Below are 143759 nucleotides of genomic sequence, written 5' to 3' on the forward strand. Positions count from 1 at the left end.
AGTAGAAAAGAGGTAATTGTATCTTTTGCATTGAATTGATTAAAGGCAATTCCTTCTCCTATAAATACCACACCACATTCACAATGTTGAAATAAGTTTTTGTGCCTTTGTTTCTCTCCTATTGGCCGTGTACTCTCATCTCCATCTCTTCTTCTCACTCTTTTGTTTTGGCACCTAGGTCCTCATTAGACCTAGCGTTTTGTATTAACTATTTGGCTCTAAGACTAGTTTTTAGGTCATTGTGTTTAATAGTGTCCACACACTAAATCCTATCCAAACTCGAAGACTCTAGTGGTAGAAACTATCGCGGTTGCTTGGATTCAAGAAAACACGAAGGAGGCAAGCTAAGTGGGGAGACGAGCGATTCAACCAATCCACAAGCAGCTCAACGCTAAAGCTTCAAGCAAGGTTGGTACCGAGTGAAAACTCATTATAGTTTTATTTTAGATTACATGTTTATGCACTTTGTCTAGGTAGTAGAATCGTTTTACATGTTTTAAAGAAATTTTTATTTTCCGCCGCTTACAAGAAGTGATAAATTATTCTTAATCCTAGATCTATTCCCACAATAGGCACCCTGTTCGGTGCGAATCCCGAACACCCCTACAACAACATATCAAACATCTCGCTCCCATTCAGGGACATAGGTGAACTGGGCCCGGAATGCTACCCGTGGAAGCAGTGACGCCACGACTTCAACACAGTGAAACAACGATTGGGAACTTTCCCATCGCCGCACATGCGACTTGACATAGCATCTCAACGCCTGTCGGAAAAGTTTGGGAAACTGGCTTCCTCCTAAAAATGGGGCCATGCAGAAAATGGACGAACTTGGCCGAAACAACGTCGTTCTGCCCTGTACAACCCCCATTGACAAGCCTCAAACCAGATAGGGCAAGGTGCCACAGTAGCCTAGCATGGTGCCCCTGCAACACATGCAGACGCGGTTAGCATGCTCAACGATTTCTTAAACGAGGTCTGTAACCTAATGGCTATTCAAAACATAACCAAAGAGGTCCGGAGAATGATGGGAACTTACAAACATAACCAAAGTTGTACGCAGTTAATACCACAGGCCACATGCTGTACGATAGACTCATTTCTCTGAACAGATTGAATCCATCCGCAGCTAGTCCAAGTCACACGTTTCGAGGCCCTCCACCAAAGCCTGGTATCTCTCGTATAGGTTTTTCCACGTCATACCATCCGCAGGATGTCGCAGAACACCAACTTCGCTGACGTGATCTCTTTTGTGCCACTGCATCAAAAGCGACGTGTGTCGAGATGCGTACAACCACTTCAATCGATCTTTCAGGGGAAAATATCGCAAAATCTTTTGCAGTATCATTTTCCCATTTCGCTTCAATGAGCTCTCGTTACGTACTGGGCACACGTCGGCTTCCGTGAGATCTTTTTGAAATAGGACACAGTCGTTAATGCACGCGTCTATCATCTCGTATCACATGCCAAAATGCTTCAGCTTCGCCTTAGCCTCGTAATGCTTATCTGGAATTCTATTACCAACTGGATGAGACTTCCTTCATGCACAATCAAGGTGGCAAGTTGTACGCAGTTAGTACCACAGGCCACATGCTGTATGATAGACTCATTTCTCCGAACGGATTGAATCCATCCGCAGCTAGTCCAAGTCACACGTTTCGAGGCTCTCCAGCAAAGCCCGGTATCTGTCGTCTAGGTTTTTCCACGTCATACCATCCGCAGGATGTCGCAGAACACCAACTTCCCTGACGCGATCTCTTTTGTGCCACCGCATCAAAAGCGACGTGTGTTGAGATGTGTACAATCGCTTCAATCGATCTTTCAGGGGAAAATATCGCAAAATCTTTTGCAACATCATTTTCCCATTTGGCTTCCATGAGCTCTCGTTACGTACTGGGCACACATCGGCTTCTATGAGATCTTTTCGAAATAGGACACAGTCGTTAATGCACGCGTCGATCATCTCATATCCCATGCCAAAACACTTCAACTTCTCCTTTGCCTCGTAATGCTTATCCGGAATTCGATTACCAAATGGATGAGACTTCCTTCATGCACAATCAAGGCGGCAAGTTGTACGCAGTTAGTACCACAGGGCACATGTTGTACGATTGACTCATTTCTCCGAACGGATCGAATCCATCGGCAGCTAGTCCAAGTCACACGTTTCGAGGTTCTCTAGCAAAGCCTGGTATCTCTCGTCTAGGTTTTTCTACGTCATACCATCCGCAGGATGTCGCAGAACACAAACTTCCCTGACGCGATCTCTTTTGTGCCACTGCATCAAAAGCGACGTGTATCGAGATGCGTACAACCGCTTCAATCGATCTTTCTGGGGAATATAACACAAAATCTTTTGCAGCACCATTTTCCTATTTGGCTTCCATGAGCTCTCGTTACGTACTTGGCACACGTCGGCTTCCGTGAGATCTTTTCAAAATAGGACACAGTCGTTAATGCACGCGTCGATCATCTCGTATCCCATGCCAAAATGCTTCAGCTTCGCCTTTGCCTCGTAATGCTTATCCGGAATTCGATTACCAACTGGATGAGACTTCCTTCATGCACAATCAAGGCGGCAAGTTGTACGCAGTTAGTACCACAGGCCAAATGATGTACGATAGACTCATTTCTCTGAACGGATTGAACCATCCGCAGCTAGTCCAAGTCACACGTTTCGAGGCTCTCCAGCAAAGCCTGGTATCTCTCGTCTAGGTTTTTCCACGTCATACCATCCGCAGGATGTCGCAGAACACCAACTTCACTGACGCGATCTCTTTTGTGCCACTGCATCAAAAGCGACGTGTGTCGAGATGCGTACAACCACTTCAATCGATCTTTCAGGGGAAAATATCGCAAAATCTTTTGCAGTATCATTTTCCCATTTTGCTTCAATGAGCTCTCGTTACGTACTGGGCACACGTCGGCTTCCGTGAGATCTTTTCGAAATAGGACACAGTCGTTAATGCACGCGTCTATCATCTCGTATCCCATGCCAAAATGTTTTAGCTTCGCCTTAGCCTCGTAATGCTTATCTGGAATTCTATTACCAACTGGATGAGACTTCCTTCATGCACAATCAAGGTGGCAAGTTGTACGCAGTTAGTACCACAGGCCACATTCTGTACGATAGACTCATTTCTCCGAATGGATTGAATCCGTCCGTAGCTAGTCCAAGTCACACGTTTCGAGGCTCTCCAGCAAAGCCTGGTATCTCTCGTCTTGGTTTTTCCACGTCATACCATCCGAAGGATGTCGATGAACACCAACTCCCTTGACGCGATCTCATTTGTGCCACTGCATCAAAAGCGACGTGTATCGAGATGCGTACAACCGCTTCAATCAATCTTTTGCAGTATCATTTTCCCATTTGGCTTCCATGAGCTCTCGTTACGTACTGGGCACACGTCGGCTTCCGTGAGATCTTTTCGAAATAGGACATAGTCGTTAATGCACGCGTCGATCATCTTGTATCCCATGCCAAAACGCTTCAGCTTCGCCTTTGCCTCGTAATGCTTATCCGGAATTCGATTACCAACTGGATGAAACTTCCTTCATGCACAATGAAGGCGGCAAGTTGTACGCAGTTAGTACCACAGGGCACATGCTGTACGATAGACTCATTTCTCCGAACGGATTGAATCCATCCGCAGCTAGTCCACGTCACACGTTTCGAGGCTCTCTAGCAAAGCCTGGTATCTCTCATCGAGGTTTTTCCACATCATACCATCCGCAGGATGTCGCAGAACACCAACTTCGCTGACGCGATCTCTTTTGTGCCACTGCATCAAAAGCGACGTTTCTCGAGATGCGTACAATCGCTTCAATCGATCTTTCACGGGAAAATATCGCAAAATCTTTTGCTGCATCATTTTCCCATTTGGCTTCCATGACCTCTCGTTACGTACTGGGCACACGTCGGCTTCCGTGAGATCTTTACGAAATAGGACATAGTCGTTAATGCACACGTCGATCATCTCGTATCCCATACGAAAACGCTTCAGCTTCGGCTTTGCCTCGTAATGCTTATCCGGAATTCGATTACCAACTGGATGAGACTTCCTTCATGCACAATCAAGGTGGCAAGTTTTACGCAGTTAGTACCACAGGCCACATGCTGTATGATAGACTCATTTCTCCGAACGAATTGAATCCATCCGCAGCTAGTCCAAGTCACACGTTTCGAGGCTCTCCAGCAAAGCCTGGTATCTCTCGTCTAGGTTTTTCCACGTCATACCATCCGCAGGATGTCGCAGAACACCAACTTCGCTGACGCGATCTCCTTTGTGCCACTGCATCAAAAGCGACGTGTGTCGAGATGCGTACAACCACTTCAATCGATCTTTTAGGGGAAAATATCGCAAAATCTTTTGCAGTATCATTTTCCCATTTGGCTTCCATGAGCTCTCGTTATGTACTAGGCACACGTCGGCTTCCGTGAGATCTTTTCGAAATAGGAGATAGTTGTAAATGCACGCGTCGATCATCTCGTATCCCATGCCAAAATGCTTCAGCTTCGCCTTTGCCTCGTAATGCTTATCCGTAATTCGATTACCAACTGGATGACACTTCCTTCATGCAAAATCAAGGCGGCAAGTTGTACGCAGTTAGTACCACAGGCCACATGCTGTATGATAGACTCATTTCTCCGAACGGATTGAATCCATCCGCAGCTAGTCCAAGTCATACGCTTCGAGGCTCTCCAGCAAAGCCTGGTATCTCTCGTCTAGGTTTTTCCACGTCATACCATCCGTAGGATGTCGCAGAACACCAACTTCCCTGACGCTATCTCTTTTGTGCCTCCGCATCAAAAGCGACGTGTCGAGATGCGTACAATCGCTTCAATCGATCTTTCAGGGGAAAATATCGCAAAATCTTTTGTAGCATCATTTTCCCATTTAGCTTCCATGGCCTCTCGTTATGTACTGGGCACACGTCGGCTTCTGTGAGATCTTTTCGAATTAGGACACAGTCGTTAATGCACGCGTCGATCATCTCATATCCCATGCCAAAACGCTTCAGCTTCTCCATTTCCTCGTAATGCTTATCCGGAATTCGATTACCAAATGGATGAGACTTCCTTCATGCACAATCAAGGCGGCAAGTTGTACGCAGTTAGTACCACAGGGCACATGATGTACGATACACTCATTTCTCCTAACGGATTGAATCCATCCGCAGCTAGTCCTAGTCATACGTTTCGAGGCTCTCTAGCAAAGCCTGGTATCTCTCTTCTAGGTTTTTCCACATCATACCATCCGCAGGATGTCTCAGAACACCAACTTCCCTGACGCGATCTCTTTTGTGCCACTGCATCAAAAGCGACGTGTGTCGAGATGCGTACAATCGCTTCTATCGATCTTTCTGGGGAAAATATCACAAAATCTTTTGCAGCACCATTTTCCTATTTGGCTTCCATGCGCTTTCGTTACGTACTGGGCACACGTCGGCTTCCGTGACATCTTATCAAAATAAGACACAGACTTTAATGCATGCGTCGATCATCTCGTATCCCATGCCAAAATGCTTCAGCTTCGCCTTTGCCTCGTAATGCTTATCCGGAATTCGATTACCAACTGGATTGGACTTCCTTGATGCACAATCAAGGCGGCAAGTTGTACGCAGTTAGTACCACAGGCCACATGCTGTACGATAGACTCATTTCTCCGAACAGATTGAACCATCCGCAGCTAGTCCAAGTCACACGTTTCGAGGCTCTCCAGTAAAGCCTGGTATCTCTCGTCTAGGTTTTTCCACGTCATACCATCCGCAGGATGTCGCAGAACACCAACTTCGCTGACACGATCTCTTTTGTGCCACTGCATCAAAAGCGACGTGTGTCGAGATGCGTACAACCACTTCAATCGATCTTTTAGGGGAATATATCGCAAAATATTTTGCAGTATCATTTTCCCATTTGGCTTCCATGAGCTCTCGTTACGTACTGGGCACACGTCGGCTTCTGTGAGATCTTTTCGAAATAGGACACAGTCGTTAATGCACGCGTCTATCATCTCGTATCCTATGCCAAAACGCTTCAGCTTCGCCTTCGCCTCGAAATGCTTATCCGAAATTCTATTACTAACTGGATGAGACTTCCTTCATGCACAATCAAGGTAGCAAGTTGTACGCAGTTAGTACCACAGGCCACATGCTGTACGATAGACTCATTTCTCCGAACGGATTGAATCCTTCCGCAGCTAGTCCAAGTCACATGTTTCGAGGCTCTCCAGCAAAGCCTGGTATCTCTCGTCTAAGTTTTTCCACGTCATACCATCTGTAGGATGTCGCTGAACAACAACTTCCCTGACATGATCTGTTTTGTGCCACCGCATCAAAAGCGACGTGTGTCGAGATGCGTACAATCGCTTCAATCGATCTTTCAGGGGAAAATATCGCAAAATCTTTTGCAGCATCATTTTCCCATTTGGCTTCCATGACCTCTCGTTACATACTAGGCTCACATCGGCTTCCGTGAGATCTTTTCGAAATAGGACACAGTCGTTAATGCACGCGTCTATCATCTCGTGTCCCATGCCAAAACGCTTCAGCTTCGCCTTAGCCTCATAATGCTTATCTGGAATTCTATTACCAACTGGATGAGACTTTCTTCATGCATAATCAAGGTGGCAAGTTGTACGCAGTTAGTACCACAGGCCACATGCTGTACGATAGACTCATTTCTCCGAACGGATTGAATCCGTCCGCAGCTAGTCCAAGTCACACGTTTCGAGGCTCTCCAACAAAGCCTGGTATCTCTCGTCTAGGTTTTTCCACGTCATACAATCCACAGGATGTCGCAGAACACCAATTTCCCTGACGCGATCTCTTTTGTGAAATTGCATCAAAAGCGACGTGTGTCGAGATGCGTACAACCGCTTCAATCGATCTTTCAGGGGAAAATATCGCAAAATCTTTTGCACCATCATTTTCCCATTTGGCTTCCATGAGCTCTCGTTACGTACTGGGCACACGTCGGCTTCCGTGAGATCTTTTCGAAATAGGACACAGTCGTTAATGCACGCGTCGATCATCTCGTATCCCATGCCAAAACGCTTCAGCTTCGCCTTTGCCTCGTAATGCTTATCCGGAATTCGATTACCTACTGGATGAGACTTCCTTCATGCACAATCAAGGCGGCAAGTTGCACACAGTGAGTACCACAGGGCACATGTTGTACGATAGACTCATTTCTCCGAACAGATTGAATCCATCCGCAGCTAGTCCAAGTCACTCGTTTCGAGGCTCTCTAGCAAAGCCTGGTATCTCTCGTCTAGTTTTTTCACGTCATACCATCCGCAGGATGTCGCAGAATACCAACTTCCCTGACGCGATTTCTTTTGTGCCACTGCATCAAAAGCGACGTGTGTCGAGATGCGTATAACCGCTTCAATCGATCTTTCTGGGGGAAATATCACAAAATCTTTTGCAGCACCTGTTGGAATTGATCTAGGGTTTAAGAAAAAGATTAAACGCTTCGGGAAGCGGCGGAATTTTTAAAAAAAAATTTCAAGTAAAAACAGTTTTTACTAACCTATACAAAGAGCAAGTACATGTAATTAAAAACTATTATAAGCTAAGATGTTTACTAACCTTTCTTGAAGCTTGAACCTTGAAGAAGTTTTTGGAAAGTTTCCAACGCTCGTCTCCTCGCAGCACGTCTCTCTTTCTTTCCTCGGCACCTCGAGCAACCACGATAGTTTCTATCACTAAATCACTCGAAATAAAAGGAATCAGTGAGTGGGCACTTTTAAACACTACGACTTAAGAACGAGTCTTGAAGTCGCAGAGCTAAACACTAGGTCTAGTGAGGACCTAGGTGCCAAAACAAGAAAAATCGAAAATAAACTAGAGAGAGAGAGAGGAGTTTTCGGCGACAATGTCTAGTGAGAGAGTCTCTCAATCTCTAACTTGTGTGGAATGAGAAAAATGAGAAGAATGAGGCTCCTATTTATAGGAGAGGTCTTACCTTCAATAAGGTAGTTTCCTCTTCTATAGAATATCACATATTCATGAGCCAATTTCCTCTTTTCCTCTATGACATACTCGGCCAAGGTAGGCTTCATTAAGCCTTGGATTTGTTTCCTATTTTGTTCCATGCCTTGCCTTTTATCTCATGTGGCCGAAGTTCCTTATGCATCCTTATGCAAATTTGTTTCCTCTTTTTCTTTTGGCAAGTATCTAAATACATTTATGCACAAAATAAACTCTCCTATTTCTCTATAGGGTAGGCGCCCAACATGTCTCTAGAAGGAGCTTCTAGAAGCTTCTTCATTTATTCATGAGAACATGAAAAAGGCCCATTAAGAATTTTCAATAAAACTCTTATGAAATGAAATTAATTCACGAGGCTCAATGATCAAGTCATGGCCGAGTGACATTAAGTCATCAAATGAACTTGTCAAAAAATTTATTGACATTCATTTCATCCTTTGTCTCAAAAGACAAAAATACCCTTTTAACTATTTTCGTTCTTGTTTTGACTTAGCTTCCAGTTTAACTATTCATATCGATGTGATTCGTGACAATGACCTCATGGACCCAAATGAACAAAGATTGAGCTAAACACTTGGACTCAAAAGTTCACAAACCTTTTCCAAGTTTAGCTTAATGCCAACTGACTCCACTAAAGAGCTGACACTGAAAATCTCTCGGTTCAAATGAATTTATTTTCTACTCAAGAATTCGACCTAATTATGATGAGCGGATCCACTGAATATTATCTATGTTTACCCTTCATGAACGTCATCAGCTAGTCGGGATTTACTAAATTACCATTTTACCCTTCTAGCACTTATTTCCTCAACTCCTTTGTCGCTTGTGAATAAGTTAGAAACAATGTATTGACGAGGAGCTAACAAGTCCCATTGTTTCATCCAAAAGAGTCAGGACTCAATTTGGACACTGGCCAGTTCATTTATTCACACTGTAAGGAACAAAGCATGAGGTGACATACATTGCATTTCAGCAATCTTGTACATGAATTCCATATCTATGAGAACTTCACAAAGTTACTCATATCTAGTGAGTCCAAACTCTGACTTTCTCAAATGAGAATACTAAGGTGTGAAATGACATGTCTCATTTCAGTATTAAGGTAAGCATGATGCAATTCATACATAGTGACTTCGAGACATAAGAGGTTAAATGGTTTGTTCTTATCTTGTCTCTAGAAGTGCACTAGTCAATTCAGTACCTTCGAAAGATACCTAGAAGAACTATAGAGTCTCCAACTCTCAATGCCTCATAACCAGACATCATAGATTCTTCTAACAATCATACTGAGGTCAATAGTCCTTTGACCCTAAGATTGCGAATATATCGTTTTAAGCAAACTACGAAGAGTTTGTTCATGCAAATCTACATTTGTCTCTTCGTAAGTTGTTAAGTTTGTTTATGGACTAAAAGACTAAGGTTTTATCATAAAGCTTCAAACAAAGAAAGAATGAATGAACGTTTCAACTTTATTAATGAATGAGTAGGCAATTACAAGCAAGAGTCTTCATGAGACTTTATTACATCAAATGTACAAAATAAAGATTACAACTCTTCTTGTGGGCACCATTGACAACAAACTCCCACTTGACTCAAAGAAGATGTGTGTAGTCTTTCATGCCTAATCCCTCACGATGTTGGTCGAAGACCTTGTTCGCTAGGGCCTTGGTGAATGGATCTGCGAGGTTGTCCACCGTTGAGATCTTCTTCACTTCCACGTCTCCGCGCTGCACGATCTCTCGAATCAAATGGTATTTCCTCTCAATATGCTTAGAGCGCTTATGGCTTCTAGGTTCCTTTGAGTTTGCGACAGCCCCACTATTATCACAATAAAGGATCATGGGCTCGTCGACGTTTGGAACAACTTCCAAATACTTAAGGAATTTTCTAAGCCAGACAGCCTCTTTGGATGCTTCACAAGCAGCCACATATTCTGCTTCCATTGTGAAGTCAGCAATGCAAGATTGCTTAATACTTCTCCACACAACAGCTCCACCATTAAGGATGAACACAGATCCCGAAGTGGATTTCCTGGAATCCTTATCTGCTTGAAAATCGGAGTCGGTATATCCCGTCATAGTCAGGTCAGTACCTGAGTATGTAAGCATCAAGTTCCTAGTTCTTCGAAGATACTTAAGAACATGCTTAACAGCAATCCAGTGCTCGGGTCCAGGGTTCGATTGGAAACGGCTAACTACGCCAACGGCGAAACATATATCAGGTCTAGTGCAAAGCATAGCATACATGAGGCTTCCTACGGCAGAGGCGTAAGGAATTTTCCTCATGTCTTCAATCTCTTGTGCAGTCTTGGGAGACTGGTCCTTAGAGAGTGAAACTCCATGCCTAAAGGGTGTTTGGCCCTTCTTGGAGTCTTGCATCGAGAAGCGATCAATATAAGATGCTTGAGAGAGCGACAGGGTCCGGTTTTTCCTATCTCGAAAGATTTGGATCCCCAGAATGTACGCGGCTTCTCCTAGATCCTTCATATCGAATTTCTTTGCCAGCCAGACCTTAACCTCAGATAACTTACCCACGTCATTACCAATGAGTAGTATATCATCGACATATAGTACCAGAAACACAAATTTGCCTTCGTGTATTAACTTGTAAACACAAGGCTCATCTATTGACTGTTCAAAGCCGAAGCTCTTTACAGTTTCATCGAATCTAATATTCCATGACCTAGATGCTTGCTTTAGTCCATAAATGGATTTAAGCAACTCACAAACCTTGGTCTCTTGACCTTTATCCACGAAACCGTCTGGTTGAGCCATGTAAATGCGCTCGTCAAGATTGCCATTCAGAAAGGCTGTCTTGACATCCATTTGCCAGATCTCATAGTCGAGAGCTGCAGCTATGGATAGGAGTATGCGGATGGATTTAAGCATCGCGACTGGCAAGAAGGTTTCTTCATAGTCAATCCCTTCTTGTTGGGTATAACCCTTCGCCACAAGTCGTGCTTTGAACGTCTCAACGTTCCCATCAGGACCCCTTTTCTTCTTGTATATCCACTTACACCCTACGGGTTTAATCCCTTCAGGAAGGTCTACAAGTTTCCAGACTTTGTTGACATACATCGAGTGCATTTCAACTTTCATGGCGTCAAGCCAAAGGTTTGATTCAGAACAAGCCATCGCTTGGCTATAGGAAACAGGATCATCCATGTCAGAGACGGCTACAAGAGAGTTTCCATAAGACATGTACCTGTCAGGCTTTTGAGTAGCCCTCCCACTACGTCGAAGTACTACTTGACGAGATTTTGATGAGTTAGGTTGTGCTTCAGTTGGGGTAAGAACAGTTCTTACAGATGAGGTAGAAGCTTCCTCACCCAACTTTTCTTCAAGCACAATTTTGCTTCTAGGTTTCGCATCCTTCATGAAGTCCTCCTCGAGGAAACGAGCATTCGTGCTAACGAAAGTCTTATCGTCCTCGGGACTATAGAAAATGAAACCTTTAGTTTCCTTTGGATATCCCACAAACAGGCACAATTCTGACCTACTAGCCAACTTGCTAGTCTTTTGCCTCAGCACGTGTGCAGGGCAACCCCAAATTCGGATGTGGCCCAAACTAACTTTACGGCCAGTCCATCTTTCATAAGGAGTACCAGGAACCGTTTTGGACGGAACTTGGTTCAGAATGTAAGCGGCTGTTTCGAGGGCATATCCCCAAAAGGAAAGAGGGAGTGATGAGTAACTCATCATTGATCTAACCATTTCCATTAGAGTTCAATACCTTCTCTCTGACACTCCGTTTTGTTGAGGTGTGCCAGGTGCGGTAAGCTGAGAAGCGATACCTTCTTCTTTAAGAAAGTCATCGAACTCTCCAGACATATACTCACCACCTCGATCGGATCGAAGGGTTTTGATCACTTTGCCAGTTTGCTTTTCCACTAAAGCCCTAAAGACCTTAAATACGTTAAAGGTCTCAGATTTGTGTTTGAGCAAATAGACAAAACCATATCGCGAGTAATCATCAGTGAAGGTAACGAAGTATTCGTATCCCCCACGTGCCTGTTGGCTGAGCGGACCACATACATCAGAATGTATTAGTTCCAGCAACTTAGTCGCTCTTCGACCCTTATCGGAGAAAGGTCGCTTAGTCATTTTTCCTTCTATGCAGGATTCACAAGTAGGTAGTGAACCTATTGCAGAGGCTTGGAGTGGACCATCCCCCACAAGTCTCTTAATCCTATCTAGACTGATATGACCAAGTCTTAAGTGCCATAGGTATGTTGATTTTGTTAGATCGGAGGATTCAGAAAGTTTGATCCTCTTTGGCTCCCTAATTAGATCATTATCTATTTCGGTGTCTAAAAGAGAAGGTTGAGTGGGATATATGTAGAAAAGAGCATTCTTCATACATGCATCAGTGACAAAAGAATTATCAGGAAACGAAATACGAATTCCATTCTTAATGAACTTTAAACAATAATCTTGCTCAAGAAGTCGAGCAACGGATATTAAGTTCTTCCCAAAGGTAGGAACAAAATAAACATTATTCAACTTTAAAGTGCGGTCTTCAAAAGACAGCGTCACGGATCCCACAGCCTTTGCAGACACCAGGCTCCCATCACCCCATTTGAAACAGAACTTGCCTTCCCTCTAAGCTTTTGGTTTTCTTGAAACCATTCAAGGAACAACAAATATGGTTAGTAGCAGCGGAGTCAAGAATTCACGTTGATACATTATCAGCTACTAAGCATGCTTCGGTAACTAGTACAATACTATGTTCCTTTGTTTGAGATAGGCGGGACAGTTCTTTTTATCGGCCTTATAAGGTCTCTTCACAGTTCCAGAGGCGGAGGCTTTTGCTCAGTAGCATGTGCCTCTCCTTTATTCATCTTTCTCTTAGTGAGACCTACAGCAGTGTGAAGTTCCATCATAAGCTTGGTAACAGTGTACTTTAGCTTGTTTATGGAGTAGTTCATCTTGGAGGTATCAAGAGATGCAGGGAGAGTTTCTAAGATCATATCTATGACATTCTTCCCATCATTCTCAGATCCTAGGATTTCCATTTTATTTAGAAAACTGATGATCAGTATCATAAAGTCTCTAACAGGAGTCCTAGCCTTTATATGACAGTTCATAAACTGTCGGACTGCTTGTAGCCTTGTTTGATGCCTTTGCCCTCCAAACATCTCAAGGAGATTGTAGAGCATGTCAGCGGCAGTCTCAATATCACGATGTTGTTGTTGCAACACATTGTTCATTGATGCTAAGATATAGCACCTCACAATCTCATCGGAGCAGAGCCAGGCCGCCAAGGCGTCTTTGTCCTCTTGAGTTGAATCATTATTCGTCAGGGGAGGACACGGGGTGGTGAGTACCCATTTGTGCTTGGTAAGGATTATGTCGAGGTTATGTTTCGAATCGACGTAATTTTCGCCTTCGAGTTTATTCGAGGAAAGAATGGTTGAGAGATGGTTAAGAGACATATTGCCTATAAAAGTTGAAACAAGTTTATGATTAGTCTTTGGTTTAGGATTTAAGTTTTATTAAGACTTTTATAAAATCCAAAGGTGTTATAAACCAAACGATAATTTACTCCCTCAAGAGAAGGCCGCAAAAAATCTCCTTTTATAAGTAAATGACACATCATTAATGCTAAGCCAAGATGTCAATACATCAATTTTGACTAGCCACCTTTTAAATTGGTTTGATCACTCGCATCCTTTCGCAGAGCCTCAAGGGAGGATTACTAGGGATTGAGCCTAAGTGTGCAACCAACCACTTAGTCCAAAAGGTCAACTTTGAAAAACAATCCCCCAAGGGGAGGCCTTACCATCATCGCCTCACTCTCGGACGTAGCTCATTGACCAATGATCGAAGCAATAACGCCTTGGAGTACTCCCATTTAAGTGAGGGTCGCAAGAGCGGCTCTTAGTCCCACGTTAATTGCTTCTTTCATTAGTGTTGGGGATCGTCGGTTACAAACAACAAGTATAACCCTCCCACTTAGTTTTTGGAGTTGGTTCATCGACTCTTATAAGTTCGGAAACAAATTTCCTAGTTAGAGAGCGACAGAGCGGACAACTAGAAGAGAATCCTAGATCGACATTTTCAGAGTAGTATTAGTGCATAAAGGCACAAGGTACATACTCGATCTTTTCCTATTTTCTATTTCGGGAAAGTGCATGAGGGAAGTGTGAACTTCAACTCACTCGAACACTTGAAAGTTTGAGATTACACATCTTTTTATTTTTCGGCTTGTCTACAAAGAGACCTCCCACTCAAATTTTCAAGAGCATATAGATTTTGAACATATGTGATATAGATATAGTTTTGAAAACATTTTGAAAACTTATTTGATTTGGATGACAAAATATTTTCAAGTTTGAAAGTGAAAACGGTTTTTCAAAATTCAAACTAGTTTTGTAAAAATTCAATTTCAATTAAACTTTCAAAAATCAAAACATTTTAATCTTACACATCATGTTTATAATCATATGAAAAACATTTTTACTCAAGAAAATTTTCTCACTAGAGTTCTATAACTCATGGTAGTCCGGTTTGAAAATCGCCATATCTGGCGGCTCCGATGTCCTTTTGAGCCGAAACCGGTGGCATTGGACAGAGGACAAACAGAGCTTTAATTTGATTTAAGAATCATTAAATTTCGATTTCTAAGCAAAGAGTTATTCCACCTTTAATGCGGGTTTACTCCAGCTCGAAGAAAAAGAAATAATTAAAGCTTGGTCCTTTTTAGGTGCGAAAAAGAATCGAGTGTAACGGAACGTTTTATGAAGGTTGTTAAAGCTTTTATTTGTGTTTTTTTAGCAAGGTAATAACAAGGCATAAAAGAAATAACAACAAGCATAAAACGATTCAAGTAAAAAACAAGAAACTAGTAAGACAAGAAAACTAGTCACAAAATTTTACTCGAAATTTCTCAAACCTTTAAAACACGTTTTTTAATATATAAAATTAAAAACTTTTAGAACTGATTCTAATGTGTTTTAAAAACATCCCAAACTCATAGAAAATCAACATGGTTTTTAATTTAAAGGCAAGAGCAATAAATTAAAAAAAATCTAAGATAACAATTCTAACTTGTCACAAAATTAGTAAACTTTCGAAAACGATTTTCAAGCTCATATTTTTAAATACATGTACATGCATATCTTTGACCATAGCTCTGATACCATTTGTTGGAATTGATCTAGGGTTTAAGAAAAATATTAAACGCTTCGGGAAGCGGCGGAATTTTTAAAAATTTCTTTTCAAGTAAAAACAGTTTTTACTAACCTAGACAAAGAGCAAGTACATGTAATTAAAAACTATTATAAGCTAAGATGTTTACTAACCTTTCTTGAAGCTTGAACCTTGAAGAAGCTTTTGGAAAGTTTCCAACGCTCGTCTCCTCGCAGCACGTCTCTCTTTCTTTCCTCGGGTGAGGACCTTGGTGCCAAAACAAGAAAAATCAAAAATAAACTAGAGAGAGAGAGAGAGAGGAGTTTTCGGCCACAATGTCTAGAGAGAGAGTCTCTCAATCTCTAACTTGTGTGGAATGAGAAAAATGAGAAGAATGAGGCTCCTATTTATAGGAGAGGTCTTACCTTCAATAAGGTAGTTTCCTCTTCTATAGAATATCACATATTCATGAGCCAATTTCCTCTTTTCCTCTATGACATACTCGGCCAAGGTAGGCTTCATTAAGCCTTGGATTTGTTTCCTATTTTGTTCCATGCCTTGCCTTTTATCTCATGTGGCCGAAGTTCCTTATGCATCCTTATGCAAATTTGTTTCCTCTTTTTCTTTTGGCAAGTATCTAAATACATTTATGCACAAAATAAACTCTCCTATTTCTCTATAGGGTAGGAGCCCAACATGTCTCTAGAAGGAGCTTCTAGAAGCTTCTTCATTTATTCATGAGAACATGAAAAAGGCCCATTAAGAATTTTCAATAAAACTCTTATGAAATGAAATTAATTCACGAGGCTCAATGATCAAGTCATGGCCGAGTGACATTAAGTCATCAAATGAACTTGTCAAAAAATTTATTGACATTCATTTCATCCTTTGTCTCAAAAGACAAAAATACCCTTTTAACTATTTTCGTTCTTGTTTTGACTTAGCTTCCAGTTTAACTATTCCTATCGATGTGATTTGTGACAGTGACCTCATGGACCCAAATGAACAAAGCTTGAGCTAAACACTTGGACTCAAAAGTTCACAAACATTTTCCAAGTTTAGCTTAATGCCAACTGACTCCACTAAAGAGTTGACACTAAAAATCTCTCGGTTCAAATGAATTTATTTTCTACTCAAGAATTCGACCTAATTATGATGAGCGGATCCACTGAATATTATCTATGTTTACCCTTCATGAATGTCATCAGCTAGTCGGGATTTACTAAATTACCATTTTACCCTTCTAGCAGTTATTTCCTCAACTCATTTGTCGCTTGTGAATAAGTTAGAAACAATGTATTGACGAGGAGCTAACAAGTCACATTGTTTCATCCAAAAGAGTCAGGACTCAATTTGGACACTGGCCAGTTCATTTATTCACACTCCAAGGAACAAAGCATGAGGTGACATACATTGCATTTCAGCAATCTTGTACATGAATTCCATATCTATGAGAACTTCACAAAGTTACTCATGACATTCTCACAACTTAGTACTTCACCAATAGGCCCTGTTCGGAATCACATAGTGAGTCCGAACTCTGACTTTCTCAAATTAGAATACTAAGCTGTGAAATGGCATGTCTCATTTCAGGATTAAGGTATGCATGATGCAATTCATACATAGTGACTTCGAGACATAAGAGGTTAAATGGTTTGTTCTTATCTTGTCTCTAGAAGTGCACTGGTCAATTCAGTACCTTCGGAAGATACCTAAAAGAACTATAGAGTCTCCAACTCTCAATGCCTCATAACCAGACATCATAGATTCTTCTAACAATCGTACTGAGGTCAATAGTCCTTTGACCCTAAGATTGCGAATATATCGTTTTAAGCAAACTACGAAGAGTTTGTTCATGCAAATCTACATTTGTCTCTTCGTAAGTTGTTAAGTTTGTTTATGGACTAAAAGACTAAGGTTTTATCATAAAGCTTCAAACAAAGAAAGAATGAATGAACGTTTCAACTTTATTAATGAATGAATAGGCAATTACAAGCAAAAGTCTTCATGAGAATTTATTACATCAAATGTACAAAATAAAGATTACAACTCTTCTTGTGGGCACCATTGACAACAGCACCATTTTCATATTTGGCTTCCACGAGCTCTCGTTACGTACTGGGCACACGTCGGCTTCCGTGAGATCTTTTCAAAATAGGACACAGTCGTTAATGCACGCGTCGATCATCTCGTATCCCATGCCAAAATGCTTCAGCTTCGCCTTTGCCTCGTAATGCTTATCCGAAATTCGATAACCAACTGGATGAGACTTCCTTCATGCACAATCAAGGCGGCAAGTTGTACACAGTTAGTACCACAGGCCACATGCTGTACGATAGACTCATTTCTCCGAACGGATTAAACCATCCGCAGCTAGTCCAAGTCACACGTTTCAAGGCTCTCCAGCAAAGCCTGGTATCTCTCGTCTAGGTTTTTCCACGTCATACCATCCGCAGGATGTCGCAGAACACCAACTTCGCTGACGCGATCTCTTTTGTGCCACTGCATCAAAAGCGACGTGTGTCGAGATGCGTACAACCACTTCAATCGATCTTTTAGGGGAAAATATCGCAAAATCTTTTGCAACATCATTTTCCCATTTGGCTTCCATGAGCTCTCGTTACGTACTGGGCACACGTCGACTTCCGTGAGATCTTTTCGAAATAGGACACAGTCGTTAATGCACGCGTCTATCATCTCGTATCCCATGCCAAAACGCTTCAGCTTCGCCTTCGACTCGTAATGCTTATTTGGAATTCTATTACTAACTGGATGAGACTTTCTTCATGCACAATCAAGGCGGCAATTTGTACGCAGTTAGTACCACAGGCCACATGGTGTACGATAGACTAATTTCTCCGAACGGATTGAATCTGTACGCAACTAGTCCAAGTCACACGTTTCGAGGCTCTACAGCAAAGCCTGGTATCTCTCGTCTAGGTTTTTCCATGTCATACCATCCGAAGGATGTCACTGAACACCAACTTCCCTGACGCGATCTCTTTTGTGCCACTGCATCAAAAGCGACGTGTGTCGAGATGCGTACAACCGCTTCAATCGATCTTTCAGGGGAAAATATCGCAAAATCTTTTGCAGTATCATTTTCCCATTTGGCTTCCATGAGCTCTCGTTACGTACTGGGCACACGTCGACTTCCGTGAGATCTTTTCGAAATAGGACATAGTCGTTAATGCATGCGTCGATCATCTCGTATCCCATGCCAAAATGCTTCAGTTTCGCCTTTGCCTCGTAATGCTTATCCGTAATTCGATTACCAACTGGATGAGACTTCCTTCATGCAAAATCAAGGCGGCAAGTTGTACTTAGTTAGTACCACATGCCACATGCTGTACGATAGACTCATTTCTCTGAGCGGATTGAATCCATCCGCAGCTAGTCCAAGTCACACGTTTCGAGGCTCTCCAGCAAAGCCTAGTATCTCTCGTCTAGGTTTTTCCACGTAATACCATCCGTAGGATGTCGCAGAACACCAGCTTCCCTGACGCGATCTGTTTTGTGCCACCGCATCAAAAGCGACGTGTCGAGATGCGTACAATCACTTCAATCGATCTTTCAGGGGAAAATATCGCAAAATCTTTTGCAGCGTCATTTTCCCATCTGGCTTCCATGACCTCTCGTTACGTACTGGGCACACGTCGGCTTCCGTGAGATCTTTTCGAAATAGGACACGGTCGTTAATGCACGCGTCTATCATCTCGTATCCCATGCCAAAACGCTTCAGCTTTGCCTTAGCCTCGTAATGCTTATCTGGAATTCTATTACCAACTGGATGAGACTTACTTCATGCACAATCAAGGTGGCAAATTGTACGCAGTTAGTACCACAGGCCACATGCTGTACGATAGACTCATTTCTCCGAACGGATTGAATCCGTCCGCAGCTAGTCCAAGTCACACGTTTCGAGGCTCTCCAGCAAAGCCTGGTATCTCTCGTCTAGGTTTTTCCACGTCATACCATCCAAAGGATGTCGCTGAACACCAACTTCGCTGACGCGATCTCTTTTGTGCCACTGCATCAAAAGCGATGTGTGTCGAGATGCGTACAACCGCTTCAATCGATCTTTCAGGGGAAAATATCGCAAAATCTTTTGCACCATCATTTTCCCATTTGGCTTCCATGAGCTCTCGTTACGTACTGGGCACACGTCGGCTTCCGTGAGATCTTTTCGAAATAGGACACAGTCGTTAATGCACGCGTCGATCATCTCGTATCCCATGCCAAAACGCTTCAGCTTCGCCTTTGCCTCGTAATGCTTATCCGGAATTCGATTACCTACTAGATGAGACTTCCTTAAGAGCTTCAAGATTTCTGTGAATGGTTCGTGACTTTGAGGTGCATCAACGAAACCAATAAGGACAAAGAAGAAAATTATTTGCATCCAGGGTACAATTCCGCTTCCAACTCGGCGAAGAGGTCTTCCACTTGCTCATCTGCACACACCTCACTCTGGGTCGGCTCCGTAGCATCGTCAAAATCCTCGTGATCTCTGATATCCTCCACAGCACCATGCAATCCTCCTATTCATCTCTGATATGTTCCTCCGATGGAATCTTCTTCATGAGGAAGTGCGACACGCTCTAGCTCGCTGTGATGATACCATTTTGCGTAGCCTGGGGTAAACCCCTTGTTCAGCAGATGATTCCTAGCAACTCCGATGTCGTGCCATCTCACGTTGTTGCAAGGCTTGCAAGGACACCGATATCTGTCATTTTCGTTATGGAATCTTCTTGCAGCGCGAATACGTTAACCCCGGTTTTGTACTGCAATGTCACCAGATTATTCTTTGTGATCCAATCTCTACTTGGATTGGACATTTCGCTGAATGAGAGCGAAAAATGAAAGTTGTGGAGAGTTATTGATAAAGGACGGAGAATAAAATGAAAGAGAGATTATGAATTGTATGTTATTTTGAAGTGGGATTGAATAAATTAGGAGTTTTTAGACTAATTGATTCGAAACTCTACCAAAATTTCGGCAGAGTTTCCCCTATTATACTGATTAATCAAAAACCTGCAAAATTATATAAAAACATATACAAACCATCCAGAACTATCTTATAAATAAGCTCAGCCCTAAACTGAACCTCCGTTGTTCGGCCATAACATTTTATAAAAAAAAATTGAAATAAACAAATATTAGAAACTATCAAAACATGTCACAAATTATTTTTCTTATTTAAAGTTCAATTTCATTTCATGTTAAATCAACTAAACAAAACTAATCACAAATTCATTAACTTAATTTTAACCTAAACTTAATTTTATACTAAACATGTCACAAACTATCAAAACATGTCACAAAACACAATTAAAACTTAATTTTAACCTAAACTAATTAAATTATTAAACATGTAAAATTATCAATTACAATCACTAATCAATTTTAAAGTAGCATATTACGATTATAATTTTAATTTCATTAACTAATTTTAAACTAAACAACCTATTCATGTAATTATTAGACAAATTACAATTACTAATTGATAAATTACAATAAATCAAAACTAATTAAAACAAAACAAATTTAAACAAAACACTAACCTAAACATATTACTAAACATTAACATGTTATCAAATTAATTACAATTTAATTACAATTACAATTAACATAAACTAATCAAAATTAAATTAAACAACCTAAACATATTACTAACTATCTAATTAACATTTACAATTATTAACAAATATTAACCTACATATTTCACATTAACTAACCTACATATTAACTAACCTACATATTAACTAACCTAACATAGTAACTAACAAATTATATAAAACTAACCTAATTAACTAATATATACACTAACCTGCAAATAAAGGACGGCCGGGGACGCACGACTTTGGTCGGAGGCAGGGAGTCGGGGACAGCGGCTCGGAGGCAACGACTCGGAGGACAGGGACTCGGCAGAGGGGGGCTGAGTGCACGGTGAGGTTCGGAGGCTCGGGATGAGGCTGTGAGGCAGAGAGAGAGATAGAGAGAAATATTGAGTTTAAGCGAGAGCAAATTCAGTGAGTGAGAGAGAGAGAGAGAGAGAAATACCGGTGGAGAGGTCACAGAAGGGGCGACGGCGGAGAAGACGGAGACACGCGGCGGAGGCTGTGGAGAGAGAGAGAGAGAGCTGTCGAAGAGGCTTTAATGGTTGTGGAGAGGCGTTGGTGGTTGTGGAGGTCGTTGTAGTGGTTTGTGGCGGTGGAGAGGGCGGAGCAGAGTTGCAGAGCGAGAGTGAAGGTTTTTTTATTTGAAATCGACGGAACTCACTGAAGAAGACGAAATGCAGAAGATTTGATTTTATAGAAAAACCTAAATTTCAGGTGCTACTTTGTCGCATCTGAAAGCTCTGTTAGATGCGATTAGTCGCACCCGATAACTTATCGGGTGCGATTAGTGGCATCGGATGATATCTAAAAAAAATTAAATCAGAATGCCACGTCAATATTGAATGAAAAAATGATGGGGAGAATTGGCCCGCTTAAAATTTTAAACAATCAGGTGCGACAAAGTTGCACCTGAAAGTTTTTTTAACTATCAGGTGCGACTAGTCGCACCTGATACTCAAAAGAAAAAACAATTTTAGCGAAATTTTTTGGACTTCGGGTTGACAATCTAGTGCGACTACTCGCACCCGAAAGTCATTTAGATGCAACTTTTAGGTGCGACTAGTCGCATCTGATAGTCATGCGCATCAGAAAACCAAATTTGTAGTAGTGTGTGGACTATTTAGCATGAAATCGGCATATATCCAAATCCTCATTTGGTACAAGATTTGGCGATTAAAAATCCAGGAACATTAGTATAACGTCTTGATGTGACACATTGGAGTTGCTTACATCCCGAAAGGTTAAAGATTGGTGAGGAGCATTGCTGAAAGTGACAACACTTGTCGGAGATGTGGTGTGGTATAGAAGATTATTTACCGCATGGAAGTTATCCTACTTGATCAAATATGGACCTCCAGAAATCAGAGTGTTTTACAAAGACAGTGCAGCCCCGGAGGCTATGGGCAAGCTGACTCAAATTTGCATTCGTGAGGCGGAGGCCGCTGACACGAGAAAAGGAGCAGAATAGGCACATCGTGGTTCAGATTCAAAGGTCCCATTGGAAGAGGCCTCCGCGAGATCATCTAAAGTTCAATTTCGACGTCTTCTTCAAAGATGGTTTCGCTGCAGTGGGAGTGGTGTTATGTTCTACTTAGTAGTGAAAGTTGGCGAAATTCTGTAACGTACAAGATCTGAATTGAGGGCCATAACAGGAAAATTATGGATAACCTAAGTTCCTAAGCGATGTATCTGATTGGGTTTCTCATCCTCTTGTATAAGTTATTACTATATGATGCATGTCATGTTGAAGATGTTAATTTTAGCAGGTACCCAAGACAGAAGAACAAAGCCCTTCGCGTGTTGTGCAGATGGCCTTATTTTCAGGGTTCAGTGGTTTTTGTTCGTATAAGAATGTCCATCCTCTTGTGAGGGACTCTATCTTGGTGATTGGTTGTTGAATGAGATTATTTTCTTTAAAAAAAATACACTATCGTCCTCCTTCTCTTGAACGTATTAGCATATAAATTAAACTACACATTTTTTACCCTAGTCAACTGACACGTTCCCCAATCGGAATTTCTAGACCTTTGTCACGTGAAGGAGATGTGAACCAATACAGGTCTAACAATAATATACAAACTGTTGAGCTTAAATCACGCCGTTCGCTCTCTTTCTAAATCACTACTACAAAACTGGGATCCTACAACGCTTAAAAACAGTTGTAGAATGATTCTACAACGCTTATTAAGCGTTGTAGAATCCAGCGTTGTAGAAGCTTCTACAACGCTTAGATATCCGTTGTAGAAGCTTGGCTTCTACAACGCTTACGCATCCGTTGTAGAAGCTTCTACAACGATAGAGTTCCATTGTCCAATCTTCAAAAATTACAAAATTTCTCGCCGTGGAGATGTATATTTCTCGCCGCGGCGAGGTATTCTACAACGGATAAGACATCCGTTGTAGAAGTATCTCGCCGCGGCGAAAAATATACACCGCCGCGGCGAGAAATATCTGGGTTCTTTCTACCCAAATTCTCGTCGTGGCGATGTACATTTTGAGGTTGTCTTCTAGTTTTTCTTTTACCGCTAGCGCTAGAACTAGTAGTAGTTGACGACATGAAATCTAAGAAACACAATTCCAACTAAATATCAAATGAAAACTCAATTCCAATGAAATATCATACAAATATGGTGTTTCAACCTAAATTATACATAATTCTCAATTCCATAAACTAACCCGGAGTGTAGATGAGGAGCATGGAGGCGTGGAAGAAAGAGAGACTCGGAGTTGACGCCGGAGATGCCTAGGCTTGTGTGAGTTTGACGTGGTGGTGGAGTTTGTGGGTTTGTGGTTGTGGCTTTTGGTTGGTTTGAGTTTGGGTTTGTGGGTTTGTGGGGACGGAGAAGAATAGTGAGGGCAAAGAGAGAGTGATGGAAGAGAAGAAGAGAGCGAGGGCGGAGAGAGAGAAGTGATGGCGGAGAGAGAAGGAGAAGTGGAGGCGGAGAGAGGGTGAGTGTGGAGAAGAGGAGTGAGGGTGGAGAGAGAGAGAGAGAGAGGGTGGAGAATAAGAATGAAGAACAATGAATAATGAAGAAGAAGAATAATAATGAAGAATGAAGAAGAAAATTTGACTAAGTCTGAAATTCGGGCGGGCTTTTTGAAAAAATTTAAATTTTTAGGTTTTAAAACGCTTCTACAACGCTTAGAGTAAGCGTTGTAGAACTCTCGCCGCGGCGAAGACTATTTCTCGCCGCGGCGAGACTGCTGAAAAGTAAACCCAGAATTGTCTCGCCGCGGCGAGAGATAGCCTTCGCCGCGGCACAAATATCTTCTCCAAAAAAGGGTCTCTAGAACTCTTCTCGCCGCGGCGAGAATCCTTCTTCGCCGCGGCGAGAACCTTCTACAACGGATATCTATCCGTTGTAGAAGGTTCTCGCCGCGGCGAGGTTCATTAAATTTCACTAATCCTACAACGCTTAGATTATCCGTTGTAGAAAGTTCTCGCCACGGCGAGAGAAACACGTCGCCGCGGAGAGGCTTATACAACGGATAGTCTAAGCGTTGTGGGAGATCTTAAATATGGTGAGATTTTACAACACTTATAATAAGTGTTGTAGAAACACCAAGCTTCTACAACGCTTATAGTAAGCGTTGTAGAAACACCAAGCTTCTACAACGCTTAGCCATAAGCGTTGTAGAAACACCAAGCTTCTACAACGCATAGTCACAAGCGTTGTAGAAGCACCCAGTTTCTACAACACTTATTTTAAGCGTTGTAGAATCTCCAGTTTCTACAACACTTAGCCGTAAGCGTTGTAGAATATGGGTTGTAGAATCCAACATTTGTAGTAGTGAATGGACAGTGCAAATACGAAGATTGAATAGTAAAACTCCATATTAGTTTTACTATTCAAAAAATTGATAATAAAATGAAAACATAATAAAATTTAATTATTTTCATTAGTATTAACACCTCGAAATTATAATAATATATACATCTTATCAATAATTTATTGGTTTATAACAAATATACTCTTATAAATTTTTTTACTTAATTCTAATTAAAATATGTGGTATAAAATTAAGTTAAATTTGTTGTAACTAGCCAAGTTTGTCATTCTTATTGGGGGAATAGCCCAAGTTTCATTTTATTAAGCAAATAGCCCATATTTTCGGCTCAGACCATAACGCCCTTGGTAAATTCGCGAATAGGTTAATTTAATTAACCTACTGGAGTGAGTTAGGTTAATTGATTAACTTATTGGTTGAATATTAGTTTAGGTTTTGATTTTTTTGTGAGTAAAGTTAATTTACTAAATGATTGAATTCGGAATTAGGTTAATTAATTGAATGCTTTGAATATCAATTGACTTAAGTTATGATTTTTGCAAATTTTTTGTGAATTTCAAATCATTCACGAATTATTTAATTAATTAACGTAACTCACTCCAGTAGGTTAATTAATTAACCGATTCGCGAATTGTTTCTTCTTCTCCACCTCCAGCGAACCCGAGGTTAGGGTTAGGTTTAGGGCTTTGCTTCGCCGTCGACTTCTGAGACCTCAGGTTCGATCGTGAAAGCAAGGCAGTGGAGGAGCCAAACCCTCCGCCGCTTTCCTCTTCCATCCGGCGGCGGAATCGTTCTTCTCCGGCGGCGTGGTTGTGGAAGCGTTGGCGTAGCGGCGGAGAACTTGGTCGACGGAGGAGTGGCCGAACGAGAATGTGTTGCCGGACTGAGACACCACCAACACCGCCGTCTCAGCGTCGCATTTCATGCACAGCTCCGACGCCTTTCGGATCAGAGCTGTCCGCCGCTTCGAGAACGAAACCAGAAGATTTTTGGCGGCTTTGGGCTCTTTCGTCGGCGTCGCCATGGAAGAAAGTTTAATTAGATGAGAGAGAGAGAGAGAGAGAGAGAGAGAGAGAGAGAGAGAGAGTTGTGTGAAAGGGTATATATATATGTGATTTGTTATTTACATTTTTTTGGAAAGTTTTCATGTTAATAGAATTTTATTTATGAGTAATTTTTATTTTCTTTAATGATTTAGAAAATAATTAATTTTAAATTAAAAATGAAATAAAGTGTTTTTAACTCTTTATTGTTACTTTTATATATTTGTAATTTATTTAAAAATTCAAAGAGTATTCAAGCATTTTCAGTGTAAAATAAATATTTGAATAAACGAAGATGCGTTTGAGGGGAAGAGGATTTAGGCCACTGAGAGAGAGAGAGAGAGAGAGAGAGAGAGAGAGAGAGCATTTTTAATTATTCTAAATATTATAAAGACATTATGTTTTTTTTTTTTAATTTTGCTCATTAGATGGCTTACACATGTCTTTCCATCCATTTTTAATGGAGAAGTATAAACGGATGAATTATATTGTAAAATTGAGTATTCTTCTCGCAAATTTTAAAAAATGTGTATTAAACTGGAACAAATCAAAAGCATTGAGTATTTTTCCCGTCAATAACTCTCTATATAAATACAAGTTTATATATATATATATATATATATATATATATATATAAATATGTTAAAATTATTCATATAATAAATAGATATGAAATATGTTTTTAATGTTAAAAATAGAGTTCTGGAGAAAAAATATATTTTTTGATTAGTGACATAAATTGTGTAGTAGTTTTGAGAAAAATTGTATGATAAAGCTACTATTAAAGATGCCATAATATAAATAGGCACAGCGGAAACCTATGTTGCAAATCTAAATGTTAAATATGGTGTTCACTCCTTTGCACACACCTTGTTAAACATCTCGAAAGCACATATACATATTCAAGGAATATCAAGAGGAAGAAAATGAACAAGATAGTAAAATTTCAGTGGAATTTCAAATGGATAGTTAATTTTGAAAGAAAAAAGAAGAAGGAAAAAATAAAAATAATAACAAAAATTAATTGTTGTTGCTGCATAAAGAGGACTGGTTCTAAGAGCATTATTTTCTTATTTGTTCAATTCTTATCCTTCTTATAATTACTTTTAAAAAGGATCATGGCAAGCAAATAGTCTATTTCAATTGCTCTATTATGCGAGTTTGACTTTTTCCATTTGAATTTTGAAACTTTCAAGTCTTGAAGCAGCCTAGTACTTAAATTATTGTAGTCAGTCTGGACAAGTGATAAATTATTCATATCTGACCAAAACTAAAACAAAACTATGTAGTTTCAAATTGAAATTCTGATTAGACAAAGACAATATGTCGCACACAATGTATTGACAATGTGTTCGACAACTTGCTTGATCACAGATAATGGATAAACAATAAACAGTGCAATAAAAAAAAGACACACAATATGATTATCCAGTTCGGTGCAACATCACCAAGTCTGGGGACACTGTATCAGTGGAAAGGATTTCACTATATAGTAGTCAATAGTACAAGCAAGGTCTTATATGATTATAACACAAAATCAAAGCCCTAGAAACTATTACCACAAGTGAATACCTAGACCAGGGACTCCCCCAGAATTTGAGATTCTTCTCAATTCCACTCTTCGAGCACACGCCTATGCTAGGTCGTCTTCAGTCTTCAATCGCACGTGACTCTTCAATCACATAAACACAGAACCAAAATCACTCAAACACTCAATCTTCTCGAATAGTATTTGATGAATAACACCGCTTTTATCAATACACAAAGCCTCCAAGTCCACCAGTCGTGCACGTCTAGAAGTCCAAAGTATTTTGATAAAGCATCAAAGGATGCTAAAGGGGTAGCGCAAGGCTTTTATAGCAGTCATACAAACTTGGAAGTGTATATAGGGTTTCCTTACCCAAACTCGCAAGAATATTGCATAATAAAGACACCAACAAGGCAATCTGGTAAAACCGGAAACTTGCCAGAATAACAGTCTGCGACATGAGGCAAGATGTCTTTACATAAGCAGAAACATGATGACCGACATCTTTCCATACATCTTGCTCTAAAAAATAAAGCCAACTTATCACGTAACAACAATCTCCCCATTTGGCTATTTTTTAGGCAAGCACTTCCAGAGCAGCTCTCAAACAAGTGTCATGACCAGAAAAGAGCATCAAAATAAATGACATCAAGCCAAAATAAATTATCCTCATGACGCATCTCCCCCTGATTGACTCAAAACATACTAAAGGTAAGGATCGACCAAGACAGGGAGAGTAAACAGCAAATATCTGGCCATATATAAGAGAACTGAAGCAAACATCAAATATAATATACCAGAGAAGTAACAGAGGTTGAACACAAATAGTAGTAAGGGTGTTTCAACCGGAACACACAACATCGACAAACGATAAAAAGCTGTAGTTCAAAAGTTATAGACCATAGAGAAAGAAGATTATTGGGCAGCAGTGTGGGAGGAGTCATCATCAGTCTCATTATCGAAGTCATCTATGCTACTGTTGCCAAAACCTTCACTATCTTCATCACCACCAGTACCTTCAGCATCACCATCCTGACCAAGCTGAGAAGTAGAAGCATCCTCCTTAGCAGGATAAGAAGTCAAGTCGCGCACTAGACCCTCACCGCTGGACTTCCTGCGAGAGAGGGTCTCAATGGTCTTCTTGAGGACGTCAATCTCCTCACAAAGCTCTTTCAGAACATTCCTTTGAACCTTATCAGAAACAGATCCCACCCTTATTGTGCTACCGGAGGCGACAGATGTCATGACAGATGGTCTGACAAGATCACGGGCATGTTTCCTTTCGAAAAGCTTGTGACTAAAAGAAAGAGCTAGGCTTTTTCCCTACAACATCAGTACTTCGCAGAATGTTCTTGTTTTGCTTAAGCAATATGCCAGTGATGATGAAAGGGAATCCAATGGGAAGCTTCACGGCATAAGATTTGGCATGTTTTGCCACATGATCAAATACAAATTCTCCAAAAAAAAAAAAAAAGAGCGTGTACCTATCTGGTAGATCAGGCTAGCCAGCTCTGCCTTGATGCTAGACCCATGAGAAGAGGGAACCCAGTTAGCAATGCCGATGCGATAGAGAACTGAGTATTTGGCAGTGAGATCAGAAGAAGGTAATGTGCCCTTGGACGGCCAAACTTTGGTCTCATCACCAGTGATTTCTTTAGCAATGACGTCCAGGGAAGGAATCCGATCAGCGATAATGATTTTCCCTCGACCAAGGAAGTCGTTGATAACTTCAAGGGAAATCCCAAAGCAATACCCTCGGACATACACTTTCCTGAATTCAGCATCATCAGGGACATCAAAGGATGAGGAGAAGTTGACAATGAATTCCTTCACCAAAGTGGGGTAGTAGACTCCAATGTTGGTGACCGTCTTGATCATCTCAGCATCATGCAGGAGTTCCATGACGATTCCGATCTTTAGAGCTTCACTAGACAGCTCTTTCTCGGGAAAGATAGCATGATGATACACAAACCTCCGCTTAAGAACGCCATCTTCCTTGTGAAAAGATTCATTGTTCATGGGACCAGCCGGGACATTCTTGGGAAGTTTTTGTCCTCCCACGGATCTCTTGTTCCTAATGCCAAGAAACGACACAGGTACCTCTTCTTCAGCCTCAATGGACTCGTCAGCAACAGGTTCCACAACAGGCTTTTTGACTTTCTTCTTGTTAAGCCCAACCTTGACCTTTCTCTCCTTTTTCTTCTCCTTAACTGGAACAACTGGCACACTTGCCTCATAAATCTTTATTTTCCTCTTCCTTTTCTCAGACAAAAGAGTGGTGATACACACGTCAACATCATGCACTACTTTTTCCTTTAAAAAGGCAAGAACAGCCTCTCCAACATCATGTCCCTTATCAGTCCTGTCCTCATGAACCTGAGCAGAGGATGTCGGGACATCCTTCACAACATCTTGACCTAACCCCAGAATTCTCCCAATCACATCATCATGTGGGGGTTCTTGTTCATCGAGGAGAGACTCCAAAACATTAATGTCCCCAGGGTTCTCTTCAATAGGTTTTAAAAGAACAGTAGAGTCAGGGTTACCTTGGACCATTTTATGCGGGCTTTCCAGGGGCGAGACGCTAGTGTGAGCTTCTTCCACGATAGCATCATTGGTTTCGTCTCTTTCTTCAAAAGAACTGCTGAAACTGACGCTCCCCGTGATGTCAGTGATGGTGAGAGCATCTTTCTTCTTCATGGCTTCTCTTACGGTGGTGAGAGAGGGGTTTGGAGGGGGAACAGACGACCCAGTAATTGCACCTCCAGACACACCATGGGCACGCTTATTGGGTTGCATGCCCCTGACCCTAACGCCATGCATGTTGCTCTCGAGTTTAGCCCATTTTCTTCCGACATTTTTCGCCTTCATCTTTGATTTTTCTTTCTTTTCTGACCCTGTAGTGCTAATATCGCTTCTTGTACCCACCATTGTGATGAAAAATCCAAGATAACTACCACACAAATAACTGTTAAGAGGGGTGGTCACACAATTCAAAGAAGTTTTGTGAGTAGAGGGCGAGAAATCAAGAAATATGGCTTTAGAGAAATTTGAAAAAGAGGTAACTTCCCAGGCTTCCTCGAAAAATAAACTGTCAGTTAAATGGGCATTGGTCCAGCTCCAGCCCAAACTTGAGTTAGATGGCATTTTAGCCCGGCCAATAAGCCGAATGGGCCAACCATGACAAATGGGCACATGAAAACACACTTATGTAGAACAAAGCAGCATAAAACAGAGACAAATTATCAAAGAGGATAGAAGAATCACAAACAACCAGCTCTCCACATCTCAGTAATTGCTATTGTTCGATCACACATAATCTTGTAGAGGATCTGAGACTTTCAAATGTCCTTGCATCCAAAGCCTTTGTAAAGATGTCTGCAAGTTGTTTCTCAGTGTGAATATATTCAAGTTTGATCTTCTTATCTTCCACTAGATCCCGAATGAAATGGTGCCTGATTTCAATGTGCTTTATCTTACTATGTTGGACCTAATTTCTTGAAATATTGATGGCACTGATATTGTCGCGAACAATGTCATGACATCTTGTCCGACACCATATTCAGCAAGCATCTGTTTCATCCAAAGTAACTGAGTGCAACTACTTCCAACAGCAATGTATTCAGACTCAGCTGTGGACAAGGAAATGCAATTTTGCTTCTTAATGAACAAGGAAATAAGGTTATTTCCCAGATAGAAACATCCACTAGATGTGCTTCTTCTATCAATAGTGCTACCTGTCCGGTCAGCATCACAATATCCCACAAGAGTAGAAGAGGTATCAAAAGTGTATAAAAGACCAAAATCAACTGTTCCTGAAATGTACGCTTGGCTTGAGACAAATGACTAGCTTTAGGGTTAGCGTGGTAGCGTGCACAAACTCCTATAGAGTAGGCAATGCCAGGACGACTGGCAGTGAGGTAGAGAAGACTACCAATGATGCCTCATGTAAAGACTTTGATCAACAGATTCACCAAGCTCATCCTTAATGAGTTTAACATAAGTAGCCATGGGGGTTCTCTTGTGAGATGACTTTTCCAAACCAAACTTCTTCACAATATTTTTAGCATATTTACTTTGAGAGATAGAAATATCGTCATCCATCTGTTTAATCTGAAAACCCAAGAAAAAGTTTAGCTCACCAACCATGCTCATTTTGAATTCAGATAGCATTTGTCGCACAAAAAGATCCACCATCTTGTTCAGCATTCCTCCAAAAAAATGGTGTCAACATAGATTTGAGCGATCATGAGGTTGCCATCTTCCTTCTTTATAAACAGGGTTTTATCGACTCCCCCTCTAATATATCCATTCTACACAAGAAACTGAGTTAGTCTTTCATACCATGCCCGAGGTGCTTGTTTGATGCCATAGAGAGCCTTTCTAAGCTCGTAGACATGTTGGGGCGAGCTAGGATCTACAAAATCATTAGGCTGAGCAACATAGACTTCCTCATTCAAGTACCCATTGAGAAAAGCACTTTTAACATCCATCTGAAAGAGTTTGAAGTGAAGATGATACGAGATGCTAAGCACGAGTCTAATGGCTTCAAACCTAGCAACAAGGGCAAAGGTTTCATCGAATTCCACACCTTCAACCTGTGTATAACCCTGTGCAACAAGTCTAGCTTTGTTTCGAGTTATATTGCCAAGCTCATCAGATTTATTTTAAAAAATCCACTTAGTTCCAATAACATTAACATTATTTGGTTTAGGAACTAACTCCTAGACTTCATTTCTTTCAAACTGAACAAGTTCCTCTTGCATAGCACTAATCCAGTATTCATCATCAATTGCCTCATTCACATTCTTAGGTTCAATTTTAGAGACAAAGCAGAGATTACCAATCATTTCTCGATAGTTTACAGGAGCTTTTGGGCGAGTGCGCATACCTTTACCAATATCACCAATCACCTCGTCAACAGGATGATTTTTCTGAACTCTTATGGAGGGCGCTCTTTGTTCTGGTGAAGATTCTGTTTCCTCGGGGGAAGGCTCTTTATCAGGAACAATGTCATTCACCTTGTAACCAACATCTGTCCTGACATCTGTGCTACCAGGAAAGATGTCATCCACCTTGTTACCAACATCTGTCCTGACATCTGTGTTACTAGGAAAAACTCCATCCTCATCATCAGCACTTTTGGAATCATCAAAATTATCATTGATAACCACATTTATGGATTCCATCATAGACTTTGTGTTTATTAAAGACACGATAGGCACGACTGTTTCTAGAATACCCGAGAAAGATAAATTCATCGCTTTTGGGATCAAACTTCCGACAGGGGTCCCGATCAGCAAGGATGTAATACACCGAGCCAAAGACATGAAAGTACTTAACATTTGGATTTCTTCCCCTCCATATTTCATAATGAGTGACAGTAGTACCTGGACGAATAGTAACTCTGTTATGAATATGACAAGCTCTGTTGAGAGCTTCAGCCCAGAAGTGAATAGGAATGTCTTTGGCCAGCATCATCACTCTAGCCATTTCCTAAAGAGTTCGATTTTTCCTCTCAACAAACCCATTTTGGGGCAGAGAATTCATGAGATATTCCTTCTGCAGTACAAAATTTAGTAAAACTTATGTTCTCAAATTCCCTCCCATGGTCACTCCGGATTCCGACCACTTTGCCAATGCTTTCTCATTTTTCTCTTTGTACTTGCTTGCATAAAGCTTCAAAAACAGCAAAAGTGTCAAATTTCTCATGAATAAAATCAACCCAAGTATACCTAGAGAAGTCATCGACACACCAAATGCTGTCAATGGTGCCCACAAGAAGAGTAGTAGTGTCTTTATTTTGTACATTTGATGTAATAAAGTCTCATGAAGACTCTTGCTTGTAATTGCCTATTCATTTAATAATAAAGTTGAAACGTTCATTCATTCTTTCTTTGTTTGAAGCTTTATGATAAAACCTTAGTCTTTTAGTCCATAAACAAACTTAACAACTTACGAAGAGACAAATGTAGATTTGCATGAACAAACTCTTCGTAGTTTGCTTAAAACGATATATTCGCGATCTTAGGGTCAAAGGACTATTGACCTCAGTATGATTGTTAGAAGAATCTATGATGTCTGGTTATGAGGCATTGCGAGTTGGAGACTCTATAGTTCTTTTAGGTATCTTCCGAAGGTACTGAATTGACCAGTGCACTTCTAGAGACAAGATAAGAACAAACCATTTAACCTCTTATGTCTCGAAGTCACTATGTATGAATTGCATCATGCTTACCTTAATCCTGAAATGAGACATGCCATTTCACAACTTAGTATTCTAATTTGAGAAAGTCAGAGTTCGGACTCACTATGTGATTCCGAACAGGGCCTATTGGTGAAGTACTAAGTTGTGAGAATGTCATGAGTAACTTTGTGAAGTTCTCATAGATATGGAATTCATGTACAAGATTGCTGAAATGCAATGTATGTCACCTCATGCTTTGTTCCTTGGAGTGTGAATAAATGAACTGGCCAGTGTCCAAATTGAGTCCTGACTCTTTTGGATGAAACAATGTGACTTGTTAGCTCCTCGTCAATACATTGTTTCTAACTTATTCACAAGCGACAAAGGAGTTGAGGAAATAACAGCTAGAAGGGTAAAATGGTAATTTAGTAAATCCCGACTAGCTGATGACATTCATGAAGGGTAAACATAGATAATATTCAGTGGATCCGCTCATCATAATTAGGTCGAATTCTTGAGTAGAAAATAAATTCATTTGAACCGAGAGATTTTCAGTGTCAGCTCTTTAGAGGAGTCAGTTGGCATTAAGCTAAACTTGGAAAAGGTTTGTGAACTTTTGAGTCCAAGTGTTTAGCTCAAGCTTTGTTCATTTGGGTCCATGAGGTCACTGTCACGAATCACATCGAGTATGAATAGTTAAACTGGAAGCTAAGTCAAAACAAGAACGAAAATTGTCAAAAAGGTATTTTTGTCTTTTGAGACATATGATGAAATGAATGTCAATAAATTTTTTGACAAGTTCATTTGATGACTTAATGTCGCTCGGCCATAATAAGATTAATTGGGCCTTGTGGATTAATTTCATTTCATAAGAATTTTATTGAAAATTCTTAATGGGCCTTTTTCATGTTGTCATGAACAAGTGGAAAAGCTTCTAGAAGGCCTTTCTAGTATTAGAATAGGCGCCCACCACCCAAGAGGAAAGAGAGAATATTTTGTGCATAAATGTATCAAGATACTTGCCAAAAGAAAAAGAGGAAACAAATTTGCATGTGTATGCATTAGGGTAATCGGCCAAGTGAGAAAAAGGCAAGCCAAGGAACAAAAAAAAGGAAACAAATCCAAGCCTCTAGGAGGCTGCCTTGGGCGCCCAAAATGGAATGGGAAATAATGGATTTTTGCTCATGAATATGTGATATTCTATAGAAGAGGAAACTACCTTATTGAAGGTAAAACCTCTCCTATAAATAGGAGCCCCATTCCTCACTTTTCATTCATCCAAAGTTTTAGAGATTGAGAGCTTCTCTCTCTAGACTTGGCCGCCCCTTCCTCTCTCTCTCTCTAGTTTATTTTTTATTTTTTGTTTTGGCACCTAGGTCCTCATTTGACCTAGTGTTTAGCTCTGCGACTTCAAGACTCGTTCTTAAGTCGTAGTGTTTAAAAGTGTCCACTCACTAATTCCTTTATTTCGAGTGATTTAGTGATAGAAACTTTCGTGGTTGCTCGAGGTGCCGAGGAAAGAAAGAGAGACGTGCTGCGAGGGGAGACGAGCGTTGCAAACTTTCCAAAAGCTTCTTCAAAGTTCAAGCTTCAAGAAAGGTTAGTAAACTTCTTAGCTCATAATAGTTTTTAATTACGTGTACTTGCTCTTTTGTCTAGGTTAGTAAAAAACCGTTTTTACTTGTAAAAGAAAATTTTTAAAATTCCGCCGCTTACCGAAGCGTTAATTATTTTCTTAAACCCTAGATCGATTCCAACACCAAACACGTATCTCTTTCCACCAAGGCTTTTGACCTGCATTGGTCCTATCAAATCCATGTGAATGAGTTCTAGAACCCGCGAGGTGGTAAGATGTTGCACCATCCTGGGTGACTTATTGACCTGTTTCCAAATCTGACAATCGCCACAGATTTTTCCTTCAACAATCTTTAGATCAGGGACACCGACAATGGCTTTCTCGAATATAATTTTGTGCATGCTTCTAAGGTTCAAATGACCAAGTTTTTAATGCCATAGCTTAGCTTCATCTACCTTGGACAAGAGGCACTTGGTGACCTGAGAGTTTTTTTTCTAGAGACCACATGTAGCAGTAGTCCTGAGACCTGGTTCATTTCATAAGCTCATCATGTTTCTCATTTATCACCACACACTTATCACGAGTAAAATTGACACGTAAGTTAAAGTCACAGAGTTTACTGATACTAATAAGATTAGCAGTGAGACCTTCAACCAATAATGCCTCTGTTAAACAAGAAAAACCAGGATAGTTGAGGTGACCTTTACCGATGATCTTGGTCTTCTCTCCATCACCAAAGGTGACATGGCAATTAGAGTAAGGTTTTATGTTGGACAAGAAGTCCTGAACACCGGTCATGTGGCGAGAACAACCACTGTCAAAGTACCAATCACTGGCAGTGGAGGCACTCAGAGAGGTGTATGCAATGTTGGTGCAATAGGATGCATTTTTCACTCTTCATTCCATGCGAGGAGTGGGTTGACGATGTGGTAGAGGCTGCCTGTGCGAAGATTGATGTTGATGAAGGTTCCTCCCATATAGGCGATAGGAAAAAAGCCGAATGTGACCCTTTCGTCCACAATGATGGCAGACCCAATGAGGTCTGTTGACGAGAGACCGGTCTGGTCTGTGAGGATGCTACCGATGTTGATTCCGGAACTTGTTACTACCAGATGTCTAAGACATGTTGCGCGGCATCTGGTCAGCAGACTTTTGGGGGACAAAAGTAGTTTGAGACGTGGAAGCACCATGAGTATACCCAAACCCCTTCATGTTCTTCGCAGGTTTCCCAACAGTGAGAATTTTATCTAGGCTGTTAGTGCTAGAATTCAACATCCTGACAGATTTTTTCATCTGGTCTAGTTCCCCATTTAAGCGGCTGACTTCACGCTTTAGATCAATAATGGTTTCTAAGAGCCTTGTCTTTTCTTCAGTAAGAGAGAGAGAATGAAAGCATTTTGCTTGTCAAGGACCTGAGACTCTTCAACCCATTTAGTATGTAAGACATTATATGCATCATTCATAGTATCATCATAAAGATCATCATCAGAAAAGAATTTCTTTGAGGATTCAGCAGTTTCATCAATAGATTCAAGTTTATGAGTAGGAATAGAAGCTGTGAACACAATAAAATTGCTTATCTGGTCAGAGTCACTATCTTCTTCTTCCTCATCAGAAAGAGTGGTGTTGTAACCATTTTTCTGCTTTTTCAAGAAGTTAAGACACTCCTTCTGAATATGTCCATAGCCTTCACACTCGTGGCACTGTATACATTTTCCTTTTCCAGCAGTATTGTGAGAGCGTTCACCCCCTCTTCCGTTTCTGTGAAGGTTTCCATTCTTCTAGAACTTTTGCTGGAAGTTGTCTTTGACATCTTGCGAGACATTCTTCCCAGTTATCTGGTTGAATCTCTTCATAACCCTGCTATAGTTTTTGGCCAACATAGCAATAGTATCATCAATTTCATTATCTTAATTAGAGTATACCTGCTCCTTCTGATCATGGATAGAACTTTTGAGAGCCATTCCTTTGTGTTTCTTCTCGATCTTGGGAAGAGATAGCTCGAAGGTCATGAGAGATCCCATAAGTTCATCAAACTTCGGCGTTTTAAGGTCATGAACCTCCTCTATTGCAGTGATCTTCATCTCGAATCTTAGGCTTAATGTCCTCAAGGTTTTTCTGACCAAATCTTCATCCGTCATAGGTTTGCCAAGAGAGTAGGACTCATTGGCGAGATCTCGAATACGCACGTTGAAGTTGGCAACGGATTCATCTTCAAACATAGTGAGTGCTTCAAAGTTTGTAGTGAGATACTGAAGCATCTGCTCGCAAACTTTTGGTTCCCTCATAGGCGACAGCAAGGATTTCTCAAGCTTCTTTGGCACTCGTGTAGGTGTTTATAATCCTGAAAACATTGTTATCAACCCCGTTAAATATAGCATTGAGTGCACGAGAGTTATCCAATACCGCATCACCTTCAATAGGGCTCCAGTCCTTCTCTGGTTTGGGACCGATCACTGCCCCTTTGTCATCAACAAAAACAGGAGCTTCCCAGCCATGGATCACTGCCTTCCAAGTCCCGCTGTCGAGAGATTTCATAAAGGCGCTCATACGAGTTTCCAATAACCATAGTTGGTTCCATCAAGAACCGGAGGACGATTGATCGACCCTCCTTCTCTGGAACTATCCATTTCAGGTAATCAGAATAAAATACCCAGGAAACCACCCAAACATCTAGGTGCCTGCTCTGATACCAATTGAAATTCTGACTAGACACAAAGACAAGATGTCACACACAATGTATTGACAATGTGTTCGACAACTTGCTTGAACACAGATAAAGGATAAACAACAAACAGTGCAATAAAGAAAAGATACACAATATGGTTACCCAGTTCGATGGGGGCACTCTGCCAGTGGAAAGAATTCCACTATATTGTAGTCAATAATACAAGCAAAGTCTTATATGATTACAACACAAAATCAAAGCCCTAGAAACTATTACCATAATTGAATCCCTAGACCAGGGACTCCCCCTGAATTTGAGATCCGTCTCAATTCCACTCTTCGAGCACACACATATGCTCGGTCGTCTTCAGTCTTCAATCGCACGTGAGTCTTCAATCACATAAACACAGAACCCAAATCACTCAAACACTCAATCTTCTCTAATAGTATTTGATGAATAACACCATTCTTATCAATACACAAAGTCTCTCAGTCCGCTAGTCGTGCACGTCTAAGAGTCCAAAGCATTTTGATAAAGCATCAAAGGCTGCTAAGGGGGTAGCGCAAGGCTTTTATAGCAGTCATACAAACCTGGAAGTCTATCTAGGGTTTCCTTACCCAAACTCGAAAGAATATTACATAATAAAGACACCAGCAAGTCAATCTGAAAAAACTGGAAACTTGTCAGAATAATAGTCTGCGCACAAGAGGCAGGATGTCTTAACAACACAAATCTTTGTTGCATATGCGTGAACGACGACAAAAGTAGTGAAGTGGAGTTCATTATATCTTCATATAGCCTAAGTTGTTAATAGCTTCATTTCTGCTCGTAAGCACTGAAATCTGTAAATGAAAAGGGAAGAAAAAAAGTTTTTTAGATGTGTGACCGTTAGAAGTTTAGTTCTTTTGCCCATTTTCTATCAATTTTGGTATGAAATATCAATTGTACGACAAATATGCAAATATGAATTTTTTATTTTTTAATTTGTAAAAGGAAAATTAGTATGAAATGGCCAATTCAAACTAATTGTTTAGCAAAATAGCCATAGTTTCATTAGTTTGGTAAAATAGCCCCAGCTCCAACCTCGCTCAGCTCTCGGTCCTCAGCCCCGTCCCTGATCTGAGGAGCCCCAGCCTCGGCGAGATCGACAACTCCGACCTCCGCCAGCGCATTGCCGTCATCTGCCGGAGCCACCATACTAGCATCGTCAATCTCCTCGGCGCCTCCGTCTACGACTTTCTCGCCGGAGTCCGCCTCACCGATTGCCTCTGAAACCCTAGAAACCCTAACTTCACCGTCCTCGACACCTGGATCTCGCGGATCCAGATAGCCGCTGACCTCGCGCACGAGATCGGGCGGAACCGGAGCTCCGGCGGAGGAGGTCTCGCGTCAGGCGGCGATGGCGGATTTCAGAGCTAGGTTCGGGATCACAGAGGTGAAATCCGCGCTGGAGGAGTCGGACATGATCGGAGAGTTTCTCTAGCTCTGCAAGCATCGGCGCATGCTCGCTCGAACGTGTGGCCTGAGAAGACGATCGCCAGCTCCGCCATTAACGCGTCGGTGTTCATGTTGTTCACGAATTGGATTTCCAGATTGTCATTAAATTTAATTATGCCTTCACTAATTTTAATCCTACCTTCATTAATTTTAATCTTACCTTCATTAATTTTAGTCGTGTCTTCATTGGCCATTTTGCATGAACTTGGCAAACTTGGGCTATTTTGAAAATCTTTAAGTTCTATTTGGCCATTTAGCCGCTGGACCATTTGTAAAATGACGAGTTTGTACTTAAATACCAAATAAGCTTGATCATTTTATATAAAGGTCTTTTAGCTATATAGCCATTTAACTTATATAGCGTTTTGTATAATAGTCAACATTTTGTTAATTTTCTGTAAATAATCACCTCAACTTATTTACAGCACTCAAAAAGATTTTAAAAAAATCCAAAATAGGCGGGAATTTTTTTTGTATTTTTTGTTTTTTTTAGTGTCGTAAATAAGTTTAAGTGACTATTTACAAAAAAATTACAAAAGGTCGGTTATCTAGCAATTTTTAGAATTTTGATGGCTTATTTGGCTAATTTTTTGTTTATATAAAGTATCACGGTGCCAACTTTTCGCTGTTGCTGCTAAAGAAAAATTAAAAAAAAAAAAATCAACCTACCAAGTTTAGAGAGAACGTATGAAAAAAACATTATATATATATCATGTGTGGTCTAAGCGCTACTTGAGGATGTTCAGTTTAATTGTACATCGACGTTATCATGACCTCATCATCTATGATTGTAGATTCCTAGTGCTAGAAAATATAGAAATTTCTTAAGCTCAGAAGAAAAACCCTACTGACAAACAATGAGGACATGAAACCATTGAAAAAGTACGTGGGCACGAAATGCAAGGCAATTAATAAAGGGATAGTTTTATGATGATATTAGAATGATAAAATAATAATGAAAATTGACGAAGTGGGGTAGCTAGGTTCATTCACTTCATTTTGTTTAGTTTGAGACATTGAGTTCGAGTCTCTGGGGAGAAAGTAAGAAAAGCAAAAGAAAAAAAAATGAGGATGAGAGTTTTATTATATGTTATCTTCCAACTTCTAAAGTGACAGTCAATTCGTTGTGGGAGAATGTTTCGGGTTTGGTGGAAGAAGAAGCTTCAGTGGAAGGAGTACATCGGCGAAGGATGAAGGCCGGTTGTTTGGGAGTTGGGAGCGTAGCAGCTTCACTTCCGAGCATGAAAACCACTTTAGACATCGTTGGACGGTCGATCGGATCTTCTTGGACGCACAAAAGTCCGATGTTCATACACTTTATAAACTCCTCTTTCTTGTAGCTTTCACGGATTGTCTCTTCCACCAATTCCTCTGTCTTCTCTTTTCTCCACATATGCCACGCCTAGACATAAATTAATTGTTCGAATGATCATGAGACAAAGGGAGATATAAAGATGAAATATATAATTAAACAATAATACTTTGAAATAACTTTTTCATTAAAATATATCACTTTCTTATGGGAAATTTCAATATTTAGCTTAGGTTTTAGATGTGTTTTGATATGTTAAAAAGTATGAAAAATAAACTCAAGAGATACATTTGAATTAGTTTGATAACCTTAATTTTTTTTTTATATATATAAAAATAACTGCTAAAAAGATAGTTGAATTATTTTAGTTAACCCTAAAAAAAGTTTGTTGCTTTGTCAGAATAATGTATACATACATAGCCTAGGAGGCTCAGGCCTTGTTCCGGCTCATAAAAGCCGGTGTTCCTCTTCCCGCTGATGATCTCAATTACAACAACTCCGAAGCTGAATGCATCAGATTTTACCGAAAATAGTCCGTCCAATGCATATTCTGGAGACATGTAGCCACTGAATAGAACGAAGTATATAGTAAGAATTTAATCGAGCTCGTAATGACACAGCATTAACTTATTTTTTACGAGAAAAACTTACTATGTTCCCACCACTCTTCTGGTGTTTGCGGCGGTTTCGTTGGCGCTAAAAATCCTGGCCAATCCGAAATCGGAGATTTTAGGGTTCATCTCTTGGTCCAGCAAAATGTTGCTAGCTTTCAAGTCTCTATGGATAATCCTCAACCTCGAATCTTCATGGAGATAGAGAAGCCCTCGGGCGATCCCCAAAATGATGTTGAAGCGCGTACCCCAATCCAGTGACACGCCTAATTTTCGATCTTTTTATTTATTTATTTGGCATGCATGGTCAGATTGTTAATTCATAAGCATATACATAGTGAGAATTGTTGTTTGTAAAAGGACACAGACACTAACCAAATAGGAAGGAGTCTAAGCTTTTGTTGGGCATGTATTCGTATATCAACATCCTCTCTTCTGCTTCGATGCAATAACCCAACAGCCTGACAAGATTCCGGTGTTGAAGCTTGGCAATCAACAAAACCTCATTCTTGAATTCCTCGTGGCCTTGTCCCGACCCGCTCGAAAGCCTCTTCACAGCGACCTCTTGTCCTTCCGTGAGCTTTCCCTGAACGAAATCCCAGGAAGAAAATGAAATCAAGTTTATGAGTGAGTCCTCGGAAACGGATCAGTCATTTGCTAACCTTGTACACAGGCCCAAACCCTCCTTGCCCTAGCTTGTTGGCATTCGAAAAGCAATCCGTGGCATTTAGGACAGCTTCCAGATCGAAGAAAGGGACTTCTATGCCTTTTCCTTCGTCCTCTTTGAACTGCCCCGATCCAATCAGGCTTTTGGCTCGTCTCTCGCTGCTATACCTTTGAAGCACGCTATTCCTTTCGAAACTTCTCCGGCTATCCAAGCGTCCTGAATCAAAACGCACTGGTTTTGGATCAATGACAATAAAACAGTAACTTGTGAAGGGAAAAAAACCGGGATAGAAGGAAGTTACTATGTCGAAAAATATGTTTCAATTGGAGAGCTTTCGGAAAATTAGAAAAGTAAAAAAGATAGAGTAACCATAGGCGTAAACTCGAAAAGTATAGAGTTTACTATCCAATCCCTCAATCTGCAATTGTGTTGGACGAATATTAGATTTTTTCGCTCAACTGGACTTCCGGGCTTGACTAAGCCCTTTCGGATCACCAAAACTTTCAGGGTGCCTTTGATTTTTTACGAGTAGTAATGTTTTTACAGCTAAAGACAAACTGTGTAAAATTTTCAAATAGACATTTTAGCAGTCTTTTTTTTTCGGTATCTAACTCGATAAAAACTGCATTGTTTCCTACTATTTTCTTACCTTGTTGTCTATTGACCACCCTTCTTCTGACGCAAAAAAAGCAGCCGACCGAAAATGTGCATATCAGGAATGCTAGCATGATCAGAGCCAATGACTTATCCCGCCCTGTTAATCTGTGACCACCTTTTTCTCCATCAACTAAAACGGAAGACAAGAAGAATTGTTTTTTTTTTTACTAAATATCTCATGTAAATTACAGAAACAAATCTTGAGACTTGTCATTTTACCTCTAGAACATTTCAAGCCCAGGCTATCCCATCGGAATTTTTTATCGCAGAGGCATCTTTTCGTGCCATCCCGAGTGGCATTGCAGCTTGAATTCGGCCAATCCTTGCAGTCTGAAAGTAACGAGCAATTGGGCTCTCGTGGGGGATCCCAAGAAACTTCTAATTCGACGCCGTTTTTAGAAACCAACTCGGCTCTGAAACTCGCAACGTTGGAGTTGCATCCGCTCATCACGTGGAATGGCGAGGACTTGTTGAGCTGCAAGTAGTTTCCGGCTGAGATATTCTCGCATCTGTTGACGCCTGTGAGTCGGACGAAGAATGTGCGTTTGTGCGTATCCATGCTCGTGACTTCGTAGCTTCCGCTGAGAGTCGTGAAGCTGAGCTGGCCATCGGAGGCATTGCAGCTGAGGCTTTCGTACGATGGGTCTCCGCATTTCGGCCCTGTGCTCAGAGGATAAGGCACTAGGTTTGTTCCACAAGGCTCACAACTCCTGTCAGTCGCCTCTGAAAAATTATTTGATGTATGCACGTATACAATCGGTTAGGTTTACCTACACTTTTGTATACTAAAATCGATGATAAAATACACAAAACTAACTTATATCAGTTAGGGCCACGCGGACATGGAGGCTCCGACCACCCTCGTACTCTTCCTGAAGGTTGTTGAGCTCCTCCGACCATATCCAACAAGCGGGAACCCCGCCGCGATCCATCGCCACGTCAGCATCATCGTACAAGTAGGCCTGGCAGTGGCAGTTATTTAGACACTCGACCCGGCACTCGGTCTCGCTCCCGGCTTTGAACTCCGAGTCCGGATTCCCGACTTTCATCATCCTCAGGTCCAAGAATTCCTCGGTCCTGTGGCATTCATTGTTCGTCTTTCTGACACACCCAACGGAGTAATCCCCGGCGCGCCAGCTGTCCGGCGAGGCCGGCCCAAAACCCGGGAGGCATTTGCAGGGCAAGTTGTTTGTGCTGTGGCAGGCCCCGAAAGCCCCGCACGGGTCATAGACGCTGCACCGGTCCCTGGGCTCGGCCCAGATCGCCGACGACGACCCCGTCTCGGGGCTATACAATAAGTGCTCAATCTGGCCCCACTCGCTCATCACTAGCCTCGTGTTCCTGAACAATAACATACTCACTTTTAACCACTTAAAATAAAAATTTCTTTAAGAGTATGTTTGGAACCGAAAATCTGAGTAGGAAAAAAAAAATACGAGAATCCATTGTATTTTCTTACGTCGCTTGGAATGAGGAAAATAAAAGGAAAGAAGATTTGAGGAAAAATGTAACTATGGATAAAAATTCTAGTAGAAGAAAATCAAAATCAAAATCAATCTGCATATGTTGAGGGGAAATACGTATGTCTCAATCTCACTCTCTCCACATTGTTTCCTCAAAGTAGACTCCATTTAAAATACAATTAGATAATCTTGAAATCCATCGCAATTTCCATCAAGTTTCTATTTTTATTTCAAAATCCGAGCTCCAAACGAATCTTGCTAAACGGGTTTTGGTAGTAAGAAGTCTCACATCGACTGGAGATATATACTTTGTGCTCTTTAAAAAGGGTCAGATCATGGGTTACTCCTCTAATTGTTGATGAAAAAGAGCGTATGTTAAAAAGAAGACTTAATTTGAATAGAAAAATATGGGAAATACCTGTAGAGAGAGGGGGTGAGGTGGGGGACGGAGTCGTTGTTGACGTATTTAGAGCTGAAGTTGTTGAGAAGGAAGAGGATGGCGGGAGGCAGTTCGTCTATGCTCATGAAGCGGCCCGAGACCCCACTGTTCCAGTACTTGGCCGACCTCCGAAGAATGATCACCTCGTTTCTCTTCTCTTGGTCTTGCTGGAACGTGAAGTTCCCGGGCCCCGGATCGTCCCGCCTCCTCCACGATATCAGCGACAGGTTCTCGTCCAGCCTCATTCCCGGCAGAAATGTATCCGCCGGGTTCTCGAAGCTCTGCCACACAATCACTCCCGAGCTGCTTCTCAGAACTAAATTCCCTGAATCTGCAAGCTCAGCGGCCTCGGTACCAGAAGACCCGTCCACGTTTGTGTTCGTGTTCGTGTTCGTGGACCAGTGAATCTTTCCGGATTTGTCCGAGACTCGGAGATTTCCGTCTTTCGATATCGAAAGAACCCCTCCTGAGCCTGAAACCGGGCTGTCTCTGTTGGCAACCCAAACGACTGTCTCTGGCTTTGATCTGTAGTACCATATTCCAACGTACCTTCTGTTATCACTGCTTCCATTGGGACTGAAAAACCCGAGCTCGAAGACTTTTCCTTTCGAGACCACAGAATCCTTTGTCTCGTCGTCGCTGAGTGAGCTCTCAAATGTGATGGTGTCTTTGGCTATGCAGAACACGAGACATCGGCTTAGCAAGAATGGGAGCAAAATCAAGGGAAATAATCTCTGATTTGATGAAAGATTAATAATCATGACTAAATAATCTTTCTTAGGCTTGATTCCTCGTTTGCTCAACATATAGAGCAAAGATAATAATAAGTGATTAAAAAGTATTAATTTCTACTGAAGTGCTCTCTTGCTGTTTTACATATTAAATTTTACAAACACTTTAAAATAATTGGCGGGGAGATTATAGGTTGATGAATTTTTTTAATACACATATTTCCCTATTTCCTTCTGTCAAATAGTATATCTGAGTTGAAAATTACACTACTTGTGGGTCTGTAAAAGGCAAAAAGAAGATTGAAAATATAAAAAAATCAAAAAAGTAAAAAAACTAAGTCAAGAAGAGACCCGAAATAGATAATACGTCCAAGTCTAGCACACTTAGCCATACACGTTTAACTTTGTACAGTCTCCATTATTATTATAATATATATTAAAAAAAAACATGAAAGAGCTTTCATGATTAACGTATATGTAAAGTGTAGATATCTACGTATGCTTTAAGCTGGAAAATCATATGACTAAATCTGTCTAAACAAGTAGATATTATCTTTATTAAATATTAGTACCAACAAATCAATATTCATGTAATAAGATTCCAGCTAGCTAGGCCACGGTAAATTGATATGACATTAACAATTTCAACTTAGATATTGTTGGTCAACTAAACTAACTTTTATGCGGACTAAGACTACCTATTAAACTCATAACATTGTGTCATCCCCTAGTATTAACTCTACCACCTTGAAAAAACGTGGTAGATAAACAAAAGGTATATAATTAGATATATTTGTGCCCTTAAAAAAAGGATTAATGACATTTTTGGTCCATCGTCTTTGACCACTTTAACATGTTGAACCTTCGTTAAAAAAAACTACAATTTTGATCCTTTATGATAATCAAATTTTCAATTATAATCTTTCTGTTACTTTTAGTGTCAAAATAGACAGAAAATGCTTACGTGTCGAATAAAAAGAGTAAAGTTATTAAAATGTCATTCTCATACGCAGAGTTATTATAATCCTTCTATTTTTTTTTTTTTTAAATAGAGAATTTCCATTTGCTAATCAAGAGCAAGTCAAGAGACGAGCGAGCGAGAGAGTTCTCATTCTCAAACCGAGCGATCTGTTTGGCTGCCCAGAATCTCCGATCGATCGATATCGGAGAAGATGGCGATTCTGTACAGGCTGGTGGCGAGTGGCTTCATGGCGATATCGGAGAACGAGAAGACCGATCGACCGATATCGGAGAAGATGGTGATATCGGAGAAATTCTCTATTTGGTCACGCAATCTCTCTTCTCCTCCACAATCTTCATCGGCTTCGAATGACGGCCATCCATAGACGACTTGCTCGGATCCAACGGCTGAGAATGCATCGAGTGAGGGACGTGTCTTTGCTCGAACCCCCAAGAGTGGACTGTGCACGAAGAAGAAGAAGAAGAAGAAATTGAAGAGTTCACACCAGCGAAACCCATTAAAGCCTCGTTGTTTGACCTGAGCTTGGACAAGTCAACCGGGTACCAGAACAGAGGGTTGACCGGCTTTGACCCACTGGATTGACTCAGCCTGACTTCTAACCTCTTCGAGCTCGCTTCGTAGTCGATCCAAGCGAAGGTCTTGTTGTTCCCTCTTCTCAAGGTCAAATCCACGGTCGAAGCGTTTCTAGCTTTGTTTGACTTTGACTCCAAACCAACGGCTTCGATCCCAACGTGGATTCTCATTAACCCATCGTCATCAGAACCGTGTAAAGTCCCGAACTTTACTGTCAAAATCTTATCTTTCCCATGGCTGCGAAACTCGGTGAGATTGAAATCGCTTGGAAGCAAAAGAAAGGCCAAACCTTGCGAAACTCGGTGATGATTATCGCTACTGGTTGAGAGCGAAGAAAGGCCAAAAGAAATCACAATTGATGGTCAAGGTTGAGAGCGAAGCCCTAGAAATCCCCAAAAGCTGGTCCTTCTTCTTCTTCTCACTGGTGGCGTAGAGCTCTACGACCAGCTCGGCGATGGTGAAAGAGTTGAGAGTGTGCTCGTCGACGATGAACACGAACTTGTCGTTCCACTTCGGGTTGGTGGATTTGGAGTGCACAAGACCTGAACTTCTGGTTAGTGTTTATCGAAACGACGGAGTAGATGTTGACATCCCCGGCGGCGATTCCCTTTGGCGGGTTGAGATCGAAGGCCGAGATCAGGTCGATCTCGAGGCGAGGGAGGTCTGTGTCGAGGCATGGGTCCGAAGCCGGCGGCGAGAACTGCTCTGATCGGAAGGCAGTGCTCTGTTTTCCAATTCACGATTGTGTACATTCTCTATTTGCAGAAGCTGAGAAAAGCAGTATAGATGGAGTACTCGACAGGAAGAGATTTTCTGTTCTGTAATTTGTGTGTCCCTTGATGCTCTCTCTCTTTCCCGGTGTCTTTTTCTCGGCGGTGGTCCTTGGTGGCTCGCGGCGGCCGTTTTCCCTCAGCCATGGCGCGCGCTCGAGATGGGTTTCGGGTCTCGGTGACGCGCGTTCTGATACCGAAGACGCTGAGGATCGACGACCCGACCGAGCCGGCGAAGAGCTCGATTTGGGCCACGCTCGGGATCAGGAACGCAAATCCCGCGGCCATGTCGACGGAGAAGCAACGCGAGAGAGAGAAGAAGAAAGAAGAAGATATTTTTCTTTTTCTTAACTATTATTTTGTATTTATTTTTTTTAATTGTAATATGATTTGTTTTTTTAGTTTGTTTTTTTTTAATTTATTATTAAATTACGATTTTGTCCTCATTTAAAAAGCACATGATAACCCACGGCAGCAAATTTCGTCAAAATAGACGATTAATTAGACAGAAAGACCAACGTGATTTTCTCACATTCATCATGTATCGTTTCTACAGCTTTTTTCGCCGAATGACCAACTTGTTACACACGACATAGCTCAGGGACTAAAAATGTCATTAATTCTAAAAAAAATGAGGCCGAAGCAGTAGAGTATGCAATGACAAATATGCCCTTGGAGATTGCTGCATTAGATGTATCTCTACATAACCATGAAAAAGCTTAGCCTAGCTTGCACCGGTCAAACTTATAGGACGAAGCTTCTTAAGATTTGGCCATAAGTAACTTTTTAATAATAATTTTATAATCTTCTGTATGGAAAGACTTGCTCGAATCAAAATTTTCAAATCTACAAGGAAAATTAACTCCATAAACTAAACATCAAATAATATGTCTAACACTATGAAGCATGTACATGTAAGCATGACCCATTGCTTACCTGGGAGGGAATATTTAATAACATATTTTTATTGGAATAGTATATTATTTTAACTTAATAGCTGAATCATTGGAATTAGAAAATCTTAGGTACATCCATCAACCGGCCAGCAAGGTCAAAGCTGATTGAAAAATAATTCAACACTCATAAATTACCTTTTAATCTGTGGGTCCTTATTTTATTACATTTGATATGTCTTCCCCTGTTTTCGCGTGAAATGATTTCAGACGCGTTTGGGCATTAAACTCAACTCTCATGTCTCATACCACATTCGGCTACATTTTTGTTTTTATTTTTACTTTTTTCCCTGTTATTTAATAACTTTAAAATAATGACCTGGGTCTATGAAGATATTTTATTTCGTCAAATGTGAATAAAATACAGAGTATGTCTTTGGTGGCTCCATGTCGCTTTTCATATTATTTCCCTCTCTCTGTTTTTTTTTTTACGATAATGAGGTCGTTGGAAGCAGAGTCAAGAGAGCTTAGTTTTATATAAGAGATGCTCATATATATAAAAGGAAAAATGGTATGAACTAGCCAATCTCAAACTATTACTTTTGCAAAATAGTTATAGTTTCATTTGTTTGGTAAAATAGTCATCTCTAAAAAATTTAATCAGATCGTTTCAAAAAAAAAAAAACTTTAATCAGATTGAATCATCGACAATTTGTACTCCTGAGGTCCCTCGGCGCTCACGAGTTTCGCTCCGTAGTCGACGATCAGGTCGTCCGGCGCCGAGAAAACCTCGACGGCGTTCACGTACGCGAAGCCTGAATCGCCGATCGGCCTGAAGGTTATCTCGATCGAGTCCTTCTCGAGCTTCAAGATGAACTCTTTCACCTCCGTAGTCGCACTCTTCGTCGAGATTAGGGTTTCGTCTACAGAGACGGTGAACTCGGTGGAGCTGAGATCGTAGCTCGGGGAAGCGAAAGGGGAGAAGTGGAGACGTACTATGTGAGTCCCGTTTCGTTTGATTCGAAACGCGTAGCTCGAAATGGCGGTGAAGACCCTGGCGGTGCCGTAGAGAGCGTTGGATCTGATGAATTTCCAGATTGTCATTAAATTTAATCCTGCCTTCATTAATTTTAATCTTGTCTTCATTAGATATAGCGATATAGCCAATTGAGAGTATTACGATTTTTAATCCTGCCTCGATTAATTTTAATCCAGCCGTCATAAACCTTACATTCTGTATTTATAGTTCGTTAGGATTAAATTTAATTCAACCTAGATTAATTTGACTAGTTTGTTTATAGTTGACATACTATGGCTATTTTGCAAAAGCTTAAGTTTTATTTGGCTATATAGCCGCTTGACCCTATATAAAAATGAAAAGAGTAACTGTATGTCCTCGTCAGCGTCTCGAGCTAAGCAAGAAATTGTTAAAGAGCATCACTTATTTTTATTATTTTTCGATTAATGAAATACAAAGGAAACGAGAGCTGCTCTTTCCAAAAAGGGAATTCCTTCGTCTACCAATCTTTCTTTTAAAGATTACCGTAATACCTGAATAATCGCATTCCTTATAATATTTTTAGCATTACTACGGCCCTAATAACATAACCAATATAATTCGCGGAAATCTGATTAAGATCCATGCATGCCAAACAAATTAACAGAGTACACATAGGGGATAAAATTTAAAATAAAATAAAAATTAATCATCACTATAAAACTGCACACAAGCAATATTGATACAGATTTTTGTGAGACATATATGGTATATGCAAGTGCAAGGGAATGGTGACCGTGAACCCATAAACAACAAAGACACTAAACTATCGGCCAACCGTTAGAGTATTCGTTAGAGAGTTAGTTGATGATTGTCCAGCTCTGCTTGATTGACACGTTCTCGCGACAAAGGCAGGTTGGTTTGGGCTCGCAAGGCTGCCGTTTTCACTCAAGAGCATCGACACCACATTTGACATGTCGGGTCGGTCGTTTGGGTCCTCTTGTACACACAACAGCCCTACGCCGATACACCTCATCGCCTCATTTGTGTCGCATCTCTCGCCTAGTCTCTCGTCCACGGCATCTAATGCTCTGTTCTCTATCCATAAGTTCCATGCCTGAAAACAAAAACCAGTTTTTTTTCCATTATTTATGATGTTTCACTATTTGGTTAGTATCTGTAATTACCACTCTCTGTTCATCAATACTATTAGAACCAAAGTATCCATGTAGTAGTAACTCTCACATATCCTAAAAGGCTTAGATCTTCGTCTTCGAGGTAAAATCCTGTGTTCTTCTTCCCACTGATGATCTCGAGAACGACGACCCCGAAACCGAAAACATCAGATTTGATCGAGAATAGACCTTTCAAAGCATACTCTGGAGACATGTATCCACTGCATAGTCAGCAATTTTTCGGCCTGGTTATTGACGAAAGAATTTGAAGTTTTATATTGAGAGAGAGAGAGAGAGAGAGAGAGCTTACTACGTGCCAACAACTCTTTTAGTTTTGGCCTCAAATTGTTTGCCTCCGATATTCCTCGCCAAGCCAAAGTCTGCAATTTTAGGGGTCATCTCGTCGTCTAATAGAACATTGCTTGATTTTAGATCTCTGTGAATAATTCTCAGCCTTGAGTCATGGTGAAGATAAAGAAGCCCTCTGGCAATCCCCACGATGATGTTATAGCGCGTATCCCAGTCAAGAAACTTCTGACCTGCTTATAATATTTCGTTGTGAATATAAAATCATAATTCTCATTGGGACTGAAAAATCTCTTCAATACAGAAACTCACCGAACAAGAACGTGTCTAAGCTTGTGTTTGGCATGTACTCATAGAGCAAAAGCTTCTCCTCTCCTTCGACACAATATCCGGCGAGTCTAACAAGATTGCGATGCTGAAGTTTCGCGATCAGAAAAACCTCATTTCGAAACTCCTCCGATCCCTGCCCCGACTCACTCGACAGTCTTTTTATCGCCAATTCTTGTCCTCCTACGAAATTCCCCTGAAACACGTTTCACAGAAAAGTTGTAAGTATCATATGAAGTTTCATCTCAAAGCCAATTAACTATAAGAATAGTAACTTGTATCTTATACAGCTTGCAATGTCTTATTATTTTGACGATGTAGGCTCAAGATGCTGGTTCTTCAAGCTCACTCATCTTAGACCAGAACTCTAAATCTTTCAGACCGGTGTTCATTTCACCGTTATAGACTCTAATAGCATGTCAAGTATCATCGGGTATAACTTCAAATGAGAAAGTAACACATGGCCTTGTAAAATACTAGCAAGAAAAGACAATCTCTGAAGTTGACAAGAACTACCTTATAAACAGGTCCAAAACCACCTTCTCCAAGTTTGTTCGCTTCTGAGAAGTTATCCGTAGCAGCCATTATAGTTTTCAGGGAAACGAATGGTATACTCACATCTTGACACTCCTCTTCTCTGAAACAAATGGAATTCTCTTCTCGCCCACTATCTCTTCTCCTTCTCCTCCTTGGATAATAAACGAGAAAAGCAGCAAAAGACACGAACCCAAAAGTCGAAACAAGCCCAATCAACCCAACATAGACCTTCCTTATCCCCAAAGAAACTCTCAGCCTCTGATATTCGAAATCCGATACTCGAAGATTGAGCGTCATCAGTCCCCTATCACCGGCTCCGAGCCGCTTCAGATTTAATAGCTCTCCGTTCCAAATCGAGCACCCGATATCGTCATAAACGTAGGCAACGCAAGAACAATCTCTCATGCACTTTGACTCGCAATCTCTCAAACCCGACGCCTCAACGGGACGTTTATTCTCCGGCAACGACATGTTAGGAATCTCGAGAAACCTGTCTGTCTCGCAGCCCAACCCGCTCCGTCTCACACACCCGCCAGAAAAGCCCATCGATGCCCAATCGCTCTGCGACTTGGGCTCAAAGCCCGGGAGACAGAGACAGACCGCCGCCGAGGAAGCCTCAACACAGCTTCCGTAGGGTCCGCAAAGAGCATATACCTCACATTGTTTCTGAGGCAAAGGGCAGAAATCCCATTTCCCAGTACTGTTCAACAAACTGACTTGCTCGATCTGCCCGGTGACGCTCATCTCGAAATGACATGTGGCGATCGGAGAAGCGTTATCTGAAACGGAGAATGTGAAATAAATCTCTTCCTCGTTCGATTCGAGACGGAGGAAAACGACAAAGTCGTGCCTCATCTCCGGGATCAAAGGGAAACCAAGTCCATTCCAAGGCCCGGTGGACCAGAATCGCTTCGAATTGTTCCACAACGAGTCCGTCGAATTGTTCTGCGGATTCATCCGGTGAGAGAAGATCCCCGGAGCAGGATCGGTGGCGCTGTTCCATGCTCTCAGGACTTGGCTGGTTTTGGTCTTCTTGTTGAACCCTAATTTAGCTCCTGGTAGCCACGCGTGAGTCGGGTGATCGAAGCTTTCCCATAAACGATTCGGAGGATCAGAATTTTCGACGACTAAGACTAGGTTTCCGGTATCTAGAAGAACAGCTTTAACGGACCGATTGGCTGGAGTAGAGACATTGGTTGACCAGATTAGGGATTTCGACTGGTCGAGCAGAGCTAGATTTCCGTTGGAAATTCTGAGCTCCGATGAAACGGAGACCGGGTTCGCTCTGTTCGCCACCTAAACAGCCCTCCGTGAAGAGTCTCTCCGGTACCTTTCACGAGAAAAAAAAAAGTTGTTCGAATTGAAAGAATATTCGAAGTTGTGTATAAAACTGAGAATAAGAACAAATTTGGTACCATATGGCAATATAGTAGTTTGGAGAAGGACCTGGTTGAAAGAATCCCATTTCGAAGATAGAGTGAGCAGAGACGATCGTTGAATTACCGGCGAGCACATCGTCAGGGAAGATTGTATCGGCTCCGAGTGAGGCATGGATCTCGAAACACACGCACAGCAAATACAAAACACTAAACCTGAACTGCTTTGGTATTCCTTTTCTGTTCATATTGCCTGATCAGCAAATAAAAATGATACACGAAGCTGCGTGAACAAGAAGAATAAGAAAACAATAATGACGAATGGAAAAGAGTTCGGCCGTCAAATATCTTAATCAAATTCAAATAAGCTATAGTCTCTAGTTTTTTTTTTTTTATATATAAGAAAAAGGCAATTAGATGGTCAAGGTCAAACGTTAGAATTGCAAAATATCCAAAATTTCAAAAATTTCAAGTATTTTTGAAATATAGCCAAATGGGATGAGGTGACAACTTTTTAAATTTATTATACTTGATTTAACCTTATAATTATTACAAATATCAAATTAAAAAAGTATACATATGATTTTCGAATTTGATTGCTATTTATAATAATTAATATGTACATACGGATGAATCCAAAATATTCTTGCAAAAAGAAAATTAAGGATGATTATCTTTTATATTATAAACTGATTACAAAAATGAATGGTACATAATAATAAATGCACAACTAAAAAAGTAATTGATACGAATTCGCAATATTTAAGTATGGAACTCTCTCTCTCTCTCTCTCTCTCTCTCTCATTTGTCTTGCATACAGTGGTATATCTTGTTTTTTACTTTCTTAAGAGATATATATATATATATATATATATATATATATATATTATCGTTGTACAAATTTGGATACGCCCACTGCATCTCATAAACTTTCATTCCCTAACCCTAAACAGTATATGAGGAGGCTGTTATGGTGTCGCGGAGTCAGTGAGGATTCGTTCTCGATGCTCTTGACAAAAGCTTCCTCCGCCGGAGAACTCACTCAACAACGGAAACAAGGAGTTCGTGCTAATTTCTGCAGCCGACGGTTGGGCTTCAATAAAGACGACTTTGAAGGTCATTATTGATCAGATTTTGGCTCTCGACCCTTTTATGCAGTCCAGCTCCAAAATTGTTACTATTACCCTCAATAAAGTTTTTATGTTATTGATGTTGTGTGTTTCCGGCTCCAAGATTGAATAATGCAGGCCGATGATAGGTCGATGAGGTTCCGGATCTCATCCATCAAGGCATCAGCTTAAGCGGGCCGGTCCGCCATGGTCATCCTGGAGGTTCTTCCACAATCTGATCGGTATATATATATTTTTTTTTTTTTATAAATCATCTTTATTTGTGTTAATATCATTATATATATGTAATTTCAATTTATTTATGTTTATTTCGGTTTATTTGTATTAATTTTGGTTTATTTATGTTTATTGGTTAAATTGTGTTACTTCGTTCAGTGTTAATTCGTTTATTTGTAACATTGAAGATCGGCGGCACGTTGACTTCGACAGTGAAAATCGGTGGTGAAGATCGACGATGAAGATCTCGTAATATTTTTAGATAATTTTTTAATCTATTAGTGAAAGAGTTTATTTATTTTATTTTGGGAAAATATCAATATTATCCCTCGTGTTTAATCGAAATGCGAGATTTATCCCCTCTATTTTTAGAAATATCAGACATATCCCTTTAGTTTAATATAAATGACATATATCTCCCCTAAAAATGTTATATTACAAATATCACCCTTTTCGTTTATTTTTTACAAAAAAATAATTTGAACTCCCCAAAATACCCTTAACAGAATAAATATTTATTTACTATTTTATTAAAAAAAATCAAAATCTCTCTTTATAAAAAAAATCCTTAACTTTTTATAAAGAAATTTTTTAATTTAAACTTTTTGTACATAGAATAGAAAATAAAAAATTATTTCATTAAGGGTATTTTGGGGAGTTCAAATTATTTTTTTGTAAAAAATAAACAAAAAATGGTGATATTTGTAATATAACATTTTTTAGGGGATGTATATGTCATTTATATTAAACTGGGGGGATATGTCTGATATTTCTAGAAATAAAAGGGATAAATCTCGCATTTCGATTAAACAGGAGGGATACTGTTGATATTTTCCCTTTTATTTTTGTTAATTAATTTATATTTTGTAGCTCTTCATTTTAATGAAGAGTATTTTTATTCTATCAAATGAGTTAATGTGGTTCATTGGTTATTTCGCAAAATTAACTAAACATTGACTATTTTGAAAATTTTATGTTTTTGATTAGTTAGTCTACCGGCCCCCTTTTTATAATCATTCAATTGGACGGTAAAATGACTTGATATCCTATAGCTCACCCAACGTCCCAGACTCCCAGCCCTATATTGTGATTCGAGCAAAAAAAAAAAAAAAACCTTATTATTTTAATGATGAGTGGTGGAATACAACTTGGCCGCCAAGATAGACTAATATTTATGAGTTTATGGGGTTTTTTTTTTTATAACAGATAATAATTGCTAACATGTTTTTTGGTTTCTGTGGTGACTAGTTTTTTAGCATCGCGCTACGCGCGAATGATTTTAGCATATTATAATGATAATAACAAGTAAAATTTGTAGAGGTTAATTTGTGTTGTCAAGATTTGTAAACAATGGACACCAAAGAAACCGGCAATTAAGAAAAAATACTTAAAAATAATAAACGAATAATAAAATGCAAAAAATTTATTTTGTACATTGATTAGACTTTCATGGGTAAATAAGACTTGCGTTCGCTTTCCAATGAAATATGGAGACACATATAAGGTGAAGGAAAATAAATATCAAAGAGAAACTAATAAAGAAAATATAAAACTGTTGTCGCTGTTTTTCGGACAACGATTTAGGAGTCGCAGGCGGTTAGACCCGAGGCCGGACCAAGTGGTCTCGCCTCGACTCGAGCGTGTCAGACTCGGTGTCCCGAGTCTTCCCTTAGCTGTCAGTGGTGTTTGAGCTCGCCGGCCCACCTGGAAAAGATGAGAGAATCGTGAGCTAAGAAGGGAAAACAGAGGGGGTGCCTCTGTTTACCTCTCCGACGCTCAACATTAGTGGGATTGAGGTGGAGTATAGAGGATTTAGAGGGTGAGAGGCCAAAGATGAGTGAAACGAGAGAAGTATGAGTTCTACAGTGTTTCGGGACTAAAAAATGGGTTACCTTTTGAAGACGGTGGGCTTCTTGTATTTATAGGCGACCAAGGGGTCATTGGTGGGCCCTTTGGCCGAGGATAACATAGGCTCGGCCATTGGCCGAGGATAGCCTAGGCTCGGCCGAGGATAGCATAGGGTGGCCGAGGATAACATATGCTTGGCCGAGGATAGCATAGGATAGCCGAGGTCGAGCTCGTGAGGCCGAGGTCGAGCTCGGGAGGCCGAGGTCGAGCTCGTGAGGCTGAGGTCGAGCTCGTGAGGCCGAGGTCGAGCTCGTGAGGCCAAGGTCGAGCTAAGGCCGAGGTCGAGCTCATGAGGCCGAGGTCGAGCTGAGGCCGAGGCCGAGCTCATGAGACCGAAGTCGAGCTCATGAGGCCGAGGCCGAACTCATGAGGCCGAGGTTGAGCTCGTGAGGCCGAGGTCGAGCTAAGGTCGAGGGCGAGCTCATGAGGCCGAGGTCGAGCTGAGGCCGAGGCCGAGCTCATGAGACCGAAGTCGAGCTCATGAGGCCGAGGTCGAACTCATGAGGCCGAGATCGAGCTGAGGCCGAGGTCGAGCTCATGAAGCCGAGGTCGAGCTGAGCCGAGGTCGAGCTCGTGAGGCCGAGGTCGAGCTCGTGGGGCCGAGGTCGAGCTCGTGAGGCCGAGGTCGAGCTCGTGAGGCCGAGGTCGAGCTCATGAGGCCGAAGTCGAGCTCATGAGGCTGAGGTCGAGCTGAGGCCGAGGTCGAGCTGAGGCCGAGGCCGGGCTCATGAGGCCGAGGTCGAGCTGAGGCCGAGGCCGAGCTCATGAGGCCGAGGCCGAGCTCATGAGACCGAAGTCGAGCTCATGAGGTCGAGGCCGAACTCATGAGGCCGAGGTCGAGCTGAGGCCGAGGTCGAGCTCATGAGGCCGAGGTCGAGCTGAGGCCGAGGTCGAGCTCGTGAGGCCGAGGTCGAGCTCGTGAGGCTGAGGTCGGGCTCGTGAGGCCGAGGTCGAGCTGAGGCCGAGGTCGAGCTCATGAGGCCGAAGTCGAGCTCATGAGGCCGAGGTCGAGCTGAGGCCGAGGCCGAGCTCATGAGGCCGAGGTCGAGCTGAGGCCGAGGTCGAGCTGAGGCTGAGACCGAACTCATGAGGCCGAGGTCGAGCTGAGGCCGAGGCCGAGCTCATGAGGCCGAGGCCGAGCTCATGAGGTCGAGGTCGAGCTGAGGCCGAGGCCGAGCTCATGAGACCGAAGTCGAGCTCATGAGGCTGAGACCGAACTCATAAGGCCGAGGTCGAGCTGAGGCCGAGGTCGAGCTCATGAGGCTGAGGTCGAGCTCGTGAGGCCGAGGTCGAGCTAAGGTCGAGGGCGAGCTCATGAGGCCGAGGTCGAGCTGAGGCCGAGGCCGAGCTCATGAGACCGAAGTCGAACTCATGAGGCCGAGGCCGAACTCATGAGGCCGACGTCGAGCTGAGGCCGAGGTCGAGCTCATTAGGCCGAGGTCGAGCTGAGCCGAGGTCGAGCTCGTGAGGCCGAGGTCGAGCTCGTGAGGCCGAGGTCGAGCTGAGGCCGAGGTCGAGCTCATGAGGCCGAGGTCGAGCTCATGAGGCCGAGGCCGAGCTGAGGCCGAGGCCGAGCTCATGAGACCGGTCTTTGGCCCCTCGGCCATGAGACCCCGCGGGCGTCGTCGACTCGGAATGGACCGACAACAAAAACTAACATACACTCTAAAGAATGTATGTTATTGATATAGGCTACGTTTGTTTGGGATTAAAAAGCCTTGTTTTTTTTTTTTAGAAAAAACAAAACCGTTTATCCGGTGATTGGCAAAACTGTTTTTACAAAAAATTTCAAAAACGTTTTTAGATTTTGTACATGAGATAGAAAAGCTAGGATTCTTAACTTTTAGAAAAAGTGTTTTTAAGTTTGCTATATAAATTACTGTAATATTATCGTACAAAATATTATTTATATATATATATGTATATAAATAAGCATATCAGTAATTATTATTTAATTATTAAGAACATGTCTATTTTAGTTTTTTTACTATAATATATTTATTTTATCAAACGCTAAATCAGTTTTTGTTACCAGCAACAACTGTTTTATAAATAGTTTACCAAACACTTTGTCATTTTTTGAATTTTTATTTTTATTTTTATAAAAGCACTTTTTTTTAAAAACAAAACTATGTCAAACGGGGCCACAGTATAATATAGCATTAGTAATTATGATTATAAAATACATAAAATAAATTACACAAAATATATTGATGAGAGGGGGAGGGAAAAAAACAATATATATATATATATATATATATATATATATATTACAAAATAGATTGGAAAAAAAACAACGAACCAATGAAATATGGAGACACATATAAGGTGAAGGAAAATAAATATCAAAGAGAAACTAATAAAGAAAATATAAAACTGACATACACTCAAAATAATATATGTTATTGATATAGGCTACGTTTGGTTGAGATTAAAAAGATTTGTTTTTGTTTTTAGAAAAAACTAAACTGTTTATCCGGTGTTTGGCAAAACTGTTTTTACAAAAAATTTCAAAAATGTTTTTAGATTTTGTACATGAGAGAGAAAAGGTAGGATTCTTAGCTTTTAGAAAAAATGTTTTTAGGTTTGCTATATAAATTACTGTAATATCATCGTACAAAATATTATTTATATATATGTATATAAATAAGCATATGAATAATTATTATTTAATTATTAAGAACATGTCTATTTTAGTTTTTTTTACTATAATATATTTCTTTTACCAAACGCTAAATTAATTTTAAGTTACCAGCAACAACCGTTTTATAAACAGTTTACCAAACACTTTGTCATTTTAAAAAAAAAAAAAATCTAAAAGCACTTTTTTAAAAACAAAGTTATGTTAAACGGGGCCATAGTATAATATAGCATCAATAATTATGATTATAAAAAAATTTAAAAAAAAAACCAATGAAATATGGAGACACATATAAGGTGAAAGAAAATAAATATCAAAGAGAAAAAAAAAAGTATAATATAACATTAGTAATTATGATTATAAAATACATAAAAAAAATTATACAAAATATATTGATGAGATAGAGGGAGGAAAAAAAACATTAAAAAAGGATTTACAAAATAGATTGAAAAAAAAAAAAAACCCAACGATTGGCAAAGTAAAAAGGAAAAAAAAAAAAAAAAAACCGAAAAGGCAAAAAGGATTTACAAAATAGATTGAAAAAAAAAAAAAAAACCCAACGAAAGGCAAAGCAAAAAGGAAAAAGAAAAAGAAAAAAAAAACAAACAAACCGGAAAGGCACAGGAAAAAAAAACAAAAAAACAAAAAATTGGCCACGTAAGCCACCTAAACTATAGGAATTGTAAATTAGCCAACCTTTGGTAAATAATTTGTAAATAGCCAACTTGCATACGTGGCAGCCTATTAACTAGCTAAAATATATGTTTGATTGTGTTAAATAAGGCTTTTATTAATCTGTTAATAAGTTTACTTGGTTATTTACAAGAAATTAACCAAATGTGAGCTATATCTCAATCCACTATATCCGTGCGGCTATATAACTTAATAACAAAAAAAAAACGAAAAGGCGCAGGGCAAAAAAAAAAAAAAAAAAAAAAAGCCGCCACGTGGCGGCGTGCGGATGAAAGTTGAAAATGCTCTCCTCTTTATTATCTATGTTATAGATATAGTGAGATTTTTTTAAAAAAATTTTGTATAGAAAATAACCGGTGATAATTGTTAGTGAATTCTTTTTTTAATTGAATTGTGAAAAAAAGACTTTTACGCTTTGATTGCATGTAAAAGAGAATACCAATAAATTCTGGGGGAATTGACACAGATAATACCATATGAATGTCCCTTACCAAATATAGCCCAAAATGAAAAATTTGACAAAAGTAATACTTTTAGTAGGTGAGAGAAATTAATTTTTCCCCATCTACCCTCAACCCTACCCTCCCTCTACTTACGTTTTTTTTCTTCTGGGAACCTATTGTGGCCGATTTTTTTTTTTCTTTTCTTCTCCCTTGTTTGGGTCTGAGCTGGAGAAGTTGATGAAGCTTGCTTGACGAGACAGCCGGAATCTTGGTCGTCGAAGGTAAGTTTCCTAGAACCATTTTAAACCCATTTTGCAATAATGGTAAACCCATCTTAAACCCATTTTGCAATAATGCTAAACTCATCTTAAACCCATTTTGCAATAATGTTTGAAGAAATTTCCTGCAAATCCTAGGCTGTTCATCAAAACTTCAAGATCCAAGGTTCTTCTTCTTGCAAATCCAAGATCCAAAACTTCTACAAACATAAGTTGGTAAGTTCATCATATTTTTAACATATAAGAACATGTTTAATTGTTTTGATTCATGTTGAAATAGGTTCCATTGTGTTTGAGTGTGATTTGTTTGTCAAAATGGTGTTTTTTGTTGAAATCCCGATTTTTCCAGGGTGTCACGAAGTGAATCCTGTTCGTGACACAGTGTCACGAATTGGATCCATTTCGTGACACTTCCCGATTTTTCCAGGGTGTCACAAAGTGGATTCACTTCGTGACACTAGTGTCACGAACTGGATGCACTTCGTGACACTAGTGTCACGAACTGGATGCACTTCGTGACACTGTCTCGGCAAATATGCAGGGTATAGTGTGTTTTTAATTTTTAAATTATGTCACGAAATGACCCGAGTCCGTGACACTTGTGTCACGGGGTGACTTCAGTCCGTGACACATGTGTCACGGAGTGAATCCACTTCGTGACACAAGTGTCACGGACTCGGGTCATTTCGTGACACATGTGTCACGGACTGAGTGGTTATGTTTAAACTTTTTTTTTTTTGCTTATGTTTTAGGTCCGGCCTTCTGCAGTATACGAATTCGAGGTTTTTAGACACAGAAGGAACACCATGGACAGTGAACTTGATTGATAAGACGTGCTCGTGTCGAGAATTTCAAACTGATCTATTTGTATGTGTCCATGCCATTGCGGCTTGTCGCTTACGCAACCTACCAGTTGAGAGCTATTGTGTAGAGTACTACACGACCGAGTATTGGAAATTGGCGTATGCAGGGGTTATTCATCCTCAAGGAAGTGAATCGTCATGGACTTTTCCCGACGAAATCAAGCAGATCAAAGTAAATCCGCCTAACTTCTTAGGTCGTCCGGCGGGTAGACCTAAGAAGAGAAGGATTCCCTCTCTTGGAGAATCTGATGCCCCGCTTCGTAAATGTTCCCATTGTGGAGGTGTAGGTCACAATAGAGCTACATGTCGCAACCCAATTCCACCGGAAATGAGGGCTCCGGGGATGGGACATTGGTTTGGTTTGTAATTCGACACGTTTTATCATTGAATATCTAGAACTTCCTTGGTATTTTGCTATGTATTACATTTTTGAATGTTTTGAACTTTATTGGTATTGAGTTTATTGTTAAGAATGGTTCATAAAACAATCTTATTGTTAAGACGTGAACACAGTCCGTGACACATGTGTCACGAAGTGATCTTAGTCCGTGACACATCTGTCACGAAATGAGGTCAGTTTGTGATACATAAATTGATTTCGAAACAATACATACACTTTTAAACTAAGAAATTGATGTCAATAAAGTTCTAAGAATACATATATAAAGTTATAAACACATGCGTACAATCATAAACACATAATTTCAAGTTGTCTCAACATTGACATTTCCACGCGTGTGTAGTTTTAGCGCTCCGTGTCGGTATAATTCGGTGGTCATTTTCTGTCGATACATGATCATGTCCTCCTGTTTCAAATCAGACAATGGAAGGTCGTGCGCCAAAAACTCGGCAGTCTTGATCCTAAACATGCCACAATCATTTCTGAAGGAACAAAAAACGCATGCTTTAATTGATATGTGTCATTAAGAATGTAAAATTAAGAATTAAAATATTTACCCATTGTCTTGTTGTGGCATTTGATCGTAGTGGACGACCTTGAATATTTCTTCATTGGAGAGTAGAACGCCGGCGACATGCAGAACATATGGCAAAATGGTGGCCAAGTTTCCCGCTTCAGTGTCCACGAGCGTTTGGTGTCCACCGGTGGAACTCATGGAGTCGTACACCGTTATACACCTTGAACGCACGTTGACAACAAGAAGATACCAGTGTCCGCCATCTATTACAGGGATGAGGACATCATCGACCCCGTCCCATGGGTCCACCAGTTGCTCCGCTCCAGACTCTCCGGTAATGTGGTCGACGACACATTTTTTCAGTTTCTTCTTTAAGAATACACCTGGATCTTGACTAGCATTGAACTGAGTGTAACTATCTCGGAGATACTTAAAGAAGACCGTGGACATGATGGTGAAGGTGTGACGTAACAAACCCGCCTTTTTCTTCTTCCGGAGGTAGTACATCGCGACGTCCACATGCTGCACGACAAAAGATAAACATAAGCACTAAATAACTCAGTCCGTGACACATGTGTCACGGAGTCAATTCACTTCGTGACACATGTGTCACAAAGTCAATTCAGTCCGTGACACATGTGTCACGGACTAAGTACACTTCGTGACACATGTGTCACGGAGTGAATTGACTCTGTGACAGTGGAGGTCGAGCTCATGAGGCCGAGTGGAGGTCGAGCTCATGAGGCCGAGCGGAGGTCGAGCTCATGAGGTCGAGTGGAAGTCGAGCTCATGAGGTCGAGTGGAGGTCGAGCTCATGAGGTCGAGTGAATTGACTCCGTGACAGTGGAGGTCGAGCTCATGAGGCCGAGCGGAGGTCGAGCTCATGAGGCCGAGCGGAGGTCGAGCTCATGAGGTCAAGTGGAAGTCGAGCTCATGAGGTCGAGTGGAGGTCGAGCTCATGAGGCCGAGTGGAGGTCGAGCTCATGAGGCCGAGTGGAAGTCGAGCTCATGAGGTCGAGTGGAGGTCGAGCTCATGAGGCCGAGTGGAGGTCGAGCTCATGAGGCCGAGTGGAAGTCGAGCTCTTGAGGCCGAGTACAGGTCGGGCTCATGAGGCCGAGTGGAGGCCGAGCTCATGAGGCCGAGTGGAAGTCGAGCTCTTGAGGCCGAGTAGAGGTCGGGCTCATGAGGCCGAGTGGAGGCCGAGCTCATGAGCTCGACCTCCACTCGGCCTCATGTGTCACGAAGTGAATTGACTCCGTGACACATCTGTCACGAAGTGAATTGACTCCGTGACACATCTGCCACGAAGTGAGATGCAAAACAAGACATATTTTAAAAATTACTAACACACATTAATACCTGATCAGACAACCAACCGTCCTCGTGCCACATGTTGTAGAAGAAGGTCTTCTGGTTGATAGCCATCTGTCCAAGTTCCATAGAAGGCGCTATGGTTTCTTCCTCCGGCTTATATTTTGATTTGCCCTGAGATATGTTCTTGTGGCCCCTCTTCAAGCCGACTTGGAACCACAACTTCATGACGTCAACGTCATCCTGGTCCGGTCGTTTGGTTACCTCCGACAGCGGCAGTTCATCAGGAAGCACGTCCGGAGCATTCGTGAACCTCAGAAAAGGCAACACCTTTTTGGAAGGAGTAAACCTATCGGGGCTGCGTCGTTTCCGGGTCAAATGTTTCTTGATAGGTGAGTCTTCAATCAGGATATGGGGATTCGGTGTGTTCAAGTCATATATCTATCCAACAAGAGAAATAGAGTTCAAGTTTATTGTTGAGTTCAACCATAAAATAATATTTCATAACAATTATATGCTTATTTGAGTTCAAGTTTATTGTTGAGTTCAACCGTAAAAGATAACAATTCATATGGTTATAAAGTCATGCTTCTAAACAAGTCAAGAATTAAGTTCAACCATCAAATTAATGGAGGTACCTCTTGAACCCCATGTGTCCTAACAACTCATACTCTTCCATAGCCTCTGCATTCATTTGGGCTTCTAGACTGAGAGGCGAATCTTCATCACCCCAAGATTGTTGACCTTGTGTGTTTTCCACATCACTTTCGTCCTCCTGACCATTCAAAATCATTTAGTTCAACATGAGTGTAATCAAAATAACGAAATTCAACGACTCCGTGACACTATGTCACGGACTGAGTGGTACACTCCGTGACACATCTGTCACGGAGTGAATCCACTCATCTCCGCATTTAAGATTTTAAACAACAAAATAATATGTCTATTGCATATCTTGTACCTCTTGTTGACTGGTTTGCTTCTTTTTCCCTTTCTCGACTTCGTTTTTCTTCTTCTTTTGGTTGCCATCCTTCTTCTTCTCCTCCGGATTCTTGCTCTTCTTGGCGCCATCGTCCTTCTTCTTCTTGTCGTCTTTGTCCTGCTTATCCGTCATCGTCCTTTTTTTTTCTTGTCCTCGTTGTCTTTCTTCTTCTTCTCGTCTTCGTCATCTTTCTTCTTTTTCTCTTCTTCGTCTTTCTTCTTCTTCTCCTCGTCTTCATCTTTCTTCTTATTCTCTTCTTCTTCTCTTCTTCTTCCTGCATTTTCTTCTCTTCTTCCTGCATTTTCTTCAGCTTCTCAACATATTCTTCTTCCTCTTTTTTTTTTCTTTTCTTTTTCCGCTTTCTTCTTCGCCATCTCTTCTTCCCACTTCTTCAATTTGGCCGCTTTCTCTTCGGCATTCTCCAGGCGCTTCTTTTCTAACTGCAACGCGTTTCTCCAGTTGTAGTACTGATCTAGTTCATCAAGAGCCACTCTGTAGCTCTTCACCGCGTCCAAAATATCATTTTTGAACTTCCTGTAGTCGTCTTGCATATAGCGGAAACGCTCGTGGAGATTTCCAACAGAATTTTCGAGAGAGTCGAGCCGGGACTGTCCATGACCAGAAAAACAAAGTAAGCTGGTTGACGAATGAATCCACTCCGTGACACATCTGTCACGGAGTATGGTTATTTAAATTAAAATAGAAACCCAAAATTGTGTTACTTCAACTGTCTGCGCTTGTGAATGGGACGTTTGTTGTGGTGGTTGTGGTGGTGGTGCTTCTGGTTGTGGGGCGTCTTTTTTGGGTTTCTTCTCCGGGCGTTTGTTATCCCCCGCTAGCGTCGTAGAAGGGGTTGCAACGGTTGAAGAAGTGTCGCCGATTCCGTGAAATTCAACCTATACGTGAGACAAGTTAACAAATGAGTGTGATCAATATTAAGTATGAATTAACCTACAAATTTATTACCTCATTGAAGTTGATTCCTCTCATGGCGGCATCCTGAACAAGTCCGATAGACTTCCACCGACGCATTATTGGCCGAGCTGTGGTGGAGACTTTCTCACAAACCCCTATGTTCGTCAGGAAAGGAAGACACTCGTACCCCCAAACCTGAAGCGGCTCGACGAATCCGGGGAGATGGAGCTTCCTTTTTTTTTACCTTGCTCCATTGGCTCGCCACCCTTCTCCACAAACTTCCGGACTTCGCCGAGAAGGTAGTTCCACACCACGTTGCCCCATGGATGGCGACCGAATGTGTCCGTGTCCTCCACCGCCTTAATGAGCTCTAAGCATGGTGTCCTGTTCTTCGCATCGTCCGCCAGGAGGACATTCAAGACGAAGTAAATTTTCAGGTAATTTACCTGAACTTCTGTCGGCCAATCTACGCTCGCCTCCAAGAATTGGTTGACCAAGTTCCGACTCAAATACTTCCCCGGGAAGAATTTTTTGAAGAGGCTGTCATTAGAAACAACCCCCTCGAACTTGAATTCCTCGTAGTCATCGACGACTTTGAGGAATGTGATCTCCTGGAACTCTCTCTTCGTGAACTCCCGGACTTGGCCTCCAATCTCAATTAGAAGCCCGTCAGTGGTTTCTCCGTCGAAGCTCCCGGTCCTCAACACCAAGTGGCTTATAATCGCCGATGACCACATTATTTTGGGTTGCCCCACGAACTGCCCAAAACATGATTGGGCGAAACCAGCTTGCGTTTCGGCGCTGCGGCCGAGTAAGAGAGCCAGGAAATTTTCCAATCCCCCGTGGAAGTTAAAGGAAAATCCTTCAACGTTGGACTCCGGTATAAACCGTCTCCACTCCTACACATATGAGTCAATGACATTATTAATGAAACCATTATGCTTGAGTTCGTGACAGATGTGTCACGGACTCACCCACTTCGTGACAGATGTGTCACGGACTCGCTGACTTCGTGACACATCTGTCACGAAGTCATCGAGTCCGTGACACATCTGTCACGAACCAGGATCAAAATGAGTTTCTGACACTCACCTTTCGGGAAATAACAGTGGTAGGACTCTCCAAGGCGGTCGCAACGCCCGAGGACTCAGCCTTGTTTTTTTGCTATATCAAACACAAAACAAAATCAAATAACCATACATTGCTCTAATTAAGTCACTTCATTTTTATTCTATACCTTCTTTATCTTTGTTGGTGCGACGATGAACGCGTCGTCATCGTTGGAACGCTTGGACGGCGAAATTATTTTCCTTTTCGAAGCCGTCCTAGGACTTCTTCGAACGTTTGAGGCCTCCTCGACCTTGGTTCCTTTAGACTTCGTCATTGAATATAAAACCTAAAACAAATCAAGTCACCAATTTTCAACAACAATCGCAATACCAGTTAACCATAACAACAATCACACAAAAAATCGCAATACCAGTTAACCATAACAACAATCTCAAAAAAATCGCAACATTCATTATCAGATAACAACAATCTACACAATCATCTTAAATAAATCAACCATAACAACAATCTCAATGGAAAAAAGGAAAACGAGACTTACCTTGAGCGAGAAACCCTAAATCGCGATCGGGGGAGAGAGAGCGAGAAACTGAGATCTTGGGTTGAGCGAAATCGTGGGCTGGGTTGAGCGTGGAGGTTGAGCGACCGAGTGAGAAGAAGAAGATGAAGATGAAGAGGTGTGTGCCTTGAGCGAGAAACCCTAAATCGCGATCGGGGGAGAGAGAGCGAGAAATCGAGATCTTGGGTTGAGCGAAATCGTGGGTTTTGTTGAGCGAAATCGTGGGTGGGGTTGAGCATGGAGGTTGAGCGACCAAGTGAGAAGAAGAAGATGAAGATGAAGAGGTGTGCAAGAGATAGAGCGAGAAGAGAGGCTAGAGAGCGAGGAGAGGCGCGACAGAGAGAGAGAGAGAGCGTGAAGATGGGTTGGGTTGACCGAAATCGTGGGTTTGGTTGAGGGAAATCGTGGGTTGGGTTGAGCGTGGAGGTTGAGCGACCGAGTGAGAAGAAGAAGAAGAAGATGAAGAGGTGTGTGTGGAAAGTTTTGAGAAAAAAAAAGAGGGAATTGGCTTTGGAATGGTTTTTTTTCGTTTAAATGAGTTTTAAGGGTATAATAGTCTTTACCCAGTGGTCTAGGTACTACATGTGTCAAATTTTTCATTTTGGGCTATATTTGGTAAGGGACATTCATATAGTATTATTTGTGTCAATCCCCCTAAATTCTGGTAGCAAGACCATAAGCTATTTGCATGATATTTATTATAAATAAATGTAATGTAAAATACCAATAAATTTATTATATTTTATATCGCTACGAATTTACAGGAGAGTTAAACACATACTTATTTAGTCTCTTTACGTTAAAAAAAAAAAAAAAAGCATAACTATCTGATAATAAAAAAAAAATTCTCATATTAAGACAAGACGCGGGTCTGTCATAAGAAAGCTACGCATTTATTATATTTTGAACAGTTGAGGGGTAATAATAAGACTTTTAATAGTGAGTTTACAAAATGAACGTAGTAGCCAAAATACAACTTTGACCTATGTGGCAAGAGCTTTATACGACAAGAGTCACAAGACAGAAACTTAGTTACGAAAACTGTCGCTGTTAGAATTCTCACCAAACCAATCGAGTTTGGGAATATGGCCTACACTGTCAGATACTCGCGGAGGCTCGAGAAAACTCTTATCGACCGGCTCTAGATTGACGTAGATGACTCAAGCTACACGGTGTCTAATTCTGCAATATAACGGCTGTACATTTTATTATTTTCGGTTTTTCAAGTACGGAAGTCATCAATCCACAATCAAGCAATCATTACACAAACTGTCACGACGAGACTTGTGACTGAAAATGGAAACCAAAAGTGGGGAGATCAAGTTGAAAGCGCTGACTATCGACCATGTTCTAGAGTGACCGTTATTTCAGCCCGTGTATCAGCAGAAGAAGAAGTTGAACCAATGGTGGCTCCAGTTTTGAGGACAAAAGCCGGCTGTAGAGGATCCGGAACATTTGCCGAGTCGCTGTCGAGCATTGTCACCACCGTTGACATCGTTGGCCGTTCGTTCGGGTCTTCTTGAACGCATAACAGTGCAATTTTTACACACTTCAAAAATTGCTCACTGTTGCAGTTCTCGGTCATGGCGGGGTCCACTAACTCCGGTACTTTGCTCTCCGTCCAAACCCGCCACGCCTGTGCAAATATTTAAATTAACTTTGATGCCAATGGCAACGGGTTTTACAAGAAAAAACAGTTATCAAATTATTAATTTTGCGGAGAGTCTAGTTCTTTTCATAAAAATACTACAGAATTTTAATCGAATTTGAGAACTAAACAACTTAAAACTGATTTATAAACTTCAATAACTGGTTTATAATTTAAAAGGTTTTATATAAGAACACAATCTTATATTACCTGTCCAAAAATGCTCAAGTTTTATTTAGTATTTTCATGGCTTAGTTAATAAAAAACAATTAGGGAAAGATGGACTTCTCATTAAGTCTGGGGAATGTTAAGATATCAATAGTTTTGACTATTTTTTCAAAAAATAAAATTAATCAGAAGCAACTAACAAACAAAGACACGTAATAATTTAGTGACTTATGCAAAAAAAAATATTCTTCTTTTTTATTTCAGTTATGAAAGGTAAACTTACATAGCCTAGGAGACTAAGAGGCCGTCCCGATAATTGAACAAGTCTTGTGTTCCTTTTTCCGCTGATTATCTCGAGCAAAACAACGCCAAAGCTAAAAACGTCAGATTTGACAGAGAACAGTCCTTCGAGTGCATACTCAGGAGACATGTATCCGCTGTGGACATCATGGGTAATTGTCATGAACTATGAAGGAAACGCCAAATTGAAATATGTTTTTGTCTACACAGGACTTACTAAGTTCCAACCACTCTCTGTGTGTTTGCCTCTGTTTGCTTGCCTCCAAATATTCTCGCCAAACCGAAGTCGGATATCTTTGGCTCCATCTCTCGGTCAAGAAGAATATTGCTTGTTTTCAAATCTCTATGAATAATCCTCAGTCTCGAATCCTGGTGAAGATAGAGAAGCCCGCGAGCGATCCCGAGGATGATTTTAAACCGCTTTTCCCAATCCAACATCTTACTTTGCTCTTGATCTATCAAAATCAAATTATAGTTTTAGACTGGATTTTATGTCCCATTTTTGTATTCTTTTGTGTCTCTTCCAATTAAATTATGACACAAAATATCATAATAATGTCATTAAAAAATGTGATGATGTGTCATACTTCAATTGGATTAGCACAAATAAGACACAAAAGACAAAGGATCGCATTCGTGTTTCCAAAGTAATCTAAATCAGAGAAAAGAACATATGAAGATACCAACCATACATACCAAAGATAAAGGAGTCTAAACTCCTATTGGGCATGTACTCGTAGAGTAAAATCTTTTCGCCTCCTTTAATGCAATATCCCCGGAGTCTAACAAGGTTGCGGTGTTGGAGTTTGGCAATCAAAACCACCTCATTCTTGAATTCTTCTAATCCTTGCCCCGAAACACTAGAGAGTCTTTTGACGGCCATTTCATGACCGCCTTGAAATGTAGCCTATAATCCACGTATAAATGTTAATTAACAGATTATAAATCGTTTAAACAAATATAGTTCTTGTATGACCTTGTAAACTGGGCCATAGCCACCCTGTCCGAGTTTGTTATAATCCGAGAAACCATCGGTTGCGGCGATAATGGAATCGAAATCGAAAAACGGAACATCTATCCCTTCTTCGTCCTCTTCCTCAAATTCGCCGGAATTCATGTAATGTTTTATCCGCTTTTGAGTGTCTAACTTGAGCAAGTCTTTACTTCTTTGATCGGATCTCATTTTCTCTGGAGTTAAAAGAAAAATATTATCATGGAGTTTTAGTACTGCACTAAAAAATAATCAGCCATAGTACTCACCTTGTTTCTTCAATTTTTTTCTTATCCAAATGATGAACCATATAGAAGCACAAAGGAGAGCAAGAGCACTTATACTTGTTAACACAATAATAAAAGGGAATGCTTTACTCTTGCCTCGAGGCAAAGCCTCTAAGGGTTGATGGTCCTCTACTTCTGCATACATCAGAACAAAAGATCAGAACAGAGTTCAGAACAATGCTTTTCTGATTTAGATAATCATCACCTTGAAATTGCGTGCAATTTAAACCAAGGCCGTTCCAAAAGTAGCCCTTTTTGCAGAGACACCTGTTTTTACCAAGACCACAAGTAGTGTTTGGCCATTCCTTGCAGTCTGATTCTGAACTACATATCGGTTCCGGTGGCGGGTCCCACTGAATTTCAACCTCGAGTGTCGTTTGAGACAAGTCTCGGATCCGAAAGCTCGAGCCCCATGGCCTGGTGTAGCACCAATCAGTAACGCTGAATGGCGAGGGCCGGCCGAGCCGCAAAACTTGGTTTCGGAAACCCCTGGCCTTGCAATCACGGAAAGTATTATTGACTTGGATGACAAATTTACGCTCGTCAGGATTGATGCTGACAACTTTGTAGTCTCCGTCGAGCGCCTTGAAAGTAACAATGTCACCAAGACTATTGCACCTGAAATTTGAGTAGTTCGGGTCACCGCAATTGGGTCCCGTGCTCAATGGATAAGGGATCGCGTTTGTGCCGCAAGGCTTACAGTTATTTGTTGAGCCTGTATCAAAGTAGATAGATGTTTCACACCAAAAACAAACAAATAAATAAAACCATATAATTAGTCAAAAGGATTTTGGGCCAAAGCAAAGGATGTTTCACACAAATTTTCGCCTAAGCTACCTTACACATATCGACCTGTCACATTATTTGTGAGGGCCATTTCGAGAATTTTACATTTGTATTGTGCTCGCCTTTGTTTACTTTATTTTCTTTATATAGCGTATTAGAGGTTTGTACTCAAAATTTCTCAATGTTGATAATAGTAAAATATGCAATGGAAAAGTGAACGTAGCTCTCGCATCGAGAAGAAACCACTGTAAATCTTTGTGTTATCAATAGTTTTCTGGTTGGGTTGGATTAGGGGCTCTATTCTTACAGACCAACATCATTAAATTCCTCTGGAAAACACCATCTGCAGGTTTTAGAATTCCATTCAAGATTATCATTCGATAATAGAGCACGTACCTAAATCTGCGATGGCTACTCGGATAGAGAGGTTACGGCCACCAATGTAGCCATCTTGTAAATCATATAGCGCTGCATCCCATATTGAGCACGTGGTGTTATGAAAGCTTGATTTATCTCTAGTTACTAGTCTCTCTTCAAATGCTTGAAAAGAATACGCAGTGCACCGGGTAATTTCGACGCACTTCTTCCTGCACTCTGTCTCATTGCTAACCGGGGACTCCGTTGAATCTGTCGTCCCCACATTCATCAGCGTCACGTTCAAGAATGTGTTCCCGTTCTGTTCCTCTCCTATTCTTCTACACCCGCCGACGAAGTCGCCAGAATCCCAATGCACCGGGTAGGCCGGCTTGAATCCCGGCAAACACTTGCACCGCTGCGTGCTGTGAGCGTTGCAGCTTCCAAAGTCACCGCAGGCCTTGTCGATGCTGCATTCATTTGCTGGCTCAATCCATATCGATTCCATGTGGTCGTCCTTCAACTCCTCGTATGCAATTCTTCCATCGAACCTCATAACCAGCCTTTTACCGCTGTAATCTCTGCCTATCGTGCTACGACGAATTGTGTTTGGGGGATTCTTACGCTTCGTAATCGAGAAATTATGAGGTGCAGAGGAATTTGATAACATGTAAGGTATCGCATCTGGCATCGTATTTGAGCTAGCGAGCTTACCTCCACTTTTCCAATAGGTTGCTGATTTGTTTAGGATGATATACTGTACTCCGCGTACTTCATCATCTATCTTGAAACTAAAATTCCCAGGGGCCGGATTGTGTGGTTCTGTCCATGAAGTCAGCTCCGTGTTTGTTTCCATCTTCATACCCGGAAGAAAAGTATCGGTCAGGTTCTTAAAGCTCTCCCACACATAATCTCCCAATACAAGGTTCCCAGAATCCATGAGCTTTGCGGTCAAATTAGCTTCCGATCTTTCGATCCCCGTTGACCAGAGAGATTTGTCCTGAATTTCGTCCCAAACTTCAAGATTACCGTTGTCGCTAATTCTGAAAACTCCATGGCTGGAGCTCGGAAGCGGATTCTCTCTGTTGGCGACCCAAACGACGGTCTGCGGAGAAGAAGTATACCATATCCCGACATATCGCTCACCAGACAAGCTTCCATTTGGGATGAAAAAGCCCAGCTCAAACACTTTTCTAGCTGAGACGAGAGTGTCTTCATTGTCCCTAACTGGGATACGTAGGTCAATAAAATCTCTGGCAACGCAACAGCATGGAAATATAGAGAGTAACAGTAGTCGCTGAATATTGAATATGTACAATCTATAATCCATGTTCTAAGAAAACTGTGTATGGGTATTCTGTTCCAACTGATAAAGCTGCAAGCCAAGTGTGATATATAAAATAAAAATAAAAACATGCGACGACGACTTCGTCAAATTCCAAAGTCTTCTCGACCAAAAGTGGCACCACTGTTATGTTACCTCTCATCAATGGCCTACCAAAAGTGACACTATTCATTTTCATTGCAATTATACATACCACGCACACATTTATATATGTATAGCTTTTAGGCTCAAAATGGTCCTTGAGTTTGTTTGAGCCATTTTGGTCTATAAAGTTTTTTTAGAACAAAAATGGTCCTCAATCTTTTGGCTTTTGGTGAATTAGTCCCTCCGGTCAAGTTAAAGGACGGAATTATCACGTAGCTCGCATGTGGGGATTAAAATGCAAAACATAATAACTTCCCAAAGCAAAAATAGCAGAAAATTTGGGTATTCGTAAAATTACCCTATTTCTCATCCACCATTGCCGGTCCTTGATCTTCGTAAACCACCGCAACAACACCCGAATGTAGATGACGTGGCATTTAATCGGAGGCTGGCAACGGGGAAGACAAAATTTTGCGGAGAAAACTCGGAGGAGGAAGAAGAGGGAAAGCTGTCACAGTAAAAGTTTCTTCTAAGAGCCCAGGGGACATATTTCAAATGGGAAGAGGAAATGGATAGGTATAGGATAGGAGGTAACTTGATTGCCCTCCATATTCTGTACATGGGCTTTCAGTTTTTTTTTCTCCGCGGTGAAACAAGACGAAGGCGATATAGGCAATACTCAAAACTCTTGTTTTTTTTTTTCCTTAAAATTCAGAACGAAAAAAAAAAGTAATTTACTTTATTCAGTTAAGCCCACGCGTGGGTATAACGTCGCATTTATCTCCATTAACTTGGCGGGAGAGGGATTAATTTCGCTGAAAAGAAAAAAGCTAAGGAGTATTTTGCTTCAAAGGAACCTTTAAGGATCAAAATGTCACAAACTCAATAGTTTGGGATCATCTCTCTCTCTCTCTCTCTCTCTCTCTTAAGTTTTACGTAAATTAAAATTGATTTATATTTGCATCCGAACAACACCTAGAATATCTTAGAAAAGAAATAGCCAACAAATGTTCATTTTTTTTTTTTTTTTTACTGAGCAAGTGGTAACATCACTCTCCTCCTAAAGGAAGGACGCGGGATCGAATCCCAGCCGGCGCAATGCCCACATTTAATTATTTCTGAGGTGTGTTTGTGTGGTTTTAGAAATAGATACTTATATTTCTCCGGCCCCCCATATTTGTAAATATTCGATCTTGTATCATTGGCTACTTATAAAACCATCTCTAAAAAAAAATGTTCTTTTTTTTGTTTTGGTTTTTGTTTTTGTTTTTTTTTTTTTTTTTCAGAACCAAATGTCGAGCTTGAAAGTTTGTTTTTTCATTTATTTTTGTGTGGCTCAAATATATGGGATATTAAAGGCTCTTTTTTGGATTTACTAGCTGGGGCCTGGGAGTAATTAACTAAACATTGAATATAAAAATATTCATTTTATATTTGATGGAAAAAAAAGAGTCTTCTATAACAGTAATCAAAATGAAACTATGAAATTTCGGAGTAACCATGATTTGAAAAATTGTGGATAAATAACACAATTTAAATTTGTTTCACGATTCTAACCCTGAACAAATCCTAGCACAATAATATATATATATATATATATATATATATATATATAACTAAACATTGACTATAAAAATATTCATTTTATATTTGATGGAAAAAAAGAGTCTTCTATAACCAAAATGAAACTATGAAATTTCGGAGTAACCATGATTTGAAAAATTGTGGATAAATAGCACAATTTAAATTTGTTTCACAATTCTAACCCTGAACAAATCCTAGCACAATAATATATATATATATATATATATATATATATATATATATATATTATCGTAAACAAAATAAAAAGACTTTTTAACACGTTTTTAATAGTTCCGTAAATCAAAAAACCACCGTCACTAGATGCAAGACCCAACTTGCAGTATTAAAAAAAATAAAAAAAAAAACCTTCATTCGCCATGTCTCTGTATACAAAAAATCATCAAAACAAATTTGCACGAAGAAGACAACAAGAGTTTAAGAGTTTTATCTTTTATGTAATGTAAGTGTATGGAATATAAGTTCTAAATATGTGATTTCCATGTTGAAAATATTAAGAAATAATATGTTAAATCGTTTTAATGAAAACAAAGAAACAAATTCAAAACAAAGTAAACAAATGGACGAATAAAATAATAATTAATTATAATTAACTATTATTAACAAATATTAATGAAAATTAACAAAATTTACCTTAATTTACAGTAACAAAATTAGGGCACGAAGATGAAGTAAGGATATCAGACCTTGAAGCCTAGGTAGACTAGGGAGGCTTTGTATAAATAACCTTATAATGAATTTTCTTTACATCATTAGCCTTTTAGGTAAACAATTTGCAAGATTAACTCTCCCCTTTAATGAAATAAATCAAATACCTATCATACCATTTTCTAAAAAAAATGTAAAATAAAAATAACAATCAGATCTCTTTATTATATTATTTTTTTATTTAAAAAAAACGAATTTGACCTAAAAAAAATATTTAGGTCATAAGCATTTCATCATCTCTAATGGAAACTACTCACCCTAATCTAATCCAACTTTTTTTTCCTTAGTCTTTCTTCTTCTTTAATGGAAATCTCACCATAATCATCATTTTCAACTTCAAAATTCGTGAGAAAGAACTCAAGGCTTCCATTGTTGAGTTCAACAAGAAGAAGAAATCAAACATTTGTAAGTTTATCTCAAATTTTTTACTTTAAATCTCTTATTTACGGAATATTTATATTACCAAGTAAGTATTTTGTAGTTGAGAGTTTAAAAATACTAAAAATGTATCAAGTGTGTGATTTATATTTTTTTTGGACTGAAAGCCTGAAAGTTTCGGAAGTTTTCGAGGAAAAACGAAGAGGTACGACCAGGTCAACTATTCTGGAAAATTTCTCAGTCGGCTTGGTCGACTTGGTTGAACCGGTTGATTTGGTCGACCTAGTCGATCCAAGAACTCATATTGTGAATTATTTTTTTTTATATTTTATTTGTAAAATCCATAAAATTTTTTTTATTGATCTTGTTGATATTTTTTGTACTCGGGTAGTGAAATTTTATATATTCTAGTTGCTAATAATTTTTGTTTTTGAAGGTTATGGCGGAGAGTGTTGTGTATTTTCAATATGATGGTGAATGGAGAAAAAAAGACGGAGAGTCATACGAATGGAGTTCAATGAATGAAGACTTAAAAAGTATGATATTAGACGACGTAAATAATGTTACATTCTCTTGTTTTGTTGAAAGAATACGTGAAAGGCTTCTTGTGAACACATCAACAAGGTTGAAGTTGAGCTATATATCTTTGATCTCAAAACCGGCGAGACCTAAGTATATTTTGGATGATATTGACGTCAAGTGTTATCTTTTAGACTGTTGTGCCGTATCTCATTGTCGAAGTGTGTTGTATGTCGAGCTTATTGAAGAGAGCGAACGTAACGAGGATGAAGCAAATGAAATGCACGAGAAGGAGATAGAAGAAGAAATTCGAGATGACTGTTTTGATGTTCACATTGAGGCTCCGATATCGTCCGATGTTCCTTTTACATCCATCCAAAAAGGTAATCTTCCAAGTGAGCCTACTTTTGAGCACACATCCGATCGAGATGATATGACCATACGTTCAAATATGGGTATTGAAATAGATCATTGTGAGATATTAGAAACCAATGATTGTTGTACGGCATACAACTATGAAGATGGTCTAAATGTTTTCGTCGGAGAAGAATTCAAGAGCAAAGAAGACGTTAAGAACTTGGTCATCGATGCCTCGCTAAAAGCTTGTTTCGATTTCAAAATTATAAAGTCGACGAAGACATTATTTGTGGTGAAGTGTGTAGTTGAGGATTGCGAATGGAAGTTGCGAGCGGCGATCGTCCCAAACTCTGGTAATTTATCTATCCGAACATACAATAATATACATTCATGTTCTTCTAATGCCGTGGATAAGAGAAACCGACAAGCGACTGCGAGTTTAGTAGCTGACATGTTGAGAAAAGAATACCCGGGTCAACTTGATACACCGGTTCCGAAGGCGATCATGAATACTATGAAGAATCGCGGGGTGACAATATCGTACCACAAAGCTTGGAGGGCTAAACAAATGGCAACAAGTGGTATTAGAGGTGCACCACACATGAGCTTTACGTTATTTCGCCGTTACTTGCACATGTTGAAAAAATTAAACTCCGGAACGGTCACACATTTGGTTGTAGACGATAATCAAGTGTTCAAGTATTTTTTTTCATGGCGTTGGGGGCATGCATTGAGGGTTTCAACGCAATGAGGAAGGTGATTGCCGTGGATGGTACTTTTTTGAAGACTAAGTACAGAGGTACAATGATTGTTGCCACAGCTCAAGATGGTAACTACCACCAATATCCTCTCGCATTCGCGGTTGTTGACTCGGAGAATAATGATTCATGAAGGTGGTTTATGACAAAACTACAAGAGATAATACCTGATGATGATGAGTTGGTCTTCATCTCAGATCGACATCAAAGTATACTCAAAGCAGTGGCCGAGGTCTACAAAAAGTCAACACATGGATTATGCGCATGGCATCTTTCTCAAAATATCAAGACACGGGTTAAGAGTAAAGCACGTGACGACCCTGAAGTTGATAAGGAAAAAAGAAAAAAAGGTAAGACATATCGTTCTGTAGCAACTAAGTTCATGGATATTGTCGAGTCAAACACAATATCAGAATTCAACCAACTCTACGGTGACTATAAAAGTAGGTATCCAAAAGCAATGGAATACCTTGAAAATAGTGTTGAAGTTGGAAAATGGGCTAGATGTTATTTTCCGGGTTCTCGTTACAACATCTTAAGTACAAATGGCGCCGAGTGCATCAATGGGGTGTTGAAGAAAGCAAGAGCGTATCCTTTGATACCTTTGGCCGATGCAATTGTGGAAAAAATTTCTGAATGGTTTAATAGGCATCGGAAGGAGTCATGTTTAGGATCTTCCCCTCAACTCTTCACTCCAGCGATTGAGAAGGAATTACATTCAAGATACAAGAAGTCGACGTTCTATGAAGTTCGAGAGTTGAACATGAGTACTCTTGAGTTCCACGTAACAGGAGAAGATGGTAGTTTTTTAGTGGATTTGGAGAAGAAAACTTGTACTTGTAAAGTTTTTGATATTGACAAAATTCCATGTGCACATGCCATAGCTGCTTTCTCCGGTGGTCCAAACAACATGTATACGCTATGCTCGAAGTATTACTTGAAAGAGTTATGGTCATTGGCTTATGTTCAGACAATCTACCCTGTTCCAGAATTGTCAGAGTGGATAGTCCCAGATGATGTGCAAGACGTAAAAGTCTATGCTCCAGAGTTCAAAGCCAAGCGTGGAAGACTCCAACAAATGAGATTTTCTTCAGTTGGAGAATACCGAAAGCGTAAGATTAGAAGTTTTGGCCAATCTAGTTGAAATTTGACATGATATTGCGTATTTCTTAATATTATGTTATTTATACTATTTTGTTTTATTTGAATGTTGAACTTAATTAAGTATTTCCATGATATTATATTTTCTACTTATTTATTATTGTTTAGTCTTTAGTTTTAAATTTTGAAAATATTTGATTAACCAGGTCGACTAGTGTTGAGTTGAACCTGTTTTCTAAATTTTGAATGAAAAACAAAGACAACCACAACCTAGTTTACGTGGTCGTCCAAACAGAGAGTGCACTAATCTAAATATTTGTTCGACCCGAACTACCAAAGATCGGTTGAATCAGTCGCCTAATAATGAACAAAAACTGGTTAATAATTACTAGTTTGACTGAGATGACTAAATATACGTCGAACTAGTCGTCCTAATAATGAACAAAGACTGGAGTATTTTTCATGCCAACGAGTTCAACTAGTTCGACATGTACAAGTGGTTAGGTTAGTAATAGAGTGGTTCAACTAGTTCAACGCGTCATAAATGGTTGTTCTGGTCGGACTAGTCTTATACTGACAACTAGTTGAGAGTCGTCCTAGTTGGCTTGTTCAAAATAACACAACTAATGTCTATTTGAACCAGTTGTCTCGGTCGACATATGAATTTACTAGTGAGTCTTAATAGTCAAACTTAATTAATCATTAATTAGTAATATAGCATAGTCTTCATTATGATGAGAAAAACTCATTAGTCATAGTTAATTTCTCAATTAACATAAAATTGATATTTCATCATGTAAGTATAACTTGAGAACTTGGCTAACTAGAGAATAGTCGACTAGTTGTTATAGATGGTCTTTCTGGTCGTACTAGTCGTCTATTGACAACTTGATGAAAGTTGTTCTAGTTGGCTGGTTCAAAATTAGACAACTAGTAATAGTTGAACTAGTTGCCTCGGTCTACTTATGAAACTACTAGTGAGTCTTTATAGTCAAACTTAATTAACCATTAATTGGTTTATAACTTGTCATTTTAAACAATTATTGAAGGTCTATGATCTTATAAAAATAAGTAATATAACTTGAACGATGATATTTGAAAAACATATGATCATTTATTTACATTATTGAAGTTCAATTTTTCAAACACTTATAATTTACTATAACAACTAGTAATATAACATAGTCTTCATGTGTTCAACGTGGGTGTAACTTCATGACGATGAAAAAAGCTCATTAGTCATATTTAATTTCTCAATTAACATAAAATTGATATTTCATCATGTAAATTAATCAAAATATAGATGTGATCATCTTAAAATATATAAGTATAACTTGAGAACTTGGCTAACTAGAGAATAGTCGACTAGTTGTTATAGACGGTCTTTCTGGTCGTACTAGTCGTCTATTGACAACTTGATGAAAGTCGTTCTAGTTGGCTAGTTCAAAATTAGACAACTAGTAATAGTTGAACTAGTTGCCTCGGTCAACTTATGAAACTATTAGTGAGTCTTTATAGTCAAACTCACTACTACAAACTGGGGCTTCCACAACGGTACAGAACCGTTGTGGAAAGCTTCCACAACGGTACAGAACCGTTGTGGAAAGCTTCCACAACGGTTCTGTACCGTTGTGGAATCCTCCCCTGTGGAATGTTTCCACAACGGTACTCGTCCCATTGTGGAAAAGTAATGATTCCACAACGGGACGAGTCCCGTTGTGGAAATGTCCATGATTTCACAACGGGACAGTCCCGTTGTGAAAAAAATTAGCAGATTTTAACACTTCGCCGCGGCAACGTGTATAGTTCGCCGCGGCGAATCTTTCCACAACGGTACAATCGTACCGTTGTGGAAAGTTTCGCCGTGGCGAAATATACACGTTGCCGCGGCGAAATTGTTCCTGAGAGTTATTTTTACAGTTTTCTAATTAAAAAAAACCTGAAATGAAATTATATATTCAAAACCAAATATCCATAACATCCAAAACATATCCATTACATCCAAAACCAAATATATATCCAAAAACAACCAAAACAAATATATATATATATATATATATATATATATCATCCAAAATCAAACTAATATTATCATTCTATAAAAGTTTTTACGTAAAATACCCACTCCTCTTGAACGTTTTCTAAGTTATCCGGTGTATATGACTTCTTCAATTGTACGTAAAGTTTGGTTGACGTTACTTCGGGCTCCTTGGTTGTCAAGCTTGAAATCCGAAAAAAAATCCTTAACGCACAACAACAAAAAACATTAGAAAACAAATATTCGCGTAAATGAAATACTTCAAATAACATGTACTTAATTTACCTTTTTATCAACTTCCTTGGTTGTAGTAGACATAATCTATGAAAAAACAAAAATAAATATAATCTCAATTCAAACCAATTCCAATACAAACTCAAACCGAAATTCAATTTCAATTCAAACTAATTCCGACATAAACTTAAACCGAAATTCAATTTCAATTCAAAACAATTCCAACACAAACTCAAACCGAAATTCAATTTCAATTCAAACTAATTCCGACATAAACTTAAACCGAAATTCAATTTCAATTCAAAACAATTCCAACACAAACTCAAACCGAAATTCAATCTAATATTCTAATTCGAATCCAACATAAACTCAAACCAAAATTCAATTCCACACTCATTTTCTACATAAATATCAAATTCAATATTCAATTTCAATATAATTTAGACACAAATAAACAATTCTAACTTAATTTCAACATAAAAATACAAATTAAATAAAAAAAAGACTTACCCGGAGTGAAGACGATGAGCATGGGGCGTGGTGAGTCAATGAAGTTGTCGAAGATGTGGGTTGTGGTCAGAGGCAAGGTTTTTTTATTGTCTACTACAACAACAAAAAAACATTAGAAAACAAATATTCGTGTAAATGAAATACTTCAAATAACATGTAATTAATTTACCTTTTTATCATCTTTCTTGGTTGTAGTAGACATAATCTATGAAAAAACAAAATTAAACATAATCTCAATTCAAACCAATTCCAATACGAACTCAAACCGAAATTCAATTTCAATTCAAACTAATTCCGACATAAACTTAAACCGAAATTCAATTTCAATTCAAAACAATTCTAACACAAACTAAAACCGAAATTCAATCTAATATTCTAACTCAATTCCAACTCAAACTCAAGGTAATCAAATATTCTAACTCAAATCCAACATAAACTCAAATTAAAATTCAATTCCAAACTCATTTTCTACATAAATATCAAATTGAATATTCAATATCTATATAATTTAGACACAAATAAACAATTCTAACCTAATTTCAACATAAAAATACAAATTAAATAAAAAAAAATACTTACTTGGAGTGAAGACGACGAGCATGGGGCGTGGTGAGTCAATGAAGTTGTCGGAGATGTGGGTTGTGGTCGGAGGCAAGGTTTGTGGGTTTGTGTGGGGGTGGGTCGGAATGTTTGGTGGGTTTGGTGGGTTTGGAAGAAGGAGAGGCGGAGAAGAAGAAGGAGGGCGGAGAAGAAGAAGGGGGCGGAGAAGAAAATGGAGGACGGGGGAGAAGAAATGGGCGGAGAAGAAAAAGGAGGCCGGGGAAGAAGAAGAAGGGCGGAGAAGAAGGAGAGGGTTGCGGGGAAGAAGAAGGGCGGGGAAAAAAAGGTGAGAAGAAGAGAAGGGCGGAGGAAGAAGAGAGAAGAGAGAGAGAGGGCGGCGGAGGAAGAAGGAGGGGCGGCGAGTGGGCGTGGGTTGGAGAGAGAGAGAGAGATAGTGGGGTTGGGTCGGGGAGACAGAGAGAGAGAGAGAGAGAGAGAGAGAGAGAGAGAGAGAGAGAGAGAGAGAAGAAGAAGAAGAGAATGAAATTTCTGAAATTTTTGAAAAAAAAATCGAGAGGGAAGTTCTTAAGTTCCAGTCTGCGACATTTCGCCGCGGCCAAATATATACGTGGCCGCGGCCAAATGTTTCCACAACGGGTTATTGTACCGTTGTGGAAACGTTTCGCCGCGGCGAAATGTTTGGTTTTACAGTTCTCCCACAACGGTACACTGTACCGTTGTGGAAGAGTTTGGCCGCGGCGAGTTTATGCCTTGGCCGCGGCGAGATTCAACAACGGGTCACCATCCCGTTGTTTAAACCTTAATTTTTTTTAATTCCACAACGGGACAGTTGTCCCATTGTGGAATCATCAAGATTCCACAACGGGACAGTTGTCCCGTTGTGGAAACATCAAGATTCCACAACGGGACTCTTGTCCCGTTGTGGAAACGTCATGATTCCACAACGGGACAGCGTATCGTTGTGGAATATCCGTTGTGGAATCTAACATTTGTAGTAGTGACTTAATCAACCATGAATTGATTTATAACTTGTCATTTTAAACAATTATTGAAGGTCTAAGATCTTATAAAAATAAGTAATATAACTTGAACGATGATATTTGAAAAACATATGATCATTTATTTACATTATTGAAGTTCAATTTTTCAAACACTTATAATTTACTATAACAACTAGTAATATAACATAGTCTTCATGTGTTCAACGTGGGTGTAACTTCATGACGATGAAAAAAACCACGATATCATGTATGTGCGGTCCTTCATCCCCATCTTTTACCGCGAGAAAGCTTTTTATATCCTATTAATTACATATTTTATTACAAAAATAAGTAAAGAAAAATCAATTAACGTCGATATTGTATTTGAAAAAATTCATACAATAAACGCTAACCTTTGTGTCTCCGAGTGCTCTTAAGACTTGTTCCAATGGAGGAGATTTTTTTTTCTCACACATCCATCGACAAATTTTAGGCTCAAAATCTGAGACCTCATCTCTAAGCTGTAACAATTCTGGAGAAAGTGATGGAATGCACTCAAAAGGCAATAACTACATAAAAAAATATATTATTATATAATAGGATCCAATAAATTATCCACATAGCAAATATATAAACATTAATTTTTTAATGAAACTTACTGTGAGTGGGAGAATGAAACCTGGTAAATTGCATGTAGCTTGCTCGGCTTTATTGTCAAAAACCGCAGACGATTTACCCTCCAAGTCTATCCTATGTAGATTGTCCATCAAATAGAAAAAAGAAAATGTGCCCCAAGGAAACTTTAAACAAAAATCCAAATCATCAACCATTCTCAAAATACCATCACCAATGTGGGCGCTATCTTTTTCCGGGTGCGCCAAAACTGAAGAGATGAAAAGCAAGACCGTCATCTTCTTTTTTTCCAGTTGTAGTGCCGTGGCCCTCTTTTTTCTTGCAGCAGCACTTAGCTTCTTTTTTGGACTTTGACCTTCTTCAGAAAAATCACTCAACTCTAACAATCTATCCCTCACATCCCTATACGAAATTACCTTCTTTTTCTCAAAATGCTTCTCCCTAAACGAGTTAGTACCGATCTTTTTCCATCCTTCGGGATATTTTGAACACGGTAAACCCGATATCAACGAATACTCGATCATAGAAAATCGAATTAGTTTACCGTTCACAAGAAACCATACTTCCATTTCCTTTTTTGATTGTATTCGACGATATAACATCATCCGCAATGGCGTCAAATTCATGTCCAAGTATGTGGGGACTTCAATCAAGTGCCCAAATTGAGTCTCTTTGAACCAATCTCCTTCAGTCTTCTCTTTATCATAAACTGTTTCGAAAACTTTAACGAACTCCTTCAATCGGCATTTAGTTGATAATTTACACTTGAAGTTCATCCTCTCTGGAATCAATCTCCATTTGGGCCGAGGAGCATAAAAAACCTACAAAAATACACCTAATGTTTTTTATTTGCAAAAAAAAAAGAAAAAAAATTAGTACAGTAAAATTGGATGAAAAAGTTACCAAATTTGTATCGTCACGAGTGCCATCTCCTTCTCCATCTTGCAATGTTCGATCATTTTGCTTCTGATCTATCTCCGTTTCTTCTGATCTATCTCCAGATTCCATATTGCTTCTAGCAAAAAAAAAAAATAATGATAAACTTGCTTTTTAGTCTACTAGGTCGGCATAATTTGTGGTTAACCTCTATAATTTCGTCTATAACAACTAGTCGACTATTCTCTAGTTAGCCAAGTTCTCAAGTTATACTTACAGGATCTAGACTTCCTTCCCATAAACAAAACTCCTCCAAATTTTCATGTTATTCTATTATTCAGCCTAACCATTACTGGTTTGCGATTTCCGCATGATATTAGAAAGCAGATACAAAAAGTTACAGCTGTTTTGACTTTGCGGTTGTATAGAGTTCTTATAAAGTCTCTTTAGTCACTTTTTAAAAAATGAAAAACTTGTAACCATTCTTTCAAGTCAACATACAGCTTATTGGTCTATTTCTTCTCAAGTCAAAACCACGAGTCATTTTATTTTGATATTTATGAAGCCATCTCTTGCTCGAGTGAGAATTTATGATTCAAACCCTTTGCTTATATTTTAGAAAACAGGAAAAAGAGGCAAAAAGTTTCGAACTTTGCGGCGTATTGAGTTCTTTAAACTTTCAAGTCTCTCTTGTCAGTTTTTGAAAAAATTCTCGTAACTATTCCTTCAAGTAAACATACAAGCACGACTTATTGGTCTACTTTCTCAAGTCAAAATAATGAGTTAGTCTCGGTGAAACGGTGGTAGAAATCACAGAAGCAAAAAAATTCGACCTTTGACTGGTCGAAATGGGACTAATACCTGAAGCTCACAAAAAGCAAGTATTTAGCCTAAGTATTATGTTTCATCTCACAAAAGGAGCTCAAAAACTAAGCATTTTTACTTCTCAAACAACAATAACTGCAGGAGAAATAGAAACAACATCAACCATCAAAACCGACCCAAATTTCATAATCCAATCCCTAGAACTCAGATTCAGATTTTAATAGAGGAAAATTTTGAATCCCGAACCTTATTATTGAAGAACTTGATCATCCGACGACGACCACCCAATCCTTTCCGACACTCGAGACAGTCGTCCTCCGTGCGTCCAACTTCCGGCCGCTACTTGCGCTGCTCCCTCTTCCTTGTTCTTCGCCCGACCGCGCGCCTCTCCTCGTCAAAACCTCGCTCTTCTTCTTCCTCGGCCGCCCCTTCTTCCTCTGCACGACTTCGCGACCACACTCAAGCTCGGTGTTTCTCTCTCTCCGTCTTTTTGGTTTTCCGGCCTCCCTTTCCCCTCTTTTCGCTTCTTCTCTCTTTCTCTCTTTTTTTTTCTTTTTTATTTTTTTTTTTATTTTTCGCGTGTTCTTGGGTTCCTGGTTAAAATAGGTTTAAAAGAGGAACATATGGATACGGCGGGATGGGAGAGCTGTACTAAAAAACCCAGTAGAAAAATAAAGGATAGTTTAGTCTTTTTATGTCTTTTGGAATTTAAATCGAATAAATTTAATTGTAAAAGGAAATGGGCTTTATAACCGGTCCTTATACGCAAAGAGCAGTAAGGAGAAGGTTATTGGTGCAAAATGTTCGTAGACTAGTCATTTGCTATAGAGATGAGCAAAGACCCACCAGAAGAATTCCATGAAGCCGAGGTCCATGGTCTTGTAACCGTTTCGAAAATCGTCCATCTTCCGATGTGAGTGACGACGGCCTCCCTCTCCGATGGCATTCCCTTCGAAGCCCACCCAAACCAACATCGACTAGACAAGCGATCTCCGATTGTCCTTCCCTTCAAAACCCAACTATAGCAGCGTCGACGAGCCTGGGATCTCCACTTGGCCTTCCCTTTGAAACCATTCAAACCACTGTAGATTCGATCAATGACACACAAAAAACCCAGTCAATCAGGAAAGCGCCGTGAGGATGAGAAGAATAAAAATAAAGAGGAGGAAAGGAAGAGCTTCCCTTTCATGAGGGCGAGAACAACTAAAATTTTGGGCTAGATTTTCGAAATTGTGGAGAACGAGGAAAAGTGTAACAAGAGATCTGTTTTTTTTACTGAATAAAAGATTTGTTATGTTTCAAGCAATGTTTGAAATGCCGACGGCCGATAATGTGCCGATGGTATCAAAATCGAAAATTGCGGAGGCCGATGGAAATTACGATGGAAATAATGTGGAAATTTGAAAAAAAAAATTCGACGGAAATTGCGGTGGCCGGTGGAAATTGCGATAAAATACGGAAATGCCGACGAAAATTATGTTGTGAAATTTATTTTTAATTTATATATATATAGTCTAAATTTAAACCTAAAACAAAATAATGAAGCAATAGATTTAAAAGTGTCTAATATATCTATTAAAAATAAATACATGAGACTAGTATACATTATTTCTAACGGAAGTGAAGCAGGTGTACTAACAATTGTAAAGCCATTTTTAAATGTACAAAACGGCAAAATAAATAGGGAAAATAACACATTTATACCCTGTGTTTTAGTGAAATGTCGAGTTTAACCCTCGGTTTTCAAAAATGTCGAGTTCATACCCTCTGTTTAACTATAATGACGAAATTATACCATCTGTTTAACTAAAATGACGAAATTATACCCTGAAATAGACAACAGTGTCACAAATATTCTTTTTATTGGCTTTTCATTGACGTTGACTATAATATTTATAATATAAACACCAATTATCTTTATTCATTCGCGTCATATATGTAATTTATTTAAAAACTAAAAAATAAACAACAGTTTCTTAATCGTGAAGAACACAGAAAGAGGCAAAGAGGTAAACATCGATAGTTGATAGTCATCAAAATCGCATATTCGAACAGAGAATCCAAGATTTAGAGTTACAATTCGAACACGGAATGAAGTCATTTCTTAGGCGGTATGAGTTTTATTATTTAATTTCAATTTAATGCTATTTTTATTTCAAAATTGAGAATTTGGAAATTAGGGTACTGATTTAGATTTGATTCAATTTTTCTTATATAAGAGTTAATATCAATGAAAGGGAGATTTGTGACGCTGTTATTCATTTCAGGGTATAATTTCGTCATTTTAGTTAAACAGAGGGTATGAACTCGACATTTTTGAAAACTGAGGGTTAAACTCGACATTTCACTAAAACACAGGGTATAAATGTGTTATTTTCCCAAATAAATACACGAGACTATTTATTGGGCCCTTACCTCAAGCCCTCACCAAAGACCACAATTCTATGATTTTGGCCCACATCCCTTCTTCTCCGGCTGAGATTCTCAGCAGCCGTGACAAAAAAACAGAGACTGAAATACAATGAGAACAATGAAATACACTGGTGCAACGTTTTAGAAGTTCTAGCACCCACACCTCTTTCTTTTTTTCTTCCTTTTTCTGGCTCTTTGCAGATTTGTACGAAATTCAATGGGAACGATGGCGAACTTTCGCCGAAATCACCGAAATCAATTTGAATCTGCACTACGGTGATCGGCTTTTGGATGGCTTGACGGAAATGTCGTCGACCTCACGCGAATCATCTCTGCAACTCCGATCGAAACGCGACGACACGGATTTTTCCACCCAAAAACGACGACTTTTCGACGGCAACAAACAACGAAACGCGTACGTAGTCATAAACGTGCCGGCTTCCTCTGAGTAGCGCAATTTCGCCGTAATTTCTCCGGATATTCCCGAAATTTCAAAACTTCTTTCAAGGGAAAGAGAGAGATAGGTGAGAGAGAAAATGATTTTTTAAAACATAAAATATAATTAATTAATTAAATAAGGATGATACATATATTACAAATATACCACATCAGCTTGTTGGTTATATGTCTAATGCTTTTTAAATTATAGCTAGATTAAAATTCTCTTGAGATGGTCTAATTATTGTCAAATCTCAGAAAAGAAATACAATATAAAACTTGACCACCTTCATTTGTCGACTTGAAAGTTTCATGCTTTGTTGATAACGATTATAATACTCTAGCACAACATAAAAAGACTCATATACTCATTGATAACAATTAAATCGGAATCTGGACAAAGAATTATAATTAAGTATATGAGTCTTTTTATGTTGTGCTAGACTGGTCATATACTCATTGATAACATTTGAATTAATTATAATTAAGTACGTGGCTTATTTTAACATCATTTGGACAAAGAAAGTTGAATAAATATCAGTGTTATTACTTCGCATATTTGAGGTTACTGTATGACCCTTTAAAAAAAGTCAATATTATTTAACATGTTAATTCAATTGGAAATGATGCAGAGAGGCTCAGATGGGGCATCGACAAGTCCTCTTCATAGTATAACAGAAGCCGAGCAAGATCATCAAGCCTAGCTTAAAACTCATTACCTTCACGGCAGAAGATGCTCAATGGGTAATGTTCCCTTACAATGACCGTTGAGCCGATTTCTCGTCCCAACAATCTATATTAGATTGTTTCGAATTATCTTGTATATTTATTTATATGGATCGAGGGTCTCAAAATCCGATTATAAAGATTGAACCGGAATCCGAAAGAAATTAATAGACAATAAGAATAAAAAATATAAATGGGGCGAAATGAAGTTCCTTTTTATTGATAACTGAATAATACTCTACTAGAACAATAATATTCGAATGGAAATGAACAGAAAATAAGCTTCAGAAGACAATCTCGCAATCTCTCTCCCCAAAATCCTTTTTCTCTAAAGGAGGATGGAATGAGCTTTTATAGCCATCTTGCTGACTTTCCTTCATCTTCAGATCGATGCACGTGTATGTACAGAATTAGTCTTTGATCCTTCATTCTCGCGCACATTTCCACTTTTTCAGGCGGTCTGACCGTTTCTTTGATGACTTCGAACTTCAAATTCCTTGGCGGGACCGTCTAGGAACATCTATGGGCCCGGGTCGAGTCTGATTTCCATTCGAAATAATGTCTTGGACCATTCTGGGTTTATTAGGCCGAACTGGGCTTTGGGCCGATCTGACGATTATCTTTCCTTTTGGGCCGAACTCGCTGTGGGCCTGGTCGATCTAATTCGCTAGATAGAGGGGAGAGATATTTACTCCCACAATCAGTCCCCCAGTATCTTCTATGCTATAAAATAATATAGAATATACTCTGTCGAACCGAGATTTTTTCGGAATCTGGTTGAAATTTGACGAAATATTCGGGTATTTCTACCTCTTGGTTACTTTTGAGCAGGCGCCATAGACACGTGTCGCTACGTTCGTGCCTTGATAACTCAAAAGATTTTTTAAACCATACCGATCTTCTCGGGATTCTCAACCGTCGATTTGACGCTTAAATAAAGCTGTGACCCTTCGATTCTTCTCATTAATATCAATTCATTCACATCCCAGAGGTAAAAAATCGCAACTTTCTCTTCTTCTTCTTCTTCTTCTTCTGTGTTTCTTGAATTTCTTTGTATTCGCCATTTTCGGCTGTGAAAATTTTCGAGATTTCCTTCTGTTATATTAGTGGGTGTCGGGCCTTCTAGGTTTGGTCGATTCCAGGTCCTTGCTTTTCCTTCTTTGGAACCAGCCCTTGTGAAGAGAAATGTCGGCACCCGACAGGAAGAGCGATGATCCCAATCGTGAGTTGTCGTCGCCGTCGTTGTTGACAAAGCGCGACCTTGACGATATGGGGGAGCGATACAACTTTCGCGATGGGCTCCGAGTGAAGGTAGGAGGCAAGTCCGCCGATCGAGTCATCCCTGGATATGCTTGTGCATACCAGGTATTTTTCGAGGAGTGCGGACTTCGTTTTCCTATCCCCCGGCTGCTCATCGAGTTCTGTGACCGTTTGGGACTTCAGTTCGCCCAAATGTGTCCGAATTTTGTTCGCCAGGTGATGGCTCTGTTGCTATTGTCTAAAGAGGCTGGGGTCTCTTTAGACGTTAATGACCTCGGCCGTCTGTTGGTCGCGAAGCGTAACTCAAAGCACCATCCGGTGTGCTTCTATTTGGCGAACCGACCTTGCCAGGGTATAGTTACTGACCTCCCTGGCAAGGACAAGAACTGGGGTTCGAAATACTTTTATTTCGAAATCTGCGAGAGGACGGTCGAGGTAGTGAAGGATTGCTTATCCGTCCCGTGGAAGACGGATTGTGGTAATTAGGGGGATTTTCTGGCGATCTGCGAACTGGCCATTACATGCCTGGAGCGAACTAATATTCTGTTGTTTTGTTTTTTTGCAGAGAAGATCGTCGTGTTTCCGTCGGACACGTTCGATCTAAAAGTCCAAAAGCTGCGCGCTTGCGAAGTCTCCTGGAAGTCCTTTTCCGAAGCTCGGTTTGTGGCAGCCGATCTTTGGCTCGCTGTTTCTTCAGGTCAGTCTTTATTTCCGAACTTTGTTTTGTTTCGTAATTTTATTGTTATTACTCATTTTTACGTATTTATTATTTTTTATTTTTTAGACGACACTTCAGACGACCTCCCTTCCTCGCCCGAGATGAACAACGAGGACGTTGACTGGCGGGCTAAGAAGAAGGCCCTCAGAGCGGCTAGCGAGACCGGAACCTCTTCCGGACCGGCCGAGAAGGCCATCCTGCCTGCTTCGGTGGCGCCGATCTCCACTCCTGGCTTCCAGGAGCTTTTGGTTTCGGTGCCTTCGGCCACGCTGCTCATAGAGCTCGGCGGCAAGCCTGAGACCGTCGAGAATGCCCAGGCCGCCAAAGCCGCCGAGGCCCCCTCTACCAAGGCTACGTCCACCGAGGTTGCGAAGGCTTCGGCAGCCGCGGCCAAGTCCTCATCGGCTCCGTCCTCTCAAGCTAAGAGGAATGAGGTAGAAGGCGTCCAGCAAAACGATCCTAAGAGGGGACGAGCTGAGGACCGAGGAAAGGCCGTGAATGGCTCTGGTCAGCTGCAAGTATCTCAGTCGGGCTCCTGTAAGCTGGCGTTCAACTACAATCTCGACAAGCCGATCTGTGACGATCCGGCGGCGGCGTCGTGTCTCATGCGCCAATTCAACTACCCCGAGTATCGTCTGCCAATGGTCTCGAGGATGCATGGGGCGAGCTACTATCGCTCGATCAGCGCGGCGGGTTCTCGGGTTAGTTTTAGATTTCCGCGTAGTTTACGTTATACCTGAGGCTAACTTTTAATTCTCGCAGTTCATGGCTGAGCTGAACAAGGGCATCCTTGGTTATGAGGTGATGTACGATCGCCTAAACCAAGAGATGCGGGCTAAAGTGAAGGCCTCCGAGGACGAGCTCGCGAAGTGTCTGGGCTCCCTTGGTCAAATGGACCACCTTATGGCCGAGGTGGACACATATGCTCGTCGCGTGAAGGACCTTGAAGATCGCCTCCAAGACTACGAGAGGACGCGGGTCGATCTGAAGAAGGAGCTTGATCTGGCTGAGGCTTCGCATCGTAACCTTGGGTCCGAGCTGGACCGGGTGAAGGCCGAGCTGGCGAAGGAGAAGGCGGGGTATCGCTCCTTGTACCGGGCTTATCGCTCGGCTAAGGACGATGGCATTCGCTCGGGCAGGAAAGCCGCTGGGGCGAAGTATAAAGGGGCGCTGGTGGCCTACCGCCAGTTCGTCGCGGTCGGGAAGAAAAGGACGACCATCCTGCGGAACCTCGACCAAGCCAAGGCGGTATCGTCGATCTTCCAGGAAGTCGTTAACAAGGAGATCGCTGACGCTCCTGCGGAACTGCATGAGGCCAAGGACGAACTGGCGAAGCTTCAAGCCGAACTCGACAGCGTTCCCTTGCCTTCTCTTGCCGGGGCCGAAGATCTCGGGTTCACCCCTTACGACGATCGCTCTCCTCCTGATACGCCTGCGCCCGGGACCTCCGAGGTCGCGGATCAGTTCGGCTCGATGCTCGACAGCTCGGAGGCCGTACTTACGTCGATCAACGAGGCCGGGGAGAATTCAAAGGAAGCTGATCTCGCCAAGGACAAGTCGGCCTAGACTCGCCTCGCCTCCCGCATTTTCTGTTCCAAGTTCAAGTTTCGAAATAATTAGTTTGTTTTTGGGCCCCTGTGTGGGCGTATTCATTTTGGGCCTGACATTTGGGCAAGTTCGTCGAACTTATTTCTCTTCATTATTATTGTTATTTTCTCTCTTGTCATTTGTTTCGAACATATTTCACGATTTTGTTAAATGTTATTGATGTTCGTTTAATACTTTGCTTGTTTTTACTCTAATAACGGCCTTGATAGACAATACGTAGTTATCATTTGCCGATATCTTAGAGTTCGTGTGTTTGAACGAACGCACTGATTTACTATAGCGTTTATTTGTCGACAAATTATTTGCATGATGTGTGTCGACCATCGTCAGTCGAACCCCTTAGTCATGTCGGGATTATGTATACGGCGTGCCACCAGGTTATGCCTTGTACACAATATGTTTTTCCGAACCGAAACTCTAAGTCTTTCTTTGCTATTGAGTTAGGTTTATAGTGGTTTATCGTACACTACGCATGAACGAAGCCTTGGGCGTGTCCATTTGCGGGTGTAGGTCGGATCCGCCGCGCCCGGCAAATTTATCTGAATCGAACTTGTTCATTTCAAGTTGTTCTTGTTTATGTTAGGTGGGGGCTGAACCTTGTTTCAAGGCTGCCTACGTACCCATGTTTGGGATCAAGCCGTTACGTAGTTCGATTGTTGTGACATTACTTTTTAACAGTAATATTTCTTTAGGTTCATGATATTCCAATATCTGAGTACTGGGATACCGTCGAGCGTTTCAAGCTTGTAGACGCCCGTTCGTGGGATTTCTGAGACTCGGTATGGTCCTTCCCAGTTTGCTCCCAATTTTCATGCATTTTCTTCGGCCCTGTTTTGATACACCTTCCTCAATACGAGATCTCCAGTATGAAATTCTCGGAAGTTGACTCCTTTATTGTAGTATCGGGCGATTGATCGTTGGTATAAACTCATGCGCGTTAGGGCTCGATTTCTTCTTTCGTCTGTCAAATCGAGGGAGTCGCATAACATTTTATTGTTAGTTTCCTCGTGATCGTTCGCGTACATGGTGCGAATTGTTCGGATTTCGTGTTCAATGGGCAGTATTGCTTCGACACCGTAGACCAGGGAGTATGGGGTTTCCCCAGTAGGCCTTCGCGGACTCGAGCGGTAGGCCCAAAGTACTCCGGGGAGTTCATCAGCCCATCGTCCTTTCTTGGCTAGTAGTTTCTTTTTCAGGTTACTAACGATTGTTTTGTTGGTAGCCTCAGCGTGTCCATTCCCTTACGGGTATCGGGGTGTCGAGAATCGTAAAGTGATTCCTTCCGCTGCGCAGAATCGTCGAAATTCTTTTGATATGAATTGTGCGCCGTTATCAGTGATTATTTCTTGTGGCGCTCCATGTCGTTAGAAATGGGTACGGAGCGGATATGGAGGATAGTTCTTCGGCTGGTTGTTTGATATTTGGGGCATGCTTTTGGCATTGGTCGCATTTCCGTGAATGTTGTTCGCAGTCGGCGACCATGGTTGGCCAAAAGTACCCTTGATTTTTTTATCTTAACGGCTAGGGCTCTTCCGGCCGCGTGGTTCCCGTATTCTCCTTCGTGTATTACGGAAATGATGCGTTTGGATTCTTCTTTTCCTATACACCGCAGGTATACTCCGGAGAAACTTCTTTTGAAAAGCACTCCGTCTATTATGGAGAATCTTGCGCTTTGGCTGATTAGTTTTCGGCGCAATTGTTTATCTATCGGGGTGTGGCCTTCGGAGATATATCTGATTATATCCCTTCTCTAGTCCCCCTCTTCTATTATTACCATTATGCTCGCGCTTTTGGTAGTGATGGAAGATTGTTTTATTGCTTCGATCGGTATGATTCGGCTTATTACGGGATCTGATGTTGAAGCCAAGGCGGCGAGGGCGTCAGCTGTGGTATTTTCTCCCCTAGGAATTCGGGTTAATTCGAATTTTTCAAATTGTTTCGCCATTTCTTTTACTAGTTGTGCGTACGCCTCTATGCGCTCGTCTCTTGTTTCGAATTCTCCGCTGATTTGATTTGCGACGAGTTGCGAGTCGCAAAAAGCGGATATGGATTTTGCTCCCACAACTTTTGCCAGGCGTAATACCGCGATTAATGCCTCGTACTCGGCTTCGTTGTTTGAGGCGGTGAAATCCAGGCGGAAGGATTGTTCGATCACTTCTCCATGTGGTGACGCCAAATGTATACCAATCCCGGCTCCTTGTTTTGTGGATGAATCGTCGACTTTAAGGGTCCAGCATCCGCTGTTTGCTGTGGTTTCGCTTTCGTTTGCGGGGAGCTCAATGAGGAAGTCAGCTAGAACTTGTGATTTCGCGCATGTTCCAATGCGATATTCGATGTCGTATTCGCTTAGCTCGACGGCCCATTTGGTTAATCTTCCCGATTGATTGGGGCTGTGTAGGAATGATCGCAAAGGTTGAGTGGTCATTACGACTATCGAGTGAGATTGGAAATATGGTCGTAGCTTTCGGGTCGCGGTGACGACGGCCAGGGCTAATTTTTCCATTGCCGGATACCTTGTTTCTGCATCAACGAGTGATCTACTTATATAAAACACAGGTTTTTGGTCTCCTCATTTTTCTCTGACGAATACTCCGCTAACTGCGGTGTGCGACACGGCGACATACAAGTAGAGTGGTTCTCCTACTTCTGGTTTGGCTAAGATTGGAGGTTCGGCTAGGTATTGTTTTAGCTGTTCGAACGCTTCCTCGCATTTTTCTGTCCATTCGAACTTCTTGTTTCCTCTCAAGAGCTTATAAAAAGGCAGACATTTATCGGTCGATCGAGAGATGAATCGGCTCAGGGCTGCCACGCGTCCCGTTAATCTCTGGATTTCTCTTTTGTTCCTGGGGGAAGGTAAGTTTCAGAGTGCTTGTATTTGGTCTGGGTTGGCTTCAATTCCCCTCTGGGTTACCACGTACCCGAGGAATTTTCCGGAAGAAACCCCGAAGGTACATTTAGACGGGTTTAGCTTCATTTGGTAATTGTTTAGTACTTTGAAACACTCCTCTAAATGTGAGACGTGGTCCGTTTCTCGTAGGGATTTTACTAACATGTCATCGATGTAAACTTCCATCGTTGTTCCTATCTTGTCGGCGAACATTTTATTCACTAGGCGTTGATACGTGGCTCTTGCGTTTTTCAGCCCGAAGGGCATCACCTTATAGCAATAGATACCTTTGTCGGTTGTGAAAGCGGTTTTTTCCTGGTCATTGGGATGCATCAGGATTTGGTTGTATCCTGAAAATGCATCCATGAATGACAGGACTTTATGACCGGCGGTGGCTTCCACCAAGCGCTCTATGTGTGGTAGAGGAAAGCTGTCGTTAGGACAGGCTTTATCAAGATCGGTATAATCGACGCATACGCGCCATTTACTGTTCTTTTTCTTGACGACGACGGTATTGGCGAGCCAATCGGGGTATTTTACTTCGCGTATTAAACCGGATTTTAAGAGGCGATCTATTTCTTCGTTGACCACTTTAGCCCTCTCTGGACCGAGCTTCCTACGCTTTTGTTTTACGGGTTTGTAACTGGGATCGACGTTGAGTTGGTGTGTGTCGATTTCGAGGTCTATGCCTGGCATATCCTCTGTCGTCCATGCAAATGTCTTTTTGTTCCTCTTCAGGAACATTATCAGTTCTCAACGTATGCTCCCTTTCAACGTGGCCCCGATGCCTACACATCTTTCGGGGTCAGTCCCATCTATCTAAACCTGCGTTATTGACTCCGTACTAGGTTCATCTATCTCTTCTGAACTTTCCTTCGGAGGCGAATGGATGGTCTCGTCGCCGATGGCCATTAATTGCTATTGGCCTTCGTCGGTTTCTTTGCTAGTTGGGTCCTCCGAATTGCTTTCTTTTGGCTGGTGCTTTTCGATGATCCTTTTGTGATTATTCATATAACAAATTCGGGATGCCTCTTGGATCCCTCTGATTTCTTGTATCCCGTTGGGAGTCGGAAATCGCACGCACAGGTGGTAAGTTGATGGCACCGCCCTCATCCCATGTATCCAAGGTCTCCCTAGGATAGCATTGAACGGGGACGGGCAGCCGAGAACGGTAAATTCGACCATCCGGTTTACGTCTCCAGCCCGTACAGGGAGTTCAATGACTCCTAGAGAAGGTGTCACTTCTCCATTGAATCCTGATAGCTGGTTGGGTTTGTGTTCGATTTCAGCCTCCTCGATGTTCATTCTATCCAAAGTGGTTTTGAATATAACATCTACGAAGCTTCCTCCGTCGACCAAGATTCTGGCTACTACGCAGTTACCCACTTCGAGTTCGATAATTAAAGCGTCGTCATGGGGCCCGTATAGCCTTTTGGTATCGTTTTCACTAAATGAGATCGTGGTATCTTCTTCCTCTTGGCACCCAGGTGACCTCGGCGTACCTTTAAGTCGATGCTGGTGTGCCTTAATCGAGTTTATGCTATCCCTGCAAAATTTTGAACCTCCCATGATGTAGTCGATCCAGGGTTTTGCTTGGGAGACGTCGTTGTCGTCTTCCTTTGCTCTTCCTCTTTTCGGGGAGGGATTTCCTCGGGTTCTGTTGTTGTTAAATTCTTTCTTCTGGGGTGGTGGTCCCAGGTCGACGTTCTTTAACTCTCCATTTTTATACTTCTCAATAAGTACCTTTCGGGCTACGACGCAATCCAGAGTGTCGTGTCCGTAGTTTTTGTGGAAGTCGCAGTATTTTTTCTTGTCACGTGGCCATTTCGGGGTGCTTCCTTCGGGAACTCCCTCATCGTTTACGTTAAAGGCGTGCTCCGGGATACTCGGGGGCTTCCTCCATTCATTGTTTCAGTAAGGTCTCATCCCGGGTGTCCTAGCCATGGCCGGAACAGGTGTCATAGATGGGATTTTCCTTGGGTTGTGCTTCTTCGATAGGAGGGCCCTTTCTTCCTCAGCCTTGGCATAGTTCGAAGCGCGGTGAATTGCATCTTCGATGGTGGGTGGTCTGTTTACAGTCATTTCTTCTCGGAATCTGGACTCGTGCCACATTCCATTTTTTAGGGCGTTCAGAGCCGATTCTCCCTCTACGGAAGGGATTTTTGACATGACAATTTTGAACCTTGTCATGAAGCTTTTCAGGGTTTCGTCTCTGGCTTGTTGAGTGTTCCATAGATCTGCCATGGTTGCCTCATCTTCTACTAACATTGAATAGTGCTTGATGAACGCGGCCGACAGCTGCTGAAAAGAGCTTATCGATCATTCCTCCAGACGGGAAAACCAATCTAGGGCACTTCCTGACAGATTTTCGGCGAACAACTGGCAAAACCCTGCTTCTCGCTCGTTATCTCGCAGACATGCTCGCCCCATCGCGATGCGAAAGGCTGTTATGTAGGTTTTTGGGTTGGAAGTACCGGAGTACTTGGGGAGCCTGATTTTCCCGGTGTCCCCAACTCTGACTTGGGTAATGCATGGAGCAAAAGGAGTTCGACCGGTGTCTGCCACCAACCGGTCGATCTCAGGGGCCGAACTCGTGGCATAGTGCATTCGGGAATCGACAGCCCGGAACTTCTCCTCCACCATCTGGCGGAAGGCATTGAACGCGGGGTGATCGTCCCTCGGGGTTCCTTCGGCGAACTGCTCTCCCCCAGTTCGGATTTCTCCTCTATGAGGGTTTCCTTCATTTGGGCGAGCTACCGGCTCGAAATGATTCGATTCCTCAGGAACCCCTCCCTCGCGGGGGAGGTTGATGACTTGGGGAACATATCCAGTAGGAGGGCCTCCTGGAGGTGGGGGCGGTAGGTCACCTTGAGTTGGTCGAGCTCGCCAAACACTGGCTTCGACATGCCCGTCAAACTGACCCATCCCGGCCGTATTGCTAGGGCCGGCCATGTCGGGCGACATGTGGATCCCAGAGAAGCTTAACATCCTCCCGGGCGGGATGAACCTTCGTCCGTTCGCGGTAGACGGATCGGTCAAACTCAGCAGGATAGCTCGCTCAGCGTCGAGCTGCTCTTGAAGCGAAGATTGTGCAGCGGTCAAGCTATCGAGCTGGGATCGGGTTGACCTCTGGAATTCGGCGGTGGTTTCAACGAGTTTTAGCAGAAGAGCCCGTGTCTCTGGATCAGCTCCTGAGATCGGGATTTCGTGCTCGCTGTTAGAAGACATTCTTTCAGATCCGATCTGCGTTCTTCGGCGTTAGGTTTCTGATAAGATTCCCACAGACGGCGCCAAATTGTTGAGCCGATTTCTCGTCCCAACAATCTATACTGGATTGTTTCGAATTATCTCGTATATTTATTTATATGGATCGAGGGTCTCAGAATCCGATTATAAAGATTGAACCGGAATCCGAAAGAAATTAATAGATAATATGAATAAAAAATATAAATGGGGCGAAAGGAAGTTCCTTTTTATTGATAACTAAATAATACTCTACTAGAACAATAATATTCGAATGGAAATGAACATAAAATAAGCTTCAGAAGACAATCTCGCAATCTCTCTCCCCAAAATCCTTTTTCTCTAAAGGAGGATGGAATGAGCTTTTATAGCCATCTTGCTGACTTTCCTTCATCTTCAGATCGATGCACGTGTATGTACATAATTAGTCTTTATTCCTTCATTCTCGCGCACATTTCCACTTTTTCAGGCGGTCTGACCGTTTCTTTGATGACTTCGAACTTCAAATTCCTTGGCGGGACCGTCTAGGAACGTCTATGGGCCCGGGTCGAGTCTGATTTCCATTCGAAATAATGTCTTGGACCATTCTGGGTTTATTAGGCCGAACTGGGCTTTGGGCCGATCTGACGATTATCTTTCCTTTTGGGCCGAACTCGCTGTGGGCCTGGTCGATCTAATTTGCTAGATAGAGGGGAGAGATATTTACTCCCACAATGACCCTCTGGTGATCTCAACCCTTGTCGGGAACGAAAACTTCCACATGATTCTAATAGATAACAGAAGCGTTTTCGATCTTCTTTACAAAGAAACATTCGACAGGATGGATCTTAAGAAAGAGTCATTGGCTCCCTCTTCTGAAAACCTCTATGGATTCACAGGCGATTCCATCAAACGAAGAGGTGTCATCTCGATCCCAATAACGTTGGGAGAAAATACGAGAACAAAAACTATCAACACTAAATAGGGGGTAGTTCCTGGCAAATCAGCATTCAATGCAATCATTGGGAGACTGACTCTGCAAGCACTCGGAGCCATCACATCAGTGGAGTACCTAAAGATAAATTTTCCAACCGATCAATGATTCGGAGAAGTATAGGGTACTCATGCGCTCGCAAGAAGTTGTTATGCCGACTACCTCAGAAATAGCTGGGACAAAGATGTTCACAAGATGGTGATGATCAGCGCAGACTTCGATTCGCGTCTCTCAAGCCGAGGAGCAATTGGCCCTGGCGACGAGGTGGAAGAAATCACCCCTGACCCCAAGCAACCATACTGTCATACATAAATGCCCTTCGGACTCCTAAGTTTCATGGACGCATACTCTGGATATAATCAAATCCCTATGTATGGTCCTGACCAAGATCATACCGTATTTATAACAGACCAAGGACTATATTATTTTACAGTAATGCCATCCGGACTAAAACATGTTAGGGCCATGTACAAAAGATTGTTGGAATTGATCTAGGGTTAAGAAAAGATTTAACGCTTCGAGCAAGAGACAGAATTTAAAAATTTTCTTTAAAACAAGTAAAACGATTTTACTAACGTAGACAAAGAGTAAGTACATATAACAATATAGCAAAATAGTCAAAATGAAACTATGAAATTTGTTTTTAGCTTACGTTTCACAACTTTTAGGAAAATAACCAAAATGTTTATGTGACAATGATTAAGGTTTGATTTACCCTTATTTATTAACAAATTCGTCATTCTCTCTCTCCTACCTTTTTCATACACTTTTTTTTACATAAAAACTTCAAAAAACCATATCTATCTCATATAAACTCGAAATTTAATGATTCCAAATCCTACGGATTCATGACGCCGAGATCTTCAAAAATAGATCCATTGTGTTTTATAAAAAATCATGTTTAATACCATAAATGTAGAAAAATCACGTTACTGTTGTCAATGGTGCTCACAAGAAGAGTTGTAGTGTGTATTTATGTACATTTGATGTCATATAGTCTTATGAAGACTCTTGCTTGTAATTGCTTATTCATTAATAAAAAGTTGAAACGTTCATTCAATCTTCCTTGTCTGAAGCTTTATGATAAACCATTAGTCTTTAGTCCATAAACAAACTAAACAACTTACGAAGAGATAAATGTAGATTTGCATGAACAAATCTTCATAGTTTGCTTAAAACGATATATTCGCAATCTAAGGGTCAAAGGACTATTGACCTCAGTATGATTGTTAGAAGAATCTATGATGTCTGGTTATGAGGCATTGAGAGTTGGAGACTCTATAGTTCTTCTAGGTATCTTCCGAAGGTACTGAATTGACCAGTGCACTTCTAGAGACAAGATAAGAACAAACCATTTAACCTCTTATGTCTCGAAGTCACTATGTATGAATTGCATCATGCTTACCTTAATCCTGAAATGAGACATGTCATTTCACAGCTTACGTATTCTCATTTGAGAAAGTCAGAGTTCGGACTCACTATGTGATTCCGAACAGGGCCTATTGGTGAAGTACAAAGTTGTGAGAATGTCATGAGTAACTTTGTGAAGTTCTCATAGATATGGAATTCATGTACAAGATTGCTGAAATGCAATGTATGTCACCTCATGCTTTGTTCCTTGGAGTGTGAATAAATGAACTGGCCAGTGTCCAAATTGAGTCCTGACTCTTTTTGGATGAAACAATGTGACTTGTTAGCTCCTCGTCAATACATTGTTTCTAACTTATTCACAAGTGACAAAGGAGTTGAGGAAATAACAGCTAGAAGGGTAAAATGGTAATTTAGTAAATCCCGACTAGCTGATGACATTCATGAAGGGTAAACATAGATAATATTCAGTGGATCCGCTCATCATAATTAGGTTGAATTCTTGAGTAGAAAATAAATTCATTTGAACCGAGAGATTTTCAGTGTCAACTCTTTAATGGAGTCAGTTGACATTAAGCTAAACTTGGAAAAGGTTTGTGAAGTTTTGAGTCCAAGTGTTTAGCTCAAGCTTTGTTCATTTGGGTCCATGAGGTCACTGTCACGAATCACATCGATTAGGAATAGTTAAACTGGAAGCTAAGTCAAAACAAGAACGAAAATTGTCAAAAGGGTATTTTTGTCTTTTGAGACATAGGATGAAATGAATGTCAATAAATTTTTTGACATGGTCATTTGATGACAAGTAACACTCGGCCATAATAAGATTAATTGGGCCTTGTGGATTAATTTCATTTCATAAGAATTTTATTGAAAATTCTTAATGGGCCTTTTTCATGTTGTTATGAACAAATGGAAAAGCTTCTAGAAGCCTTTTTCTAGATGGTATAGGCGCCCAACATACCCAAATAAAGAGAGAATATTTTGTGCATGAATGTATGAAGATACTTGCCAAAAGAAAAAGAGGAAACAAATCTCCCCTAAGGGGAAACCAAGGTGGGCACCCAAATGAGTCAAGAGAGAAGCAAATAAAAGAGGAAACAAATCCAAGGACTTGCTTGGCAAGTCTTGGCCGTGTGACTCTTTGAAGGAAAAGGGAAATTGGCTCATGAATATGTGTTATTCTATAGAAGAGGAAACTACCTTATTGAAGGTGAGACCTCTCCTATAAATAGGAGCCTCATTCCACACTTTTCATTAATCCAAGTTTAAGAGATTTGAGAGACTCTCTCTCTAGAACTTTGGCCGCCCCTTCCTCTCTCTCTCTAGTTTATTTTCGATTTTTTGTTTTGGCACCTAGGTCCTCATTCGACCTAGTGTTTAGCTCTGCGACTTCAAGACTCGTTCTTAAGTCGTAGTGTTTAAAAGTGCCTACTCACTAATTCCTTTATTTCGAGTGATTTAGTGATTGAAACTTTCGTGGTTGCTCGAGGTGCCGAGGAAAGAAAGAGAGACGTGCTGCGATGGGAGACGAGCGTTGCAAACTTTCCAAAAGCTTCTTCAAAGTTCAAGCTTCAAGAAAGGTTAGTAAACTTCTATACTCATAATAGTTTTTAATTACATGTACTTGCTCTTTGTCTAGGTTAGTAAAAAACTGTTTTTACTTGTAAAAGAAAATTTTTAAAATTCCGCCGCTTTGCGAAGCGTTAATTATTTTCTTAAACCCTAGATCGATTCCAACAGTTACTACATTAAATATGGAAATAATTGAAATTTTTTTAAATTATAGACATAAATATAATTTTTCATCAAACACAATGGGTCTATTTTTGAAGATCTCGACGCCACGAATTTGTAGGATCTGAAATCACTCAATTTCGAGTTCGTATGAGAAATATACGAATTTTTGAAGTTTTGATGCAAAAACAATTATTTGGAAAAAAAATAGGAGAGAGAAAGTGACGATAATTAAGGTATGATTTGCCCTTATTTATTAACAAATTCGTCACTTTCTCTCTCCTATTTTTTTCAAATAAATTTTTTTTGCATCAAAACTTCAAAAATTCTTATCTTTCTCATACGAACTCGAAATTGAGTGATTTCAGATCCTACAAATTCGTGGCGTCGAGATCTTCAAAAATAGACCCATTGTGTTTGATGAAAAATTATATTTATGTCGATAATTTAAAAAAAAATCAATTATATTCATACTTAAGGTAGTAACGTGATTTTTCTACATTTATGATATTAAACATGATTTTTTCATCGAACACATGGATCTATTTTTTAAGATCTCGGAGTTACGAATCCATAGGATTTAGAATCACTCAATTTCGAGTTCATATGAGATAGATATGGTCTTTCTAAGTTTTTATGTTAAAAAAAGTGTAGAAAAAAAAGTATGAGAGAGAAAATGACGAATTTGTTAATATATAAGGGCAAATCAAACCTTAGTTATTGCCATGTAAACCTGTTAGCTATTTCCCTAAAAGTTGTGAAACTTATGCTAAAAACAAATTTCATAATTTTATTTTGGCTATGTTGCTACACTTTTATTAATGAGCATTTTATGTTTACTAACCTTTGAGAAGCTTAAACGTTGAGAAGCCTTAGAATGGTTGAAATGTTCATCTCCCCTCGCAGCATGTCTCTATTCTTTCCTCGGAAACTCGAGCAACCACGAAAGTTTCTATCACATTAATCGCTCGAGAAAGAAAAGAATTAGTGTGTGGGCACTTTTAAACACGACGACTCAAGATCAAGTCTAAGAGTCGAAGAGCTAAAACACTAGGTCAAATGTGGACCTAAGTGCCAAAGCAAAAACGAAAGAAAACTTAGAGAGAGAGATGGAGAGGGGGCGGCCAAGAGTTCTAGAGAGAGAAGCTCTCAATCTCTAAAACTTTTGAATGAATAAAATGAGAGGAATGAGGGCTCTATTTATAGGAGATGTTTTACCTTCAATATGGTAGTTTGCTCTTCTATGGAATATCACATATTCTTAAGAAAAATTTGCTATCCTTCCTTCCTCATTCACACGGCCAAATAAGGCTTCTAGAAGCCTTGGATTTGTTTCCTCTTTTGCTTCCCCTCTTGCCTTGGCCGAAATCCCCCTTTCCTCATAGAGGAAATTTGTTTCCTCTTTTTCTTTTGGCAAGTATCTTCATACATTAATGCACAAAATAGACTCTATTTCTCTTGGGTTTGGGCATGCAACATGTCTAGAAAGAGCTTCTAGATTTCAAGTAAGATTCTATGAAATGAAATTAATCCACAAGGCCCAATAAACTTGTTATGGCCGAGGGATTATATGTCATCATATGAAAATGTCAAAAAATTTATTGACATTCATTTCATCCTATTGTCCAAAAGGACAAAAATACCCTTTAGACAATTTTCGTAAAACTTGTCTCGTTCTTGTTCTGACTTAGCTTATAGTTTAACTATTCCTACTCGACATGATTTGTGATAGTGACCTCATGGCTCCAAATGAACAAATCTTGAGCTTACATACTTGGACTCAAAAGTTCACAAACCTTTTCCAAGTGTTAGCTTAATGTCAACTGACTCCACTAAAGAGTTGACACTGAGAATCTCTCGGTTCAAATGAATTTATTTTCTACTCAAGAATTCAACTAAATTGCGATGAGTGGATCCACTGAATATTATCTATGTTTACCCTTCATGAATATCATCAGCTAGTCGGGATTTACAAAATTACCATTTTACCCTTCTATCTGTTATTTCCTCAACTCCTTTGTCGCTTGTGAATAAGTTAGAAACAATGTATTGACGAGGAGCTAATAAGTCACATTGTTTCATCCAAAAGAGTCATGACTCAATTTGGACACTAGCCAGTTCATTTATTCACATTCCAAGGAACAAAGCATGAGGTGATATACATTGCATTTCAGCAATCTTTTACATGAATTCCATATCTATGAGATCTTCACAAAGTTACTCATGACATCTTCATAACTTAGTACTTCACCAATAGGTCCTGTTAAGAATCACATAGTGAATCCAAACTCTGACTTTCTCAAATGAAAATACGTAAGCTATGAAATGACATGTCTCATTTCAGGATTGAGGTAAGCATGATGCAATTCATACGTAGTGACCTCGAGACATAAGAGGTTAAATGGTTTGTTCTTATCTTGTCTCTAGAAGTGCACTGGTCAATTCAGTACCTTCGGAAGATATCTAGAAGAACTATAGAGTCTCCAACTCTCAATGTCCCAGAACCAGACATCATAGATTTTCCTAACAATCGTACTGAGATCAATAGTCCTTTGATCCTTAGATTGCGAATATATTGTTTTAAGCAAACCATGAAGAGTTTGTTCATGCAAATCTACATTTGTCTCTTCATGTGTTGTTAGGTTTGTTTATGGACTAAAGACTAAGGTTTTATCATAAAGCTTCAGACAAGGAAGAATGAATGAACGTTTTAACTTTTATTGATTATTCAGCAGTTACAAGCAAGAGTCTTCGTAAGACTATATGACATCAAATGTATATAAATAGAGACTACAACTCTTCTTGTGGGCACCATTGACAACAGAGTTCGTGCACACAGACATATGGGGGCCATCTCCCATCGGTTCTCTTGGAGGTTCTCATTACTACGTGACCTTCATCGATGAATCCACGAGGAAGGTATGGGTTTATTTCATGAAGAATAAATTTGATGTGTTTCTACCTTCAAGAGATGGAAGGCCATGGTGGAGAATGAGACAGATTTAAAGCTAAAGCGTTTGAGGCCCGACAATGGCGAATAGTATGTTGATAGCGACTCAAGCAATAGTGTACCGGCAATGGGATCAAGATGGTGAAGACTATTCAACCCCCCCCCCCCCCCCCAAAAAAAAACAGAATGGAGTAGTGGAGAGGATGAACAGAACCTTGAATAAGGGAGCTCAAAGAATGCGCATACACACTGGACTGCCCAAGAAGTTCGTGGCAGATGCAGGCAACACGACATCCATTCTAATTAACCGATGACCCTTTGTCCCCTTGGGTTTTAGAATTCCAAAAGAGGCTTGGAGTAACAAGAAGGTAAACCTTTTCTTACTTGAAAGTGTTTGGTTGCTTGTCCTATGTTCAAATTGATGATTCTGTTAGAAGTAAACTTGATTCAAAATCTAAGTATTATTATTATTTCATTGGCTATGATGACACTGAGCTTGTCTACCATTTATGGGATGCCGAAACAAGGAAGATTGTTCGGAGTAGGAACATCATCTTCAATGAGCAGATAATGTGCAATGACAAGCTGAAGGGGAGCTCGGAGAGCAACGATCTTGATAGCGAGAAGTCGACTATCGACCTGAGAGACTTCTCAATGACCGAGCTAAAGAAAGACACTACGACGACCGAGAAGAGATCAACCCAAGCTAAACGCGGCCATGAGAGTGAAAAAGATGCTGATAAAGACATCGAGCTTGAGGTGAATCAGCGGACTCCAGTCACCGAGCTGCGGAGATCAACTAGAGTCAGTAAACTGGTGCATAAGTTCTCTCCGTCTCTCAATTACATCCTTACTAATAGAGGAGAGCCAGAGTGCTAAGAAGATGCAATATAGGTCGATGCCTCGACAAAGTGGGAGCACTCCAGAGGGACGAGATGGATTCGTTGCTGACAAAGCATACATGGGAGCTAGTCGTGCTGCCAGGAGGAAAGAAAACTCTGCACAACAAGTGGGTGTACCAGATCAAGGAAGAAAGTGAAAGAAGCCAATGGTTCAAAGCAAGATTGGTGGCTAAAGGCTTCCAAAAAAAGGATGGAATCGGTTTCATGGAAATCTTCTCTCCCATAGTCAAGCTCATGACGATCATAATTGTACTTGGCCTTGTGGCCAAGGAGAATCTACATCTCCAGTGATGGACGTGAGGACGGCTTTTCTTTATGGTGATCTCGACAAAGAAATCTACATGAAGCAGCCCCAAGGTTTTGAGGTAAACGACAAAGACGAGCTCATGTGCAAGCTTTTGAAGAGTATCTACGGGAAAAAACATCCCCAAGGCAGTGGTACAAGAAGTTCGACAACTACATGAAGCGAGCTGTGTTCCGCAGATGCGAGGCCGATCACTGCTGCTACTTCAAGAGGCTCTGTTATCGGTCTGTTCCGGGTCGACAGCGCCTGCGGGGTCCCATGACCGAGAGGCCAAAGACCGGCCTCATGAGCTCGACTTCCACTCGGCCTCATGAACTCGACCTCGGCCCCACGAGCTCGACCTCGGCCTCATGAGCTCGACCTCGGCCTCATGAGTTCGACCTCGGCCTCAGTAGCTCGACCTCGGCCTCATGAGCTCGACCTCGGCCTCGTGAGCTCGACCACACCTTGGCCTCATGAGCTCGACCTCGGCCTCAGTAGCTCGACCTCGGCCTCATGAGCTCGACCTCCACTCGGCCTCAGTAGCTCGACCTCGGCCTCAGTAGCTCGACATCGGCCTCAGTAGCTCGACCTCGACCTCAGTAGCTCGACCTCGGCCTCGTGAGCTCGACCTCGGCCTCGTGAGCTCGACCTCGGCCTCGTGAGCTCGACCTCGGCCTCGTGAGCTCGACCTCGGCCTCGTGAGCTCGACCTCGGCCTCGTGAGCTCGACCTCGGCCTCGTGAGCTCGACCTCGGCTCGTGAGCTCGACCTCGGCCTCGTGAGCTCGACCTCAGCCTCGTGAGCTCGACCTCGGCCTCGTGAGCTCGACCTCGGCTCGTGAGCTCAACCTCACCTTGGCCTCAGTAGCTCGACCTCGGCCTCATGAGCTCGACCTCCAGCTCCATGGACGACCCAGGGTCGGCCTCCGGCTCCATGGACGACCCAGGGTCGGCCTCCGGCTCCATGGACGACCCTGGGTCGGCCTCCAGCTCCATGGACGACCCAGAGTCGGCCTCCAGCTCCATGGACGACCCAGAGTCGGCCTCCAGCTCCATGGACGACCCAGAGTCGGCCTCCAGCTCCATGGATGACCCAGGGCCGGCCTTCAACCAGGGGGATGCCCAAAATGCCCCTCGGTCGCCTATAAATGCCGGGGTCCCTCCCCCGGTCCAGGTAATCCATTCTTGAGTACTGAAACGCTGCCGAACTCGTACCTCGCTCGTTTCTTTCAAGTCTCGGCCTCTAAACACTCAAACCCTCTACAAACCACCTCAATCCTACTAATGTTGAGCGTCGGAGAGGTAAACAGGGGCAACCCCCCTGTTTTCCCTTTGTAGTTCACACCTCTTTTCTTGCTTTTCAGGTGTCCGAACGAGATAGACATCACCAACAGCTAAGGGACGACTTGGGATACCAAGTTCGACACGCTCGAGTCAAGACGAGACCACTTGGTCCGGCCTTGGGTCTAACCGCCTTTGACTCCTAAATAGTTGTCCGAAAAACTGCGACAACATTTTGGCGCTAGAAGGAGGGGACCGCCCGACCTTGGCGACGCTCTCCCTTCCATTCCTCTTTCCTGCTATTTCTACGACTCTCGAGAGATGAGTCGTATCCCCGCCACCTCCGTGGGCGCCCGAGCGACTAGCTCGAGGCACGACCTCCAAAGCTCTGCCCACCGTCTTGAAGGGCAACCTCATGATAATGAGAGCCAGCCCCGAGACCCGACGAATGACCCCGCGGCCGCAGTCCGAGAGGACACGGCTCGAAGGCTCGCCGAGCTCCTAGACCGTCCCGGCGTCATCGGCGAGCTCATCGCCGACCTCCTCGACTCCAACAACGTCGACGACGTCTACCATGACGAGAAAGACCCCGGTTACATGGCGAAGTCGGGAACCAACGAGATCAACCTCGACCACGCTATTCACGAAAGGGGACGCACGCGCACGCTTCCAAGGGGACACCCTCGGGCGACCGCATCAAGGCGTCAACTTTCTAATGAACACACGCGCGCGCCCTCTAGGGGACACCCTCGGGCGACCACGTCAAGGCGTCAAGCCTTGAGTAATACTCGGGGGCGCTCGATCTCAAGGTCTGGAAAGGGGCGCTCCAGGCTCACCATCCGCGTCCAAGGCCTCCGATTGGGCGACGACACCGAAGGTCGTGGCGCCCATCGAGGACGTCACTTGAACGACGTATCCTTGCCGAGGGTGATAGGGACGGCCAACGGAGACTTGAGAGACCATCTCGATTCCCGAAGGGAATCCCGTGGATGCGACTTGAGAGAGAAACTCAACGCCCGACGCGAGACCGTGAGGGAGGCTGCCTTGGGACACCAACCACCCAACGTTGCTGACTGTGCATCCAACAAAAAGCGCGATGCCACACTCACGGTTCCGGCCGCCAGTCTCGGCTCGCGAAAGAAGAGGCGTAGAAATGGTCAAGTCCCTAATGACCACCCTTCTCCAGCCCCGAAGCAGTCCTTCGTCCCTCTTAACGCGACACCCGACAGGATCCTGAGCTTACACAGAGAGAAGCTGGGGTCCCCACCTCCGATGAAGAAGGATCCCGCAATGCAAGACAAGAGCAAACGGTGCGAGTATCACCGTGATCATGGGCACACGACAATCGAATGCGACCAAATTAGGAAGCGAATTGATTCCCTAATTCGAGGTGGGGACTTCAAGGAATTCGTCGCATCCGCTAGCAAGCCATGATTGTCGCAGCTTCGACCCCTAAACTCACGCCCGAACTCGCTCGACTTTGTAATCGCTTCATTTCAATTTCAATTATGTAATTTTCTTTTTTCAAAGAAGGCCAAGTGCCATGAAAACCTGTAACGACCTCCTTACTGCAATAAAAACTTATTCTACACATGTCAACACACACTATTGTACACCTCCAACAAGAGAGTTTCTTGGTCCTCGTCTCACAAACGCAAGAAACTCGGGGGGCTAACAAGGAGCAATAATTGATCAAAGCAACTTAAAAAAAAAAAAATTAAGAGTGTAACAAAGTCTCAAGGGGCCGATGGTTAGGCTGGAGGTCCCAAAGAGAGACGGTCTACACATTTCTCCTCGAGTTGAGTTCACTCCTCGAGTCGAGTACCGAGTCCACGAGTCGACTAGCTACTCCTCGCGCCGACTCTACATTTCTCCTCGAGTTGAGTTCACCCCTCGAGTCGAGTACCGAGTCCATGAGTCGACTAGCTACTCCTCATACTGACTCTACATTTCTCCTCGAGTTGAGTTCACTCCTCGAGTCGAGTACCGAGTCCACGAGTCGACTAGCTACTCCTCGTGCCGACTCTACGTTTCTCCTCGAGTTGAGTTCACTCGTCGAGCCGAGTACCGAGTCCACGAGGCGACAAGCCACTCCTCGTGCCGACTCTACGTTTCTCCTCGAGTTGAGTTCACTCCTCGAGCCGAGTACCGAGTCCACGAGGCGACAAGCCACTCCTCGTGCCGACTCTACGTGACTCATCGAGTTAAGTTCACCCCTCGAGTTGAGTTCCGAGTCCACGAGTCGACCACCTACTCCTCGTGCCGGCTCTACACGACTCCTCGAGTTGAGATTACTCCTCGAGGATAGGTCCGGATCCACGAGTCGACTGATAAGTCTCCATGCCAGCTCTACACCTTACTGGCCCTCGAATCAACCTTACGTGTAATTCATCGAGTCGAGTCCATTCCTCAAGTTGAGTCCCCAGGCGTGACGCGCGCGCCATGGCGTCGCATTCACAAGGGCACAAGACTCAACCCAAAAATGCGACCAGTGCACTAAGGTGCCACACTCGCCGGGGGATCAAGTCTACACCTAACCCCGTCTATCACACGACACGCGCACCCAAGGGTGCCACACTCGTGAGGTGGAACGGCCACACAAATGTGGCACCGCGCTCGCCGCCCAGCTCGTGAGCCGAAAGGCAGCGAGTTTCAAATGGGTTTCAAAGGCTTGCGTCCGCCTGGCGTACCTGGTCTAGCCAGCGTCCACCGGAAACCTCGCCACGCGAATGTGGCACCGCGCTCGCTGCCCAGCTCGTGAGCTGAAAGGCAGCGACTTACAAATGGATTTCAAAGGCTTGCGTCCGCCGGGCGTACCTGGTCTAGCCAGCGTCCACGGAAACCTCGCCACGCAAATGTGGCACCGCGCTCACCGCCCAGCTCGTGAGCCGAAAGGCAGCGAGTTACAAATGGGTTTCAAAGGCTTGCGTCCGCCGGGCGTACCTGGTCTAGCCAGCGTCCACGGGAAACCTCGCCACGCAAATGTGGCACCGCGCTCGCCGCCCAGCTCGTGAGCCGAAAGGCAGCGAGTTTCAAATGGGTTTCAAAGGCTTGCGTCCGCCGGGCGTACCTGGTCTAGCCAGCGTCCACGGGAAACCTCGCCACGCAAATGTGGCACCGCGCTCGCCGCCCAGCTCGTGAGCCGAAAGGCAGCGAGTTACAAATGGGTTTCAAAGGCTTGCGTCCGCCGGACGTATCTGGTCTAGCCAGCGTCCACGGGAAACCCGGCCACACAAATGTGGCACCGCGCTCGCCGCCCAGCTCGTGAGCCGAAAGGCAGCGAGTCACAAATGGGTTTCAAAGGCTTGCGTCCGCCGGACGTACCTGGTCTAGCCAGCGTCCACGGAAAACCCGGTCACGCAAACGTGACACCGAGGCCCCCCGAGGCCCAAGCCGTGCAAATTGATCACGCCTTCATTGGTCGAGAAAATAAGCCACGCACAGTAAAGCCATGCAAATTGATCACGCCTTCATTGGTAAGTCGAGAAAATAAGCCACGCACGATCAACCCGGAACAAAGGCCGTCCTTCGCGACGCACAAAAGCCATCCCTCGCGACGCACAAAAGCCGTCCCTCGCGACGCACAGAGGCTTTCCCTCGCCATGCATTAAAAGCCCTTTTGCGGCACGCTCGCAAACCCGAGAACGTTCGTCCCGCGTCCACACGCCAGCGTAAGCATTGAGTTTCCACTCGACCTACGCTCGACCGCAAACTCGGGGGGCTAATGTTGTCGGTCCGTTACGGATCGACAGCGCCTGCGTGCGCCCGCGGGGTCCCATGGCCGAGAGGCCAAAGACCGGCCTCATGAGCTCGACTTCCACTCGGCCTCATGAACTCGACCTCGGCCCCACGAGCTCGACCTCGGCTCGGCCTCATGAGTTCGACCTCGGCCTCAGTAGCTCGACCTTGGCCTCATGAGCTCGACCTCGGCCTCGTGAGCTCGACCTCACCTTGGTCTCATGAGCTCGACCTCGGCCTCAGTAGCTCGACCTCGGCCTCATGAGCTCGACCTCCACTCGGCCTCAGTAGCTCGACCTCGGCCTTAGTAGCTCGACATCGGCCTCAGTAGCTCGACCTCGACCTCAGTAGCTCGACCTCGGCCTCGTGAGCTCGACCTCGGCCTCGTGAGCTCGACCTCGGCCTTGTGAGCTCGACCTCGGCCTCGTGAGCTCGACCTCACCTCGGCCTCAGTAGCTCGACCTCGGCCTCATGAGCTCGACCTCCAGCTTCATGGACGACCCAGGGTCGGCCTCCGGCTCCATGGACGACCCAGGGTTGGCCTCCAGCTCCATGGACGACCATGGGTCGGCCTCCGGCTCCATGGACGACCCAGAGCCGGCCTCCAGCTCCATGGACGACCCTGGGTCGGCCTCTGGCTCCATGGACGACCCAGGGTCGGCCTCCGGCTCCATGGACGACCCAGAGCCGACCTCCAGCTCCATGGACGACCCAGAGTCGGCCTCCGGCTCCATGGATGACCCAGAGCCGGCCTCCAGCTCCATGGACGACCCAGGGTCGGCCTCCAACTCCATGGACGACGCAGGGCCGGCCTTCGACCAGGGGGATGCTCAAAATGCCCCTCGGTCGCCTATAAATGCCGGGGTCCCTCCCCCGGTCCAGGTAATCCATTCTTGAGTACTGAAACGCTGCCGAACTCGTACCTCGCTCGTTTCTCTCAAGTCTCGGCCTCTAAACACTCAAACCCTCTACAAACCACCTCAATCCTACTAATGTTGAGCGTCGGAGAGGTAAACAGGGGCAACACCCCTGTTTTCCCTTTGTAGTTCACACCTCTTTTCTTGCTTTTCAGGTGTCCGAACGAGATAGACATCACCAACAGCTAATGGACGACTTGGGATACCAAGTCCGACACGCTCGAGTCAAGACGAGACCACTTGGTCCGACCTTGGGTCTAACCGCCTTTGACTCCTAAATAGTTGTCCGAAAAACTGTGACAACAGGCTCGAAGACTCCTACGTGATTCTTCTTCTCTACGTCGATGACATGCTGATCGTAGGTACCGATTTACACGAGATCGATGACCTGAAGAAGAGACTATTCAAAAAGTTTGTGATGAATGAGTTGGAAGCCACGAAGAACATCCTCGGGATTAGGATCAAGATGACCATAGAGGGCATCGAGCTTTCACATGAGGAGTACATGAAGAAGGTACTTCAGCGCTTCAACATGGATGATGTGAGGTCAGTCAGCACGCCGTTGGCTAGCCACTTCAAACTATCCAAGGGGCAATCGCCGATGAAGAAAGACAAGCTGGCGTACATGAACAAGATCCCCTATGCTTCGGCCATTGGAAGCTCGATGTACGCAATAGTGTGTACGAGGCTGGACATTGCTCATCAAGTGGGAGTTGTGAGTAGGTTTATGAGTAATCCACAGAGATCACTGGGAGGCTGTGAAGTGGATCCTCCGATACCTGAGAGGCAGCTTGAGCTTGGTGTTGATATTTAGTAAGTCCGAGCTTGAACTTCAAGGCTACATTGATGGTGACAATGGGGGCGACGTCGACAACAAGAAGAGTACGTCGAGTATGCTACACGTTTGGAGGGACCGCGATCTGTTGGGTGTCAAAGTTGCAGAAGATTGTTCCCTTGTTGAGATGCGAGGCGGAGTACGTGGCCATCACTGAGGCCATCGGGGATATGATATGTCTGCAAATGTTTCTGAGCGAGATGGATCAAGGCCACAACGAGAGTGTGTTGTACAGTGTTAGCCAAAGTGCCATTCAGTTGGCAAAGAACCCATTGTATAATGCTCGGATGAAGTATATACAACTGCGATATTACTTCATCATATTGACATTGGAAGATGGAGTGTTATTGCTTGAGAAGATCGCAAAAGTCAAAATCGAGCTGACATCTTAACAAAGTTAGTGCCATATGATAAATTAAAGTTGTGCTCGACTTCAGTTGGACTTCTTGCTTGAGGATTGGAGTCGCCGCTGTAGATGGAGGCATGTGATGATATTAGTCTCCAAAGAAGAGATTTATGTTGGAATTGATCTAGGGTTTAAGAAAAAGTTTAACGCTTCGGGTAAGCGGCGGAATTTTAAAATTTTTCTTTTGACAAGTAAATCGATTTTACTAACCTAGACAAAGAGAAAGTACACGTAAATAAAAACCATTATGAGTATTATAAATTTACTAACATTTTTAGAAGCTTGAACGTTGAGAAGCTTTTGGAAAGTTGCAACGTTCGTCTCCCCTCGCAGCACGTCTCTCTTCTTTCCTCGCCAACTCGAGCAACCACAAAAGTTTCTATCACTATAATCACTCGAGAAAAATAAGAATTAGTGTGTGGGCACACGGCCAAATAGGGATTCTAGAAGCCTTGGATTTGTTTCCTCTTTTGTTTTTGCTTCTCCCTTGACTCTACTTGGCTGAATTCCCTTATTCCCCTTAGAGGAGATTTGTTTCCTCTTTTTCTTTTGGCAAGTATCTTCATACATTTATGCACAAAATAATCTCCCTTTCTTTCATTGTGTTGGGCGGCCAAATACTCTCTAGAAGGAGCTTCTAGAAGCTTCTTCATTTGTGCATGACAACGTGAGAAAGGCTCATTTAGAATTTTCAATAAAATTCTCATGAAATGAAATTAATCCACAAGGCCCAATTAAACTAACTTGGCCGAGTGGATGCATGTCATCAAATGACCATGTCAAAAAATTTATTGACATTCATTTCATCCAATGTCCAAAAAGACAAAATTACCCTTTTGACATTTTTCATAAAATTTGTCTAGTTCTTGTTTGACTTAGCTTCTAGTTTAACTATTCCTACTCGATGTGATTTATGACAGTGACCTCATGGATCCAAATGAACAAAGCTTGAGCTAAATACTTGGACTCCAAAGTTCACAAACCTTTTCCAAGTTTAGATTAATGTCAACTGACTCCACTAAAGAGTTTACACTGAAAATCTCTAGCTTCAAATGAATTTATTTTCTACTCAAGAATTCAACCTAATTGTAATGAGTGGATCCACATAATATTATCAATGTTTACCCTTCATGAATATCATCAGCTAGTCGGGATTTACAAAATTACCATTTTACCCTTCTAGCTGTTATTTCCTTAACTCCTTTGTCGCTTGTGAATAAGTTAGAAACAATGTATTGACGAGGAGCTAACAAGTCACATTGTTTCATCCAAAAGAGTCAAGACTCAATTTGGACACTGGCCAGTTCATTTATTCACATTCCAAGGAACAAAGCATAAGGTCATATACATTGCATTTCAGCAATCTTGTACATGAATTCCATATCTATGAAACTTCACAAAGTTACTCATGACATCTTCACAACTTAGTACTTCACCAATAGGCCATGTTCAGAATCACATAGTGAGTCCGAACTCTAACTTTCTCAAATGAGAGTACGTAAGCTGTGAAATGACATGTCTCATTTCAGGATTAAGGTAAAGCACGATGCAATTCACACGTAGTGACTTTGAGACATAAGAGGTTAAATGGTTTGTTCTTATTTTGTCTCTAGACGTGCACTGGTCAATTCAGTACCTTCGGAAGATACCTAGAAGAACTATAGAGTCTCCAACTCTCAATGCCCCCTAACCAGACATCATAGATTCTCCTAACAATCATACTGAGGTCAATAGTCCTTTGACCCTTAGATTGCGAATATATCGTTTTAAGCAAACTACGAAGAGTTTGTTCATGCAAATCTACATTTGTCTCTTCGTAAGTTGTTAAGTTTGTTTATGGACTAAAGACTAATGTTTTATCATAAAGCTTCAAACAGACAAGGAAGAATGAATGAACGTTTCGACTTTTTATTAATGAATAAGCAATTACAAGCAAGAGTCTTCGTTAGACTTTATTACATCAAATGTACAAAATAAAGACTACAACTCTTTTTATGGGCACTATTGGCAACAATTTACTAGTACAAATGTTGGATTCTACAATCCATATTCTACAACGCTTATGGCTAACTGTTTCTACAACCTTTATGGCTAGGCGTTATAGAAGCTTGGTGTTTCTACAACACTTATCATAAATGTTGTAAAATTTCACCATATTTCATATCTCCCACAATGCTTACACATCCGTTGTAGAATCCTCGTTGTAGCGAAGTATGTTTTTCGCCACGGCAAAGTCCTTCTACAACGGATAGTCTAATCGTTGTGGGATTAGTGACATCTAATGAACCTGCCGCGGAGACACCTTCGATAACGAATAGCATATTCGTTGTAGGATACTTTCGCAACTGCGACGTTGTGTTCTCACCGCACCATGTTAAACACGCTGTGGCGAAAAAGATACCGAGAGTAATTATTTTTGGAGAAGATGTTCTCGCCGCGGCGAAGAAGGTTTCTCGCCGCGGCAAGAACCTCATAAAACTGATATTGTATCCATTGTAGGACATTCTCTCCGCGGCGACGAAGGATTATTGCCGTGGCGAGGTTACGTGAATTTTTAGGGTTCCACTAATAGGCAAAATTCAATTTTTTTTTAATTTTTTCTTCGACCCAGATCCGATAGAGTCCTATTTCGTCCGAGTCTGTGAAGATCTCACTGCCAAAACTCATCGCCACATCCTCACCGCCACTTAATCTTCTCGCCATCCTCTCTCGCCATGTCATCGCCACCATCCTCTCTCACCGCATCCATGCCGCCATCTTCTATCGCCGCCCCCTCTCTCTCTCAGTCTTGGCGCCGTCCTCTCACTTCCACGACTTGTAAAGGTATGGTGGTAGTTTGCTTGAATTTCATTTTTTTCCTGAATTTCATGGTGTTTGCTCGAATTGTTTGATTCATAATTCAGAAATTTAGGGTTTTGTTTGTAATTAGTTAGGGTAGAACACAAAATTAGGATTTTGTTTGAATTTGTGGATGAATTGAGTAAGAATTTGTCATTGCTTTCAATTTGATGTTGAAATTGAGTTGGAATTTGAGATTGTGATGTTTAAATTGAGTTAAGACTGATATAGAATTTGTGATTGTGTTGAAATTAAGATGAATATTTTTACATGTATCTTGTGTGGTTGAAGATTAATTTTTTGTTTGAAATAGTGAAAGAATTGAGTTATGATTTGACATTGTTTTTAAATTTCAGTTTGAAATTAAGTTGGAATCGATATAGAATTTGTGATTGTCGTTAAAAAACTAGATGATGTTGTGTTGAATATTTTTGTAAAAAAAACCTAGTTATTGTTTGGAATGGTTATTTTGCATTTTGAATTATAGGTTTTATAGATTGAATTGAGATTGTTTTCGGTTTTAAAATTATTGGTTTATTTTGATTTTGAAGTAGATGTTGAGATTGAATTATTTATGATTTCGTTTGTATAGGTGAAAAATGGTTCAAACCAGAACTCTTGCGGGCGCTACGGCTTAGAGCTCTTCCCAAGGTCCTAGAAAAAATAAAAATCAATCGAAACGAGCTCGTCAACCGTCTGCCAAAGCAAATTATAATACCAGTATCTTTACTAGCAAGGCTGCTGAGGAACGCTACGATATTATCTCGTCGCGTAGTGTAATCCCTGAGAAGGGATTCAATGTGAGCACTAACACCGACATAGGAGCGCAAATCCACAACATTATTAAAGGCCACGATTGGGTGAAGTTTTGTGCTGTATCCAAGTTTGATGCAAACTTAAAATTTGTGTACGAATTCTACGCAAACTTACCGGATAACGATCGAGATGTTGTGACAGTCCGGGTAGAAAAGTTGATGTGAGTGTCAAAGCCATCAACGCTTTTCTTGGAACCCCAGACGCGCCTTTCGACAAGGGCTATCAGGAATGGTTAAGAACTTGCAGCCACGAGGAGTTGGCGAGGGCGTATTCCGGGAGAGGATTGAGTGCCTGAAAAAGGAAAAAAAGGTACTCAAGCATGAACAGCTTACCAGGATTGCTAAAGCTTGGATTTACTTTGTTTGCGCTCATCTCTTTCCACTCAAGCACTTCACCACTCTCGACGAGGGTCGTATCCATGTCTTGTATAACATCGTTCGAGGTTATTCTATCAACGTCGGTTGATTCATCTATAATTGGATGAAGAGTCTCGACTATACTAATGAATGACACGACTTGCCATATCCGTCAATCATTACCTGCCTTTGTAAAATGCGGGGGTAGGACGCTCAAAAAGGGACACAACCAAGACTCATATGGGGCCTATTACGAATTCTATCATTGATCGGTACAAGTTTATGGTAGAACCACAAGATGAGGAAGATGAGGAAGAGTGGGGAGATGAACCACCACTCAACGAGCATGTATTGCGCTTACAAGCACCTCCGGTGGTCGACCTCGCCACCGTCGGCTACATTGCTCATTGCTCCCACTTTGTCGTTCGACGAGTTTCAGCACACGCAACAGTATATGTTAAGCGGAATATGGCACCTATCACATCGATCAATTGAACGATCTCTACTCTCGTTGGGACATCAATCAGGAGAATCAGTTGTTATTTCCTCCATATCCTCAAGACTCTGATTTTCCGTACCAACCACCACAGTGGCCACCGCATATGCTACCTCAATATCCGGCGCCACCACCACCACCACCAAACGACGAGTGAATTTCCGGAACCACCACCACCACCACCACAAACTCCTCAATATTATTTATTTTCTAAGTTTTAATTTAAGACTGGTTTATTGTGTTTTCTTTTAAGTTTCAGTTTTAAGACTTGTTTGGTGTGTTTAAGTTTAACACTCGTTTATTATTTTTCGTTTTATGTGTGTTTCAGGCTCGATTTTATGTTTGAGACTCGATTCTATGTTTGAGACTTATAATCTTAATTTCAATATGATAATGTTTGAGATTGTGGAATTTTTATTTGAATGGTAATTTGTTAGTTGGAAAATAGGGTTCATATTGAAAAAAGGTTAAATATGAATTAAATGGTAATTTGGAGATATCTCGCCGTGGCGACTATGTTTTCCCCCCGCAGCGTGTTACTTGTGCCGTGGCAAAAACAAGTCTTCGCCATGGCGAGAAAGTTACCGAGAGCAATTTTTTTAGAAGATAATCTCGCCACGGAAAAGTTGGTTTCTCGCTGTGGCGTCATACTCGTGGACACATCCATTCCCCTTGAATATTACTCGCGCTCAGTGTTCAGAAATGCTGCCGGAGACTTTCTGCACACAGTTTCCTGTGATTGAACGCTTAATCTCCAGCACACAGTTGCGCTTGGAATTCTCTATTGAGAATCTCCCTCATCTGCAAGAGAAAACACACATTCTTTTTCAGGTTACTCGATTCTAGAGTCTTGAGACGTTGCCGAGGACTCCTCCGTGTTCTGTTTCCTCTATCGGGCGCACTCTTCACGCTCTGCGCCTCAAATAACATACACACGCACATTGAACTATGTTATGACTTGATCCTGCTATGTCCAGGTATGTAGGCAAATAATAAGAACTGGAGTCACACACCCCCTTCCCCAATTCACCTCTTTCTCTCCTCATAGAACGTCTCCGATCGGAGGAACAAAAACTCGAGACTTTTGAGTTTCCACACTTGGCTCGGTTGCAGTTACTTGGTACGGCCTTGGGTTGAATCGTCCAAAGTTTTAAATCGTTGTTCATTTTCGGGCGACAACAAAAACACCAGGTCATACTTTATTATTGCTTAGATTTATGTGTATGATATTGTGTTTGGTTGTTCACATAAGATTGTTGAACAATTTGTTGAAAAAATGCAACGAGAATTCAAGATGAGCATGATCGGGGAAATGTCCTATTTCCTTGGACTTTAGGTCAAGCAGAAATCAGATGGTATCTTCATCTCTCCAAGTATATAGGACAAGAATATGATTAAGAAATTCAAACTAAAGAAAGCTGCTCACAAAAGAACACATGCAGTCACCTAAGTCAAGGTCACAAAAGATGAAATTGGTGCTCTTGTTGATCAGACTCTCTACAAAAGTATGATTAAGAGTCTATTGTATTTAATTGAGAATAGACTGAATACCTCTTATTCAGTGGGAGTATGTACCAGATATTAAGCAAACCCCAAATAAAACCATGTGGCTAATGTCAAGACGATGATCGATTATGTGTTCATCACAATTGATTATAGCATCTGATACACCAAAGATACCAGCTCTACTCTTATGTGATTTTGCAATGCAAATTGGGCTAGCAATGCTAAAGATCGTAAGAGCACATTTGGAGGATGTTTTTTCTTGGGAAACAACCAGGTTTCTTGGTAGTAAGAAACAAAACATCATATATATCTCCACAGCTGAAGTACAGTACATAGCAGCTAGAAGTAGTTGTTCCTAAATTTTATGGATGAAGCAGATGTTATTCGAGTATGGGGTTGAACAAGATTTGTTATGCCTCTTTACTATGATAACATGAGTGCTATAAGTATCTCAAAAAATCCAGTGAAGCACTGGAGAAATAAGAACATTGACATCAGACATCACTTTATCAAGGAGCTTGTGGAGAAAAAGATCATTGAATTGAAACATGTGTCCACATAGAAGAAGTTGGCTGACATTTTTACCAAGCCTCTTGATAGTGTTCAGTTTGAAACACTTAGATCCTCATTGGGTCTTTCTGTGATCGAGAATTAATTTTCTTTGTTCTTTGTCTATCAACCAGGCTTCTGCATATTCATTCTTTTGGTTGACGTAGGTTTTTATTTGATTTGATTGGGGCTCAGCTTTACGACACGTGGATATTTATGGGGAATGTCATTGAACTGTTCGCGCTTCTTGAGAATACTACACATTTCCTGTTTTACTTTGGTCAACACTTTCTCTCTCTTGTTCAAGAAATTTTCTTGGAAAACTCTTGATTTTGTCTCATAAATTCTTCGCAATTCATTTTTTTGTTTGTCCGATTTATAAGAAAATGGTGGCTACTCGTGCTTCAAAGCTTGTCCATGTTCGTGATCATGCAAATGTTGGGGTTGTATCATCATCGGAGCCATCTGTTTCTCCTCTGAACAGACTCGGTGACGCCGCTATGTTGGAGAAGGATGGAAAAGTTCTTCAGAATCCTCAGTTTGTTCAATAAGGTTATGCTTCTATTGAGAATCAGGTTTGCTCTAATCCTGATGTTTCTTATGACGTTGCTGGGGTTATTGTCTCGGAATCTATAATGGGTTCTAAGACTGGTGATGTTGTGCTTGATCAGACACATACAACACAAGGAATGTGATGGGATTTCAGAGATTCCTAACTCTGATAAAGCAGTTGATCCACCTTAGAAGACCTATGTGAAGAAATCCAACAAGAAACCATCCAAGCAGTCTTCTCTTGTGAAGAAGAAGGCTTAACAAGTGTCTTTTGTTGTTCAACATTCCTCAGTCTAAGAGGAAGCTTCTGTTGTATATGTTGCATCTGAGTCAGAACCAGTCAATGTGGTTCAGCCCACTGTTGGAGATGGTACCTCTGAGACTGTTCCTAAGCTTGTCCCCGTGGTTTAGAATGAAGATGGCATGGGTGCTTAGTCTAATGATGGTCTTGAAGAATTTCCTTATGAGCCTTTTCTTTAAGAGATTCTCAATTGTGGTCATAGTCATGGAGAGTCCAAGAAGAAGACATCTACAGAGAGGAAGGTCCCTGAAGAAGGAGATTCTGAAAGGGATGTTGGTGCTGATGAAGTTTTCAGAGGGAAAAAGGTGTCAATCACTCATGGGTCTATCTGTTGTCAATGGTGCCCACAAGAAGAGTTGTAATCTTTACTTTTGTACATTTGATGTAATAAAGTCACACGAAAACTCTTACTTGTAATTGCTTATTTATTAATAAAAAGTTGAAACGTTCATTCATTATTCCTTGTGTGAAGCTTTGTGATGAAACCTTAGTCTTTAGTCCATAAACAAACCCAGCAAATCATGAAGAGACAGATGTAGATTTGCATGAACAAACTCTTCATGGTTTGCTTAAAACAATATATTCGCAATCTAAGGATCAAAGGACTATCGATCTCAGTACGATTGTTAGAAGAATCTATGATGTCTGGTTATGAGACATTGAGAGTTGGAGACTCTATAATTCTTCTTTGTATCTTCCGAAGGTACTGAATTGACCAGTGCACTTCTAGAGACAAGATAAGAAAAAACCATTTAACCTCTTATGTCTCGAAGTCACTACGTATGAATTGCATCATGCTTACCTCAATCCTGAAATGAGACATGCCATTTCATAGCTTACGTATTCTCATTTGAGAAAGTCAAAGTTCGGATTCACTATGTGATTCTTAACAAGACCTGTTGGTGAAGTACTAAGTTATGAAGATGTCATGAGTAACTTTGTGAAGATCTCATAGATATGGAATTCATGTACAAGATTGCTGAAATGCAATGTATATCACCTCATGCTTTGTTCCTTGGAATTTGAATAAATGAACTGGCCAGTGTCCAAATTGAGTCTTGACTCTTTTGGATGAAACAATGTGACTTGTTAGCTCCTCGTCAATACATTGTTTCTAATTTATTCACAAGCGACAAATGAGTTGAGGAAATAACAACTAGAAGGGTAAAATGGTAATTTTGTAAATCTCGACTAGCTGATGAAATTCATGAAGGGTAAACATAGATAATATTCAGTGGATCCACTCATCACAATTTAGTTGAATTCTTGAGTAGAAAATAAATTCATTTGAGCCGAGAGATTCTCAGTGTCAACTCTTTAGTGGAGTCAGTTGACATTAAGCTAAACTTGGAAAAGGTTTGTGAACTTTTGAGTCCAAGTATTTTAGCTCAAGCTTTGTTCATTTGGATCCATGAGGTCACTATCACAAATCATATCGAGTACGAATAGTTAAACTAAAAGCTAAGTCAAAACAAGAACGAGACAAGTTTTACGAAAATTGTCAAAATGGTATTTTGTCTTTTTGGACTTAAGATGAAATGAATGTCAATAAATTTTTTGACAATGTCATATGATGACATATTGATGCTCGGCCATGATCAGTTCATTGGGCCTTGTGGATTAATTTCATTTCATAGAATTTTACTTGAAAATTCTTAATGGGCTTTTCTTATGTTGTCATGAACAAATGAAGAAAAATCTAGAAGCCCCTTCTAGAAGCCTTCTACTCGTCCAAATGGAGAGAAAGAGAGATTAATTTTGTGCATTATTGTATGAAGATACTTGCCAAAAGAAAAAGAGGAAACAAATTTCGTCTAAGAGGAAAGCATAGTGGGCGGCCAAACAAGCAAGGAGAGAACAAAAATAAAAGAGGAAAGAAATCCAAGGAGTCGTGAAGGCCCTTGTTGGCCGTGTGACTTGGATAGAAAAAGGGCAATATTTGCTCATGAATATTTGATATTCTATAGAAGAGGAAACTACTTTGTTGAAGGTAAAACATCTCCTATAAATAGAGCCATCATTGCTCTCATTTTATTCATTCCAAAGTTTTAGAGATTGAGAGCTTTTCTCTCTAGCTGGGCCGCCCCCTCTCTCCTTCTCTCTCTAAGTTCTTTCATTTTTGTTTTGGCACCTAGGTCCACATTTGACCTAGTGTTTTTAGCTCTTCGACTTTGAGACTTGTTTTCGAGTCGTCGTGTTTAAAAGTGCCCACACACTAATTCCTTTCTTTCTTGAGTGATTTTAGTGATAGAAACTTTCATGGTTGCTCGAGTTCCCGAGGAAAGAAGAGTGACGTGCTGCGAGGGGAGACAAACGTTTCAACCTTCCGAATGCTTCTCAACGTTCAAGCTTCTCAAAGGTTAGTAAATATATAATAATCATTAATGTTTTAATTTATATGTACTTGCTCTTTGTCTAGGTCAGTAAAATCGTTTTACTTGTTTAAAAGAAATTTTTTAAATTCCGCCGCTTGCTCGAAGCGTTAAATATTTTCTTAACCCTAGATCAATTCCAACACTATCAATGTTAGGAATATTGCCCACTAGAAGATGATGATTACTAAATAAGATAAGAAGTTACTTTACTAGTATAATATGATTAGTGGGTTGAGGTATGATAAAATTCAGAATCAATAACAACTATCATCCGTAGTCTCCGTATCAAACTGAGTCGCATGCTGGGTATCCGAATTTGGGCGCTGAACTAAAACAAGGTCGATGACTGATATGCGCTTCGAAATCCTTATATATAGTCATATATGTAAAACATGAGTGACAGTTGATCACTCACTGAGAGCACTCTACACTTTGGTAAGTGTACGACCTCGGACAAACTTTGGTTTGGATAGATGTATCGTTTAAGGACCGTGACGACGCACTAGCCGAGGTCGCTTATGATGGTCACAGTGACGCTTGATCTAAATCCTGGACTTCTAGATCATGTTTCCAATTTCTTTGATTCACCACGTTAAAGGCTAATGAAACACTAACTAAATAGGTGTTTTGGGAAGTCGAGACATGATCATAAAAGAAAGTGATTTACAGATACGGAATCCAGCCTTCCTAAAAGAAGGTACATGTTATCTCACCTAAGGGTTGAGTCCAGAACCAATAGATTGCTAGCACTTCCGAGTTGGCTAATGTTCGGAAGAATCTTTCGCTGGGGAAGCAACTGTGCTTAGGGTATATATGTAACGAGAAAGGTATAACATAACAAATTGACCTATCTCGATACGGTTTGAACCTGGAGGATCATGATCACGTGTTGACTAAAACAGTGGACACTCGTCACGATGAGTAAATATAATTCTAGTATTATGAGATAGTTCAGTCTTGGCTTACACGGTGGAGTACTGACCAAGATTAGACAAAACTATACGTAAAAGAGAAATGACTGTTTCATCTTTTGATCGAGTTTGTTAAGCTTCAAATACTAGGTCCATAGTCCCCGATTCGGCTTCGATAAAGGCGGATAAGAACGTTCATATAATAATGGCTTCATTGTTATAGTCTCACTTGCTCTAATTGTGATTGACAGCATTAATTCTGAAAAATGAGTATTTACATAATTAAATAACTACTTGTAGTAGAATTGTTTATTTATTGATAGATCAAGTAAATAATCAATTAATAAGTTATTTATTCATTGTTGGATCAAGTAAATAAATAATTTTGGATTTTTGGAACGGGCCTTGTGCTGAAGAAAAAATTCGCCACCGCCCTACCAGGAGGTGGGTGATTTTTTTATATTGATTTTAATGCAGTTTATTCTCTTTATTTTTTCCTTAAAATAAAGGAGAGAAAATATAGGAAATTAGTTACTGTCTTATATTCTCTCCATATATTTAGGAGAATATTTAGGAGAAATATTTTCCTATATTCTCTCAACAAATAAAATATTTTATATTATCATATAAAATAAAATCATAGATACTGATATGATGGATGAGAGAAAAAGTAGGATTCATGAGATGAGATCCAAGGGCTGAGATTAAATCCACCGGTGTGAACACAATAAAAGAAAATAATATATTCTAGAATATCTCATTTTAACTGCTATAAATAGGGGGTTCATGAGAAGCAAACATAATCAGTTTTTTGACCGAATTTTGCTACAGAAAGAATCGCCCTCCCCTCTTGGTGTGGCCGATCCTCTTCCTTCTTCTTCCCCTCGGAATTGCTTCAATTCCATTCTTAGAAATAAAAGAGAAAGATCTGAAACACCTCGTTTCAAATCTAAGTGAGATCAAGAATCGTTGCCCACTCATTAGTCTTATCTTCCTCGAAGATTACCTTTCAGAAGACTACAGTGTCATCAAGATGACGAGAAGGAATCCGAGAGTTTCAAAGTCATCCCAAAGGTCTGATCGTGAAGAGTCTTTTATAGACTGAAGACAGACTGTGAAAGCTTGAAGGTTCGGTTCGTGAGCCCAAATTTGTAAGTCTTCTGAGCTTGTCATTAAAATTTATCAGTTGCTTGACATATTGCATTTTCTCTCATTAAATAACGTAAATCTAGATCTTGTTTAATTAATAACCATGTTTTAATTAGCTTATGATAGCGTAATTAATATTTTCCGCATTTAAATGGTTGTTTGAGGTGCAGTAATCATCAGCAAGTGGTATTAGAGCTAATTAATTTGCGTTATTTAATTGATTCGTTCTAGTAATTAATTTTTTTTATATGGTTTGAATGGATTTATATTGTGATATGAAATTCATACAATTCAATATATGATTATGTGCATCGTGATTCGTGGGTTGATCGTAGATTTTTTTATTCTCGCTTTTCTAGATTTTTTTGTTAAACCCGAAATTCAAAGGGTATAAGTTTTTTGTAATTTTTATTTTAAACTTGTTGTAATTCGATGGTCACGAAAGTCGGCGAGACACTTACCCACTGCGAGAAGACATGATGTTCCGAAGGATAGCCACCACATGGAAGAATTATGATGCTTTGACGACGAGACACAATTTTTTGACAATCTTGTCAAAAAGGCCGCCCCCCTAGCATTATGACCTCTCGGCCTTGATGCCTTCATGGGTCACTTTGGTCAAATCATCTTTGATCAAATTTTGACTCATGGAGCCTCAGAGAAAGTGAACTACCCAATTGGGTTCCCCTATCTGATCTATGAAATCGTAAGCAGTCGGCTGAAGTCTTCTAATGGTACACTTTCTGGAGAACCTCTGCGTTTTAATGTCGATCCCAAGTTATTTACTGGTAAACAAGCCAATGATATCTAAGGGGTGTCTGGTGTTCTAGATGATCAAGGATATGTTCAACTTGTTAGGAATTCTTGCCCACGAGAGATAATGAATAAATCATAAATGATTACTAAATAGAATAATGGTTTACTTTATTGGCATCATATAATTAATGGGTTGAACTCTAAATATCAGAATCAATAGAAACTATCATCCGTAGCCTTCGTATTAAATTAAGTCACGTGTTGGGCACCTGAGTTCGGGCAGTGAGCTAAAACATGGTCGATGACTGATACACGCCTGGATAGTTGTATCTAAAGTCATATATGTGGAACACTAGTGAAAGTTGATCACGACGTGCGAGCATTCTACAATTGTGGTAAGTGCACGACCCATACATGCTTTGGTTGTAGATGTGTCATTTAAGTACCGTTACGACACACTAATCGAGGTCGCTATGATGGTCATAGTGAGACTTGATCTAAATCATGAAGTGATCATTGACACTGGATCATGTTACCGTGCTCTCTGACTCATTCGCTAAAAGGCTATTATCATGCTAATCACAGCTTTTGTCTTAGGAGTTTCGGAACATGATTTGAGTGGGAAGTGATTGACAGATACAGAATCTAGCCTTCCTGGAAGAAGGTCAATGCTCACTCACCTAAGGGTTGATTCTAGAACCGATAGATTGCTGGCACTTCCGAAGTACGTACATTCAGAAGAATCTTTCGCTGGGGAAGCAACGGTGCTTAGGTATATATGTATCAAGAAAGATATAACGGAATAATTGACCTTTCTCGAGACGGATTGAACTTGGAGGATCTTGATCACGAACTGACTAGATCAGTGGACACTCGTCACTATGAATAAATATAATTCTAGTCTAAAGGAAGCTTAAGTCTTGGCTTACATAGTTGAGTATTTGATCAAGATTAGACGAATCGATGGAAAAAAATAAAATACTTTTTTTTTGTCTTTTATAGGATTTGTTAAGCTTCTATTACTAGGTCCCTAGTCCCCGATTCGGCTCTGATAAAGAAGAATAAGAACTCTCTGGTAATAATAAATGTTATTATTACAATCTCACAGCTGTAAATTGTTTAGCAGCATTCATTTGGATATTTGTCTATTTGCCGAATTAAAGATTTATTGTGGAATTAATTATATATATTTGGATAAAGTAAATAACTAATTGAATTTTAAGTTGGGCCTCCTGGGCACTGTAAAATTCAAAATTCCTAGGCCCAATAGCAGCTATGTTGGGCGCCTACTATGAGTATTAATTACCCAATATTCTCTCTTTAATTAGTTGCTAGATTTGTGGTAACTAATTAAATAAGAGAGAGAATAATAATAGTTGAGATATTCTCTCTCAATTAAATAAGGAAATAATATATTTTCATTTATTCTCTCTCATAATTAATTTCCTAATATCTAGGAGAATAATAATGGTAGAGATATTCTCTCCATTAAGGAAATAAGATATTGTGCTCATTATTTTCAAATATCTAGATTCCTTAAATATATGAGAAAAATAAGAGAAATAAATATCCTAGATTATGATCTGATAGTTGAGAGAGAAAGTAAGATTTGTAGTCAAGATCCAATGGCTCATGCTTAATTACAAAATAGGAAAGAATAAAGGAGAATTAAATATCTATAGGATCTTCCTAGAATATCTCTTTTCTACCACTACAAATAAAGGTCTAAGAGGAAGCAAGAAATACACTTTTGCAAAGGCAAAAATTTCACCCATCACACCTAGTGTGGACGAAATTTTCTCTCTCTCTCTCTCTCTCTCCCTTGGAATTCCATGATTCCATTCTGATAAACATGATACGATCTGAAATCATAAATCAGAGTTGTAGTGAGATTCAGAGTGTGCCCACACTGTATTCTTGTTCGTCCGGAGATTACGTTTTGGAAGACTAAAGTGTCATCAAGGTGAAACAAAGGAGATCGATCTCGAGAGTTTCAGAGACATCTCGGAGGGATGATCGTAGAAGACGACGCTGGGAGGCTGAGACGAGACGAGAAGAAGACGAGGAGCTCGAGGAGATCTCGATTCATAAAACTTAAGGAGAAACCCGTAAGTTTTCTAATAACTCGCCTCTTTATATTGGTTGCTTAACACATATGCTCTCATGGTTAAATTAATAAACAAAACTTGATCTTGTTTTTAATAACCATTAAATTGATCAGCTTAAGATAGCGTAATTACTTATTTTTCCGCACAGTTATTATGATAAGGTGAATAGTCAACAACCTCTGGTGTCAGAACAATTTTTCGTGCCTGATACCAACTTGGTTTTTCACCAACACAACCATTCTCCTCCGGTGCAGGTACATTTTCTTCTGTTTCTTATGCTATAAAATATATATAATATCAATGAGCTCGAGACTGAGATCAAGGAGAAGACTGTTGAGATCAAGAAGATCACAGTGTCAAAGATGAAGTTGACTGCTCTATTGTGTGACATCAAGTACCCGGTTGAAGAACTCATGGCTGAAGATGAAGATGAAGAACACCCCGGTGCACAATGAAGAATGTAATTTTTCTCTTTTTTTTTTCCAGTATGTTAAGCACCTTTTTTCCTCAACCAAGACTGATATATTTTCCTAGCTTATCTTTTTATGGCGAAAAGAGGGAGTATTTTTGGTTGAGTGCTTGCTTATTTCTTTTGGGGTTTTAATAGTGCTAGACTTAAAACAATGATTTACTTTCTTTTTACTTGAATTTTTTAGAATTGTTAGGTTTTTGATATTCGCTCGTAGCACTTTGCGTAATGTCTATTTGATTTTCCAAAAATGCCAAGGTGGAGATTGTTGGATTATCTTCGGCGTGGTTTAGTTTGACAATATAATTTTTTTTAACGTTGTTCGAGAGAAGCTGTAAGAAGTTGTTCAAGACCTAGGTTACTTGTGTTACATTGTCCTCTCGCAGAATATAACTGGAAACTTCCTTGTTTTCAGTTTAGAACATATCGAGTACATATTATCGGATATTTGATTTTCTATTATGTGTGATTCCGAGAGATTTGTGATCTAATAAAGCTCATTGTGAGTAGAATTAGGTCATTCACTCTTGTTAGGTAAATTCACGCCGCATTAAACCTTGAGCTAGTCTCTCTGCCTTGGATATCTTCATCGACAACTAGCTCTTAGTGCGTGCAATTTTAGGATCACTGCCTTTATCAGAGTTTGTGAGTGCGTGTGTTTTCATTGACGTGCATGATAATCTTTGGGAGAATATTGAGTGAAACTGAGAGAGGGAGTCTCTAATATGAGGGGAGCTCGGATTTACATCCATTGGAAAGTCAAAGACGGAGATGTTTGCGAGGGAGTCATCAAACTTAATATTCCTATTCATTTGATTGATTGATATTGTGAGTTGTTTTCACCCGGATGTATCAATCCCTTTGAGTATGTGGTTTATCGCGGAAAAAGGTTACTAATTCTTTTGTGTTCTTTACTGCTTTCTTTTGATTGTTTGTTTGATTATCATTTTAATTAAAATTGCCTAAAAACAAGCAGTTGTTCAACAAGTTGTTTCACTCACTAGTTGAACAACCATCTTAATCACGCTAAGTAATTTCACTTTCAGTCTGAACAATTGCCACCCCAATCTGCATTTGAGTGAATGCGTACGCAATTTTTTTTTTATATTTATTTATTTATGAATACCTCACGGTTGCAATAACCTTGCGCAGTTGCAATAGGCTTCATTTAATACTTGATTTATAGTCCAAATTACTTTTTTGTTTATGTAAAAGTAGACTAGACCATCTTCATTAGGTACACATTTATTTACAAAATACTTTTGTTTGTCTTTAACTCCGACCAATGGCGCATTATGTCACCTCCACAAATAAAGACTCGTAATGAAATTACATTATGTTGAAAACATTTGTGTTTATTGATATTAAAGAGAATTTAATATCATGATAAGTACTGATTTTTGAGAAATATTAGAGTGGGGTTCACTCATCGAAAATGAAATATTTTGACTGATTCTTATTTTTTGTTGCTATAGGTATATGATCGGTTATAAATTTGCAAAAATCGGAGTTTAATGTGAATGAAAAATTGATGCTTAAAGTGTGTTGTGAATGATGTACACATATGAGACTCTCACATGAATTAGATACGTTGATTTTGTTGTGCTTTTATTGAAAAAAATTGAGTTTAAGGAAGCCTAAATCTGTCACACAAGCGTCGCCGTCCAATCGTGTTGGATGGTTGGCTTGGCTGGTTGGCTTGGCCTTTTTCCACGCCCAAATTTATTTCTTTCACACATGTTTTGCTGTCCACGATGATGTACATAATAGTTTGACATATTAGTTAAAACATTTGTAATGAAGCTTAATGGTTTAAACCTCACTTTCTTGAATAATGCATGAGAAACAAGTTATTAAGACGTTTGTAACAGGTTAGTGATATTAATAATTTAAAACTTATAATATTTATTTAAAGATGTTTTAAAAATGTTTTAAAAAATGAATGTTGATGTTTAAAGATTTTTTATTTGAAAAAATAATATTTGTAGTTAGTGTTTGTATTGATTTTTTTATTCATAATCGACTATTTGAAGTCACTATTTAAGAACGTGATGTCAATTATAATTATATATTTTAGGTTTTACAAAGAATTAAAGATGTTTTATTATGAAGTAACGTCTACACACCTATTTTTTTTTTGTTGTAAAATTAGCAAAAATCATCAGATCTCATCTAATTTTCATTGAGTTCCGATGAATTCAAATGAAATTTAATATTGATATCTTAAATTTCTCTTTTGAAATCCTCAAAGGTAAACATGAGCAAAATAATTGTTTTGGTCTATGCTTATGGACGTGACCAGTCCCCATCGCTGAACCCCACAGACACATACCAACCCAGATCTCAACCCTCCAACACACTTTGAAAGAATCTAATACGATGTCTCAAAAATCAATAGCTTCAACACAGTCACGGACACTTGTCAAAGCTTGGAAACTTTCACTCATTCAAATCATGTTAACTCACTCTCTTCAAATCAAAACAAAAAAACTCACTCACCCTCATAGTCTCACTCACTCACTACGATGGTGAGAAGAAGAGAAGCAAAGACAGAGGAGGAAGTAGCGAGAAAAAGAAGAGGGCTAATCATCAGAAAACAAACCCCATCTCCGGAAATCGTGGCCGTCGATCTGAACGTACGGCTGAGATAAGCTGATATACCAACGGCAATGCAGGACCGTGCTTTCAGCTGCGCCAAAACACTTCTCGATAAAAACGACAATAGAAACGAAAACGACAAAGTCAAACACAAAGTCAACCCAACTCACTTGGCTCTCTTTCTCAAGAAAGTCAGTCACCCAACTCACTTGGCTCTCTTTCTCAAGAAAGTTAGTCACTCTCACTGTTAAAGGAAATCTTAGAGAAACAATTTCCTTTATTCCAATCGTACTGGTACCAGGCAGTACTTCCTATTCTCTGATGCTAAAAAAAGAAGTTCAACAATTTTCAGCATAAAACAATACAACCCCTGATGTTCTCTCTAATACACCAAAATGAAGACAACCCTAATACAATTAGAAATTACTAACTAGCCCTCAAATATCTTCATCCTATTCCATCGGTGCCAGGTCACGTGACTTTCCCTGTTTGGTAAAGTCCTTCATCCAACGTGGCTTGTTTCTGACTCGGGTGGGCCTCCCTCCATTTGTTGCGGGCTTGGCTTGGATTGAAGGTTGCTCCTCTGTGTCATCACCTTGGGTCAGCTCTAGGGCCCAAGCCTTCATGTGTGTTTGGTCCAGGTCCATTTTATTAGGTGTATCACTCCCGCCGTCTTCGAAACTGACCTTGACCTCAAGGTCAACAACTCCGTACTCGCGACTGAATGAGTCCCACGCCTCCCACGTTGCATCTTCTAGCGGGCTGTGCGACCACTGAACCAGAACCTGTTTGGTCGGAACCCCCGCAACATCAATAACACGACCGGCAAGAATAGCTAGCGGGGTGATCACCGGTTCGTTGTTCTTGCTTGTCTCAGGAATCGGGTAACTGACACCAGCAGCGTCACCCTTGAATGCTTTCAAGAGTGAGACATGAAAAGTAGGGTGAATGCGACTCCCCTCCGGCAACCCGAGGGTGTATGCGACTGGTCCGGCCCGAGCTACGATCGGAAATGGGCCAAAGAACCGCTTGCAGATCTTCGAGTTCAACCGCTTTGCCACTGTGGATTGTCGATAAGGTTTGAGCTTGACGAGAACAAGATCTCCAACCTTAAATTCCACGTCGAGTCGTTTACGGTTGGCGACTTGTGCCATGCGATTTTGAGCTTGTGCCAAGTTCTCCTTCAAGCGAGTCAGCAGGGCGTCGCGGTTCAGTAACATCTCATCGACAGCCTGGACAGTAGCCGCACCAGGAATGTAGGTCGGAATCGACGGTGGTAATCTGCCGTACAGGGCCTGAAACGGCGTCATGCCGATGGCGGAATGAAGGCTCGTGTTATAGTGGTACTCCGCCCATGTGAGGTAGTCAGCCCACCGCTTGGGGTTCTCTGAGGTGAATGAGCGGAGGTACTGCTCGAGGCAGCGATTCAAGACCTCGGACTGGCCATCGGTCTGCGGGTGATGCGCTGACCCCATCTTCAAGCGCGTGCCCATTAGCTCGAACAACTTCTTCCAAAAATGACTTGTAAAGATCGGGTCGCGGTCGGAGACGATGGTGCGGGGAAGTCCGTGGAGCTTGGTCACCATCGAGCAGAATAATTCGGCGACACGCGTAGCCGAGTGTTCAGTGGGCAAAGCACCAAAATGAGCATACTTGGTCAATCGGTCAACGACAACCAATATCGCAGTGAACCCCTTAGAACTTGGTAAGCCAATAATGAAGTCCATGGCTAAGTCTTCCCATACTCTCTCCGGTAACTCTAGGGGCTGTAGCAATCCTTGCGGCGCAGTGGTGGAGTACTTGACCGTTTGACACACCAAACACTGCTCGACAAAACGCTTGACATCTAGTCGCACTCCCTTCCAAAAGAAATTTGCGCACAATCGAGCCACCGTCCGGGTGATACCAGCGTGTCCACCCATTGGCGTCTCATGGAACTCCCGTAGAACTTGGTCTTTCACAGTCGAAGTCTCGCCCAAAAAAATTCTGCCGCGGTGAAGTACGATCCCGTCACGTACTATGAACCACGAATCGCTATCCGGTGTCGCTGCTATTTTCTGTTTGAGAGCAAGAATATCGCTGCAAGAATTGTGTTCAGCACGCACAACATCCAGAATATCGAACTTACAAGTCGTAAGGGCAGTGAGGACTTCGGTGGCACTCGGTTCGTCGCGCCGCGAGAGGGCATCGGCCACCGCATTCTCAGCGCCAAGCTTGTATTCGATGGTGAACTCAAAACCAAGGAGCTTTTGTAAGTAGTGTTGTTGCTCAGGTGTTTGTATAACCTGGGTCAACAACTCCCTCAAGCTTTTGTGATCAGTGCGAATCACAAATGGCCTCCCGAGCAAGTATTGTCTCCACTTGTGCACAGCCTCCACTACAGCGCGGAGCTCGCGAGCATATGTCGAAGTACCGTTGAATCGAGGACCTAGCTTCTTGCTGAAGAAGGCAATGGGATGGCCCGATTGCATCAAAACGCCGCCCACGCCGGTATTGGAGGCGTCTGTCTCTACCACAAACTGTTGAGAGAAGTCCGGTAAGCGCAATACCGGAGTTCGTGTCATTTCTTCCTTAAGGAGTTCGAAGGCACGCGAGGCCTCCGAGGTCCACATGAAATTGTCTTTCTTCAACAATTCGGTCAGCGGTGCGGCAATGGCCGCATAACGTGCAACGAAGCGGCGATAGTATCCCGTCAAACCGAGAAACCCTCGTAGCTGCTTAGTGTTCTTCGGTTGGGGCCACTCGAGCATTGCCTCTATCTTTGAAGCATCAGCGTTGACCCCGTCCGCCGACACGACATGGCCGAGGTAGTCGATCGACCGTTGAAAAAAAGCACACTTACTCCCTTTCGCGAAGAAAGACGTCTCTGCCAAGCATCTCAAAATAGCATCGAGATGGTCCACGTGGCTCCGCTGGTCCTTGCTATAAACAAGAATATCGTCGAAGAAGACAATGACGAAGCGGCGGAGAAATGGGCGGAGGAGTTCGGTCATGGCAGCCTGAAACGTCGACGGCGCATTAGAAAGACCGAATGGCATCACGAGAAATTCGTAATGGCCCTCGTGAGTGCGAAAGGCTGTCTTATGGACATCGCGTCGATCCATTCTAATCTGATGGTATCCCGAGCGCAAATCCAATTTTGAGAATACCGCCGCCCCACCGAGCTCATCGAGAAGCTCGTCGATAGTGGGAATAGGGAAATGATCCTTAATTGTAATGGCATTTAGAGCTCGGTAATCGACGCAAAAACGCCATGAGCCATCTTTTTTCTTCACCAACAACACCGGTGATGAAAAAGGGCTAGTGCTCGGTCGGATAAATCCATCTGCGAGCATTTCTTTGACCAACTTTTCCATCACATCTTTCTGGAAATAAGGGTAGCGATATGGCCGAACATTGACCGGGGTGGAGCCAGGTTGTAAAAAAATCCGATGGTCAACAGCCCGGGCCGGGGGGGAGTCTCGGGGTTTTGTGAACACAACTCGGTACTTTGCCACAAGTCCCTTAGCTTCGTCTGGTAGGGCAGCTTCGAGCTGATCGATCTCATCGGAGGTTGAATGGGGAGACGAAGAATGTTCGTCTACCGATGAGATGGCGAACATGGTGTGCACTGAGTCGCTACGAACGAGTGCCGAGAGCTTCGAATATGAGAGCCGTTTCGATGGCCTCTTCCTCGTGCCCTCGAGCTTCACGGTTTCACCGCGCCAACGAAACTCCATAGTTAGCGCGTCGTGATCATGCAAACACGGTCCCAGGGTTCGAAGCCATTGCATACCCAACACGATATCAAGACCCCATATCGGCAACACAAACAGGTCCACGGGAAAATAGTGCCCTTGGAGAAGGAGAGAGACGCCCGGACATCGCTTCTCACAGATTAAATACTGCCCGTTCCCCATGTAGACACGGAACCGCTTTGATGGAACCCACTTGATACCAAGTTTTTCGACTAAGGCTTCTTGAATGAAGTTGCTATTGCTGCTCGTGTCAATGAGAACCTCAAGACTCTCACCGCTGTGTGTGGTGACGATGCTGAAAATGTCGGGACTTGCGATATTCGCCAGGGTGTTGAGGCTAACTTCTGGATCCTCGTTTTCAAGGAAGGCCAGGGTAGGGTCCGTCGGAGAAGTTTCGATGGGTTCATCGCCGTCTTCGGAGAACATTAGCATCATGCGATTCTTGAATTTGTGGTTGAAGGTATACTTCTCGTCGCAGCTGAAACAGAGGCCTTGTTCTCGTTTAGCTTGCACTCCGACGGGACTTAATCGCTTTACAGGAAGTTTTGAAGCCGGAGAATGAGACATATGAGGGCGGGACCCGCTTGATCCGGAGCCTGTAGAAATGAGGGATGGTGTGGCCCGAGTACCGCTTAGGAGTTCCGGTTCCCTACCTCTGCCCGGAGCGCCGGCAGGGTTCCGAAATCCATCACGGCGTAGACCACCCATCCAATCGTCCCGACGCTCCTCGAAGAGCTGCGACTTCATCATTGCGTCAGGTAACGAGTGAGGCGGGTTCAAGAGCAGCTCACGTCGTATATCCGGTTTCAAACCCCAAATCCAAAAATTCAGAAACATCGAGTTAGCAACGCCTGTGATTCGTAACATGAGAGCTTCGAACTCAGAACGGAATTGGGCGACCGTACCTGTTTGTGTGAGCTTGGCGAGACGACCCAATGGATCGTCATAGACTGACGACCCAAAACGAGCGCGGAGCTGGATAAGGAACGCCTCCCAAGTAGTGAGGCCTCCACCACGTTCTAACCACTGATGCCACGTCGAGGCCGCGCCGTCGAGGTGGAATGTGACAACCGCGAGACGAGTCACATGGGGCACGCGGTGGAGATCGAAAAACTTATCGACCTTATAAACCCAATCATCGACGTTGGAACCGTCGAACCTCGGAACGTCAACGCGAAGGTGTTTCAGCAAAGGCTTCAGATCGGCGACGAGCGAGTCGTCGATCGAATTGGGGAACAGAGTGGGTTGGATTGGCGCGTTCGCCAGTGGCGGTGGAGTGCCGGTGGCCGCCGAGGACGTTGCGGTGGTTTGCTCCAGGCGAGTCGGAGCGGCGAGAGACGAGATCTGCTCGGCGGTGGAGTGACGGAGTTCGTCGATCTGCGCTGTGAAGCGAGCGGCGAGACCTTCGGTTTGCTCGGCGAATCTGGCTTCCATGGCAGCAATCATAGCGGCGATGTCATCGAGTTTCATGGTGAGGTCAGGATGAAAGCACCAGTGTTAAAGGAAATCTTAGAGAAACAATTTCCTTTATTCCAATCGTACTGGTACCAGGCAGTACTTCCTATTCTCTGATGCTAAAAAAAGAAGTTCAACAATTTTCAGCATAAAACAATACAACCCCTGATGTTCTCTCTAATACACCAAAATGAAGACAACCCTAATACAATTAGAAATTACTAACTAGCCCTCAAATATCTTCATCCTATTCCATCGGTGCCAGGTCACGTGACTTTCCCTGTTTGGTAAAGTCCTTCATCCAACGTGGCTTGTTTCTGACTCGGGTGGGCCTCCCTCCATTTGTTGCGGGCTTGGCTTGGATTGAAGGTTGCTCCTCTGTGTCATCACCTTGGGTCAGCTCTAGGGCCCAAGCCTTCATGTGTGTTTGGTCCAGGTCCATTTTATTAGGTGTATCACTCACTCTCACTCAATCCTCGTTTCTTCTTTCTTTGCCAAAAATAAAAATAAAAATATAATTGGTTTTGAATAATGATTGAGGAATATAATTGGTCAAAAATCATCAAGAAAGCTCAATAATAATTAATTGCTCTCCCAGTTTCAGTGAACGATTAAAGAATGCTCTCATCAGCAATACATCGTACGACTCATCTGCTTCAATAATAAATAAATAAATAAAATAATAAAAAAAACTACGATCGGTGTTAGTTAACAAACTAACAATACTCTTCTCTGTTTACGATTTGCATGCGAAATAAGCTGTGAAAATCTCCCAGAAGCTCAAACACGACGAGAAGAGATTGAATTTCGTTGTTTTGGTTCTCGGTGACTCAGTCTCGGCCATGGCTAGTCCAACGCTCACGAACAAGTCCTCTTTGTTCATGAGATCTCCGATGTCTTGGAGATCCTCTGTCCCATAGGCATTGTATGGAATATTCCTCATCGCCTTTTGTCGCTCCAAACGACGATCACAGCTTCCGTGCTCGTCCATCAAGACTTCTCTTCTTTGATTCGATGATGATGAAGTTTTTGTTTTTTTTTTTGGTTGGGTGTGTGGTTTGCTAATTAATGTGGTTCTTTTTTTTAGTATTACTTGTATGTTTGTGTATATATAGGGGAAAGAATAGGATTTGGTTTCAAAAATATTTGTTTCTTCGACTTCTTTTTGAGTTCGAAGTCGAATATTTAGCGAATTAATGATCAAGGTCAATTAGTTGGAGTTTGACTCGTTAAACCTAGTTTTGACGGAAGAGAAACAAAACTTGTAAATTAATCTGCGTAGCTTTCTCGTTAACAAGGAGAATATATATGAGCTATATTTAGTCCACAAACTCTACAAAGTGTGCAAACCACCATGAAAATATAAGATCTTGCTTGTAATTCTTACGTGCTGGAAACTCGTGAACTTGAACTGGGAACTCGTGAGCTTTTTTTTTATTTTTTTTTATTTTTTTTATTTATGAATCACTCTATACTTGTTTTTTAAAAAATTGGTACGGAGTCGGTATCAAAAGTGCATATAATAACCTAATTGTTTTCTTATTATCAAAGAAATAAAGTCAGAGACACTTGGAAAAATATATAACATAAGCCATGGGATTGGATTGAGAAATTTCATTTTGTAGACTATGAAAATATCTCAATTAGACTCACTAGTTCAGAAATATGTAATGATGGTGGTTGAAGACGATGGTCGGAGACGGTCGGATTTCGGTTGTTGAGGTCGGATTTGTGGAGGTGGTGGTCGGGTCTCGTCGGATTTTGAGAGGGTTTGGACTTTTTTTTTTAGAGTGAGTGTGAGAAATTACGAGGTTTTTTTTTTTTTTTTTTAGAAAATAAATTTGTGATATAAGCAAATGTTGCATTGTTGAAGCTACATACTCTATCATAATCATACACTAGACTTCGTGACTTGTTTGGAACAGAATTCATTGAAATAAAAATATTTACAAGCAAAAAAAAAAATCAAATTAATTACAATTATAAATAAAATAAATTGATTATGTTTAACGATTCCTCATAAACATTTTACATCATACAATAATTCCTATATCCCATTTCCTTCTATCTAATGTACATATTTTTTTTTCCAAAAAATAAAAATGTACATACCTTTTTTTTTGTTTTAGTTTTTTGTTTTGTTTTGTTTTTTTTTTTAAATTATTGAAAATAAAGAAATCATTCAAACCAACCTTAATTCCTATTTCCCAACTTAAAGCAAAGCCTAAGCAAAAACCGAGACCTTTAGCGTCCCTACTACCATGTGCTCTTTTATCTGCCAATTTCACGACGGTTAGTTGCCCTAATTATCCTATACATACCTTAAAAGAGGGGATGGCCAAAGTTTTGTGAGTTCTACGCTCTTGCCCCGTGTCAACGTTTCTTTTATTTTTCTTTATTTTGCAAATTGTTGCTTTGTTTGCTTTCCTCTTTTCTATTGTTCTTTCTCTTGGTTTTATTTCCTCCTCTTTTTTCTCGTTCTTTCTTCTCTACAATTCTTCCCACAACTTTTTCTATCGTTCTTGCCACATCATTTCCAAGGAAATCAAGTTCGACTTCGCGGAAAGAAGCTGGAAAAATTGGGAAGCAGTGCTGGAAAAAATTAAAGGTACGTGTTCGTCGACGTCGCGTGTTTCTTTAAAAACGAATTCAGAGACAATTTGGAGAGATTTTTGGAAGCCTGTGGCGAGAAATGGGCTTTGATGATATTGTTGGCAAATCTCTCATATCTTTCAATATAGTAAACAAAATATCTATTCATGATTTAATTCAGAAATTAACCCATATTCCCATTGCCGAAAAAAAAAGTCTGTACCCATATTCCCATTGTTGAAGAAAAAGTCAGTTTCCTTTTGTCGTCCCTGATTTCAGTGTTTACTAAATTTGTTTTTTTGTTTATTTGATGCAATGACTGCAAGAATTTATTTCTATGTTTCCATCTTTTGTTTTTTGGACTCATGTTATCAAATGCTTTGTTTCAGGTTTGCCACAGATTTGAAATGCGTTTTATGGAGGCTGATTAAAGTGTTTGTAAATGAGAACACCTTACCCGTTATGCAGGTTTGTAATTGATCTTTTTAAAAAAAAAAACTTATATCTTAATTTACATTGAAATATGTAACTGTGATGCAATGTAGTGCAAATATGCATAATATAGCTACCTACTGAATGTCGTTTTCTTAATTATCATATTTTAACTGCTCATTAACCTGGTTTATTTGGAACCATTACAAAGAGAATAGTTGACTCTTCGAAGAGTGCAGTGAAGGCTGTTTCTCAGAACAAAAGACGGTATCAGGTATGGGTATAGTTTGACTTACATTTTTTTCCTTGCTATTAGCCACTTTACTGGTTTGTATCTTGAATACATTGATTCACATATAGAAAATGTCTATGACTATCTAGCTATATATATTTCCAATTAGTGTTGCATGATCGTGAATTACTTATCAAAGCACTATTATTTTGTATAAAAATTTCTAAATAAAAATCAATGATGGTGATGTCAAGTCATTCTCTTTTTCCATTTTATTATATATCCTCAGTAGTTGCACAATTGTAAAAAAAATTACCAACTCCGTATGTATATATATACATGTAATATATTATATGCGACTTTTGAAACTATTGCTATGGGCTTCCTTGCTGGGAATATGAGTTTGACCGTTGGAAATTAATTATCATATTTTGACTGCTCATTTCACATTTGAATATGTTATTGGATGCGTAATATGTAATATGTTATCATATTTTCTTTCATAGAACTGGGCGGCTGAATTCAAATTGCACACGCTAGCATATTATCCGCTTCTGTCTTGTACACGACGGAGTTAAGCAAATCATTTTACTTTACTAATGATGTTACTACTCAGGATATTTCTTCTTTTATTTATCCATATGCTCACAGTTTGACTCCAAAACTCTTGTCATAATAATATAAATCATATTCACAATATGCAAGATCAATTGCAACGAAGACACCGTGCTTTTTGTGCCCACAAAAAAGACGCTATCATCTAGATGCGAGAAGAAGAGAAATTTTGTACGCGTTTTATGCAGCATTTCGCAAAGTCAAAGACACTACTGGTAGAAATGTTGTACAACGATTAGTGTATGCTAAAAGAAAAGCTTGTGCCAGTTCTACAGATTATTCGACTGAAAATGCTACAGCTTCTTCAAACGATAAACGTCATAATATAAATTGTATAAATACCGAATTATTTTTCTTCAATTTCATAATTACAAATAAAAATTTCGATTCGACTTTATTGTCACGTATTTAGCTTAATTTCTGCTTCTGTGTTTAGATCATGTCAATATCAACTATAATGGTCAGACGGTATCTTCATCTATAGCTTCTCCATATGTTGATCCTATTCAGTTCCAACCTCTATCAGCATCTCATTCTCTTGGTAAGTTATCAGATATTGAGACGTTATTAATTGGCTTGATTTTGGTTTAATACTAATTGTTTATTTAATTGTACCAGCTTAGAGTAGGTATTTTAAAAATGTTTTTATCATCTCTGCAAAAAGCTGTCCTTCAGTCTTTTGGTTTGCTTTCTTCAATTGTATTCCAGGTTCTTCAAATGTTAATCAAGATATGTAATATTTGTCTACAACACATGACCATGTTCAGATGCAATCATTCCCACCACCTCAGTATTCATGCAAGTAATGTTGATATTTTTTCCCCTTGTTTGTGCTATATAGTTCTACTTATTTGAAAACCTCAATTATGTTTTTGTTGCTCTACAGATATGGTAGACAATTTTATATATAATGATAAGAAATATTATTCATAAATATGTTTACTTTTATAAAATTTCACATTTTTTAAACCTGGTTTACAAACTATTTCCATAATTTTTTGTTTGTATTTCTACAGCTACTATTGCTTCTGAGCACGCGAATATCAACTATAATGGTGAAATGGTATCTTCGTCTACAACTTTTGGACGCGTTAATTCCATTGAGTTCCAACCTCTACCATTGTCTGCTTCTCCTGGTAAGTTATCAAATATTGAGATGTTCTGTGCTACCTTAAAGTAGATTTTTTAAGATATTTTTATCATCTCTGAAAAAATTGTCCTACAGTCTCTCCGCTCTATAAAACAAATTTTTTTTTTTTCCTTTTTTTTTATATTTTTTTTCATTTTTGGTAAAAGGTTCACAGAATTTGGCGGCCCAGTCTATAAACGGTCAGTCAAAGATTTGGCATTCGCGGTTGCTCGGTTTATCCAAAAGGGAGGTTCTTTTGTAAACTATTATATGGTTAGTTAATTTGACCCTGCAAACCCATTTATGATTTTCCTTCTTTAGTAAAGAGATTTTTTTACCTGTTCGTATGTTTTTTTTTCTTCCAGTATCACGGTGGAACTACCTTCGGAAAAACCGCCGGGAAACCCTTTATAACGACCAGCTACGATTACAATGCTCCGATCGACGAATATGGTAAGACAATCAACTGATTTAAATTCTTTTTCGTAGATTTTCGAGTTTGATTTTAACTAAATGGCTTTTTGTCTCGCTCATGTAATTGGTTTGATCAGACAACCAAAGTACGGTCACTTAAAGGATCTTCATAATGCCATTACACAATGTGAAAATTCTCTGCTAAACAACGACCCTACCATCACATCCTTAGGCAACTATGAAAAGGTTTGTCAATTATCATTGGCTCTCTTAGTAGGATACTAAGAAGAAAAAGAAAAAAAAAACTTGGTTGATTGTGTAAATATGAATAGGTGCTCCAGCTTAGCTTGTTTCCATTATTCGTTTTTGTTCCGGGTACATTTATATACTAAAAATTTCCAAATTTCAGCTGCTCTTTTTTTTTCAATTCAATTTCTCGTGGACTGAAAAATTCCAATCGACCACAAGGCAATGTTTTTTGAAAATAGTATATTTTTTTTAAAAATAAACATTCAAGTAAACCCGGAGATCTTTGCTTTTTGTCGTAAATCTTTGCCTGAACCTATCTTTGTCAAGATTGGATATCTTTTTATTTTTTTTTAAAAAAAAAAATACCTACATTTACTTAAACCCGTCTCTGGTGTTTTAAAAAGCCTTAGGTATTCTCGTCCAAGTCCGGAGGCTGCGCAGCTTTTCTCTCAAACTCCAACACAAAATCCGCTTCGAGAGTGAAATTCAACGGAAAGCAATACAAGATCCCGCCTTGGTCCATAAGCATTCTTCCCGATTGTAAAAACGTCGTGTTTAACACTGCTAAAAGAAAGTCACTCACACAACTAATGCTAATTTTATGTTTAAAAATATGACATGACATAAGTTACTCTAATCTATAATTCATCACAAATGATATGTTGCCTATATTTTTGCACATGTCATCTCTGTGTCCGAATGTCTAAGGAAATACTGAACTGTCAAACTTTTCTTGTACTTGCTTAGTGAATTAGCTGGTTCAATCTACGAGGAAATTTTAGAGAATGTGAAATCAGATCACAAAATTCCAAATAATAACTCACTTATCAGATAACGAACTTGTTCTGTACATTGCTGCATGCTTAACTTACTTTTGACACGTACATGGGAAGTATAAAGTGTACAATCTTTGCTTGGAGAGGCTGTACGATTCATCATTGTTTGAAGGAAAGGTGATTTCTCAACTTAAGTCCGGCTTTATAGTTAAGCTCCCGTAGCTATTGAAATAACTTGAGGGATAACAATTTAAAAGGCTAATTCTGTTTGGAATATATATCCATAAAAAAGTCATAATGATGAATCTGATACATATTATACATTAGTTATCGCAATATGTTATTGAAAATAGACCTTTAGCTTTACGGAAAAAAATAGCAATAGTTCAATCGTAAGCCTTTATTTAGTCACGTTAAAGGCTGAATCTTTATGAAAGTTAGAGCTTAGTGCATTATATTACACAGCTAATTATATAACTGTTTTTCTTTACTTTAGAAAATGTCAAGACAAGAATTGCTAAATGGAAAATCTCTTATAATATATATATTACTAGGTGTTAGTAAAAAGTCATAATGAGCATTACACTTACCATTATATGTAGTTTTTCACTTCATATTACAAACGATAATGCTTTTCTAGCCACCAAATCTATCATACTTGATGACACCTGTTCATAAATGCCTACATGTCAGCATCAACTTCCTTAATTAAAAATTAACTTTCTCCCACTCTTACTTCATCATGCAACATACGTTCATACAATTTCACTCCTTCAAGATTTCAGTCTTCCAACTTCCAAAAATCAACATGGATATTTCAAGGTGAGTTCAATTCATCAAACACCCACAACAG

The 143759-nt window shown here is 40.9% G+C and overlaps 9 protein-coding genes across 28 annotated transcripts in view; 3 read left to right on the top strand and 6 right to left on the bottom strand.

The window, feature by feature from the left end:
• Positions 1-39967: 39967 nt before the first annotated feature.
• Positions 39968-44987, bottom strand: LOC149408037 (G-type lectin S-receptor-like Serine/Threonine-kinase). Its single transcript, XM_089616166.1, has 9 exons — positions 44160-44987; positions 43096-43619; positions 42498-43001; positions 42271-42408; positions 41617-41852; positions 41330-41540; positions 40995-41232; positions 40760-40910; positions 39968-40433 (listed from the first exon to the last, which is right to left on the bottom strand). The coding sequence occupies exons 1-9, from the start codon at positions 44984-44986 to the stop codon at positions 40122-40124; spliced, it is 3141 nt and encodes a 1046-aa protein (XP_089472292.1). The 5' UTR covers position 44987; the 3' UTR covers positions 39968-40121.
• Positions 44988-46146: 1159 nt separating this feature from the next.
• On the bottom strand, positions 46147-47524 carry LOC149408038 (L-type lectin-domain containing receptor kinase S.4-like). The gene is made up of 3 exons (XM_089623382.1): positions 47267-47524; positions 47009-47190; positions 46147-46784 (listed from the first exon to the last, which is right to left on the bottom strand). Exons 1-3 carry the CDS (start codon positions 47522-47524, stop codon positions 46190-46192), a joined length of 1035 nt encoding a protein of 344 aa, XP_089479508.1. The 3' UTR covers positions 46147-46189.
• A 2282-nt stretch (positions 47525-49806) lies between these two features.
• Positions 49807-53056, bottom strand: LOC149408039 (G-type lectin S-receptor-like serine/threonine-protein kinase At4g03230). Its single transcript, XM_089616167.1, has 6 exons — positions 52918-53056; positions 51451-52801; positions 50920-51130; positions 50612-50840; positions 50372-50522; positions 49807-50243 (listed from the first exon to the last, which is right to left on the bottom strand). The coding sequence occupies exons 2-6, from the start codon at positions 52426-52428 to the stop codon at positions 49953-49955; spliced, it is 1860 nt and encodes a 619-aa protein (XP_089472293.1). The 5' UTR covers positions 52429-52801; positions 52918-53056; the 3' UTR covers positions 49807-49952.
• A 747-nt stretch (positions 53057-53803) lies between these two features.
• LOC149408040 (uncharacterized) lies at positions 53804-61386 on the top strand. Its single transcript, XM_089623392.1, has 4 exons — positions 53804-53963; positions 60104-60159; positions 60275-60372; positions 60909-61386. Exons 1-4 carry the CDS (start codon positions 53804-53806, stop codon positions 61384-61386), a joined length of 792 nt encoding a protein of 263 aa, XP_089479518.1.
• A 6258-nt stretch (positions 61387-67644) lies between these two features.
• Positions 67645-73073, bottom strand: LOC149408041 (G-type lectin S-receptor-like serine/threonine-protein kinase At4g03230). The gene is made up of 8 exons (XM_089616168.1): positions 71349-73073; positions 70372-70881; positions 70149-70301; positions 69865-70076; positions 69585-69795; positions 69106-69343; positions 68872-69025; positions 67645-68408 (listed from the first exon to the last, which is right to left on the bottom strand). The coding sequence occupies exons 1-8, from the start codon at positions 72634-72636 to the stop codon at positions 68109-68111; spliced, it is 3066 nt and encodes a 1021-aa protein (XP_089472294.1). The 5' UTR covers positions 72637-73073; the 3' UTR covers positions 67645-68108.
• Positions 73074-77517: 4444 nt separating this feature from the next.
• On the top strand, positions 77518-78201 carry LOC149408042 (uncharacterized). The gene has a single exon (XM_089623405.1). The coding sequence runs from the start codon at positions 77518-77520 to the stop codon at positions 78199-78201; it is 684 nt and encodes a 227-aa protein (XP_089479531.1).
• A 15526-nt stretch (positions 78202-93727) lies between these two features.
• Positions 93728-94480, bottom strand: LOC149408043 (uncharacterized). The gene has a single exon (XM_089623416.1). The coding sequence runs from the start codon at positions 94478-94480 to the stop codon at positions 93728-93730; it is 753 nt and encodes a 250-aa protein (XP_089479542.1).
• Positions 94481-95782: 1302 nt separating this feature from the next.
• Positions 95783-97108, bottom strand: LOC149408044 (uncharacterized). Its single transcript, XM_089623436.1, has 2 exons — positions 96818-97108; positions 95783-96757 (listed from the first exon to the last, which is right to left on the bottom strand). The coding sequence occupies exons 1-2, from the start codon at positions 97106-97108 to the stop codon at positions 95783-95785; spliced, it is 1266 nt and encodes a 421-aa protein (XP_089479562.1).
• A 41755-nt stretch (positions 97109-138863) lies between these two features.
• The window catches only part of LOC149408045 (replication protein A 70 kDa DNA-binding subunit D-like), a 7574-nt gene continuing 2678 nt past the window's right edge, over positions 138864-143759 (top strand). For 3 of the 20 annotated variants that reach the window (XM_089616170.1, XM_089616172.1, XM_089616173.1), the window contains exons 1-11: positions 138866-139075; positions 139449-139527; positions 139703-139765; positions 140230-140670; positions 140775-140879; positions 141047-141140; positions 141355-141474; positions 141635-141740; positions 141833-141920; positions 142019-142127; positions 142535-143728. In XM_089616170.1, the coding sequence (XP_089472296.1) occupies positions 143649-143728 (80 nt within the window). In that variant the 5' untranslated portion in view covers positions 138866-139075; positions 139449-139527; positions 139703-139765; ... (6 more) ...; positions 142019-142127; positions 142535-143648. Of the gene's footprint in view, positions 139076-139448; positions 139528-139702; positions 139766-140229; positions 140671-140774; positions 140880-141046; positions 141141-141354; positions 141475-141625; positions 141741-141832; positions 141921-142018; positions 142128-142534; positions 143729-143759 lie in introns of those variants that run through there. The other 17 variants (XM_089616174.1, XM_089616184.1, XM_089616185.1 and 14 more) reach the window with 17 other exon arrangements.

Source organism: Urtica dioica, chromosome 1 (genome assembly GCF_054948205.1).
Source record: "Urtica dioica subsp. dioica isolate 48M chromosome 1, U.dioica_male_clone48M_v1_H2, whole genome shotgun sequence".
In the NCBI taxonomy this organism is placed as follows: domain Eukaryota; kingdom Viridiplantae; phylum Streptophyta; class Magnoliopsida; order Rosales; family Urticaceae; genus Urtica; species Urtica dioica.

Excerpts from the sequence above, each read along its gene's own strand:
- LOC149408038 (XM_089623382.1), bottom strand. The coding sequence starts at position 47,524 with ATGGCCGCGGGATTTGCGTTCCTGATCCCGAGCGTGGCCCAAATCGAG. Across the intron at positions 47,191-47,266 it reads AGAACAGAAAATCTCTTCCT|AGCACTGCCTTCCGATCAGA; the intron begins GTCGAGTACTCC and ends ATTGGAAAACAG. Across the intron at positions 46,785-47,008 it reads AACACTAACCAGAAGTTCAG|TAGCGATAATCATCACCGAG; the intron begins GTCTTGTGCACT and ends GCTCTCAACCAG.
- LOC149408037 (XM_089616166.1), bottom strand. The coding sequence starts at position 44,986 with ATGTTGAGCAAACGAGGAATCAAGCCTAAGAAAGATTATTTAGTCATG. Across the intron at positions 41,853-42,270 it reads GGTGGTCAATAGACAACAAG|TGCGTTTTGATTCAGGACGC; the intron begins GTAAGAAAATAG and ends ATCCAAAACCAG. Across the intron at positions 41,541-41,616 it reads GGTTTGGGCCTGTGTACAAG|GGAAAGCTCACGGAAGGACA; the intron begins GTTAGCAAATGA and ends GATTTCGTTCAG.
- LOC149408044 (XM_089623436.1), bottom strand. The coding sequence starts at position 97,108 with ATGGCAGATCTATGGAACACTCAACAAGCCAGAGACGAAACCCTGAAA. Across the intron at positions 96,758-96,817 it reads AAATCCCATCTATGACACCT|CCCCCGAGTATCCCGGAGCA; the intron begins GTTCCGGCCATG and ends GAATGGAGGAAG.
- LOC149408039 (XM_089616167.1), bottom strand. The coding sequence starts at position 52,428 with ATGAATCCGCAGAACAATTCGACGGACTCGTTGTGGAACAATTCGAAG. Across the intron at positions 50,523-50,611 it reads AAAAGAGTTGTTGGCACGTA|TGGATACATGTCTCCAGAGT; the intron begins GTAAGCTCTCTC and ends CTGACTATGCAG. Across the intron at positions 50,244-50,371 it reads ATCTAAGCCTTTTAGGATAT|GCATGGAACTTATGGATAGA; the intron begins GTGAGAGTTACT and ends TTTTGTTTTCAG.
- LOC149408041 (XM_089616168.1), bottom strand. The coding sequence starts at position 72,636 with ATGGATTATAGATTGTACATATTCAATATTCAGCGACTACTGTTACTC. Across the intron at positions 70,882-71,348 it reads AGTAGCCATCGCAGATTTAG|GCTCAACAAATAACTGTAAG; the intron begins GTACGTGCTCTA and ends ACTTTGATACAG. Across the intron at positions 70,302-70,371 it reads AAATTGCACGCAATTTCAAG|AAGTAGAGGACCATCAACCC; the intron begins GTGATGATTATC and ends TGATGTATGCAG.
- LOC149408040 (XM_089623392.1), top strand. The coding sequence starts at position 53,804 with ATGAGGAGGCTGTTATGGTGTCGCGGAGTCAGTGAGGATTCGTTCTCG. Across the intron at positions 60,160-60,274 it reads CGGAATCTTGGTCGTCGAAG|AAATTTCCTGCAAATCCTAG; the intron begins GTAAGTTTCCTA and ends TAATGTTTGAAG. Across the intron at positions 60,373-60,908 it reads ACTTCTACAAACATAAGTTG|GTCCGGCCTTCTGCAGTATA; the intron begins GTAAGTTCATCA and ends CTTATGTTTTAG.
- LOC149408043 (XM_089623416.1), bottom strand. The coding sequence starts at position 94,480 with ATGGAAAAATTAGCCCTGGCCGTCGTCACCGCGACCCGAAAGCTACGA.
- LOC149408042 (XM_089623405.1), top strand. The coding sequence starts at position 77,518 with ATGGAATACCTTGAAAATAGTGTTGAAGTTGGAAAATGGGCTAGATGT.